General features: G+C 39.8%; 1 protein-coding gene across 1 annotated transcript; it reads left to right on the plus strand.

Moving 5' to 3' along the window:
• The first annotated feature begins 27,562 nt into the window (after window positions 1–27,562).
• RSPO3 (R-spondin 3) lies at window positions 27,563–115,488 on the plus strand. The gene is made up of 5 exons (XM_059700270.1): window positions 27,563–28,172; window positions 62,283–62,474; window positions 64,050–64,196; window positions 68,900–69,097; window positions 114,269–115,488. Exons 1-5 carry the CDS (start codon window positions 28,076–28,078, stop codon window positions 114,454–114,456), a joined length of 822 nt encoding a protein of 273 aa, XP_059556253.1. The 5' UTR covers window positions 27,563–28,075; the 3' UTR covers window positions 114,457–115,488.
• The last annotated feature ends 6,408 nt before the right edge of the window (window positions 115,489–121,896 follow it).

Here is a 121,896-nt window from a genome sequence, read left to right on the forward strand (position 1 = left end):
GAGGCAGCTGATTAATGATTCTCTCTCATAATTGCTATTTCTCTCTCGCTCTCTGAAATCAATAAAAATATATATTTTAAAAAAGGAGACTTAGGTTGAATGTCACACAAAGAGATAAAACAGTCAGGAAATTCCAGAGAAGTCCACGATGGATGGAAACAGAAGTGGCGGAGGTGACTGTGCACGATGACCTGAGGCAGCCATACTCGTATATCCAAAGCTTAGATTATTCTGTTTTATCGCTTTAATGTCCCAGACAACTCAATCAATACAAAGGCATCCCTCTCTTCACTTTAGCAAACCCTTGGCAACACTGAGTAAGTTTCAGTTTAAACACATCACACAGATGTTTACATTCAGTAGGGAAATTTGAGAATTTTCATCAGGATATACAAAAATTGAGTCTGGAAGTTTGTGGTCTAACAAGAGTCCTCCTACTCAAAAGCAACAGCAATATTGCTAAAAAAAAAATTTTAAAAAAAGGGGAGGGGAATTCAATGGGCACAAAAGTACTGAGAGGTTTCAGAGATGATGGGAAATAATGAACCCACCCGAACTAATCTATGTTATGAATCAAGCTTTCTTTCTGGCCACACCAAATTGGCCAAAATCAGATTTACATGCTTATTCTACTTGGTGTCCCAACAAAACGAGGAATTGTTTATTTCAATAACTACACACTGGAATTCACGGTTTGGGTTTTTTCGGAACTGCGTAACAGGGCCCTGGGTAAGCAGGTCTCCTTTTTCTGTCAATGGAAGTTCTTTTCCCTAGAATTTACATTTTAAACTGTAATTTTCCTTTTAGTTTATAATTTTTCATGCTCTGCTATTTATGCAGCAAAAGTGATTGATCGCCTACTATATTTAAAGCATTTTACTAAGCACAGAATACAAAATGAGGAACAAAACAAAATCCCTGCCCTAAAGGAAGCTAAAGTGGGCAGTTATCTTTGGAAACAGACCATCACAGAAGCAAACACACATTGCCACTCCAACAAAAATATTTAGGTTGGTAGTTGGTTTAACTTGCCATATTTATTAAGTGATTTGACCTATCAGAATAAAAGACATTTTATAAATGTTTTATACATATACATATATATTATTTTATATATATATATAAATTATTTTATATATATAAATTTTTATATATATTATATATATAATATATATAAGTTATTATATATATTATATATAATATATATAAATTGTGACTATGTTTTTGCAAAGTTGAAAGTGAAGCAAAATTCATTGTTATTAAATTATAAAGTATTGGAAATATAAAAACTAGCCTGGATTAAAACAATAACAATAGTAACTGGTTTTCCTATAACCATTAGAATCCCCATTCCCCAGTGGTGCATCCAGCACTTGGACTTGAACTCTTTTCTGCCTGTGTAAAGGAGCTGCTATATCACTCTCGCCTTCTTGTGAATTCGCTGCCATCATAAGTTGCCTCTTCTAAAAAATTACAGAAAGAAAAGTAATCCAAGGAAAGTTTCAGAGAGCATGGCCAGGATAGAGATAATATAGGTGTTGAAAATCCATCCTACCGCCATCCAACAGCGTTAGTCTGCTTTATTTATTGTTGGAATTCACCCTTATGCCAGCCACCTCTGTCATTGTACACAGGAGAATTATTACATGGACATATTAGGCCATAGACAAGCTGCAACTAAGAACTCTACCAAATGCCAAATGTCAAAATCTACCAAATGTCAAATCTACACTTAAGAAAACCTCCCTGCGGTCAAATAGTCCATAATGTTTATTTATACTTTCAGTTTACAGGTGTAATATCTAAAATATACTATCATATTTTATTGGTCAAATAACTATGTTGTGATTGTATTGCTAATAATAACTCTTCTTGCCTCAGTAGCCTAGCTGGTAATGGCACACGGGGTGAGGTAGATGGGTCACTGTTGACCAAATATCTCCGTGGGTGGCTTGGACAGGGTCAGATAACAAGGACCTTTTGGCGTGAACCAAATGTCTCTGTGGACGTTTTGGACAGGACCAAAGGTCTGCTAATCAGAAAGCCTCCAAAATGTGTCAGTGTAACAAACCCACCTACTTCCTTCTTAACACCCAGGAAATATGGAGAAAATCACATATGGTGAGAGTTGTGGCCCCAACAAATTTCTGGTTTGTGGCCTCGCTTGAGCCTTGGAGAAAGACAGATCTCATGCCCATTATACACTGCTCAGCTGAATGCAGAACCAGCAGGAAGAGACAGCATTGTCATGCACTTAGTTGAGTTGAGCCTGGATTAGATGCTGCTGCAGATCTCCCTTCATCAGGTGAAATAAAGCCCAAGTCCCTGCCAGGGGAACCTGAGACAGCAAGTGGCATTTGGGGATGAGATAACTCCACAGTGTGATGGCCAGAGATCTCCACTGAGCAAGTGGCCAAGATCCCACGAAGCAGCTGGGACCAAGTGAATGTGTAAAGGTGCATGAATGTTTAGTCCATCATGGGTATATTAAATTATGTAAACACACCAATTGTAGAAATAAAAAAGGGTATCTAAACAAATAAAAGTTATTAATAGGTAGTTTACCTTTAATAATAAGGTAAATAATGAAATGAAATTGTTTTAAAATTATTTTAATTCGACTAGTAAACTACTAGTTGGATTAAAAATGAAATGCTGACTTTCCAAATTCCTCGACAAGTAAAAACAAAAATATTGTTCATAAAAGAAATAAAAAGAGACTCCAAAGAAGCACAACAATCAGAAAGCATACAACAAAATACTAAAAAAGAAATATCAAACATTTAAATGATGTTAATGGTTAACTACTCTGTTAGGAGAAAAGGATACATAGTATTAAGGCAATCAAACAGATTAATATCCAAATATTTTGGGAAAAATACTACTCAACAATGCTGAGACCTTGCAGTGCACAAACTAAGATTTTACCTTCATCTAATGCAACACATCTGCAGCTATAAATAGAAAAAAAGATCCCAAAAATGCATGCATGAATATATAAATGTTCTTAGAGTTTGTGCGTGAAATCTGATGGTCAGAGTTGAGCAATTTGGAAGTTTGAATCTAAATGCTTCACTAAATTATTTTTAATGGCATCTGAGTTATCCATAGTAGTAAAACTATGACTCTATTTCATTGTTTTCTAGAATGGGAAAAAAAGTATCATTTTTCTAAATCGTGGAAACAACAGTGGCATTGAAATTGTTTTAGTGGGTTGGGCAGATGAAAAGTGGAAGAAGAATGTGAATCTTTAAGCTCTGTTTAGAGATTTACTTTTCTTTTTTAAAATATTTTTAAAAATCTTGGCACAAAACTAAACAGAGGTATAAAGGCAACAAGAGAAATCACTAGTAATGATTCAGATAAGATTTTTAAGAGTTATGATTAAGATGAGTTCTTCATTTCTGTGCTTCTGCCCCAACATAGCTATTTTCTCTCCAAATCTTTTTTGTATTTTTCTGCATTGTTGTAAGTAAAACCTAATCTTTTTTTCCTCTCTAGTTCAAGGACCTTTGGTGGGTTTTCCAAAGTCATATCTAAGTGTTTAAGAGAATTATTGCACTACAGAAATGTGCATATGCCTTCAAAGTCTACCATTAATCGTTAGGAAAATGGTGCAGTTAAGATGAAAGATGTTTGCATTAATTTTTCTCTTCCTTTATTTATATCCTTGATATGAACTGCACACAGAAACATACAAAATATAAAGAATAAAAGATAGCCGTGACCGGTTTGGCTCAGTGGATGGAGCGTCGGCCTGCAAACTGAAGGGTCCTGGGTTCGATTCTGGTTAAGGGCATGTACCTTGGTTGCAGGCACATCCCCAGTGGGAGGTATACAGGAGGCAGCTGATGGATGTTTCTCTCCCATCGATGTTTCTAACTCTCTATCCCTCTCCCTTCCTCTCTATAAAAAATCAATAAAACATATATATTTTTAAAAAGATTAAAGCAGCAAAGCCTACCAGAGCTCTAGTTGGTTTGGCTCAGTGGATAGAGCATCGGCCTGTGGACCAAAGGATCCCGTGTTCGATTCCAGTCAAGGGCATGTACTTTTGTTGCATGTACCTTTGTTGCTATTCCCCAGCCCAGGCCCTGGTCGGGGCTTGTGCAGGAGGCAACCAATCAATGTGTTTCTCTCATATCAATGTTTCTCTCTGTCTTTCCCTCTCTCTTCCACTCTCCCTAAAAATCAATGGAAAAATATCCTCGAATGAGGATTAACAAACAAACAAAAAAACGCCTGCTAGAAACCTCCTCATGGCTATAAGTAGCCACAGGTTACTATGGAAACTACTCTTCTGGCACTAACATTCCGCCCCCCACCCAAAAAAAAAGATTATGACTATATATATATATATATATATATATATATATATATATATATATAATTGATTTCAGAGAGGAAGGGAGAGAATGAGAATCATTGATTGGCTGCCTCCTGCATGCCCCCTACATACAACCCGGACATGTGCCCTGACTGGGAATCAAACTGTGACCTCATGGTTCATGGGTTAATGCTCAATCACTGGCCGGGCTCCCAAGGAATGATCTTGTCACTAGCCTTATATGTCTTGGTAAAGAAACACAATAGCTATGATGTGTTCAGCTCTAGATTCTGAAAATTATGGCATTAGTGTCTTTATTCCAAGATATTTAAACATTGACATTATCAGTTATTATTTTAGGGATTTCAAAAAAGATTTGAGCTCTGTAAACATAATCACATCAATTTATCAGTTAACCCACACTTCCCAGCCATTAAAAGAACAAGAAACAAAGAAACAACAAGAAGGAAGGAAGGAAAGAAGGAAGGAAGGAAGGAAGGAAGGAAGGAAGGAAGGAAGGAAGGAAGGAAGGAAGGAAGGAAGGAAGGAAGGAAGGAAGGAAGGTCCTGAAATACTGAAAGTTGGTCAGTTCTATGGTAACCTCATAAAATGTATGTCCACTTTATTAATATTGCCATATGTTATACTTTACCACCACTTACGTCGTTATCAATAGCACGAAGAGCCAGCCTAAAACTGAAGTTGGCTCTGAAGCCAAGAGAAAAGAATGATACCAACCATATTATAAGGGCGCATTGTAAACCAGCTGCTTCTTTGTAGAGTCACAATGGCTTTAATGCTCAAAAGTTCCCTCTATAATTTAAAGACGCATCTCAAACTGTGAAAAAAATTACCAAAGAAGATATAGAAATAAAGGCTCAAAATAATAGATAATGCTCATTATCTCTACTATGAAATTCTGTTCAGAGTTTTATTGCAAAGGATAAAAATGTATTTTGATTTCTGTCACATCAGTAGTTTGATTCTATATGAAAACATCTTTATTCTACTATGAAGACCTGAGAAATTAACCTGGAAGATAAATCATTGCAAAGCATTTGCTGTCTATGTTTCTGTTAGATATTGCACACTCCACACTGCTCAGATTACTGGAACTCCAAAAACAGCTCTTGAACAGAACACAAATCCAATAGACAGAGTTAAATTACCAGGCCACCATGAACTCCTACCAGAGCTTATCCTTGCCAATGACATTTATCTCTCTCTCTAACACCATATTCCTATCTGGCTTTTAACATCAGCCTTTTGACACTTTCTGACTCTGTGATTGGTCTATGACCCTACTCTGCTGTATCACCATTAAGACTAAAATTGCAGACCCAGCTGGCGTGGCTCAACCTATGAACCAGGAGGTCATGGTTCGATTCCCAGTCAGGGCAGTGTGGGATATGCAGGAGGCGACCAATCAATGATTCTCTCTCTCTCATCATTGATCTCTCTCTCTCTCTCTCTCTCTCTCTCTCTCTCTCTCTCTCCCCTCCCCCCCTTTCCCTTCCTCTCTGAAATAAAAATATATATACTTTTTAAAGATTATAATTTCAGGTATATTTTCAGGTGGGAATAAAGTCTCCTCCCTCTAGTCTTCACAGCAGTCCAGAGGAGGCACAAAAGAGTAGGGGACAGAGAAATTAAACAGCCTATCTAAAGCTCTGCCTTCACTCTGGACTGAGCTGAGGGGCGGAGAGGCTACACTTGAGTGGAAGAGAGATTCAGCATTGGCTGAAACTGCCCGTATCCACTGGTAGAGCTGCATATTTTCGTGGCATGATAAAGTGAAGGACATGATGATGCACAAAGTCCTCCGGTCCAAAAAATCTCAACCCCACGACTTGAGATTGCATTATTAGGGATTATGCCTTGCAACTACCAATGGAGCGTAAGCAGGTACCCAATAGGAATGAAATGGCAGCCACTTGAAGAAAGAAATACAGAAAAGTTAAAATACAGGGTGAAAAAGGGCCACCGAAAGGGTAAGTAACTATAAATAAAACAATGAAATAAATAAATTCCATGTATGGCACTCTTTTCCCTAGATAAAATTCCATGCCCTGATTAAGGAAAGGAAGCAGTAAAAATTAAAGCAAATAAAATAATAAAATGTGTACTGGGCACCTACCCTGTTTTAACTGTGGGCTGTAAGAAATAAAATGTAGAAATGAAGGTAGGGAGATTAGAAGAAGGCATAATAACAGAAATCAAAGTTACAACAAAAACTAAGAAACCATGAAGCAAATTCCTCATACGCACCTGTACAAAATGTGAGAATTTTTAACTCCAGGTTCAGCCCTCTCTGGAGATTTGCTCTTGTTGTGATATGGAAATAAATTGGTATCTGATGAGAAAACTTCTGGCTACTCCTTACCTCCAACGGCTACATCTTCAAGAGACTAACTGTGTTGAAAGTGTTATACAAATCTTGAAAAACATCCACTCAAAATCTATTTATATTTTCCAGAGAACACAACCAAAGTTTTATGTGCAAAGTACAAAAGGAAAAGAAATATAAAATATTTTTCCTGCCTTGATTCTTAAAGTGAAAAAAAAAACTTCCTGAAACTACATCCTCACAAACACAGAAGCTGCCTCAGCATTCAACATGAAGCCTGCAGATCTGCAATGGGGGATACTAAAATAGACTCCATGCCTCCTTAAATACATTTTAAAAAACTAGGTTATTTTTCAATCATTTTCTTTTATTCATCTGTCAGCAATTTCTTGTGGAACACGTCGCCTATGAGGAAACCAGTTTGCTTAAAATAAAGAATGTAAAGTTTACATCACTTGATCCCTATGCTCAAGGAGCTATTGTTGAGGAGGTAAGACATGACCAGAAAAGAACTCTAATGCAAGGCAGAAAATAATGCTCCCCCTCACTCCCCCGCACCCCCCCCCAAAAAAAAATATTAGCAAAATGCCAGGAAAGTTCTCAGAGGCAGGAGAAATCATTCCCATAGTGTTGGGAGAAAAGAGGTAGTTTTCCATGGAGCACGCATCCGCTGAGTCAGGCCTTGAAAAAACTTAAGATTTCTGTAATTGTTGATAGAAGCAGAAGAAATTCCAAGTGAAAGAAATAGTTCAATAAGAGGAGCAAATGTGGGAAAGCCCGGGCAGTTTCTGGGGGAAGACATGTAGTCCAGTTGTGTATGTTTAGTGAGGGTACAAGTATATTAGAAACTAAAATGCTACACTTCCATGGTTTTGTAGGAGCTAGTGGCTCATATTCAGATTTTCAAGACACACTTTATACAAACCATAAACTATCTTCTATTGAACTAATATCATGAAATTTAGTTCTGGGACCTTCTAGCTCAACCCTCTATTTTAGAAGAATTGAAAAACTGAATTTTAAAGAGGATAAATGAGATTTCCAACTTCATAAAGCTCATTAATGGCAGCATTGAGACCTGTCTCAAAGTTTGTTATTCCAGTATCAGAGGAAGGATTTCCCCTGGTCCATAAATACTCTATCACTCCACACATTACCTCTCACTCTCTCCCTATTCATGCCAAAATATGCATTGGTTCACAGGCAAGCCCGAGTAATCTGTGACCAAGAGAGAGGGATAGTTTCTCTGAAAGATCTTAATTGGTTCACACAGAGACTCAGTCTCTACCTTGGCCTCATTAGCTGCAGGTTCTAACCAAATCCTGCACTGGGCCCTTATTGAGAGGGTCAAAACAACATTGTCACCAAGGAAAGGAGTTTCTAAAAAAGAACTAACAGCGGTTGAAATGCATTTAACATAACTTTCTTAGATTTGACTCCCTCTAGAGTATGTTGGTGGAAAAAACTTGAGTCAGTGAATTCTTTTTTAATACACATTTTGAAACATGGAAAGTACTTGCTACCATACTCCCCATCCCCCACAAAATTTCCAAGTTTTCTCTTAAAAAAAAAAAAAGAAGAAGAAAAAGAAGCAAAATCAATTCAGTCTGTCTTAACTTCCTTAGTGAACAGAGCTGAAATGTTTCTGTTGAGTAAACCACAAAGTTACATCTCTAACTCATTCATCTATGGATATTATATCTCTAAAGTCAAGTCCTTAAAAATTGGCTTTGTGAATTCGAGTACTAAAATTCCAAATTCATAGGTGCTGTTTTTTAATGAGTTAGCATTTGATAAGTGCTATCAAATAAAATAAACCTATCACTAAGCCTTCATTTCTACAACTTAACGTTCACTAACCAAATCATTTTCAGCTTTTCACATATATGAACGTACATTCATGTGATGTGCTCCTTTATGGCAAGATATGCATGTATTAGCTCCATATTGCAAAAAGGAAAATTAGGGACTCGCTTCATTCTCCTAAAATCTTAACATTTGAGTATATTAAAGAGATTTCTTCCACATGTTTTGCATTCTCAAGCTCAGGAAGACTTATTCAACATAAAAATTTTCTCAAGGTCACTGGAGCATTAAGTACCATACATCAATAATAATAGGAGTATTTATGATCCTTCATAGGAATAATGCACATACTAAGATAATCAAATCACATCAGGTCTTTTTTTGTTCTTTCCAATTCTACCAGGGAACGTATATAAAGTATGCGTGTGTGTATATATATATATATATATATATACATATACATATATATGTATATGTATATAAACTTTATATAGAGTGTATGTGTGTATATATATGCTGTGTGTATATATATATATATATATATATATATATATATATACTTTATAAGTGTATATATACATAAATTTAGTTATGGATGTAGATATATATTTTAGTGAACTCTGTTAGTGAGCTTTTGCTAGTCCATGTTAGGTAGACACTATTACAGTGTTATTTCAGCACCTACCACCTCAAAATTTAAATACTGTATATATAGAAACTTGGAAATAATATGGAAGAAGAAGCCATAAATCTTATTTGACAATATCTTAACACTCATCCGTATGTATGCAAGAATTCTACTCTGAGAAAAACACATTCCATTTTAGACAGCGCTCATGGTCCAAAATGGCCCCTTATGTCATCCTCTTTCAATAATGCCCCTCCCAGTAAAGAAAGCTCGCCTTAGGCTTTAGGTCCCAGCTATTAGCTGATTAGTAAAGTACTGCTGCTTGCCTGCTAATATTAATAATTAACTTGACTGACTAATATAAATTAAAGAGCCAGAAGTAAGTCATGCTGGTGGGAACCTGTAACAGATGGGTTATTTATTTGAACACTATCGTGCATTAAGAGTTCATTTTGACTTCGTGTAAAGTAGACTATTGCTCACTTTCTGCAGGATTGAGAAGGAAAATTCCAACTTATCACAAGTTGCAAAATGTAGTGAGTAACCCTCAGTACGGATACTGTGTTACACAGCTGTGGGATGGCTCCTGATGTCAATAGACCACTTCCCATTCCCCAGACTAGACTCACTTGACTTTCCGTTTATTTAAGTGACACTTTTGTTTGAAATTCTGGGTGCTTCTTATCCCTTTGAGTCACACCCTGCATCTGGGAACCTCTGCTCTGGCACTTTAGCACCTCATTAATTACTAACTGTGGCAAAGTCGGGCTGTTTCGCAACTTCTCTGCCTTGGTTGGGAAATCACATCTCCTTGCTAGAATGAGGAGGCAGGACAATGGGGTTCTGCCAAATGTCCAGTGTGGGTGCATTTTACAAAGACTAGTTATCTCAGGGCCTGGTAATTTTCCTAGGTACTCACACTTGATAAGATAATTGATTGTGTCTAGAAAGTCGCAGGGGAAATCCAGGGAAGCTGTTTGCATTCAGCTAAGGAATGTTCAGGGAAGTCACATCATTGTTGAAGACATAAGGGAGAATAGGTGATGGAATAGAAAACGGTCTCCTCGTTCACATAGGCACCTTTCAGAGGGACAGCCCAAAGCACAACTCCCAAAGGCAAACAGAGCTCAACCTCCCATTTCGCTCTCAGTGGGTGCTTTGCTCCACTGTTGTTTATTTTTCGTGTGGCCAAGCTCTGACCCACCCCCACAGAGGCAGGGCTGCATCCTTTAATTTTATTTTTTTTTATCCTTAGCACCCAGCAGCGTGCTCCACATATTTCTATATGTAGATGTGTAGAATGCATGGTGATCCGCTACTGTGAAATATAACAGATAAAAGTACAAACAATTCTATAAATCAATGCAAGGTCTTGAATAACACCTAACATAATTTTACAAAGAATTAATCTATTAAACCAACCTGAAGTTCTATGTCACGATGGCAGATATATTGAACAGATGCAATAAGTGTCATCCACACCCGTATTGGAAATGTGTTGCTGCAATTTGTATCACATTTATCAATAAAGAGATTACACATTTTTGAAACCAGTATTCCTCAATCTGGGGGTTAAATAAGAGTAAAAGGATCCGTAGGATAGCTTCCCCTTCCCCGAACCCTGAAGAATACCCACTCATTCCTTTCATATTGAATCCTACGACTGGTTCTTTAACTAATCTGATTTGTTATCTCTCTTCTTCTAAAATCTTTGGTTATCTTCTCTCAAATGTTCCCTTTCGGGAACAGCCTTTCCAGGACAAAGGTTTAGAATTGTTGAGAATCATTCAGGGATCCAGGTGCAGCACTGGGTGTTGATAAAGATAAAGGAGTGCAGGTTGATTTGAGCCCCACCTCAGCTCTCACCTTATCAGGCATTTTAAACCTATATCTCATCCTGTATTTTCTCTTTTCCATGTTTCCCTCCCTGCTCTTTGAGTCCACACCAAGAGGGTAAAAGGATATAGGGACAGTGTTTCTTGGTAAAAGGATATAGGGACAGTGTTTCTTGGTAAAAGGATATAGGAACACTGAGTCAAACATTAGCTCCCCCAGGGTCACCAGCTGGAAGGACTGGGACATCGTAGGATTAGCAATGTTTCCTAGATTTCCTACTTAACAAATGGCATCTGAGATGCTTGTTGAATATGCTGATGAGTAGGTGTCACCCCTGGAAATTAATTTCTCATTTGGGAGGTTCTAAACCTAGACTGGAATCCATTTTGTTAACAAGGGCTGTAAGTGATTCTTATCTTTCGGTACATTTGGGAAAGAGTAGGACACTGTGTTCACACTAGAACCTTCTGTTTAAATCACAGACTCCCAAACACCAGAGATTCTCATTTCATTGTGTTCAAATAGAGGCTATTCATGGGTACTTTTCAAAGCTCCTTAAATGATTAGTATATCCTTGAAGCAGCCTCCCAAACTTTTCTGTGCATACAAATCACCTGTCCTAGGAGAATGGTTAGGAAGATTCAGTAGATTGTGATTCATCAGGCCAAGGGTGGGGCCCTAGTTTCTGTAGTTCTAAGGCAGCTGTTCTCAACCTGTGGGTCGCGACCCCTTTGGCGGTCGAACGACCCTATCACAGGGGTCACCTAAGACCATCCTGCATATCAGATATTTACATTACGATTCATAACAGTAGCAACATTACAGTTATGAAGTAGCAACGAAAATAATTTTATGGTTGGGTCACAACATGAGGAACTGTATTTAAAGGGCCAGAAGATTGAGAACCACTGTTCTAAGGAGATGATCTCAGGGCTATTGCTCTGAGGACCCCATGTGAGCAACAAGGCCAGTTTAACTGATATCTTCGGGACTGGAGCCACACACATATTATTTACATATATATATCAGATTCCAGTGGTGAGTAGGATAAATAGTATTGAAGAGAAGGTTGAGAATAAACTGCTAACTTACCTAGATGAACGAACTATTAGGTGAATGAACTGACAACATGCCATGGTGCCTTGCATGGAGCCTGGGATGGGGGCTCTCAGGAATTGCTTTTGGATGCAGATCTGAACATTCTGAAGGGGCATATGCACAGAATGAGTCATTCAGTTGGTCTCAAAGGAGAGAGGGAAAAATTTGAGCCTAGGTGTTTCCTTTGAACAGTAATCACTTCAACACCTGTCCTGCCCTTTTTCTATTTCTCCATCAAATTTGCTTCAAAATCTGGCTTAACATTCAAGTCTTCAAAGACTGGTACCTTAGCTGTACTGACTTAGTTCTGCTCATTTCTCTAGAGTCTATAGAGTAACCTTATTCTAGGGATAAGAAAGTATATACAGCATAACATTTCCATTGTTGATACGTCTCTTTATATCTTTTTCATGACTAAATGATGAGCTTCTGAAGACCTGTGTCCTTCATTTGGTGTTACTCTCACACATTTAATAAACATATGCCTATTGCCCACTTAGTAGAGTCAGCACTCTCACCAACTGGCAGTGTGAAAGCAGAATCCAAGAAATTTTTATACATTGCAGCAATTTGAAAATAAATGAATAAATTATAATAGTATAAGTATAGGGTAATACATGGATTGAATTTTTATTCATTTCAGCAGGTTATAATTTTTGTCCTTAAGAATGACTGGGAAAGAAACTATGGCCACTTCTATGGCAAATTCATATTCAAATTCTCTATTATAAAAAACAAATATGGGCTTCAGTTAAGAAAATAAATGCAGAAACATTAGTATATTTCTAGTATACTCAGAATTCACCTGACCCTAGCCTGGACTTTGCAAACACAAGTATATGCAAGTCAATGAAAAAAACATAAAGTGTTGAACACAAAGAAATGAATAAATTAATAATTATTTCAAACTATATAAAGGTTTCTTCATTTGAAAATGGTAATGAGGATCAAAGACAATGCCCAGAGAAAGCAGTAAAGGAATGTTAACTGGAAGTGAGCGAATGAATAAATTATTCTGGTGACTAAATGAGCTGTTCTCAGACTCAATTGCTATGAAACAAAAGATATAGATTGATAAAAGTAACATGTCTGATGAAATGAGGGATGCTGAATGAAACAGCATTCAGAATCCTGGTGTAGTCACCAGTATCCTAGAAATGAGAGGGATTGAGTTTTAGCCTCAGCTTTGCCAGTATGGGCTCCGGCAAGCCATTTAATCTTTCAGGTCTCAGCTTACTCAACTACAAAATAAAATAATATATATTAAATGACCTCTAAGAGTCCTTCCAGTTCTAGAATTCTATGAATTTTGTAATTTAAATTAAGCTAGAAATTTCATTAAGAATCAGAAGCTTTACCAGTTTTCAGACAAAGATTCCAATTTGCTGTTGAAAAGTTCATTCAGTACAGAATCCTTAGGCTGGCATATATTGCTATTCAAGGGAAATGGTTTTTGTTCTGTATTTAAGTTTTATTTTATTGTTTAAAGTATTACAAACAGTAGTACATATGTCTCCTTTTTTCCCCCATTGACCTTCCCTTGACCTCCCTTACCCCCAGGCACATGCCTTCACCCTCCTCCCCCGCCCCCAGTGTCTTGCACCCATTGGTTATGCTTATCTATGCATGCATACAAGTCCTTCAGTTGATCTCTTACCCACCCCCACCCCCCCACTACCCTCCCTGGCCTTCCCGCTGTAGTTTGACAGTCTGTTCGATGCTTCTCTGCCTCTGTATCTATTTGTATTCATCAGTTTATAATGTTCTTTATTATCCACAAATGAGTGATCATGTGGTATTTTTCTTTCATTGACTGGCTTATTTCACTTAGCATAATGCTTTCCAGTTCCATCTATGCTGTTGCAAATGGTAAGAATTCCTTCTTTTTATAGCAGTGTAGTATTCCATTGTGTAGATGTACCACAGTTTTCTAGTCCACTCATCTGCTTATGGGCATTTAGGCTGTTTCCAAATCTTAGCTATTGTAAATTGTGCTGCTATGAACATAGGGGTGCATATAGTCTTTCTGATAGGTGTTTCTGTTTTCTTGGGATATAGTCCTAGAAGTGGTATTACTGGAACAAATGGGAGTTCCATTTTTAAATTTTTGAGGAAACCCATACTGTTTTCCACAATGGCTGCACCAGTCTGCATTCCCACCAGCAGTGAAGGAGGGTTCCTTTTTCTCCGCATCCTCTCCAGCACTTGTTTTTTATTGATTTGTTGATGATAGCCATTCTTATTTTTGTTTTGATTTGCCTATCTCAGATGATTAGTGACTTTGAGCATGTTTTCATATGTCTCTTGGCTTTCTGAATGTCCTCTTTTGAAAAGTGTCTATTTGATGGGAAACCATAAAAATATTAGAAGAAGCCATAGGCGGCAAAATAGCAGACATTTTTCATAGCAATATCTTCACTGATACAGCTCCTAGGACAATGGAAAATAAGGAGAAAATAAACACATGGGACTACATCAAAATAAAAAGCTTCTGCACAGCAAAAGAAACCAACAACAAAAAAACAAGAAAGCCCACTGCATGGGAGAACATATTTGCCAATGTTATCTCCGATAATGGTTTAATTTCCAACATTTACAGTGAACCCATACAACTTAACAAAAGGAAGATAAATAATCCAATCAAAAATTTGTTCTGTATTTTTAAAAGCTTGCAAAAGAAGATTGGAACTCCCTCACCCCCTGCCACCACCACCACCCAAAGGTTTTTACAAACAGTATACACTTTTTTCTCTCAAGAGTGCTTTCAGTGTTCTTCTATCTCAAGTTCACGTGGCAAGCAGGTTTCCCTATTTTCCTCCTGTTCCCATCACCTGGCAGTGACAGCATAGGGCCCTGCGTGTGGAGGATCCTGGACCTGGTGATTCGGAGTGCCACAGTCACATTGATAACATGGATTTCTGCGGGAGGGAGTTGTGGCACGCTGATGGAAATATTTGCCGAGCATGAGAGATGAGATGAAATACCAAACCTTTCAAGTTCTCTAAAATATATGTGCTTCAATTTGGTATTAAAGGTCATCATTCTTTAACAATAAACATAAAATAAAAGAATCCATTCTTGTGTTTAACTTTTAAATATTTATTAATTTAACAACAGCAAATATATCTTATTCCAAAGGATTCTGTGGCTCCATTTTTTTCAATCAATCTTGCTCATTATCAATAAGGATTTATTGACTCTTACCCTGTAAGTTATCTATTACGACCCTCTTTGCTATTTTGATGAAAATTAGCTATTCTTATTCCCTAGTGTGTTCCCCTTCTGAACACATATCTTGATATATATACATATATACTAGAGGCCTGGTGCACAGTTTAGAGCACTGGTGGGGTCCCTCAGCCTGGTCTGTGAAGATCGGGCCAAAACCGATTCTCTGACATCCCCCAAGGGGTCTTGGATTGTAAGAGGGTGCAGGACAGGCCGAGGGACGCCACCAGTGCACGATCAGGGCCAGGCAGGGACCGCAGGAGGTTGGCTGGCTGGGGAGAAACTGCAGGAGGGTACCAGGGCGTGTCCACCCAGTCCCGATCAGCGGACCCCAGCAGCAAGCTGACCTACTGGTCGGAGCATCTGCCCCCTGGTGATCAGTGTGCATCATAGTGACTGGTAGGACACTTAGCATATCAGGCTTTTATTATATAGGACTAGGGGCCCAGTGCACAAATTCGTGCACCTTGAAAGTAACTGTGGGCCACGAGGCTGCAGTGGGCACAGGGATGGGTCTTGGCCCATCCTCCATGCCCCGGCCCGGCCCCCAGTCCCCTGTCTGCCGGCAGTCCCACTCCTGCAGCCACCATTCCCATGTGCTAACAGCGCCGGCCCTGCTTGCACCTGCTGATGGTGCAGAACACTTGGGGCCGACACCAGCAGTGGGTGAAAGCGGAGTCGACACCATCAGCAGGTGTGAGGCGGCTGCTGCCTCGATCACCCTTCAGGAGCAGGGGCGAGGTGGAGAATCCCTGAGGGGTGATTGGGACTGGCAGCCACCGCTTGCATCTGCTAACAGCGCTGAGCAATCAGGGCCAGCGCCAGGCACAAGCAGTGGCTCTGGCACCAGCAGCAGGTGCAAGCACCAGGCGGGACCATGGGGCATGGGAGCAAAGAATTTTCAGTAACCACCAGAGGCTCGCTCTAGTGAGAGCAACCGGTGCCCTGCCTTGGTCTAGCATCCCCGCTCACCTGCTCCACCATCCCACCATGGCCCGCGTCCACCATGTTCTGCACTCTGCCGCCTGCTGCCGACGCCCACCATGTTCTACGTGCATGCCCTGGTGGTCAGCGCATGTCATAGTGACCAGTTGTTCAGTTGTTTGGTTGTTCGTTTGTTCAGTTGTTCTGCTGTTCGGTTTATTTGCATATTAGGGTTTTATATAGAGAGATGCTAGGACTATGCTGACTGATGCAATCAGAATCTGACTTAGGGGAAGTCTCAGTAGCCCATTAACTGCCAAGTTGTGTTTCTCACTCAGACTGTATGTCCAGCACAGTCAGCAGTGGGTGAGCAGCGAGGGGGCTGTCCTCCAGAGTCCCACAGGGACCTAGGCTGATAAAGGATTCCTTTTCCCATGTGCTTCCATATCATCACAACCCCAGAAAGAGAATATTGTAAACCTGTCTCTGGCCCTTAAAGCTTTTGTCTTGCAGTGACTTAATGTCACTTCTGCTTATTTCTTTTGTTTTATATATTCTAAGCTAAATTTAAAGAGAGGGAGGGGCATGGAAACGGAATCTCTACAGGTGTCCAGAAAGCATAGTGAAGAGAGAGACTATTTGCTAAAACACCCCGTGGCTACCACATAAGGCCATGCCAGGGCCAGAATGGTAGAGAAAATCCCTACGGTCACTTTCACCCATATTTGAGTTCTGTACAGATGTCTCTGGCCCCCAAGCAAATCTGCCCGTAAACTATTATATTAGGTCCCACCAATACAAGGAGAAATGTTAGTTCATCCTTGACCTTTTAATATAATTTCCTTATAGACACTTTACACAAGACCCTTGATATCCACCATAGTTCTACCCCTACGATATGCAAAGGGACATGGATGATGAACTGTGCAGAGGAAACTAGACTAGGACTTATTTATCCTGCTCTCCCACTATCTTCCCTCCAGTTCCAGAAGAGTTCTCTACGTCTTCTTCCTCTGACAAGGCTATCTTTTACGTCCTGGTTCCTCATTACACTGTAACTTTCAGTAGAACTCTATATTTAGACTGCCAACTTTGCTTGTGTATATAAAGGAAAATTTTGGAGTTGAGAAATTTATTGTCTCTCAACAAATCCATGGTAAGACTATTACTAATGAGGGATTCAAAAAAGGCAGTTTTGAGGCTCAAAGAAGGACAATAAAATTATGGTCTAAGTGATATCTGTCCTTACCCTCAAATAATAAATGGCCTTGCTTCAATGTATAGAGTAACTGTAGGGCAACATAATATTCAGGGAATGAAAAATGCATCTGCTTAACATTTTCAAAACTGTTATCTTCAAATTAAGCAATGTAGAATATTAAACATCAGGGCTATAATTTAAACAAAATGGTTTTCATTACTGGGGCAGTTTTTAAATGAAAATGTAGCACAAGTACTAGTATTTAATGAAAAATATTTATGTTGTCACTGAGGGTTTCCCTGTCAAAGTATTTAGAAGTCTGTCGTGCCAGAAAAATAATCCTTTCATACAATTCTCAGTAACAAGTATCAATAATAGCAGCAATTTCAATTTTAAAAAGAAAATGGGTGAAGAGAAAATGGGTACAATATATTTTGCCTCACCTTTTTGTGTTTGCGAATATATATACTCATCTACTTTCAGCCTTCAAATGCATTTTCTGGATAATTTTTCTTATTTTTCTCATAAGACATGCCAAATCTCAGATGAATCTTTCAGGGAATTTTCAATTACTTTTTATAACAACCTATTATGTAATTTCTTATACAACCTACTCCAATATTCTAGGGATACCAAAAATGGGGTGTCTAACTTAAATTTTTATTTATGCTTCACAGGGCAATCCCTAGAAAATTAAGTTCATCATTGAAACACTCACACCTCCTCTGCTGCTGCTGCTTTTTCTTGCAGCTTCTATCTCTGCCCTCACTTCTCCACTTCCCATAGTTACTCAGCATCCTCATTATACACACGTCTCTCACATACTCACATTTCAAAATGTCTGGTATAGGTCAGACCTTCTCCCCTTACAAAATACCAGGGATCTGTTAAGAAGGAAACAATCTAATTAAAGTAATTTGTTCATTATTCACTTTCTTGGGAGTAACTGCATTTAAAATAAATTTCTAATTGTGATGATTAAAAGTAGTATTACTTATCTATTAGAAGTTATTAATTATCTATTATTTATTTATTAGTAGTCAGTCTGGTCTTGAATTTCTAACTTATTATATCATATATTTTTAATAAAAACATGAAAGATACCATATTTTGTATAACTTACAATGTTACTAAGTAAAGTATTCGTTCTTATGATCACAAATAATGAAAATTCACCATAAAATCATGCAAAATTAATGTATCATTTTTACGTAAATCAGAGATTCAATTAACACCAAGGCAGAAATCTACCAGTTTATCTGCCTCCTTTCTTAAACCCTTAAGGTAATCTATTTTGTAGCGCAAACTGATTGAATCTATTTTATTAAATCTTGGTATTTTGAGATTTAGTAAGATAGTGACTTCATATTCCTGTAAGCTAAAATGATGTTCTTCTATCAATTTTAGTGAAAAAAGATGGCCTCCCAGCAAGAAGGCTTTTGCACAGTGGTTCTTTTTAATGAGGAGCCTTCTATGTGGCATTCACAAATCTTAAGTAATGCTAACCTAGCTCTGAAGACAAGAAAGAAGAAGGGGTGGGAATCACAGGCTGAAGTTTCCTCTACATAATGGAAGTCCTTGTCACTTCTTCCCCTAAGATCAGAATGCCCCAACCATTTTTCTCAATGAGTTACAAACCATAATGGCTTTCTACTTATGGACTTACAGACAAAACTTCATCCCAGAAGTGGCCTGGAACTTTGTACTGATTTAATAGTCTGAGGCCTCAAGACTTGACTTGAAACTCAATCAGAGGAAAAAATAATCTAGAAGCGTTCAAGAACACTCTTTACAGAGAGGGTATATGGTAAACTTCAGTATAGCTTTTGTCTCTCTTTTTAAAAATCTTTATTCTTGCAAGTATTACTTATGCCCCCCTTTCTTCCCCATTGACCTCTTCTAGCCTGCCCCCCACCCTAGGCCTTCATCACCCTATTGTCTGTGTCTCTGGGTTATGCAGATAAGCATACAAGTTCTTTGGCTGATCTCTTCTCACCCACCCATCGTCCCCTGCCTTCCCTCTGAGGTTTAAGAGTCTGTTCCAAGCTTCCATTGCTTTCTTGTTTCAATTCAGTGTTAGTCTTCTGAGTGGCCAAGGGGTTCAAAAGCTTGACTTTATGCAGTGGGTTAAAAATTCCCAACAATTTTCTGCAGCTCCTCATGTCAAAAGATAGAGTCTATTGAGTAAAACCTGGAAACTGGTATGGCCCTGTACCTTGCTTGACCAACAGAATGTACTAGGAATTAACACTGTAGGACTTCCAAAGGCTCCTTCAGTGTCCACTCTCATGCATCAGAACCCAGAGAGCTCCCTTCTCAGGGCATGAATAAACACCTGAGGGGAGAGGCCTGCCTGCTCTGCCATCTCAGTTGAGTCCAGACCCAGTGACCTGATAGCTGAATGGAGTATATGAGTGGCCCACCCACATGACCATATGAGGGAAGACCAAGAGAACAACCAGTCAAAAAAATAAATAAATAAACAAAATAAAACAAAAACTATGAGCTCCCATAAACAGTTGACATTTTAAGCCTTGAGTTTGGGGCGGAGGGAGGGTTGTTTTATAGCCATACATAATAGACAGAAGCTCCCTGGGAAGAAAGTCCTTTGCAATTTTACCTACAAATATAGAATGCCACCTGCCAAATTGGGAAAGGTGGCAAACAGGCCAGAATCCAAATGTCAGCACCAGCAGGCAACCAGAACCTCTCCTGCTCCTCAAAATGGCTTAAAATTCCCTACATCTGGGGCATGCCCCTAGGACACTGTAAAATCAAAATATATTTCTAGGAAAGAAATGACTCTATGGAGGGAAAGAAGAAGGAGGGAAGGGCAGAACTAAGCTAACTCTTTATCACTAATAAAGGTTAGGTTCCAGAGTAGGGAGCTTCTGATACGGGGAGGGCTACGCAGCCGGATGGGTGAGACACAGCAGGGCACTTTTCCGTAAGGCTGGGTGCACAAAGCGCAGTCTGGGGAGAACATGTTTAAAGGACTCCTAGGGTGCGTGGGGAAGGGTGGAGGAGGAACGTGGGCTAGGAGAGTGAGAGCAGCCTAGGAAGTCCAACCCTCATTTCCTTGGTTACTCTAAATACTTGTAGAAAAGAGGAGAAATGAAACATCATTTTCTCACATGAGAGGAATCTACCCACCATGTAGCTATAGTAAATTGCTCAAATCATTAACCTACATGGACAGCCCCGCACGTATCAGCCATTAACAACACTCCCACATGGTCAATACCGGGCCACATGAGTCGCTGGAGGAGGAGGCGGCCTGATCCCACTCCTGGAGCATGGCTGCCTCCCTCTAGCAGTCAGACAACCGTGACCACTGACCCCACAGAACAAGATAGGAGAGCTTATCCTTCCACCTCTGGATCTGGACCAGTCTAAGGCAGAGGAAGAAATCCCTCCTTATCTACATTGAAACTCACCATCAGTCCTTTAAAAGCTGTGCATCTTAGACGCAGAGTTTATCTCCACCCTGCCCAGCCACGCATTGTTCCTCCTTCCTCTTCCGAGAACACACCACACGGCCCCTGTCACGTAGCATTTATCTGTGGAAGCTTTAATGGTTTATGTGCCTGCCTTCCTCCCTCACTGAGGTCAAGGCCCTGTCTCCATAGTTATCGCTCTCTAGAGCAGCGGTTCTCAACCTGTGGGTCGCAACCCCTTTGGGGGTCGAACGACCCTTTCACAGGGGTCGCCTAAGACCATCGGAAAACACATATATAATTACATATTGTTTTTGTGATTAATTACGTTCAATTTGTAACAATGAAAATACATCCTGCATATCAGATATTTACATTATGATTCATAACAGTAGCAAAATTACAGTTATGAAGTAGCAATGAAAATAATTTTATACTTGGGGGTCACCACAACATGAGGAACTGTATTAAAGGGTCGCGGCATTAGGAAGGTTGAGAACCACTGCTCTAGAGCCTAGCATGGTATGTGCCACGTGTGCACTTATTGTTGAAATAAGTAACTAGCTGACCCAAGGTAGCTACTCAAATGCATCAGTAGTAACAAACGTAAACCATAAATGATAGGTAAGTATAGCGTTGAAGAGAGGTGTGTGTGTGTTTTTAAATACAGCTGCTCTGAAGAGGATGTTTCCTAAGCTTATCGTTGAGCATGAACTTATGTGCCTCTTCATGCCATTTTTTTTTTCTGTCACAAAATGTAACATTGCCATATATATATATATATATATATATATATATATATATATATATATATATATATATATATTTCAGAGAGGAAGAGAGAGATAGAAACATCAATGCTGAGAGAGAATCATTGATCGGCTACCTCCTGCACTCCCCCTACCGGGAATTGAGCCCACAACCCAGGCATGTGCCCTTGACGGAAATCGAACTCGGGACCCTTCAGTCCGCAGGCCGTTGCTCTATTCACTGAGCAAAACCAGCTAGGGCTATATATAACATTGCTTTTAACCACAGCAACAATACAACCTATAATGACCTTTCTTTAATATTATTCTCTTAGATAGAAGCCATTCATTAAGCCCTGCTTCTTTGTCTAGCCTGGAATCACCCATAGTAGGCACCATCAACAAACATTTGTGGGATGAATAGATGGTGACCAATTTACCTTACCGGCCACCTTTCACTATCCAATCAGGTGCCCTTACTCACCTATCTGTTGTGCATGACTGGTTTGAGACCTAGCAGGAATAAATAAATAAGCAAAAAGTGACTTAGTCAAAACAGCCTTAAAATCACTGGCATCTTTTGCTGCTGCTGTATCCTTACTGCACTGTCCCTTCTCTTCCTGTTTATCACCTTGTTTCTGGTGCCTGATTACAATTTTGAACATGAACTTTACTCTGCTCCTTGCCATTCTGATTTTAGTTACTCACTTTGGCTTAGCCCACAACCTTGCTGTGAATCTAAAGAGGCAGGACAGCAGTGTTATTGAAACCTGGTTGAGAGCTAGGTAACCATTTCTACATAAGCTCAGGCAAGTGACTTGATCTTTCTGGCTTCAGTTGTCTCATCTGTGAAGCAATGTGTTTCAAGGTTGTTTTGAAATAACCCATATGCCAAAACCGGTTTGACTCAGTGGATAGAGTGTCGCCCTGCGGACTGAAAGGTCCCAGGTTCGATCCCGGTCAAGGGCATGTACCTAGGTTGCGGGCACATCCCCAGTAGGAGATGTGCAGGAGGCAGCTGATCGATGTTTCTAACTATCTCTCTCCCTTCCTCTCTGTAAGAAATCAATAAAATATATTTAAAATATATATATACATATATATATATATATATATATATATATATATATATATATATATAATTGATTTCTTACAGAGAGGAAGGGAGAGAGATAGAGAGTTAGAAACATCGATGAGAGAGAAACATCGATCAGCTGCCTCCTGCACACCCCCTGGGGATGTGCCCGCAACCCAGGCACATGCCCCTGACCGGAATCGAACCTGGGACCCTTCAGTCTGCAGGCCGACGTTCTATCCACTGAGCCAAACCAGTTTCGGCGATAAAATATATATTTTTTTAAAAAAATGAAATAACCCATACAAAAGCAACTGCAAAAGAATTACTCATTAGAATTATCCCTCATCTAGCTTTGCACTCTGCATCTTATACAGTGTTTTTGTGTCTTTGTTAGTAATCCTTCAACCCACAGCTGTGACCGCAGCCACTCAAGCTTCACTATTGATTTTCTGAAGAGTTTCCTGGGACAAAAGAAAGATAGATATCAATCCTCATCCGAAGATATAGATCAGAAAAAGAAAGGAATAACACAGAATGAAAGAAGTTCTCACTCAATCAAATCCATGTTCCTTACTCACCTATGATTCCTGATAACAAATGGAGATTGAGTGGTACCTCCAGGGGTACAAAAGCATTTTCCCTACTCTCTCTAGGTGTCTGCCCAGAATCTGAGATTAAAAATTTGCTCTTCCTTGGCCAAGCCTAAAGACATCTAAAAAGATTAAAGTAGTTCTAGACCTATTTTGTTGAGGCAGAATCATCTAGGATTCCTTTGATGGGTTAGACATTTCTACAAAATCAACGATTTTGAGAGCAGATTTCTAAGTCTGAACCTATTCAATTAAACACAATTCCGTAAGTGAAAGCTGTGATGTCACATAGCTAGAAATAGCTTTGACATTTGCAATTACAAGTCTATCTTTCTTTATTGAATATATTGCCAGTACTTTCAGAGCTAAAAGGGAATTTGGAGACCATTTAGTTGAATTCCTTCATTTTTCAGATGAAGAAATCTGAAATACAACAACAAATACAGAATAAGGACTCAACTTGATCCCTAGATTGCTACACTAGGCCCTTTCTTAATGCAGCACAGAACTTTATATTAAAGATCTATAATCAGACAAAAGTTTCTGAGATATTAATTTTTGATAGTAAATATGATAGGGTATTGGCTTTTTAAATGAGCCCAGCAATTAATTGATTTGTGACAGAAGTTATTTAAAATAGGCACACCAGGCAGTGCTCACCACAACTTTATAAGTGTCCCATAACTTCATCTGGGAGAAAGAAGATACTTCCTTGTTGACAGAAAGTAATCTATCATGAGTCCTAATTTTCTCATTTTCTTAATGATATGTAATCACTTAATCATTTTTTAAATTGCTATAATAATTCTGTCTCCTTGATTTCTCTCTCTGCAAATAGCAGTTGTCCTTCCTTTACTAATTTCAATGGCTTTCAAATACTGCTGCCTGCTCTATATTTCAGAGATGACTTCTAACTGCTTCAGTTACACAGACCCGCCAACAGCACCCTGTTTGACTTAACTCAGATGCCTCCAGATCTGAGTAACTGGAGAGTTGAGCATTTTCAGGATCTGCATGTCAGTTCTGTAGTATAATGACTGATGTCAGCCCAAACTTTGCCAAACATCTCTCATCACTACTAGTTCTATCCCATGCCAAACCGTGGGGCTTGCTCTCCCTTTCTGGAGCACACCCCCTTATACATACTTGCAGTATGGATGCAACAATATGACAATCATTTTCTCTTCTTCCAGTGCCACTGCTGCAAAGGACAAAAATAACTTGTTACTGTTTGTCACTGCCTGGTGGGGGAGGTGGTAAAGGAGAGATGAGAAGTTTCACGAACTACTCTGGATGTGTTTAATCCACTATCATTGTCCAAAACGATTCTATTCTTCTAGCTCCAATCTCTTAAACTCCTGGTTATCCAAGCCCCTTGGAACTTGAGAGTTTTCTGGAGAAAAATAACAATGTTGACTTCTATGCTGAGCCTATGGTTTTTAACTTGCTTCTTAGGCTTGGGCCCTGGAAATCATTGGCAGCCCCAGGCTTCTGTGAGTGTTGCTTTCTTGATTTAAAAAAAAAAAAAAAAATGGGAGGGGGTACTATGTTGTACAAAATAAGCCAGGGCATGCTTTCCATAAGCTGCTAGGACAGTTAAGGGAATGGGAGACTCAGCCAGGCAAGTAAACACACATTTAATAGTACGCTAACATGGATCAGGGAAAAGTTCTAAAGCATAGCGTCAAGAGAGAAAGAATACGCTCGCCGTTTATTTAATGTTTTCCTTATGTTTCCTCCGACCAGCGCTCTTCCTTGACAAGCTTTTCCTGCCCACTGCATCTAGTGCTTCTTTCCTGGGATGGCTCAAGAGCTACAGCTTCTCACTTCGCTTGTTTATTTATTTAGACTGCCATTCCCGTTCCCTTCCACACTAACATGTGTCTGCACAACGCACAGTGAAAAGTAAATGTCTTCCTTCATGTTTATTTCCCTGAGGTTGTTCACCAAATTGCTTTTTTACATCCCTTTTGCAATCTCATCCCATCCGGTTCAAGTATCCTGGATTAGAATGGCCTTCTCTGGAGTCCTTTTCAAAGGGAGCCTCCCACAGCCTTTAAATCCCCCACATTTTATGGTACAGATATTCAGGATCTGCGGTATTAAGTGAGAAGGAAGGCAAAGCGGAGTGTGACCGGCACAGAAAAATAAAGTAGCTTATTTTTTTTATGGAGAATCATTATTGGAATTGTCCTGTTATTTGTAACTTTTCTGGTTCTAAGTGATACACTCAGTCATTTGCAAGTGGATATTATGTAACAGAAAAAGGAGGAGAATATGTGTGTGCTTGTGTGTGTGTGTGTGTGTGTGTGTGTGTTGCACAGAAAATGCAGTTCCACCCAGAAAGAAATATTCAAATGGGAAGTCTTAAAAAATAAGCCAAAAATCATAATCTTGATAGGATTGTTGCAGTGGTTGTCTTCCTCATAAAATACAGCCTAAAGAAAACCATTCCTACCTTTGAAATTCCAACACAAGTGTGCAAAGTAAGAAATTATATTTAATTAAAGAATTAGCATGGAAAGGCCAGTCTCTCAGGTTCTAATTTTTAGCAACTTGGCAGGAATGCACATTTTATGATTCTCTCCTTTTGTATCCAGGCCATTTCATCTCCCCAACCCTCACTTTTGGGATGTTTAACAGCTACACCACTAAAGACCTCAGAGATTTACAACAATGTGCAGCATTGCAAGCTTGCAAAATGGGGTGGATAGGGGCAATAATCTTTTTTTCTCCTCTCATTTATCAACACGTAAGTTGAAGGCAACCTAGTACTGGGGATCACAAGAGGAGGAAAGAAAACGGAACACAAATCTTCCTCGCTTTCCCCCAAGGTTTCAGCTCTTTTCTAAACCTAAATTATTGGACATAAATATTTCCAAGGTGTCTATGAATCAAGGATCTTTTTAGAGTGACCTCCCAGACGTCTGGGGCTGTGTAACCCTGTAATGCTACACAGTGTGGTCCTGCAGATATTCCATTACAATCATAGGACAGGTCTGTATTAAAATCCCTTTGGGGGCTTGTGACTTTCAACTAAATGTTTCTTCAGTAACTACTGGAAACCCATCAACTTGTGCTACCGCAGAAAGGAGGTGGGAAGCTTACCACTAATGACAGCCAGGGTGTACTCCACTCCGAAGGGTAGCCCTGGGCTCACCCGCCCCCGGCCACCCAGGAACCTCATTTTCCGCTGTCCTGGGGTCCCTACCTCCGCTGGGAACAGAAGGAAGTAGCAGACCCTCCTCTCCTCCCCCAGTACCAGGAGAAACCTTTTCAAATGTCACACCCAGTCCCCCAGATGAGACACCAAATGGCACAACAGATCTGCTCCGGAAGATTGGGAGACTGGGGGTGAGAGAGCGCCCAGCGAGGGCAAGTGACTACGAGGGAACTGCTTGGGGGAGGAGGAACCGTCCAGGGCCGCGCGCGGCCAGGCTCAGTTTGGAAGAAAACCGCCGCGTAATTGAATTTCCAAAGGGACAATCCCGAGCGCACACACCTCTGGGTCCTACCCGCTCCGGTCAGGTAACCCGCGGCAGCGGCGACCTTCCGCAGCCACCGAGCTTCCTCCGGACCACCCGCCCCGCGCCTCACTGCAGCTACTTTTATTGCGAGAAAGGGAGGAAAGCAACAGAGGAGAGGCTTTAAAAACAAAACAAACAAACAAAAAACTGGGAAGTTGTCCGCAGCCAGAAACCCTCCAGCAATCTGCCAAGCGGTCAAGGGGCGAGCTGCCCAGAGCCCCGTCACTGCGCGCCGCGCTGGGGGTGCGGGCGCCCCGTGCAGAGCGCTCGGCCCGCGCGAGCTGGGTGCGCCCAGCCTTGACCTCGGAGACCGAGACCGGCGGGACTTGGGAGTCGGGCGCGGGGGGTCCCTCGCCTCCTGGACCTTCGGCCTCAACACTCCCGGGCCGCGCGCCCGCCTCTCCCCACGAAAGCTGCCCTTTGGAGGGCTCTGCTTCGCACGCAGCGCCTCCCCGGCTGCCCCGGCTCCCGGGCTCCCGCCTTCTTTGCAGCGCCCGGAGATGCTCCGCCGCACACCCGGGACCCCTCAGGCGCCTCTTCCCGTCCCTCTGCCAAAGCGCAACGCCTGTACTTTTCCAGCTCCCTCTTTCCCTCTTGAAATTGAAAGTTATTGAGGTCGCTCAGGGTTGTTGCTCCAGCAGTTTCCTTCCCCGCCCCCGAGCTCCCCCCGCCCCCCGCAGCCATGCCCCCTCCCCTTCCCTCGCCCCGTCTTTCCCTCCCTCCCTCCCTCTCTCCCTCCTTCCCTCCCTCCCTCCCTCCTCCCCTCTGGGGTTCTCCTGGCAGCCCAGCCCCACTGGAGCGGCTCCTGCTCGCGAAAGGCAGAAGCAGCTCGGGGTCTCTCCACCGTCCCTTGGCCATGGCCGCGGTGCCGACGGCGCTCGCTCCCCGACGCTCCCGGGGCCTCGGCCTCTGCCTCCGCCACCTCTGAGCCCCCGGGGCCGCCGCCGCCGCCGCCCGCCCGCCCGCTCGGATCCCGCCCGCGGCCGCCGCCGCCGCGCACCATGCTACCTGCGGCAGCCCCGGCGAGGCCGCCCGCTGCTCCCGGAACCCTCGGCGTTGACAGCCACCCTCGCGGAGCCGCCGCGGTCCAGGGCTCGGACCACTTGAAAGTACAATAGTTGGTTTCCCTCTCCACCCGCCCCGCTCCGCTGGCCAACCCAGCACGCCCATCGGATCCGAGTGGAGAAGTTGTCCGCCGCTCTCTGTACGCCTAACACCTACATATCTTCCTAAAACACTCAGCATAATTACCAATCAAAAGAAAAAGGAGGACAAGAAGGGAAACAGCACTGGGTTACTATGCACTTGCGACTGATTTCTTGGTTTTTTATCATTTTGAACTTTATGGAATACATCGGCAGCCAAAACGCCTCCCGCGGAAGGCGCCAGCGAAGAAGTAAGTGCGGGGTCTTTTCCGCCTTTGCTCCCTCCCTCCGCCGCGTTCACCTGTCGGGTCGCCCGGCCGGTGCGGAGCGGCACCCGGCGCGGCGGTCCTCCCGCCCTGCGCCCCACGCCTCCGACGGAGGTAACCGTTCAGGCTCCGGGAGGGACGGCGTCGCTCACTCCTTCCTCCCCGCATCCCCCCGTGACCCGCAGACACGCGCGAGCCGCAGCCGGGCATCCCGGGTGCCCAGGGCTCTCCCGCCCCCGGGAACTTCAGGTTCGCGGAGAAGTCGGGTCTTTCCTTTGACCAGCTCTAGGGATTCGCGCTTTCCTTTCGAGACTCGGGCGGGGACCCCGAATCCCAGGGACGCCCCTGCCCCCCGAGGAGACGCGAGGGGCGGTGCGCGCTCGCCCTGGCGCCCGGTCCCCTCGCGTCGCCGCCCCGCGTGGGGAGACCTGGCTGGGCTCTCCCGTGCCGATCGGCTGCTGAGAGCCCGCGGGGCAGCGGGGGGCGAGGGGGCGGACGTCTGCGCGGCCACTTGTCCTCGCCACACGCGAGTGGAGCCCGAGGCTGGAGAGGCGCGCAGGGTCCGCGTGTCCGCGCGCTTCGGAGCCGCTCGCAGCCCCAGTCCCCGGGCTGTGGGGACCCCGGCACCGCCGTGCAGAGCCGGTTTCCAGGTTCAGCCTGGCCTGTCACACATGAACATCTCAGGCTCTTTCAAGCCGGTCCCCTTTCAAGCGGGCAGACAGGTACAGGGGGTAGGGTGCCCCCTAAAGAGTCAAGCTCGCCTCCTCGCCGTCTCTGACCCTGACTCCGTGACTTGGGAGGTTGGCTTGTGGGCGCTTCTTTAGACCGTGTCCCCGCTGGGATGAAACGGGCACCCCCGGAGCACCTCCATCCAGGCCGGTCTGTGTGAAAGCGGTGCCCTCCTGAGATGAGGGCACAAACCCGGGAATGTCACCTCTCCCTGCCCCTGGGTAGCCCGGCGCGCCGGCCGCTCGAACGTCCGTGCCTGGGGCGCAGTCCCTTGGAGGACAGCAGAGCGGGGGTCGGAGGGGGGTCTTCCCTGGCTTTAGTGTGGGGGGGGCGCTGCTGGGGAGAGGGAGGGAGAAACCGCCCGGAGCCCTTGAGGGCACAGAGGGTGATGCTATTGCCTTGGCCCCTCGGACTTCCTGGGCGTGGGAGGCAACGACGTTGGGCGGCTCTTGATCGCGCGTGGAAAGCCCCCCTAGCTCCTCGGGACCGGCGCGGGCGCTACGCGGAGGACACAGCACAGGCTTGTGTGAGACGGAGATTTAGTCATCGCTTCCCCGCCGCTGCTCGCCCCTGCCCTACCCCTGGACGGGAGGGTCCCCTGAAAGCTGCCTTTGTGCCGCTGGCCTCCAGCAGACAAGGTTTGATTCACCTGAAAACTGCCTTTTAGAAACGTGGCGGGGCCCGAGCTCCAGGGGCTCCGGCCCGGCCTCACTGCCTCTCCTCGGATCGCGTGGCAGGGGGCGGGAGGACCTAAGTTAAGCTGAACGTGTCAGGGCATCCGATTTATTATTCTTGGCTCCTGGGTGGTTTCTCTTCCTCCTCACTCCTCCAGCCATCCTTTCACTCAAGCACTGCGCTCGCGCCTGCGCCCCCTCCCGCTCCTCCCCTCTCCTTCGTGTCCAGCTGGGGATCTGAGTCACAGGTCCATGGGAAGAAGGATGCCCATGCCCGGCACCAGCACAGCCTCCTAGTTGCTAATCCCTCTTCCAGCCGGCGCCCACCTGGAGCTCAAAGTCCACTCCCTCCACCCCACTGAGGACCCACGGGGCTAGAAGCCGCTCACTGGCTGGCTGGGGACCGGGAGCCGAGTGTCAGTGTGTCAAGTGTCTCCGATTGCAGTGTCGGAGCCCCTGAGTCTGAAGGAAGAGACAGTAAAGAAAGTTGGCCGTCCATCCGTTCCCACCTCCCTGGGCGAGGACAGCGGTGCGGGACGCTGCCCAGGGAGGCTGCCCAGAGAGCGCACCTCTAGGATAGGACCCTGGAGGAATCGCGGAGTCAAAAGGCAAACTGCTTCTCTGCCTTAATCATCTCCAGGCCGAGTCAAAGGCGCCCTCTGGTTGTGTAGCGGGATGAGAGAGGGAGTGGGTGGGACTGGGATGAAATTCCAATTATTCTGTGGGAGTGGGGCCCGGAGAGAGCTCCCAGAGCAGGGGATGCTCCTGCAGTCTGCTTTGGCGGCTGGGTTTGCTGGTGCAATCCTGGGAGAGGGGCGACCCCTTGCGTCCTCCGAGGAGACACGCCAGACTCTCTTGGCAGGTGCAGTAATGGGTTTGTTGTTGTTGTTGTTTTGGAGAATGAGGAAGGGGTGGTGGGGAAGGAGAGAACTTTGTTAAATGTCCAGAAACTCAAGGCCAAATTGCATGTGCACATATTCATTTCTTTAAAAATCTCTGAAAGAAACACATGGAGACTTTTTCTCAAGGACTAGGAAAGGTTTTCTGTAATGAAAAATAAGGTAACAGTCAAAGGGATTTTAGAAAGTGGTCTCTCCTGTTTTTCAAAGAGACAACTTCAGTGAATGTTTCAGAGTGTCCCTTCTAGACTGTAGTTAAATAGCTTCACTTCCTTAAACTCTTAATACATGAGAGAACATTGAACTAAGAACTTACGGTCTTTTGAATATTTTAGTAGAAAGTGTCTTGCACAAAAAGATATTCATTTGTAGTGTTAAATGTCAAGTTGAAGGAACCATGGTTAATCCTCAGATATAGCAAATGAAGCCATATCAGGCATTTCCCTCCTTTCCCCACACAACTGCTACACCCTTCTCTCTATGTTGTTGCAAACTAATGATATTGTTTCCTCTTATAAAAGAGACATTTCACACAGAACTTTTAAATATATACTATATTGAATTATAGGTTGATAAATACACAATAACGTTTTCACCTGTTTGGATTCATATCCAGTTCCTAGAGATGACTAAATTGAATTTATTTTAAGTAACAATGAAATTGTTACTTAAAAATTCCCAGGTAGCAATGTTTTCAGAGGTAAGCATTAGGATGCTCAATCAAGAACCTGAAATTCAACTTTTAATTTCTCTCCAACTCAGCCTTTGCAACTTAGTACAGTCAGCTTCTGAATTCCAGGTTATCTGCTAATAAAATTAATAGTCAAATTTGCCATGATAATAACCACAATACCTTACTATTTGCTCCACATTTTCACTTGAATTATTCATTTGAGCTTCTAAATAACCACTTGACCTAAAGAGGCGGGCATTAATATTCTCATTTCACAGAGATTGAACCCAAGAAACAGAGGCTAAGTAAGCTATACAAAATTATACAGTTAGTAAGTGAAGCTTGTCCCCTGCTATTTATATGATATGCTGATTCATGTGTGAGAGAAGATGTCAGGCATGCTAAGTAATCTTATGGTCTCTAGACCATCATTTATCCAATATGTTTGGAGAATATGCTGTTCTGCTTGACTGGAAGTTTTTGAAATGATATTTGTATGTATTATACATTAATGCCCAATGTCAAAGGATTAACTAACGAGTAATAATAGTGAAGCTTGTTAAATATAATATAATATTATTTGGTTATTCAGAAGTAATTGCAGGATCATATTATGCCAGAAGACTATTGTTAGAAACATCAGTTGCCACTGTAGTATTCTTTTTTGTAATGCCATGTACTAATTGGATTTTAATTTTTTAGATTTCAGATAAATGCAAGATTTGAAAAGCCATTGTATGCATAATAATTACAAAGTATCCATTGCACAATCTATAAAGCTTTTGAATCTTTCATAAAGGTGTTTTAAATAAAGGAGTAAGAATACAAAGGGAATATTTTAATGGTAATAAAATAAAAACGGGTTCATTGGAATATACTGGTTATTGCTCATGACATTGTTTCAGATGTCGAGCCATTCTTTGAGATTCTGATGCACTCTTGGTGATTACACTCTAGTCTTGGAAAATAACAAGTTAACAATAAGGTGGGAAAATATTTTATTTTGTTCTGAATTTTGTAATATTACTTTTAAATGAAGGTATGGTTTGGATATTGGCTACAATACATTTTCTCACCTGTCTACTTTTGTTAACAGTCTACCTTGTTGTTAAGAGAAATTTAATAGATGGTGACTTGAGTAAAATTTGCTGGAGAAGGTATATTCTGCAATATATCATGTGCTATCTGTGTGAATCACAAATTCAAACTCTTAGTAATGACATCTAAATATATGCAAAAGACTTTTAGTTTTGTGAATTCTAGTTTAATCATCATTAGACTATCAGATTATTTTATAATTATTTAAACTATTAAATTAATTATTTTATAGTTTAACAGAAGGATTTTACCAAGAACATTAAGGGTGATAATTTTTAAACATTGTCTTTTTAGTCCCAAGTTATTCTACATAAAGTAATTGAGAATATAAGAATGAGTGTGAAATTGATTTAATGTCATCATGTCTATATTACTTTAAGCATGAAATATGAACAGTATTTCAATTTGTAAGTAGGTAAGTTTTGCTAACTCATTTACATTAAATATTTCCCTGGCATTTAATATTCTACAAGTTAGATCCCCAGAATGCTATGAATGGAAATTACAACATGTAGTTAAAATTGATTTTCAAGTTATTATGGAGAGACCCTTGCCACACTACTACAAAACAAATTTATTAGTCATCTGATCATTTTAGACTATTTTTTAAAATATATTTTTATTGATTTCAGAGAGGGGGAGAGAGATAGAAACATTGATGATGAGAGAGAATCATTAATTTGCTGCCTCCTGCATGCCCTGCACTAGGATCAAGCCCGCAACTGGGCATATGCCCTGACCAGGAATAGAACCTTGACCTCCTAGTTCAGAGGTTGACGCTCAACCACTGAGCAATGCCGGCTGGGCTCACTTTAAACTATTTGAATCTGAACAGATATCTTTAAATTGCTACTAAATTCTAAAATATAAATGGTTAAATCTTTTTTAATGTAATAGTGCTCTAATTCTATGTAATGTTGATAGAATACTATGTGAAGTTGCCAGACCCCATGTAGAGTTAAGATCAAATTATCCTCCTGCCGTTATTGGAATGAACTATCAAAAATAAAACTATACTACCTATAATGATTTACTCAATCATCTTTTCCCTCTTTATCTCTATTCAAATGCTTCATTTTGCCCATTGTGCTAACCTCTCTTCCCACTTCCTTACTATTCACTCCCCTTTCGCCCACCCCAAAATCCTTTTCCAAGTAGTGAATTCTTGAAATGCCATCAGAGAGGGTATTATGTTTCATGAAATGTAAGAATCAACTTTGGTTACCGTTAGAAAAACATCATTCAGTTTGAGAGCATGGTAAGGATCATGCAAGACAGTGTGTTGAAATTATATGTTTTACTTGGTTAGGACTATTTCTTCTCTGAACAGTGCCTTGTACACTCACATTCTTTTGAGAATGACCATTTGAAAAAGTGTTGAATCATAAATTACATAGTGGGGTGTGTTTTTTTTTTTTTTTTTGCCTTGCTTTTGATTTTGAGGAATAATGTGGAATTGTGAAAAAAATTTTTTAAGGTTGAAAATTATCAGCTTATCTTAAAATTTACCGTCTGATGGACAACCTAGTAAATTTAAAACACTTTGCAATGATACCTTAAAAAAATTATATAGAACCTATAATAATAAAAGCAAAATATGCTAATTAGACTGGTCAGCCGAACAACCTTCTGGACAAAGCCACGCGGCAGGGGCCAAGGCAGAGGCGGTTAGGTGCGATCAGGCAGGCAGGTGAGCAGCTAGGGACAATCAGGCAGGCAGGCGAGCAGTTAGGGGTGATCCAGCAGACAGGTAGAGTGGTTAGGGGTGATCAGATAGGTAGGCAAGTGGTTAGGGGCTATCAGGCAGGCAGGCGAGCAGTTAGAAGCCAACGGTCCCAGATTGCGAGAGGGTGCAGGCTGGGCGGAGGACCCCTTCCTGCCCCCGTGCACAAATTTCGTGCACCGGGCCTCTAGTCTAAAATATACATCTGTAGAAGACATTGCCCATTTTTTCTACTTATTTAATTCTACCCATCAGACCTTCCCATTAAGGAATACTGCTAACACTCTGTGTAAGTACTCATCCAGCAATATTGAAAAGCATAGGATGTTCCACTCTCAAGAATTGTGGCAGTGCCGAGCATGCTTACTGTCTCAGTGCCATTGAGTGCTAAGTAATCCCATTTTATGCTCCAAAGGTGTTTCAACAACATGAAACTTTTAGGCAAATTACCTGAATTCTTTTTACATGTGAAACATTTGCATAATTTCAAAATTTTATTTTTAAAAATATGGTTACAGGTGCCTCTTCTCTGATGAGAGCATTTCTGCTTTATTTGTAATCTTGACAAGGAACCAAGTTACCATCTGCTGTCACTAACATGTTTCTGGAATTTTCTCAAAGAAAACTGGTACTAAAGGATATGATCACCCAATTAAATATATCTTTTAGAGCTTTTAACTGCCTTTATACCTCATGCAAGAATCTAATCCAGCATTCAAAACTCTACCTTATTAAAGTTCCATCTGACCTTTAAGAATTTGATGAATAGCGAGCATCACAAATTCATGATAGAGATGGAGGCCTAAGAAGCCATTGAGGAGAGTCCTCAGTGTATGTGAGGAAAACGAGACTGAGAAGTAGACCAGACTAGATCCAGCACTGCTCCTAACATCTGGATAACCTAGTCAAGGTTACCACACTAAGTTGCAGTTCCTCACCTGTGAAATAAGATGGTGGTTAAAAATTTATATCTAGCCCGGCTGGCGTGGGCTCAGTGGTTGAACATCGACTTATGAACCAGGAGGTCAGGAGGTCAAAGTTTAATTCCCGGTCAGAGCACATGCCTGGATTGCAGGCTAGATCCCCAGTGTGGGGTGTGCAGGAGGCAGCCAATCAGTGACTCTCTCTCATCATTGATGTTTCTGTCTCTCTCTCCCTCTCTCATCCCCTTTGAAATCAATAAAAATTATATTTTAAAAAATTTAGATCTAAGTGATTCCTATAGTCTCTTCAACTTTTCGTCTTTGGGTATGAGACGCATAAGTCAAGACTAGGGAGTTAAATAGTTTTAAACTTAGCTGTCTTATTCAACTAAGTTTAGTAGATAAAGATTAAGAATGAAAGCAAATATAAATATTCATTTACTACAAGTAAATTAATCATATAAACATTAGTTAATAAGTAATTTATCAAAGTCCATAATGAATTAATTATGATATTTCCCATCCTTCACAATTTCTAGTGCCTGAAAACATTAGCCATGGCACCAATCAGTGCACTCAGTCTTCAGGAGGTCCATCTTGTCCTTTGGCTCATAGTCATAGGGATCTGGTTTGGAACGTAACTTAAGAGAAGCTTTAGAAGTTCCCTATAATGGCAGACTTTCAGAAGGGGCCTGTGCTAGGATGAAGGTGGCAATTAAATGGCCCAGGTTTAGGGTAGTAAGGCCCTGTGCTATGACCGTTCCTGATTGAGCAAGAGAGCACATACAGCACATAATTTATATTATGAACAAATCCATAGGTCTTGGAAACAAGTTGGATATTAAGGAAAAAAGGAAGTGGACCATATTTGGCACTAAACTTTGGAGTATAAAGACTCAGGTCTGTGTGAATGGAAAAACAATCGATGGGAAGGTAGGAAAAGCATATGTGGTAAGAAACTTATTTTTCTTTTGAGTTACCTTTCTTGAGGGCCAGTTGAACATTTAGTAACTCCAAATTAAAGTTTCAGAGAGTGTCAGGGGCTGAAGATAAATATTTTGGAGTCACTCACATAAAGGGTATAGTTGAATGCTCAAGACAAAATCAAATGGTGCCTTGTTTATGAAAAGTGTTTGCAGTGCTGACATTAAGACTCACCCTTATTGGTAGCTTCAAAATATGATTTATTACACTAATGCATTTGTTTTAAAGAGTCTAATATATTATTCTCAACTATGGCTTCTCATTTTTACATATGGGACTCTCTGTATTAAATGAGACTGGTCACTGGTATCGTGAGCTGCAATTTGAACTTGCCAAATCTTTGAACTGAAGATCATACTTGGAAGTCGCATTAAATGTGAGACTATATTGCTTTGACACAGATCATAGGAAACTTGAAAAACTTTATGGTAAAGAAAAGACAAGTTTTCTTAAGATGTAAACATGATTTTTTGAAAATATTCCATTTAGATCTAGCATCTACTCAAAACAGTGCAATTCTATGTCCAAGTACATTTCTCTACAAAGTGCACTCTTAAAATAAGAGCATCTCAGGGTGGGATGAAACTGGAAGGAATCCAGTCCATACACACAGTGTGTGGATTACCGCTGCAACACCCCCACCGAGTAATTGTCCAGCCCTAGTAACCACTCCACTCCACACCCTCTCTTTCGTCTCCCAGTCACTTTGAACCTTCTGTATCAGAAGCAGGTTATATTTCTTAGTGTATCTATTCTCACAGTTCTCTTCTGAGACCTTGGCATGAGCATGGGATTGGATTCAGTTACCTTAAAACCCATTTCTCAAATGAATACACAATAATGCAATGCACTCTAGTCACTCCCAAAAATTGTCCTCAGAAAACTAGCTGGTAAGCATATTTATAATTATACCCCGATACAAAGCACATTCCGGAGAGTAAGTGGTAAGCAGCCCCCATTTTATAACCACATAACACAAACCGCCACCACACAATATAAAATAACAGAATTTGTGAGCTGCTTGTTTTAGAACACTGCTTTCTTAACATATGCTTGATAAGCTGGTAAGAAAAAGAACAGCTAGTTTCTCATTACTATGTTCTCCACTCATGCAAAAGGACCTCACAGATATGAACACAGTCATCTCCACACAGGCTGTCATGTCAGGAGAGGCGTGTCAGTCACATTTTGCTGAGGAGAAAGAAGAAAAATGTTGTGCCAAAGTGTGTGTAAATGCTTCATAGCCAGCTATAGCTTTCTAGTTCTCAGAGCCACTGTAATATACATTTTATCTGCATATAATACATTTATATTTACTTTTTGAAACGAGTGCTGTGATAATGGCTATTACTTAAATAGCTGCTGTGTTCTAACTATCTGTGAGGGCCCGACCCTGAACTTGATGTTTTTTTGCAAATATTATCTCATTTAGTCCACACACTCACCCTGTAAGGAAGGTGCCAATGTCCCATGTTAGTTGCTCCAGATCAGTCAATGAAGATGTAGTGGACCTGGGATTCCAGCCCAGCTGACTCTAAAGCCCAAGTTCTCCCCGGATTTCTTCTCATCACCTCAACTCTTGGGATTGGTATGGAAGCAATCACGGAAGCATTTTCTCAAACCTCACCTTACTTTTTCTTTCCCTTACTCACCCTTTGCTCATTATTTCTTCCTCCTCATTTGACAAACCACAAGTTTTTTCAAACATTTACTATAGAGTTTGCTTCTGGTATTCTGATATTCTCTCCCTTAGCTCTTTTTCTTCTTTACCCTTTCCTCTCTTTCTTGAAACCTGCCCTATTAATGATTTTAAACATAAAAAGTTGCTGATTTTTTTTTTCATTAGGACAATAGGCTAGCACAGTTTATATGAAATGCTCTGAGATTATTCTTCCCATCTACGGTGTGGATGTCCAAGATAAGATTAACTTAGGCATGAGGATGTGGGTACAGTCTATAATTTTTCAGTTAAATATCAAAATCTGTCTATGTAATTTACAACCACAATAGATATTTCACTGACTAGCTTTTGTTATCCAGAAAAGTTATCTTTATGGTGCTTCATAAAATCTGTTATTTATATTACTTTTACCATAAGCATTAACAGTAACCTCCACTCTGAATTTTTGTTTTATGGGCCTTTGTACAGTAATTTTCAATCCTGATTTCAAATGAAAATCACCTGGGGATCTTTAAATAAAAAAAAAGAAAAAAGGCAAATCAATGCCAGACTACACCCTCAACCAAACGGAGCAAGCTCTGGGGCTGGGGCCTGGACATATGTATTTTTTAAAATAGTCCTGTTGGATCCTTAATTTGAGAATGGCTATCACTGCTGAGCAACTGTTGAAAACAGTGCCCATTCATGAGGGTTAGATAGATGAAAAAGCCTTGCGTAGTGTGATAAGAAATGAGATATATGTCATTTGAACAGGTAATAGTTTAAAATATAAAACAGTTAGATAATCCCATATTGTTTATCAATAGAGTAATGTTAAAGTTGTGACACTGCCTAGTGCAGACAAGACCAGCTGATAGAGAACTGTCTCAGCCAAAGAGTCCAAGAAAAGAGAGCCAAGGCGCACAGTAGGGCACCGTAGTGAGTTGAACAGTTATGGACTTCATTGAGTAAGAATACAGCTGCTGGGGGAGGTGTAATCTGGGCTGACTGTGCTTGCTGCTGAACTCTATGTACCATGAGTGAGCGAGGCAGTAAATAGGATAAAAGATGGGGTATCAGCCATGCCACAAAGGGTTTTCAAAGCTACTTAATAAGCAAATGTTTTTATGTCATACCTGCTGACTGGTAATGTACCCTAGAGTCCTCTTTGTTTTTAGGAAAACATAATGGTTAGAGAACTGCCTAATAATAAATAAACATCCCATTGTTTAATAGTTTCTACAATCCCTGACCAACTTTAAATTGACTACTGGTGATTGTAAAACTACTATAAGTAACATAGTTTTAACTCTCTTAATGGGTTAAGTTTTGTAGTAGGTTGTTTATTCATGAACTTACTGATTTTTTTCTCTCCTAATGTGCTCTTCCTTGGTTTTTTCTAGTCTAGGAAGGATTTTCAAACCTTGTCACAAACCAGAGAAAGCTCCATGGATAGTGAGGTGGAAGTCTAGGCTTCCTGTCAAACTTAATTTTGCTTGTTAAAGGGGCTTGTTGGGAGAATTTGGGTTCTAGTGAGTCACCAGGCCAAATCCCAATAACCACACTTGCCAAAAGTAATTAGACTGAGGAAAGCCAGGCTCCTCGGAGGAGGGTCATCACAGCACACTTGAGCCATTGCTACGTGGTCAGACCTCGTTACTTGTCCCTGAGGATTGGGAACAATCATGAGTTATAAGGAGCAGAAAATCCACCAGAAAACAATGCTTTCCACCAATTTTTGTTTTCCCTTCAATAGGTTATTCACCCTAAGCACGCAAGAGATGGAAATATGCCACTGGTATCCGTACACAGTTCATGTCACCATCACCATATAAACCACCTTGTCTGCGTGCTTGAGTACAAACACACGTACAGAACTCCTGCTGTCATCATTCCAAGTTCTCCCCCTCCCTTCCTGAGTAGATAAAAAGAACCCAAGGAATTTAGTTGTCTTTGTAAAAGAGGTGTCTGATTAGGATGGAAAGGGAAGGGAAGGGACTCTTATAAACATCCTAAGGTCAATGTACATATAGTATTACTGAATTAACCCTTGGAAATAAGAACATAGTAGTATAATACACCAGGACTGGAGTTCTAAAATCTCTAGAGCTAGGAAAAGGCCAACAATAAACTTACGATTTCTTATACTGAAAAGAATACCATGCTGAAACATGGTACCATAAGGAGCTAAGTAGAAATGATCAATAACTAAGCAATGCTCTAATTTTAAATCTTTCTACAGGCAAATATTAAGTTAGCATAAATATACTTAATAACCTAAGTGAAAGTTTGCCTTTAAAATTATTGGCATTGCCTCAAATACCCAAAATAGAGACTCTGTCACTTCATGTGATGGATTTTCAATGGAGCAAGGACACAGATCTCCCACTGATCATATTGTTAATGTGGTAAGTTTCACATTCCTTAATGACTCAGGATGACTTCAGCATATTTCAGTACTCCTATGACCTTAGCCCAGCTATTTTCAACCAGTGTGCTGCAAGAGGCACACTGGTGTGCCACAAAATTTTTTAAAACATGCAATACCTGACTATTTAGTCAGGGGCACTGACCTCTTTTCCCTTACATTGTCAAATTTAAAAAATGACAGCAGCCAACACAATAGCCCTCTGATGTAAGTGAATCAAAATGACACCTAGTTTTTTTATCATATTGGAAAATTATATATATATATATATATATATATATATATATATACATATATATATATATATACATATATTTGGTGTGCTAAAGAATTTTAATAATTATTTTATGTGTTCCATAAGGTGAAAAGGTTGAAACTCACTGCCTTAGACTACTAGATCTTTTTAAGCATGTGGATAGGTGATACTGCTTATTTTAAATCCACTGATGGGCAGGCAGTCAGATTCACTTTCTGGCCAGCTTTCTCTAGCAACTGGAAATCTCCAGGTAATACTGGAAAATAAACCATGACCTTGTGCACACCAAAGAATTATAATGACCTGCTGTCAATATATTACCAATCTAATGGAAATGTTTGATTTTCTTTGGTCTTGAGTTTGACCATGAGATAATCTAAGAATAGAAGAATCCTAATTTTTGGAAATGTAGCAGCAAATGTTACCTGTGTTTACTTATTTCACTACCTTTTGATGGCATGTAGTTTCTGCCTTGAAATACAAAAGATATAGGCAAATGCTGCTTGGCCATAAACTAAATGAGCACATAAATGAGCAGCTAAGTATTTGTTTTTTACAGAACTCAGTCTTGCTTTCCAAGTTATGACCAATTTGTTGATCTAAGTCTAAAAGAACCGCACTACTTTTTGGTAACAAGAAATAAAGCCCAAAGGTGGTATCATCAGCCCCTCTGCCCTCAATTCACCCACTCATTTCATGCCATCTCCAAAATGGAAACTCAGCCCCCTCCACAAAGACCAACGTAATTTAAAAGGGACAGTCTCTCTTTCCTATAGCACATTTCTAAGACGTCCATCCAACTTTCCAGTTTGTCTAGCACTTGATGTCGATCCAACCTTTTTTAAAAAAATGTTTTTATTGATATTTTTTAGAGAGAGAGGAAGGGAGAGGGATAGAGAGATAGAAATATTGATGAGACAGAAACATCGTCAATTGGCTGCCTCCTGCACACCCCCACAGGGGATCGAGCCCGCAACCTTAGTATGTGCCCTGAACTGGAATCAAACTGGTGGCCTCTTGGTACTGGGTCAATGCTCAACCACTGAGATACAGCGGCCAGGCTAGATCCAACCTTTTAACGCAGATCAGTGGGATTCCCTTGGAAGCCAGGTAGGCTTACGGCAGGACCATGTGGATGCATCCTGGTCCCTAGCACAGTCAATAGCATGTGCCATCCACTTGGCACTGAGCCCAGGACCCAGCCCTGATTCATGTGTGTTTTCATACTTGTGGGCATTACATGCCCATCCCTCAATAATACTTAATTTCTGAAAGAATAAAGGGGAGTTTCAGGCGCTCCAAACCATTTTAGGTTACCACTATCATTTTCAGCACCCATGTGGACATCTCACATTGCAGGAATTCATTGTAAACGATTTGCCCCTGAACTTAATATATTGCCCACACTATACGTGGAGCGTTTACAATCCCAGGAAACTTTATGTAATACTTTTTAACCAAACTACTTAAATCACTGGCTGTGGGGCAGAAGTGCTATCATTCATCAAATAACACATTTCAAATGAAAATTGCCAAGATTTTCCAGGGCAGGACATTTTCTCCACCCTTCCTAGCCCAAACTCACTTCCTCGTCCACTCCCCAAATTCTAAACCACTACTCAGACGAATTGAACAGTGGTAATTTTAGAATCTTCCAAAGAAAAAACAAACACACAGATAGCCCAGCTAATTTCTAAAACACTGTTGCCTTTATCTTGGCAGATTTCAGCCCTCTCCTTTCCCACTCTTGCAGGCTGACTCTCCCTCCGCAGCTCATGGAAGGAACAAGGTATTTCTGTCTCCTGAGCACCTTAAGGACCATTGCACAGAATGCGTTTGGTGCTCATTCACACTTCTTCAACAGGCTTCTTTCCTCAGCGACAATTTATTTACTAGGTCTCTGAAGCCTAAATGATCCCTTTAAACCTGAGGAAATTGGAGAGTCATTTTTATAAGAGCAATAAACGAAAGTGGCTGTTCAGATACTTTCCTTGAACTGGTCCTCACACTGAAGTACCTTTTTGTTCATGCAAATCCTTGATATTCCAGCAAGCTGCTCCCTAAAATTCTGTTGCTGCTTAATATGATATGACCAGGGACCAGCCATCTCCCCTCCCCCCCACACACACACCAGCCCCCTGCTCCTGGGAGTATGCCAGCAATTTTGCAGAATTCATTCTGACAACTGTTCTGGTATAAATATTTAGAGAAATCCTTCCATTAGAGATTAAACAACGTGTAAGTAACGGTTCATAAATGATAGATCTTACTAATGTTTGCAACAGCAGGCCTTATGCTCTCTGATGCCCAGATTCCATGCTGTACACCGAAAAAAAGACTAAGGGGAAAAGAATCAAGACCAGAATTACATTGAACTGCATGTAATTTGAACTGCAAGATAGTATTTTAAGTTACCACTACAGAGCTGACATGTTTTCATGTGCACAGAATGTAGGGGGAATGAGTTTCTTTAAATTGCAAATAGCAAAAGTTTGCTCCTGGCGTTGTAGTGGTTTAAAAACGGCTAGAAGAGTCTGGCCAGTGTGGCTCAGTGGTTGAGTATCAATCTATGAACCAGGAGGTCACGGTTCGATTCCTGGTCAGGGCACATGCCCGGGTTGCAGGCTCCAGGAGGGAGGCAGCTGATCAATGATGCTCTCTCATCATTGGTGTTTCTATCTCTCTCTCCCTCTCCTTTCCTCTCTGAAATCAATAAAAAGCAAACAAAACAAAACAAACAAAAAATGGTGAGAAGCAATTACAGATCTTTTTATTACCATGCATTTCAAATGCAGTTCATAGCTATCTCTCCATATTCCCACCAAATGAGGTAATATATCTGAGATCCTATGTGATGTAAAGTCTGGTTTTTATCTCCTTATTCAAGAACCATTAAAAGAGATGATGGCTGAGCTCTAATGCTAATATCAAATGTCATTTATTAAAATAGGCTGCTTTGCCCTAACCGGTTTGGCTCAGTGGATAGAGCGTCGGCCTTTAGACTCAAGTGTCCCAGGTTCGATTCCGGTCAAGGGCATGTATCTTGGTTGCAGGCGCATACCTAGTGGGGGATGTGCAGGAGGCAGCTGATTGATGTTTTTCTCTCATCAATGTTTCGGACTCTCTATCCCTCTCCCTTCCTCTCTGTAAAAAATCAATAAAATGTATTTAAAAAAAATAGGCTGCTTCTCCAGTGTCAAGGGCTAGAAGCTCACCATGTTTCACTTGTGTGTTTTTCAGTGTGCTTGATGTTGTTATGCTGCTTATTCCATACTAGGGGATCGTACGGCTAAGTGATTTAAGCATCAGAGACTCCACTGACAGAATTCCTACTTAACTCTACAGTATTAATGATTGCTGTGATACTGGACTAGAACAGGTGTGCATCCTTTAGTTATCATTGTCACACTAAAGAGGTTAAAATATCTATAATGGGATTTTACTTTTGCTTCAAATATACAATGACAATCATTCACCGCCGAGTCTCCAGTTGAGTCCCACCTGAATCCTGTATTTGTTCATGATTCAGCAAAGAAAATAAAAAAAGATTTAAGGGGGACGAAAGGGAAACTTCATAAACGTCATGGCAGGAGAATAACACCTTTCTAATTGCCTTTTTAGAATCTAGGTCTTCTGGAATTTGGACTATAAAGAAATCTCCCTGTAGGAGGCAGGTGAATTGATTTCTAATTAATACTCTGCTATATGATTTAGACAAATCATTTAGTCTGTGGTTCAGTTGCATCCACTATAAAATGGGACTAAAATCTTTTATTTACTTGAAAGGAGACTGATCTTAAAGCCCCCCCCCCCCAACAGTAAGATCAAAGAGCTTTTCCTTTTCCTTGTTGTAGCTTGCTCTAACCTTAGGTAGTTGTCAACAGTTCAAGAAGTTGGAGTTAGGACTTGAATTAAAAAGCATAAGTTTCTCTTTGTAGTCTCATGGAAGTCTTCAGGAAGCTTACAAGTGAAAAGTAAGTTCCATTGAGGGGAAAAGTCTTAGGAAAAATGGAAACTAAATGTAGCCCTAATTAAAACAACATAAATGTGTTCATTCAACAGCTGTTTATTGAACATGTAGTATGTGCTGGGATTACAAAAGTGAGCAAAACACTCATGAAACCTATCCTTGTAACGTGTCACAATGGTTCAGGAAAGAAAATAAGGAGCCAGAATTAGATATTTGGCTCAAGAAAAAGTAAAACGGTTAGATACTCTTTATAAGCTGTATAACATTTTTCAAGACTTGTTTAAATAGAATTCAAAAATTAATTAGTTTACAAATGAGACTAATGCACACCCGATTATTCTCTGGAAAACAAAGATGCCAGACAGTCTGGGGATGAAGCCGGAAGGTGGAAGGAAGATCGACTGGAAACACTGGAATTTATTGGACCTCCCAGTATTTTCTTGTCTGAAAATTTATGACCAGTGAACCGGAGTCATCAGTTAGCATGACGTTTGTGACAATCATAGGAAGTATGCTATGCGCACTGTAAACGTAGTTGGCATTGTTAGGTAAAGCTTGTAATGGAGTGGCATAGTTTGGCTGAGCTAATTTCCATTTTTAGCACATTGACTAATTTCTAAAGTTGATCTTTTACACTAGTTCATTAAGTGGAATTACTTTCACCAAACAAACATTAAAATATTTTATGTTTAAAAATAGTGCATTTTTTGTCCATCTCTCCCAAGCACTTTCAAATCTTTTTTTTCTTTATTTTTTTTTCCATTGCCATTTATCCCCCCTATAATCTCTTCCACGTCCACCCGACCCCCACAATCACCACACTGTTGTCTGTGTCCTTGAGTTCTTTCTTTTATGCTAAACCCTTGACCACTACATGGACCATACACTCCCATCTACCTAAAGCACCAATTTGGCAAACACATATCGGCAAGTTATTTGAATTTCTTATGGAAGTCTGTTGATGGCCTTTCCTAACATCAATTGATAGCTTTCAAGATGTCAGTTGCCAGACTTCAGCGTTTTGAAAATAACATGATCCTGTTCTTTTCTATATATTGTTGCTAACTTGTGAAGGGTTTTGAGTAAAGAAAGGTAAGCATCAGGTATTTTTATGTGCCAGCTCAGGTAACCCTTACAACAATCTCATGATACATTGATCATTATTTTATAAATGAAGAAACGGAGGCTCAGATCACCCAAGGAACAGATCAAAATGACGTAGGCAGACATGATGGAACTAAGTGTATACCCAGATCTTCTGACCTAAAGCACTGCTTTCCCCATTACACTCTGCTTTTCAATAAGACTCCTAAAGGAGAAAGCCAGAGGAGGGTTAAACGTGGAGAGTTCTCTGTCTGCAGCTCAGAGTGAACTGCTAGTGGTTCCTTAGACAAAAAGTGAGGGTGAGAGAGTAAACCAGGCCCATTGACAGACGTGATTACTTGCGAAGTGCAATGAGAAGCCTTTAAACTGTTTTTAAAGCAGGAGCCTGATTAGATCATAACTATTGTTTTTTAAAGGTCACTCTATGGTAGCATTAGTCCTGGTAGGAAATGGAAGTTTAGCGCTGTTAATTAAGGAGGGAGAGTCCCTAGGAAAGGGTGGTTGGAGGTGGGGGTGAGGAGGCTCCTAAATTTCTGGCTTTAATAACTGGATGGTGGCACATAGTAAGTAGAAAATATTAGAGAAAGAATGCATGTGGATTAGGTGTTCAACGTGTTTTCATAGTAAGATGTTGGGGAATAACGCATACAGCATGATCCTCTCATATTACGTTAGAGGAAAAGAGAGATCCAGAGAAGTTACTTGATTGAAGTCACCACTTTGTAGTGGAGCAAAGAGTAGAAACAACTCCTGTGGCCATTCTGCAACACTGGGCACCATAGAACAGATGAATGGTTCAGGACCAGCATTCCAGAGAAGTGACCTGTGGGTCTTCTGGCAATCTGACCTCTTATTTAATCAATTCTCATTTCAAAGAGAATTATCTGTACACTGATGAAGATTTATTTCACAGTCTCTTTATTTCATTACTCTATGAGATCCAAATCTTAAAAAGTTACTATAACCTATTACCCAAGAGAACATGATGCATGTTAGGGCACAATAAAAACAACAACAAAAACAGTTACCCATACTCTCATCAAATACAAATGATTAGGTTCAAATCTGGCACTGAGTTGGTGAGATATAATTATGCTCATTATTAAAAACTAGAGGCCCAGTACACAAAAATTTGTGCACTGGAGGGGGGGGGTCCCTCAGCCTGGCCTGCGCCCTCTCGCAGTCTGGGACCCCTCGGGGGATGACCACCCGCTGGCTTAAGCCTGCTCCCCGGGGGATTGGGCCTAAGCTGGCAGTCAGACATCCCTCTGGCAGCCTGGGAGCCCTCGGGGGATGTCCACTTGCCAGCGGGAAGCAGGCCTAAGCTGCAGTCAGATACCCTTAGTGTTGCTGAGGAGGTGGGAGAGGCTCCCACCACCACCGCTGTACTGGCAGCCATCAGCCTTGCTTGTGTCTGAGCAGAGCTCCCCCTGTGGGAGCACACTGACCACCAGGGGGCGGCTCCTGCATTGAGCGTCTGCCCCTTGGTGGTCAGTGTGTGTTATAGTGACCAGTCATTCCCAGTCATTCTGCTGTTAGGGTCAATTTGCATATTACCCTTTTATTATATAGGATAGAGGCCTGGTGCACGGGTGGGGGCTGGCTGGTTTGCCCTGAAGGGTGTCCCGGATCAGGGTGGGGGTCCCGCTGGGGTGTCTGGCCAGCCTGGGTGAGTGGCTTATGGCTGTTTGCAGGCTGGCCACAGCCCCTTCAGGGTGGGGGTCCCCACTGGGGTGCCTGGCCAGCCTGGGTGAGGGGCTGATGGCTGTTTTCAGGCTGGCCAAGGCCCCCAACAGGGATCCTCACCCCATGAGGGTGTGGCCATCCTGGGTGAGGGGCTGATGTCTGTTTTCAGGCTGGCCAAGGCCCCCAACAGGGATCCTCACCCCATGAGGGTGTGGCCATCCTGGGTGAGGGGCTGATGTCTGTTTGCAGGCTAGCCACGGCCCCCAGCCACCCAAGCTCCCAGTGAAGGCTGGCTGGAAGCAGGTATCTGGGATTTATTTATCTTCTATAATTGAAACTTTGTTGCCTTGAGCGGAGGCCACAGCCCGCCAGGGCAGGCAGGAAGCTTGGCTTCCTCCATCACCGGGGAAACCAAGCCTCCTGTTTGCTCCAGCTCCGTGGCTGCCTGCCGCCATCTTGGTTGGGTTAATTTGCATATAGTTGCTCTGATTGGCTGGTGAGCATGGCTTGGGGCATAGCAGAGGTGCAGTCAATTTGCATGTTTCTATTTTATTAGATTAGATAATATATCATTATGTTTGTATATATTTTATTTTTTCAATACCCTTATGAAATGTGTAGAACAAGTTTTACCATTCTCAATTTTACAGATAAAGCTCAAAGACATTAAGTGACATGTATAGTATCACAAAACTAATAAGTGGCAGAATCCAGCCTCAAGTTTCTATTATAGGGGAATATTTGGTTTTTGTTTTGTTTTGTTTTCTTGCTTTTTTGCTGCGAAAAGCTTTATTGTTTCATTTGGTCCAATGCATGGGAGAGGGCTTCAGGGTTGGGGGGCAGGAGGTAGGGGGGTAAGAGATCAACTAAAGGACTTGTATGCATGCATATAAGCATAACCAATGGACATAAGACACTGGGGGATAGGGGAGGCTAGGGGACTGTCTAGGGCTGGGGGATAAAATGGACACATATGTAATAACCTTTGTAATACTTTAAGCAATAAAAATAAATAAAAAAAAAAATAAAAGAATGGCTAGTAGTTTCTGGCAGAGGCTCAGGCAAAAGCCAGACACCAGGGGAATGCAGAGGGGGCCCTCAAAGGCCTCTGGGCTCCAAAGGTGCTTGAGGGCGAGCCTTTCGAAAGGATACTCCTCAGCCCAGCCTGGAGGCTGGCAGCCTGTGGAGGTGAGGCAGGTGTTACCCATCTCCTTGATGAGTTTCACCTCCTCTCCCCGGAAGTGGTTCTGCAGGAAGTCCCAGAGCTGAGTGTTTGCGCAGGCAGAACCCAGGGCTGGCAGCTCCACAAGGGCCTGCAGCTCCACAAGGGCCTGGTTCAGGGTCCTCTCCAAGGCCAGGGCGGCTTCCACGGCACCCTGAGTTTTGCCGACTCACCTTGGGGAGGCTTTAGCTCGTCCTGGAAGAGAATGCGGCCACCGCGCTGGTTTTGCATCTTTAAGAGACACTCAGTGCCCTCGGCTTCTTCTCTGCCAACTCGTGGAAGAAGCGGCCCCGCCCTCAAGAGCCATGTTGTTGGTGGAAATAGAAGCCCAGAGAGAGGTAGGTGTGGGAGGCCCACAGAGGCAGGCTGGCCAGGCGGTTGAGCACAGCCTTCACATGAGTGGGATAATTCTAATGAATTTGGGAGCTCATGGTTGTTTGGCAATAAGTAGTTAAGGTAGGAAGAAACCCGGGGTGTTGGCTGGTCCCGGAGATGGTCCTGAAGGTGGTGACTGATAAGACGCAGGAGAGAGGCTGGAGGCTGGAAGAAGGAGTGTCCCTGGGTCTATTCCATCCAAACACTGTTGAAGCAAGAGACAGATTGGAACGGCCAAAGGCACTGAATATTTGGGTTTTTGTTTGTTTATTTGTTTTTTACTAGAAGCCCATGGCCTTCCCTGCATTGCCACTATCCCATTTATCTCCTGTGAAGTTCCTACTATTGGTTTAATTTCTTTGGGTTTGCCATTAAAGGCATGTAGAGTAGGGGAGATCTTTGTTCAGGTGATGTTATTTTTACTGGCTGACAAGGTGAATTGCTGGATCTTTAAGGTCCTTTCCCATTTGAATACCTAATTGTGAGCCCATCACAGGGAGAAGGAGAGGAGAGGGTGCCAGATAAGCTATTTTAGAGAATGAACAAAAATGTTTTCAAATCTAAGAATAAAATTTTAAGTTCTTGGCTCCCCTAATAGTACTAATAAGCTAAAAATAATTTATAAAAAGAGACTCATAGTGATACATTATTTTGTAAAATGATTAAGAAAAAAAATTTCTCATTTTGTAATATCATTGTCTGTAATCATTATTTTTGAATTAAGATCCTCGAATAAGCTCCCTAATTAAAATTGACTGGTGTGATTTTGGTGAGGCAGAGTGTCCAAGGCAACATGCTGATAGGGTTATGATGGAAAATGAGCCATGTTGGATCTTTTTGTAACAAAAGGCTTTGGCTCTGTAGTCTCCATGGAGAATGATCATTTATAATGGGTTGCAGGAAAATTTGTTTTATCCTGTGGGGAAGACAGGAAATGAGAGGAATTACTGTCAGGTGTCTCTACTCCTACTTTGGGCAATTTTCATGACTAACTTTCCAGGTCCTGTCTCCACAATGACCACTTAGCCAGAACTCAACACTGGGGAGTGAGCTCAGACACTGGAAAACATGAGGGAATGTGGCTGCTTTAAGGAATGAAGCTTAGCTACTCCGTTCTTAGCTCTCTTTGGCTTTGGTAAAACCCTTAGATTCCATATCTTAATTCGTGCATGCTCAGGTAGGATGGTTGAAAAGCATCCCCCCTACCCTGAGACTTTGTTTTCTGAACTCCTGTGTTTTCTGAACACACAAACAACTTTTCCTAAAATTTCATCACCTTTCAAAGCAGTGATGTTGCCTTGTTATCTTCACAGTAAACTTCTTAAGTGGCTTCATATGTTTTTGCTGAATCTTTTCTCCTCTGTTTCTCTCCATCAATTTTACATTTCAGTCAAACAAACAAATAAACAAAAAACCAACCCTAAAGAGTGCCACTAATGCTAGCTGATCCCAGTCAAGGCACCCAAACTTCATAAACCTCATTTTTTTGTTTTGAGGAGTTTTGATATGTGTTTTTTTTTTTAGCTAAAACAAAGGGGGTTTATTTGTTCTTTATGATTTATTATGAACTGTTAATGTGCCTAGTCCTGAGCTATGTGTTTTTTATACAAAATGTAAATGAGAGAAGTCCAAGTCCCCAGGACCTCAAAAATAATCATTTTTATCTGCTTTTCTTCCTCTCTCAATTTTTACCTGCTTTTCTCCCTTTCTTTAGATATCAACTCTCCTTCTAGTTTGATATCCAAATCTCCTTTTCTCCGTTAATTACATTATTTTGTGCCTGGCTTCCCAAGTTAGAAACCACCACATCAACACTTACTACTCCTTTGTTTGCCCACTTAAAACTGATTTTCAAATCCTGTTTATTCTCCTTCTTGAAAAGCTTTAAATCCATGCCCTCTTTTCATCCCAGCAATGCTCTCCTTATTCAGCTCACAACAGTGTCTGGTACAGAGCATCACATCCCAGTCACTCTCTCAATGTGTAGTCTCTCCTTCGTTGATTCTTCTCTCCACCATCAGATCTTAAAACCAAATTAGATCATGTCACTAACTTGTCCATAAACAGTTCCTCCAAATTGCATAGAAGGTTAAATGCAAACCCCCACCCAGTTTCCCCTTATTTTTTAAAATTCAGGTCAAATTTCAGGTCTTCCAAGTAGGGGTGCCCAGGTGGTTAGTTGTTTCCTTCCTACCACACTGCCTTTACTTTGTCCATAGTCTCTCGCCATACTTGAACCCCTAGGTCTTCACCTTTCCTAAAGCACCAAATATCATTTGGCAAACTATGTTAAGGAAAAGAGAGAAAATGTATTGGAGTCTCTATGGTAGTAGAACTTCCTGAAAGACAGATTTATGTTCAATATGGGAAAATATTTCAAAATGTTCAATATAAGGAGGTGCTGTAAGATAATTATATTGGCTGCACCCAAATGTCATCAGATTAGACATTATTAAATAGACTGTTCCGGGGAAGATGTTTGAACTAAATCCCTCTAAAGTTCCAAAGGCTTATGACTCTATCAGCTGCAAGCTAATTAACTACATGGACCTCGGTGTTCTCATCTGAAATTTAAGAGAGAAGGAAGAGCTCTAAGATCCTTTTAAACTCCACAGTTGTATTCACCATCTCCTAAATCATCTTTATGCTTTTACATAATTGCTTTTGATCATAACATTCTCTCTCTTTCCCTCTTTCCATTTGCCTAAGTTATTCTTTAATTTCAAGTCTTGTAACTGTTCCTAAACGCCCTCTATAGTCTTCAGATACCTCAACCATCAGTAATTGCCCCTGCCTGTTAATTTCTGTTGCACTAAATTTCTAATCGATGTGGCCATTGGGATATAAAAAGATTACTAACTGTATTGTAGGCTTCTTGGTCAGAGACCACATTTTGTCTCTCAGTCCCTAGAAGAGTATTTCCAGTAATCACTGAATAAATACTTATTTGTGAATATGGCAGTGATGTGGTACGCACAATGTGGTACTTGTATCACCTGTCTCACATTCACTCGGGGTTACTTCTTATAATGCAGCTGGCATTATGAAAATTACTCCACAAGTCATTTTTGCACACAGTAAGGTTTTAGAACCACTGGCATAGACCTTTGGGTGCTATATGCCATTCTGGTCTTATTTCCATAGCTTGCCTTACGACTTTCAGTCTTCAGTGTAGAGTCCCAGAGGACTTCTTGTGTGAGAGTGCCATTGATACCCATTAAAATCTGCGTCTGCAGTCCTTAAAACATAGCCCCCCTCCCATGACTCTTAGAGTGTCCCTGGTTCCCTGAAGTTCCCCAGATCGCCTGTGTCAGAAGAAGCACCAGCATCTGTCCTCTCTCCAGCCCCCTTGCTTGGAGGTTTCTGACAGAGTTATTATTGACTAAAGCTTCCAGCTACCTCTAATGAGTAGAAATGGCTTAAGGTACTTCTTGGGTAAAACAAAATCTCTTACGCCTAGTGATTGTATTAAGGCTCTTACATATGATCTCACTTAATTTCCCTTCCCGTCCCAGTACTAGTATCTACCAAGTAGATAATTCCCGTGTTACAGATGAGGAGGCCTAGGCTCAGGGAGGTCAGCAACTTTTGTCTAAGGAAACAATCAGGCCCTGAACTCTTGGACACAGATTATTGGTTTTATTCAGCTTTGGGCGCTCACTGACAAGCACAGTGTCTGGATGTTGCATAATTTAATTGTTTAAATGAAAAGCTGGGTAAAGAGATAAATTTTGGTTTTGCGGCTAGTACATGTCAGAACTCTGTATAAGCCCAAAGTCAGTCCTCCACCCCCCAGTCCCTGTGCTCCTCTGGGAAGTGTGCAGAGCCCATTTCCGAATAAGGTGGCAATCCAGAGAGCGTGCACATAGGACAAAAATGCATCACACCCACGAAGGTGCATGTCAGCACCTCCTGTTCTCTCAGCAGTTTTGTGAATCTGGTAGAAAAATCCACTTATTTTTCAGCTCAGGAGTTTAGAGGTGACACATAAAGCTGGACTTATTTAATGGTATACCCACTATTTGCACATCTTCTTGTGCCTGTTAAAATACCACAAGTCCCTTGCCTGCTGTTTGCTTATGCTAAGACTTCAGCCATCAGATATTCTACTTTAGCATGCTATGTGGCAAGAAGATCCAAGTTTATTCATAATATAACAAAGTGGAGTTTGTTTTTAGCACAAACTGAAGTTTGTTTCATTCAAGAATGTGAACTTAGTAGTTACAGAATCACACCCATGCAGATTCATTGCCATTCAACTATCACATTTTCTGTTTATGTTGATTTCTAATTAATTCTCTCCTCAAAAAAAAAAAAAAATGGAATGGCTCTCTCGGCCAGACCAGAGCACATAATGATTCCCACTGTTGGATGAACACTGTTGGATCTGTCTCATGAAAAATGCTGTTATTACCACCCACTAACTCATCAACAGGTCCTGGCTCTCTACAGAATCTGGGTCTCCATCACCCCTATCCACACCCTCTTGTCCTCTGTTCACCTCCATTTGGGAACATGGCCACTTGGAGAAGGGGAAGCCTTCCCTCCCTTAGCAACAGCTGGGATGCTGATTCAGTACCTTACATTTTACCCCCGTGGCAGAGTGCATTAACTTTATGATAGAATTTCTACTTGTGGTTAGGAAAAAACCCCCACTATGTTTGGTTCTACAAATGCTTTTTGTTGCAGTTTCAGCAACAGAATCAACTCTAGCTATCTGGTAGGTCATAGGAAAACGAATATGGTTTCCAATACTTTTGAAGAATCAACTTTGGAATTAGCCCTTAGGTTATTAACTTGTTTAATGGAAAAAAGAACATGATATTGAGAGTCTCAAAGGAAGGTTATATCAGAAGAGAAATTATAGTGTTGTTCTAAATTATTTAGACGGTGTTAATATGTGTCTCTAATGGCATGAATTCAGAAAAAATACCAAAAAAAAAGATTGTATACACGATTGCAAAGGGTTTTACTTCTTATTCTCTTTATTCATTCTTATGACCTCTTATATATTTCATAACTTTCCTGTTCCTCCTCACCACCACCACCCCTTTCCCCACCCCCCGACCCCACTCACACACACACTCCAGTAACAGGGAATGTGAATTTAAAACCCCAGGACAAACTAAAATTACTGCTAGGAGGAGATGGGAGGAACAAAGAAGAAATGAAGTGTTCCCAAGAGCAAAGAACATGTAGATCAACGCACAGTCTCTTCAAAGATTATGATCTGAACATAAATTCCCAAGTTATGGCTAGTTAGAACATTCTCCTCTAATATAAAAATTAATAAGAGAACATATTTTCATGGAATATAAGATGCTGGTTCTGTTCCATGTACTAGTATCATAAATCTAACAAAAATTAAAATGAATAAACGTATCAGACAAAATGTGTTCTTGCCTTTCCTTCTGATATTAGCAATACAGAATCCAAATGCACTTGGTATCGAATAGCAGCTATTTACTTTGGTCCACGAGGCTCTAACCTTCTTTTCTAACCTCATCTCATTCCACTCTCAGCACTGTGGTCTTATTGGTTCCCCTTGGGCTGCTCCTCAGGCCAGTTCTTTCCCAAAGCCTTAAAATGTTTGCACTTCGTGATGCTCACCTGTAATACCCTTTCTCAAGTGTTCATGGCTGATTTCTTTTTATTCTCTTGGTCTCAGCTAAAGAGTAACCTTCTCAAAGGGGCCTTCCCTGACCACCATATTTAAAATAGCTCCCCAGAGCTACTGTCTGACCTATCCACCTGTTTATTTCCTTCACCACTCCACAATATTTCATCAATTATTTATTTATTTGCTTATTCGCTGATTAATGTCATGAGGGAAGGAACCAGATGTCTTGTTCAGTCCTGCATGTTCTGCATCCTGAGTAGTGTTGGGCACATAGTGAGTTATCAGAAATTTTTGCTGAAAACCTTAATCATAGTCTCCACATTGTGTGTGCAATGCCCACTTTAGTCTATATTTTGTTTCTAGTCCTGATTCTTTAGCCTGTGGATACACAAAGCACAGCCATCAGCCACTAAGTTGGCATCTAGCTACCAAATAGTCATCCTATTTTAGATTTTAGGAATTCTATATCTGCCATCATTTGCTAGCCATTTTCTTAATATGTTGAGCTGGCTTGATTTTAGTGGAAAGTCTAGCTAAGTGCTACCTAATGTTAGGTCTGTTTCATTGCTGTGGTTTTATTTAAAGTATTTATAGGATATAAATATTAGACTCCCTTCAGGAAATTATTATTCAGTAAGAGAAAGAGAAAGATTTTCCAAGTTCTGAAAGAAATAGTTTCCATTAAAAACAGTATGTTTCCCCACATAATAACGGTGGAGCCCTAAATGGGCTGTATTCAGAACTGGTGGACACATTCCTCTCGGAGACTGTTAGGAATTTTGTGAAACCATTGGTGTGGCACAAACTTTCGAGTATTCAAGGTTGATTTACTGGGACAAAAGATGTGACCGATTCTATCATCCTAACTGCTTCAGGTCAATTAATGTCTTCACTCTTGATTTTGATAAAAAACCAAAAAGAACATGTATGTGTCCTGTGTCTGAATACATATATATGTATATATGTATGTATGTACACATGCATACATATCTATATTTAAGTAGCATAAGTGAATTTTAATTAATTTAATGATTAAAACATTGGTATATAAATACATTTAAGCCATTAGATGATACACAGTATTTCAAAAGTAACAAAATTTATGTTTGTATATATAAACATGTGGTGGTTTCAACAAATTATTACCCACAAATTATGATAAAGAACTATGATAGATCCAGATATTATTGTTTGACAATGTAAAGAAGTATCATATGCCAATAAGCAATTATATTCATTCAAACAGCTTTTGATATTATATTGTTTATACTTAATACTCCCAAATTGCCCAAATGGTTGTGGAGATATAGCCATTGTCAGTACCGCTTGAATGCTTTAACTTATGAGCAAATAAGAAACATTAGCTCTCAATGTCTTCTGGGGTTGATTCAGAATTTGAAAGAGACTGCCAAGTAATTCAAATTTTTAACATTATGTTTTTCTTAAAGTGAATATTGCCAAAAATTCCATAGGAATCATGAAACATCTCTTTCTGTAACCATAACATTACATTAAACTTAAAAACGATTCTGCAACAATCAAGCCCCAAAGTATGATAGAAATGTGCTATACTAACTTAAGCAAGAGAAAAAGTCTACATTTTCTCCAGGTGAATCTGTAATTGAAGAACTTAGAAAAGCTTTCATTATTTTATTTTGAAAAATGTATTTCATATTTAAGCATCCTTAAAGTGTATGTGATTTGAAACTTGATTTTTTACCAAATGTTCATAGGCATAACTCACTTACAAATGCTTCTTTAGATACTTTTTGTTAAATATTTACTGCTTTGACATCTTTATTATTTAAAAAACACAAATAGCCCTGCTAGTGTGGTTCAGTGGTTGAGCATCAACCTATGAACCAGGAGTTCGAGGTTTGATTCCTGCTCAGGGAACATGCCCAGGTTGCAGGCTCGGTCTCCAGTGTGGAGTGTGCAACACGCAGCTGATCAATGATTCTCTCTCATCATTGATGTTTCTCTCTCTCTCTCCCTCTCCCTTCCTCTCTGAAATAAATAAAAATGTATTTTAAGAAAATAAACAGAAAACACAAATGCCTTATTTTTAAAATTTATTACCTTCAGCCATTCAGTAATAAAAAATTACTTGTTGAGACCTAGTCAATAAGCAGCCGGGGCTTATCAAAGAAAATTATGAAGAAATTATCAAGGCTGACCAGACCCCTGCCTTCCAAAAGCCTTCAGTCAATGTGAATGTCCTTGTAAAAGGAGAAGACATGGAGGAAAGGACAGATGTAAAAATAACTTTGATTATAGAGTTTCACTGGTCTCCTCTTCCTACCTTGTCTGTTAAGGCCACTGCATACAGAGAGTAGGCAGTAAATACTGTGAAGGTGAGAATACTTTAAAGTAACTTTGTATATTATTGTTTGTTTTTCTTCTTCTTCTTTCTTCTTCTTCTTCTTCTTCTTCTTCTTCTTCTTCTTCTTCTTCTTCTTCTTCTTCTTCTTCTTCTTCTTCTCCTCCTCCTCCTCCTCCTCCTCCTCCTCCTCTTCCTCCTCCTCCTCCTCCTTCTCCTTCTCTTTCTCCTTCTCCTCCTCCTCCTCCTCCTCCTTCTTCCTTAAAAGTAAGTTTTATCTAATTTACTAATTTTTCATTATCTGAATTATAAAATCAACAAGTTAATTTCATGTTTTTAGCTTTTCTTTTAAACTTAGTCAAACCTGCTTTTATAAGCCTAACATTTATTAAATTTCGTACTTCTGGAAATGTTCTAGCCACACATAAATGGCCATCGGAGGCCATTGGCAGCATGCAATAATGGATCTCTTCCACAGAGCGATTTGCAGTAGATGTTAGTACATTTGCAGTTAGGCTTTAGGAGGAGATTAAAATAAAGCAAACCCTTGAGGCTTTCACTTCAACTGTTACAGAAACAGAGCATTGATTCCAATGCTGCCATTGGTTTGGTAGATCATAAACACTGAAATTACCTAAACATTGTGTATTTACCAAATGCTCTAGTACAGTTTAAAACTCTGTGTTATGGATATTTTATCAAAAAAGTGAATTACCACACGTGCCAATAGCCTTTAGGAAGTGTTGCATTAGTCATGCATCACAAGGTTATTAAATAGAGAAATAGTAGGGAATCTTATCAGATGGAAAAAAAAACTGAAGTTACTCAGAATATCGAAAGTTCAGACACTGAAAATGTGTTTGTTATGCATTAATATATACTCTTTTCATACTTCACCTTCATATGCAAGTTAAGGAAAATACTTTCCTCTTTCCCAGTTTTGGGGACAGACACTCATTTTACCAGGTATTTGACACATCTGTAGTCAGAAGTTCCCATTTTAAAATTCCTGTGAATTCTGTCCATTTTTTCCACTTATAATTACTCACATCTAAAGTTTACTTATATAAACAGAGATTGGTATGAGATATCAAAGATCTAGGTTCTAACTTTTGATCTAAACTCACTATTTATTCAGTAGCTTACAACATTTCTTTGAATTCTAGTTTTCGGTTTCAAAACAAATAATTGTTGTAGCTCCTACCATTACAAACAGCAGTTGCCACAGTTATTTAGACTTTCTTTGGAAGCAAAAGTGGTACGGACATACAAAGTATTATTTAAATTAGCTGATAGATTCCTTTTCTTTTACAAAATATCCCTTATCTGGGGCTCTGTTTGCTTCCTTTGCCATCCTTCAGCACCTCCCCTTTCAATATGTCTTCTCTAATTAAGAAGCTACCACCAGAGACTCACAGGTACATCTCAAGCAACTACCACCCAATAAAACTAAATCTATTGAACATTGCTTTCTGTATATCTTATAAAACCTGCAAAATCAATGATCCCAAGCCATGCTTATATTTGTAGACCTTTTTGTTCTATGTACCTTGCTCCAAACCTCCAACTGAAGGCTTTTTACTCCTCCAGCCATACTCTCCTTTCTAGTCACTGGCTGGAACTCAAAACACACCTTCTCAAATCCTCTTTCTTATTCAGTCCGCATTCTGTTGGTCACCATATTTAATTGACTTTACCTCCAAAATGTCCTTGGAAATATGCATCTCTCCCTCACCACATTCCATTGCCCCTGCTAGATTTTAAGCTATCAACAGTCTTTTACCTTAGACTCCTAGTTTCCATGCCTGCCATGCTTCCAGGGAAAATCACTTTTCTCATGTAAATGTGATTGTATCATTCACCAGATTGAAATTCTCCTTATCCACAGAACAAGTACCTTGGCCCACAAAGGGTTTCATAATCTAGATCTACCCTGTGCTTCCAATCTCCTTGATATTCCTCATGCTTCCATTCGCCACTGCTTAAGCATCACTTGCATTGAACTCATGCCAGTCTCCTTGATGTGGTCATTGTGGTGTTCCCTCCTCCAGTCCCACCATGGCCACTTCCATATTGATACCTTCAGCTCCTTTTCTAACATTAACTACGAACATTAGATAGTCTATGAAGCCTACCCACCAACAACACCTCCATTGGTCATATAAAATAATAGTACAAAAACATTGTTTGAAAAAGTGATTTGGAAATGCAAAATGGCGTTATTATTAGAGTAGAACAAAGAAGAAGCATGACAAAGCGGAATTCTATTTTCTGTCTTAGGATCATGAGATTTTAAGGCTGAAAGGGTTGTTACAGTCAATCCAGACCAAAGTTTTCTGTGGTTTCCATATAAAAAGTAAAAACTCTTGCCTTAAGATGAAGTTTGAGAAATTTGTGTCCTGTTGTGTAAGACTGACTGTATAATTTGAGTGATCTTTATCCAGCTTTCAAGAAAGCAATCACTATGCTACTCAACTGTAAAAAAAAAAATCTAGAATCTTAGAATATGAACTTCATAGTCTCAATTCTTCTCACTTCCCACAACATAATACTTAAACCTTCCTGAAGCAATAAAGTTTGCTTTCAAATTGTACCTGCCCATATTCAAAATGCCCTGATTAAGAACAAACAAACAAGAATTTTCTTTGCTAGTTAAGACAGTCATGTCTTTACTTTTTCAAAAAAGTATTTTGTTAAAAATTTTTGGCTACAAATGAAATATGTGTTTAAAAAGCAAAGAGAGTGATAGTAGCACAGTGTGTGAGTCGACTGTGCTTATTAATCAGTAAAAGGGTTAATGAGGGAATTGTGCACCCTCATAATTTGGGTGCAAACTGTTACCAATTGTGGGACCCATTACAGCTCTCTCCTGGAGAAGTTTCCAAACATCCAAAACTCAGTTTTTTAAATGAAATTTATTTTAACGTTTTTTGAGGCTCTGAACATGTGAGTCGTGTTTATTTTCATAGTTGATTCCTTTAAAGTTACATTATAATAGATCAACATTTCAAGGTGCTCAAAAGTCTATTGTGCCTCCTTTGAGCAGCTGCATTTCAGCGACAGGGACAGATTGGTGAGGACCAACCCAGACCATCTCCATATAAGCTCAGAGTCATTCAGTGCCCTGGGTTGGAATGATTTTCTTTCCAACTGAGTTCCTGAGGTCCATTTTTCCATAGAGTTTTTAGGAAACGGTTTCACGGGTTTTATTTTTTATCTACATCTCTTATTTCTTAAACTGAGTCAGTAGACTCAGAACACACGGAGCTCTCTTCACTTTAGGGTCTTTTCCCGCTTAAAATGTGTACACATTTTCTGTAAGTCTCCAATGCTGAGTTACTGGCATGAAAAATTACCCTGTTACTTGGAAAGCAGTCTTCTCTTACAAGTCCCCCAGGTCCTATAATGTCTAAACCTCCTGTGCCACTTTCTATGTCCACCCCACCCCACAGAGGAGCAAGTACAGGAAAAGCAGACTTCCCTTCCCCCACACATTTCCTCAGTTTATTTACAAAACATCTTGGAATGAGAATGAGCTGCTTGTGGTTCCTGTGGCTGATTCAGGGATGGTTCCCTCCAGGCAGAGGATGCTGGTCAACTGAGTGACCTCTCTGTAGCTAACCCGTGCACCCTGTGGGAAGGCTGAGCGGGCTCATGGGTGCCCCTTCTCAGTCAGCCTGTTGGGATTTGCTTTTGTGGTAAAGAACTTAGCAATAATCAAACATCACTGTGAAACAGACTCAAGAAAGGCATGGTCCATCAGAGCCTATCCCTCCCACCACCAACAGAATAGTCAGAAATACATGGGGATGCCTTTACACCAAGCGTGTCAAACTCAAAGGCTAACAAGGGCCAAATAAACAAGGTTTAAGTTTATGTGGGCCGCAAAAAAACAAAAACTTCAATTTTCATAGAAACATGGGCTTATTTCAATAGAGACATGCTGAATACAAAGGGCTGAAATAAATGAGTAATCATTAACATAAAATAATAGAACGTTTTAATAAAACTTAATATTGTTTCTTGAACATTAACTTACCAGACACTGAATAACTGCACAAATTAAGAAGCATAATGCAAATAAACCTATTTTTCTTGTTCTCCGAAAGCAAAATATTTCCTGTTGCGCACACCAAACAAGTCAGTCCAAGACTAATGACGTGGCCATCGGCTGCTAAAATATTCACTGTTAATATTAGTGGAGAGAAATGGTGCGCCTGCGCATAAGGGAAATGAATGCAACATGATTATAGTAATCAGTCATTAGCGAACGTTGAAGTTCATTATTAATAACTAGAGGCCCAGTGCACAAAATGCGTGCAAAGGGCTCAGCCCTCCCAACCCCAGCTGCCTCTCAGCCCTGAAGCCTTATGGCCCCTCCCACTGGTCGTTCTGGAAGGTCGTTCCACCATCTGGTCTAATGAGCATATTAGCTCTTTAATATATAGGATTATGTATAACAGGATATTGTAAAAATTAAGTTACAAAATTTTTGTTAAAACGTTTCTTATTTATATTGGTTGGGCTGCAAAAATATTCCTTGTGGGCCAATGCAGCCCACAGGCTGCGAGTTTGACATGCTTGCTTTACACACTTATGTACCAACCTTTGCTTCTCATAATGGTCAGGATTTTGCCCTTCTGGACTCCTGAAAGGACAATAAGGCTATTAATAGTGCATTTAAATAGAGAATGCGTTAGGGGAAGAAGTCATCCCAAACACCTGCTAGATGAGAGATTCACCTTAGTTAGCAATTTTCCATCAGCTTGCACCTTAGTTAGCAATTTTCCATCAGCTTACGACTGGTAGTCGTAAGGTTTAAAGTTGTGAGGATTTCAAGTAAACATGACTCTTCCAAACGTTGGTTTATATTTGTTCAGATTGGCTAATGAATAGTCTTACCACACAAATAAGTGACTCTTGGAAACCTTGGAATTCTCAGGGATATGTGTAGAAGTAGTCCTTAGTATGGGCTGGTTATGTCCTCACCAAGTAAATAATTCCCTTGAGTAAATGATAGATGAGGGTGCAAAAACTATAAGACTTCTCTCCCAATGGATAAAACGTTGAACATAAATTATGGCAAGTACTCACATATGATTCACGTGGAAATACTGGTAAACTAAACATCATAATTTCACCTTTTTATCAATGTGAACTGATAAACATTAAATTCATGTGAGAGGAAATATTTTGGGAAAGCATTGGGAGGTAGGGCGCCCAAATAGCTACATAGTTTTAGAATCAATTGGCATTGGATCAAAGAGTAAAATTGTGCACCCGGACAAACCATAGTTGAAAAAAGATACCCTAGAACACAGTGTCCTTGCTCAAGTTAAGCCCCAGTCTATGTTGTCATCCTTGCTTGAAGAAATTAGAGACGTGCTTATCATCCACCACAGAAATGAAAAGCAAAACTAATGTGTATTGATTTCAATGAACGTGCACAAAATTACCATCTCCAATTGGCCAGGCTGGTGGTTCAATTGGATATTTCCATATACATCTATGAGGCAATGTAGTCTTCTATTTCAAATGCTCAAATTTTAAGAACTTTTAAATCAGGAACAATGTATGTATTAAAAGGAAATAGTCGAGCAGAAAAGAGAGAGGGGGGAAAAAAATCCCAACTCATTCACCCCTTACCACCAAATTGAAAGCTAATGACAGAAAATGTACCCAGAGGACGTCATTGCGCTTCTATATTTACAATTTAACCTTTGTTTCTGTCTTTCTACATTTGCCCTCCAGTGCATCCTAACGTCAGTCAAGGCTGCCAAGGAGGCTGTGCAACGTGTTCAGATTACAATGGATGTTTGTCATGTAAGCCCAGACTATTTTTTGTTCTGGAAAGAATTGGCATGAAGCAGATTGGAGTGTGTCTCTCTTCATGTCCAAGTGGATATTATGGAACTCGATATCCAGATATAAATAAGTGTACAAGTAAGTGCCTACACAAAATTATGTTTTTATCTCATCCATGGGGACTTTCCAGATATGAAATGGCCTCTAGAATATTTGTGATATTCAGTGTTAAGTAAATGATAATATTTTACCTGATTAATTAGGCTAAATCCTACTTGGACTTCACCCTCAGGGCAGGACAATTTTCACCACTTATAAAAAACACTCTCAAGTTTTGTGTTGTTGTTGTTTTTTTCTCTTTTTCATTGTTTCATTCCTAAGGTATAAATCATTGAACCTATGGAAAAACGGTGCAAGCATCAATGCCATTTGAGTTCCCATTATATTTACAAAAATCTAAATATTTAATGACTTAAAGAATCAATTCAGCTATTTTTCACTTCAGGAAGGATTCCAGTATAGATACTGAAACATTTATCAGTTGGCAATAAATGTTGGAAATATCACATCACCTCTCATCTGCACCTGAAAAACCTACTCTCCACACTGTAGACCAAGTAATGGTTTAAAATGTAAATTAGGGAATATCACTTCTCTATCCTACACCACATGTAGCCCTGCCTACCTCTCCAACCTCATCTACGACTACTTCTCAAACACTTTCACTAACCTCACTGGCCTTCTTACAGGATCTTCCCACCTCAAAGCTTTTGTAATTACTGTTCTACACTCACTGGGCTGGCAGTTTGCAAAGCTCTTTTGCCCACACCTTGTTTGGCTGGTTCTCGCTTTATACCCAAGATTCTACTCATGTGTCACCTTCTCAGAGAGGCATTTCATGACCATCATATCAAAATAATCAACCTCTTCCTTTTATCAGTAATTTTTCATATCTTTTTCCTACTTTTGTTGTTAATTTTTTCCAGAACATTTATTACTCTGGAACCAGACTGCCTGGTTTTACAAACAAATCTGCTCTGTGGTCCTAGGCTAGTTACACACCCTTGTGTGTCTCAGTTTTCTTATCTGTAAAATGGGAATCATAATAGGGGCCACCCCATTAGGTATTATAAGGATTAAATAACTTAATATTGCAAAATTCTGGTAGCAGTGTCTGACTTGTAGTATCACCATAGAAGAGGCAACTCTTGTTATTTTTTTATTGTGTCTCTTCTCCTTGAATGTAACTTTGTGAAGTCTGGGCCTTGTCTCATTTTTGTGCACTGCTGTCAGTAAATACCTAGAAGTGATTGGCACATATTGGGCAATCAAGTACTTGTTTGAATGAATGGACTTCAACAACAGCACAAAGGCAATATCCTAGTATGTTTTATTACAGTTCTGATGAAACATTTCACTATTATTTATTATAAATAGATATTTGCTCTAATAAACATTCTTGGCAGTGGACTTACGGCCAAAAACTTTTTTCTAAGGCAATCAGTACAACGATTCTAAAACCAGTGACTGATGTACATCAACGAAATGACTGTGGGGGAGTCCTTAATTTAGTTTGGCAAAATAATTTTGAGCCCTACATGTTTGTTTGACATAAAAGTCACATGTGCCTATGTTGTAAGCATACAGAACTGGACCAACAATAGTTAAGTCAAGATAATAAAAAAATTATTCCTCTTTTTCTTTCTCTTTCAGAGTGCAAAGCTGACTGTGATACTTGTTTCAACAAAAATTTCTGCACAAAGTGTAAAAGTGGGTTTTACTTACACCTTGGGAAGTGCCTTGGCAATTGCCCAGAAGGGTTGGAAGCCAACAACCACACCATGGAGTGCGTCAGTATTGGTGAGGAGGAACTCTATGATTTCGAAAGATGAGAAACATCTTAGATGATAGTTCAGTCTACATGGACATGCTTCTCGTCGTCCTATTTCACAAGAACCTGAGGGACTGTCTCTACAAGGCTCTCTCCATCTTTCCATCTGAATGGTGTTTCCATACCTTTTCCCAGCTGTATTATAGTACAGTTTAACATCCTGTGGGAGCTCCATTATATCTTAGGGACTGTTAATAACTGTTTCAACTATTCTTATCATTACTTTGTATCATTCTTTAATTCTTTAATGAAGTTTTGCTTATAGTGATATATACACACACACACACACACACACACACACACACACACACACACACACACATTGACTGGCCAGATTATTATGACTGGCCAGATTATTATGACCACCCCATCAGTACAATGAAGTGAATTAGTTATGCAAATAATAATAATATAAAACATTGAGAGTATTTGCTTAGGAAGTTTTCAATATTCAGTATTTTTGGAAGTGTCAATGATGGGGTGGTCATAATAATCTGGCCGGTCATAATAATCTGGCCACTCAGTGTATATATTGGCCTTGAACTAAATTCCCACCTTAGGGCAAAAACGTGGCAAAACACCCAGGCCTAATCTCAGTCAGTGACCCCAGTTACTCTCCAAGGGGAGAAAAACATGCTCAGTGGGTAGATCAAACACCTAGAGAACTGGATCTGATACAGTTAAAATTCTTACCCTTTCCTTTCACACTGCCTTGCTGAAATGTCCTGCTATGCAGGTATTCAGAAACGAGGAGAGATTTTTGGACTTACTCAAACTGACAGAGGAGACAGTCCCCGGGTCTGATTAATTGCAGGCCGAGTTTCCTCGGGGGGGAGGTCCCTCAGACAAGTTGTTTGTCTAAATAACAGATCACTGTCAGGCTATATTTTCCTTCTTTTAAATGCTGTGCAGCTACTACAGCTACAAGTTTGATGAACACTTGGGGAGCAGATGCTACACCAAATGGGAAAACAGCGTACGAAATCTCCAAGTCCCCTGGGCAAGAGCTGCAGGAACCTTTGATGCTGCGCTGGCTGCGCTGATGTTGGCACATGCACACAAATGTCCTCCTGATTCCGTACAAGATAGTCGTCTGCAGGACTCCCCCTGGGTCCCCACAGTCAGATCCATTAGAATCTAAAGCGCTGGGGTGATAACCCTAACATGGGGTTTAACCATTTCGGGTCCACTCGGAACACTTCTGTCTAAGCACAATTTTTGGCAGAGTGAAATAGATGGATGATATTGTTAAGATAACTTCAGAAGCATCTGGAAAACAACAGTCCTGAAACAGTTCATGACTCATTTTAGTTTGCCCTTTTCCCCCCTCTAGTCAATAAAACACATACACGCGCGCACACACACACCCCACCTTAGAAATAAGGTGCTTTATCTATTTGTAGGTACCAAGGGTTGATGACTAGAGGTAATAAATTCCAAACTGTGAAAAAAGATAGGAAACAATTCTGTAGAATATTCAAACAGGATGAGCTGCAAAGAGTTTGTAGTATTTCTCCACCCAGGGAAAGGGGCGGGGCACCTGTTTGGATTTTCTTAGTTGCTGAAAGTATAGCATTCAGTCCTTAAAAGCCTATTTATTTTAAATAGATCAATGCTTTCTTATCAGAGAGAGCATTTAACACCTGGAGCTATTGGATTAGCCTTTAAAGCTGACTGGCCATTTATACTACCATTAAGACAAGACTATTTCTTAACACAATAAAATTAAAGAAATTCCATCATTTAGAATATGGGTGAGCAGCCTAAAAGGCATTTCATGAATCCGGTTCGCTGAACAGGTATACATGACTTGGGACACACTAGCAGCGCAAATCAGCAGCTTTGGTTCAGGGCTGGCTTTTGTTTGCCTGCTCCCTATGGGATGTCTCCCATCACGTGGTGTCTAGCCTACCAGCACTACGCAGGCCAGGCCCATGAGCTTCCCGAGAATTTCATGAAAAATGATGACCTGCTTGATTATCACAAAGGACCATGAAAGCCTATTCCTTTAACAAATATAAAAACCAGGCCTCGGAGAGCTGAAATGATGATCCCAAGGACACAAGTGAGTTATTGTCGGTGCTGTCACGATGACCTTGACTCTAGCTCCCTAGTGAACACCCAACAGGTTAAAGAATGTTTTCTCTCTTTGCTAAAATCTACACTATATGACTTGTTTCTTACCCAGATTTTCAATTGTCAGGCAAGGTCATAAACAGAAAACACCACGCTGATACAGAGCTGGGGCGAAAGACTTACCAACATACCCGTTACCATGGTTGGCAGGTCCAATTAAGCACAAATATCCACTGACCCCAAATTTACAGGGGAATGTATTTCTTCTACTTTGGACTCCAGATATTTGCTTCCGTTTTGAACTGTCATTCCATTCTGTCATCCTTATTGCTTCTCTAGGAAAGTTGTTTAAGTAGTGAAAGGGGGAAGATATTCAGCTCCAAAGAGTGAGTAGCAAGAACGTACCCTTGCTATGTTCTCTGTGGAACCACATAGTTAGCCAACAAGAATGAGAGCGATATCATTTCTAGAATTTCATTGTTAGAATCATTCATCATCTGACGGAGGACTCACAGTTAGCTATGCTGTAATTTTTAAAACGTTTTTCGGAAGTCTGGGTATACATTTGCCTAGATCACCTTTGCCATTGTGACAAAGCACCAAAGTTCTGTTCACTTGCACATCATGTAATTTTTTTTCTCAGTTCGTCCTCTTAGTTCTGGTATTAAATGAATAGTAGACAGAGTGATAGCTCATAAACTTAGATTTTTATTTTTCCATGTGCTTTCTTGGAGGTCTTTTTATTTGTTGTGTTCAAGATCCACTGCTTTTTAGTGATTAATATGGGGGTGGAAGATATTTCCTTAACTGGCAAGAGTTATGGTATCATTAAGTGACTTGGTTGCTCTAATAATGGTATAACTGAGCATGAAGACAATTTTGAAAGTGGTGCAATAAAGTTCACTTGAGTTCATAGAAACTTAAATTTGCTTATCTAGTCATTTCCATTTAACTCTGTGTTACATTCTGATATCTGAAAGTGACCAAAAAAGCATGTGGAAAATGTATGGCAAATGGATTTAAATTTCTAAGACATTTAGGTTCTTTTTCTTGAGAATGTATGAAATATAGCATCTGTCTTAAAGTAAGGATTCTTTAAATCGGAAGGCAGTAAGAAAATTTTTTGGAAACTTGTTTTTGTGGAAAGGGAGTCATATCATCTGAAAGAGCTACTGTTGCAAGCTGTTACCGTTATTGTAAGTTAGGAAGTTTCATAGACATAAATATAAGAATAGCACCTTGCAGATATTTATTTTCATTAGAAATGCAAAAGTCTGACCTTGAAAAGGCATGATTGAAAGGAAGAGATTAATACATAAAAAGGAACACCTCTATAAAAAAAAGCTTTAGAGAAAGTACATCAGTTGATCTTAGGAATCACTCAAGTTATTTTTAGAAGCAGTCCATCAGCTGAAATTGACCCAGAATTCACTTAGAATAGATGTCTCCATGCCTGAACCATATCTATATATATAAAAAGTCAGGTCAGGGGGCGGGGCCAGAGGCCAACCTCCCGTGGCCCCTCCCCCTGGCTGGCCCCGCCCCCTGATCTGCCGCGGCCCCTCCCCCACCAGCTCTACCCCAATCAGCCCCCCCCACACCAATCAGGGGTGGGGCTGGCCAGCCAACCTTCTGCTATCTCCTCCTCCCGACAAGCCTGGCCCCAATCTGCCGATTGAGGCCAGGCCGGCTGGACCCCACCTGTGCACAAATTCATGCACTGGGCCTCTAGACCAGGGGTCCTCAAACTTTTTAAACAGGGGGCCAGTTCACTGTCCCTCAGACCGTTGGAGGGCCGGACTATAGTTTAAAAAAAAAACTATGAACAAATTCAGCAACAGGCAGCGGCGGCAAAAACACCCGGCGGGCTGGATAAATGTTTTCAGCAGGCTGCATGTGGCCTGCGGGCCATAGTTTGAGGACCCCTGCTCTAGACCATTAATAAATAATCATATTTAAATACTCAAGAGCAATGAAGTAGAACAGGTGGTGGATTGTAGGCTAAGGACCCAGATTCATTTTTCGCTTTACCGTTCTGTATGTAGCACAGAAATTCTCAAAGTGTGTTCTCAGTACTTGCAAATCAGTATTGCATGTATTGTTAGAAATGCAAATTCTCAGGCCCCATCCCAGACAGCTGAATCAGAAACATGGGGTGGGGTCCAGAATTCTGTGTTAGCCCTCCAGGGGATTCTGTTATTCGCTCCAGTTTGAGAATCCTCGAATGCATAATAATGACTATTCTATCAAGTTATGATCAGGATCAATCAATAATTGCCCAGTACTCAGAACTTGTAAAACACTGGCTAATTATGAGTAATTGTATTAGTTGCTGGTTAATCAAATCTAAAGTGAACAGAAAATCTAATGCAAGAATGAGTTTACCTGGTCATATGTGTACTAAAAAACTGAAAACAGTCTATTCCTGCCTCCCCCTTGCTCTTTGTTCTATCTTTGTCATCCTGCCCAACTCTGTTCTGCAGGATTTCTGCTCAGAGTTTGGGCAAGTATTGATGGCAGCAAACCGTTTTGTTTATTTAACAATTGTGGGAATATTTGTGCGCCAGCTGACGCTGTTTCTGCTGCTCTGTTGCAGTGCACTGTGAGGCCAGTGAGTGGAGTGCTTGGAGTCCATGCACGAAGAAGGGGAAAACATGTGGCTTCAAAAGAGGGACTGAAACCAGGGTCCGAGAAATCACACAGCATCCGTCAGCGAAGGGTAACCTGTGTCCCCCGACCAGTGAGACGAGAAAGTGTACAGTGCAAAGAAAGAAGTGTCAGAAGGGAGAACGAGGTACTAAAAGAAATGCTTGTTTGCATCTTCATAATTTGATGGAAATTTCACTTTATTTCTTAGGACACATTTAGTATTACCATACATCTCTAAAGCCCTCAGATGTGTACTAACCAAAGAAAGTGTGGGCTGTAAATTACAGAATATAGATGTGTATTTTTTTTTTTACATGGAGCTGATGGCAGAACTGTAAACTGCTATAAAGGTATGGCTCACTGAGTCCTGATGAAGGAGGCTGCATCATGGGAATTTAGGCCTATTTAGGAGGAGGCGTAGATTCTCTTTCTTCTACTCCACCTGCCTGCTGCCTAGAAAATTTTGGGGAGCCTCATAACCACAAGGTATAAACCATGCGGTATAAGATCATGGTGAAGAGACACCAGAAAATAAACATATTCCTTTGTTCGTTGCCTACAAACCAAAGAAGTACAGTTAGGATGTAAGCATTTCTAGCTAACATATTTTAAAGGTTACTTAGGATTTTTAAAATATTTAAATATATGTTTTTTAAAAATATTTTTTTTATTGATTTTAAAGAGAGGGAGGGAGAGAGATAGAGAGCTAGAAACAACTATGACAGAGAAACATCGATCGGCTGCCTCCTGTTGGGGATTGAGCCTGAAACCCGGGCATGTGCCTTGACCAGGAATGGAACCCTGACCTCCTGGTTCATGGGCTGACGCTCAACCACTGAGCCACCCCAACCGGGCTAAATGTATATATGTTTTTAATATTGACTTTACATTTGAGGTAAAGAACCAAGCCATATTTTATAAATATAATACCAACTTTAATGACATGTTACCCTCCAGATTTTACTCAGAGTCCGCTAACTTTATATAACAGATTACAGAATCTTAATGATCAGTGTTCAAGAACTCTGTGTCAGAGCTTCTTCTGAAGTCTTACAATTACCAAGGAGAAGTATACCATTTCATATGATGTTTTAAGGTGATTAAATACATATTGGCCTTTAAAATTTAATTTTTTTCATCTTCCTCACTAATGTCTTCAGCACCAGTGTCTACCAGTATGTTACATAGCTTTATATAACTACTAGAGGCCCGATGTACAAATTCATGCATGGGTGGGGTCCCTCATTGTGGCCTGGGGGATTGGGCCGAAACTGGCAGTTCAATGCCACCTGCCACTCCTGCCTGCCGCTCCCGCTCATCCTGGCCCCCCTGTGCCTGCCACAGGCTCATGCCCAGCCAGTCCTGATGGGAAGAGGCTTGCACTCGCCAGCCATGAGCCCTGCATCTGGCACCATCCGCAGGGGGGTAGAGGGGAGCTAGGACCCAATCCACCCTCCAGGCGGGCAGTGGGATACCTTTGCCAACCTGGGATCCAGATCCCTCCCATTGACATTCGTGCCGGTTGTCAGGCTGCTTTTATATCTTTCTTCCTTGTGGAGCATCTAGAAAGGGAAAGTAGCCATGGTGTTGGAGGCCAAGGATGCTATCGGATCTTGCTGGTGGTGCCAGTCTGTCGGTGCCTGGCCCGTTCTCGGGAGATTGGACCTGCAGGACGACTGAGGGAGTGAGTGGCTGCTGCCGGGCTGGTGGGCCGCAGGGACAGGTCTGTCAGCTGAGCTGCACTCCCATTGTGGGAGCTCACTGACCACCAGGAGGCAGCTCCTGCATTGAGCGTCTGCCCCCTGGTGATCAGTGTGCGTCCTAGTGATCAGTAGACCAGTTGTTTGGTTGTTCAGTCCTAATGGTCGCTTGGGCTTTTATATATATAGATTGGTAGTTATCTGGTAAGTCATTAAATCATCCCTCAATTAACTGTCAATTAAAAATAGTTTAGCTGCCTCTGTAATTGAACTTATTTCTTATTTCATTCATTCATTCATTCAAGATCATTTTATTGAATTTTTACTTTATGGCCATACACAATTTTAAACCCTGGAGATTTACAACTGAATAGGGTAAAATTTCTATCCTGAAGGTTCACTCAGAATCCTATGGAGGGTTAAGATGTTTAAACAGATAATCACAATATCCTATATTAGGGAAGATTATATGTGTGTGAACAAGTCCAATGGGAACACAGAGAAGGGTGCTGAGCAAACCTGAATATTGCTCATCTAAGGCAGAACTTGGGTCACGTGTACTTTGCAATGTCTTTCACTATCCCAAATGCACCAGCAATCATCAGAATGTATAAAGCTATTGTTGTCATTAGTAATCAAGTAGTTAATATGATAAAATTATTGAAGACATGAATTATTTTAAAGGGATCTTCAAGCTTTTGCAAATTTGTAAGATTAAAATTAGGTTTTGATTAAAATTAGGTTTAAGGAATGAAAGTTGGCTAGTGAAAAAGGTCTTTCTGGCATTAGTTACCAATTAATTTAAAACATCTTAGATTTTAAAAGTTGAATTTGGAAATCACATATTTCATCACTCTACTTGTTGTTAAGCTCCCATAGCCGTACATTTACTTATGTTTACTAAATTTTCTTGAAATTTAATGACTTACAGGTGGTCTTCACTCATACTAGGCTTTCCACAAAGATTCTACACTGCTAATAAGTGTTTAGTATACTTGTCTTTTCAAATATAAGTGAAAAAAAATATTATCTAATAGAAAAAGTAAATTATGGTACTAATTGCATTTTATTTCTTTACTTGAGAATGTGGTCTTCTAATATATTTTTCTGGCAGTTGACTTAAAACATTAACATTAAAAATGTCAGTCTTTAAAACTAAGAATGGATAAGACAAATAATGTCACAAGAAGTTTAAAAATGGTAACCTGTGCTATAAGCTTGGCTTAAAAGTTTCTTTTCTGGTCTTTTTTTCTTCCCTCTGATAGTATATGATAACATTTAATATTACAGAGGAACTTTATACAACCATAAAAATGTATGTGTTTATTACTTTTCAAATTTCATAATACGCAAACAACCAAGTAGGAAATATAGATAGCATTTGGGATTAAATACCAGATTCAGTTCCAATTTTATTAATCTTCATACATCTTTTTATGTCTGTCAAATATTTTTCTCAAGTAGCCTAAAAGTTTAAGATAGAAAGGAAACAAGTTATTTCTTAATTCATTACTTCTCTAATCTAACATTTATCTTATATTGTTTTAATGGTAACTTATCAAATATCCTATTGAACATGGAGAAACCAAATAGAAAAGTATTTATGAACTCTAGGTAGACCACTATACCACATCAAAATAATATTACCCAGAGTACTCTCACTTAGGCTCTGAGAGTATATATATATATATACTAGAGGCTGGGTGCACAAAAATTTGTGCACTGGCTGGAGTGGGGAGTGTCCCTCAGCCGACCTGTGTCCTCTTACAATCTGGGACCTCTCAGGAGATAACCACCTGCTGGCTTGGTCCCCTCCCCGGGTGGCAAATGGCAGGCCCAATCCTGTGGTGCCTGCCCTGCCTCCACGGGTCACAGATGGCAGGCTTGGATCCCGCGCTGGGTCGCAGATGGCAGGCTCGGATGGTGGTGGGGCGGGCTGCCTATGGCGCCGCCCCGCTGCCCCGGGTCACACATGGGAGTCCCAGATGGCGGCGGACGGGTGGGGTGGGGGGGCGGATTGCCCTGTTCTGCCCCGCCTACAGTATGAAATTTAACAGGCATCTATGTTAGGTTGATTTGCATACTCTTCTGATTAGCTGGTGGGCATAGCGAAGGTACGGTCAGTTAGCATATTTGTCTTTTACTAGTGTAGATAATAAACACAATAAAGTGATAAAGACATGATTTCTCCTACCACTCTTAAATGCTTATAGATTCATAAAAGAAGATCTTTTCAATTCATGACTGGAGCATTTCTGGGGAGTAAGCTAATAGATAAGACTCTTTAAAATAAATTTAGCCTGAAAATCTTGAATTTAAACTTACATCTATCATCCCCACCTAAGAGGTTAACAATAGACAGAGGTAGATAAGCCATTTTTGGAAAAGGTGTGGAGCATGTGTTCAGGATTTTTCTGTTGGGCCGTGATTGCCAAAGGCAAGGTCTCCAGGGAAGAATGATAAGATCCAGAAATGACTTTTCAAAATGCACACAAAGAGACTGAATAGAAGGAACTAGGTTTCAGTAACAGGATGGATTATTCTAGTTGTGAGATGCATATACATATATATTTGAAAAATTGTTTGCGAATAATACACACGTTCACATTTTTCTTTACTAATATTTTTCTCATGCTTAAAATGGTCATAGTAAATGAATCTATGAAGGAAAATGTAATATCTCTAGCCCCAAATCTGAATTTTTATCTGATGTGCTTTTTTGTTTGTACCCTTTAAGATTATTTTCCTTTACCTGACATGCTACCTTTAACTTTTCCATCATTACCAGCTTTAATAAGTTATAACCATTGCAATAGTTTCTAGCTTGAGCTATCTGAATTAAATTATATATCTAAAATGTCAAAGATATATAACATATTTTAAGAGATTATAAAGTCTAACACATATAGACTATCATATATGCATTAAAACAATATATTAAAACTAGAGACCCAGAGCATGAATTCGTGCACGGGTGGGGTCCGGCTGGCCTGCTCCAATGGGGAACCATTGGGCCGGGCCAGTGGGGGAGAGGGCCTATGGGTGGTTGGTCAGCTGGCCCCACTCCCAATTTGGTTGTTAGGGGCCGATCGGGGGCTGGGTTGGCCAGGAACGGGGGGCCTGTTTGGGGCCAGATGAGTCTGGTTGGCTGCCGCAGTGTGCACCATAGCCACCAGTCATTCCGGTTGTTCTGGTTGTTCTGCTGTTCTGGTTGCTGGGCTTTTATATATATTGATAGAAATAAATAAGGAGAAAATGCACTTTCAATGGTTGTCAACTTATACTTATTGACTCCTTTGATTTACTTGGTGTAACCATCTTAGATAGATAAAGGGAAGTGAAACAGGACAATGCAATATATGTGTGCCTATATTTGAGGCAAAAGGATAATTTTTGTGTATATGTAGGGATGGGCATAGGAAGACCAAACATCTTTATTAATTTGCACATCCTTTAACTGACTGAAGAAATTTCCTATAGATATGGGGTTTTCAGGCAATTAGAAAAGAATGAAAGAAATTTTGTTCCTTGCCTAATTGCATGGAGAGCATACTAATTCATTGCATGCAATGCATGATAGAAATGGAGGAGGAGAGTAAGTCACAGAAGAAATAGGGTTGCCTCTACTTTCTTGGTGTCAAAAAGAAACACCATCCTTCCCACCAGAGAGAGAGAACAGGAATCCATTAAAACAAAAATAAATAAAATATCCAGAGACATTTCCAGGGAAGAAACAGTGTGGGGATTATTGGATTATTTGAACATATTGCAGGTTGCCTTATGTGCCTTTCCCAAATTAAAGGTAACATAGCAAAATCTAATAGGTTTTACACAAAAGAAACGTGTTATATGTTAACTTATAAATCGCTATTACTACTTCAAATACCACTATTTTATATGCATTGTGTTTATCATGAGCACTATATTTAAAATTGCAGCAAAAACAGTTTTAAAAAAATCAAGCAAATAAAAAGTGAGTCTGCTTGGTTCCTAGGTATCCTCCTCAGTTTATTAGTTTACTTCCTAAAAGCTTTATAACAATGATTCCAGTGGTGAATGGTTGCGTTTTCTACAAGAAGTATTTGTATTAAATATTTTTTTCAAATTCAAAACAATATATTTAGCCAATATTTTCTGAACAGTTTTCAAAATCCCAATCAATGGATTGGTTAGCTCAAAATTGCAGGAGGCCAACTGGCTTAGAGTGTGTGCGTGATGTCCTCTCCCCACCTGTGCTCCATGGAGGAAGACCAGCTGGCCGGCGGCTCGTCCTGTTTAAGCACTGGAGGGTGGGCCCTGTCTGCTCCTCCCTACACCCAGTCGGTGGACTAGCTCTTTGCCATACGTCAGAGAACATGTGAAAAAGTGCAGACCTGAGACGATAATGGCATTAGAGATTGTGGTTCTCAACCTGCATGATTTTGCTCCCGAGGGGACATTTCTGATGATCACTACCTGGAGGAAGGGAATGCTATCAGCATGTAATGGTAAAGTCTGGGATGCTGCTAAATACCCTACATGCACAGGACAGCCCTACACAACAAAAATTATCTGCTGGTGACAAGGAGGAGAAACTCAACAATCTGTCTTTGATATCCCTCCTTAGGTTCTAGTCACTTCCTCCCCCAAGGGGTTTGTTCAGATTCTGGGGAGGGCCTGTTGCCACCAACAAAAACCTGCACATGCCCTGAAGCTTTGGTAACAAGGACGAGATGGTAGAACAGCAGGGAAATCCAGCCCCCCCCCCCCCCCACACACACACACACACAAGTTACTATAAAAATAATAAACCAATTTTATTAAAAAATTAATGTTATTTTAATTCAAAATATTTCAGTGTCACATGAAAATGTTCAGCTATGTTAAAACCTCCAAGAAAGGTAGTCTCTTGCAGTAAATAACACCTTTTGCTCTCAGAGAGATGTGCCCTAATATAAACGTATGTACCTCCTCCTAAAGGCTACTTTGCAATCCCCGTGTATGTTCTTAAGTGTGTCAATCTTAAAGAAAAAACTCAGCTAAAAATAAGAAACTTTTTGTTTCATGCCTTGCAACCCTAGGTACTATACCATTTTAAAAAATTCCACCATCAGTTATCTCTTTATAATGAGCTAGAGGCCCGGTGCACAAAAATTTGTGCACTCGGGGTGGGGGGTCCCTCAGCCCGGCCTGTGCCCTCTCACAGTCTGGGACCCCTCAGGGGATGACCACTTGCTGACTTAGGCCTGCTCCCCAGGGGATTGGGCCTAAGATGGCAATCAGACATCCCTCTGGCAGCCCAACAGCCCTCGGGGGATGTCCACTTGCCAGCAGGGAGCAGGCCTAAACTGCAGTCGGACATCCTTAGCACTGCTGAGGAGGCAGGAGAGGCTCCCACCACCACCACTGTACTGGCAGCCATCAGCCTGGCTTGTGTCTGAGCACAGCTCCTCCATGTGAGAGCTCACTGACTACCAGAGGGAAGCTCCTGCATTGAGCGTCTTCCCCCTGGTGGTCAGTGTGTGTCATAGTGACCAGTCATTCCCAGTCTTTCCGCTGTTAGGGTCAGTTTGCATAATACCCTTTTACTATATGGGATAGAGGCCTGGCGCATGGGTGGGGGCTGGCTGGTTTGCCCTGAAGGGTGTCCCGGATCAGGGTGGGGGTCCCTCTGGGGTGCCTGGCCAGCCTGGATGAGGGGATGATGGCTGTTTTCAGGCTGGCGAGCGACTGAAGCTCCCAACCTCTCCTTTTTTTCTGGGATTTATTTACCTTCTATGGTAGTCACTGGAGCTGAGAGCCAGCTTTAGCTCTGAGGCTCGGCTCCAGCTCTGAGACCTCGGCTGCTGAAAGCAAGTATTTGGGTTTGTTTGGCTTCTGTACTTGAAACACTGTTACAGCTCCAGCTCTGAGGCCCGGCTGGCTAAAAGCAGGTTTCTGGGGATTGTTTAGCTTCTATAATTGCAACATTGTTTCTTAGAGTGCAGCTCAGAGGCTGGCAGTGGCAGGTGGGGAACCTTGGCTTCCTCCATCACTGGAGCAAGCAAGCCTCATGTTCGCTTCAGCTGCCTGGCTGCCGGCCGCCATCTGGTTGGCAGTTAATTTGCATATCGCCCTGATTAGCCAATGGGAAGCGTGTCGGAGGTACGGTTAATTACCCTATTTGTCTATTATTAGATAGGATACTGAATTCATATTACCCCATTTTTTGTAGGCTACCTAAGATTTGGTGGACATCACTCACGGTGGTCAAAATTTATGGTGGGAAATACTCATGTTACCATTATCCATGCGGTCCGTTCCTTGCTATGGTGACAGAATAATCATTTATAGTTCTCTCTGTTGTGTTGATATGTACCTCAGAAGTCCTATTCTAAAACCATCTTTATCATAATTTATCCAGACAAAATATTTTTTGTGATGTTTATAAATTTCTAATGTTTTTCGACATAACACATGTGGGTCAGTTTATTAAATACAATAGTAGCTGTAGTACACAAAGCATTCTTCAGCCCCTGAGCAAACAATGATTTTGCCACTGTTTAGATTCTGTGCATAAAGTGAAGTTGTCCGGTGAGCCTTTGCTGTATAACAAATGACCCCAAAACCTAGAGGCTCAAAACAACAATAACAATAAATGTGAATGAGCAATTGAAGCTGAGGTCCCCTGTGCAGTTCCCTCTGGGCTCTCTCATGTGGTTGGCTGGCTGAGGAAGGAATGTGGGCTATGTTTCTATCATGATCAAAGTGGCTAGGGGTTCTACAAGGTTTAAAAAGGGAGAGGAAAAACAGTTCCTCTTGAAGAGGGTCTGAGGGGATAAATGCAATGCAAGAGACTTGACTTGGGGTGGTGAACACACAATACAATGTACAGATGATGTACTGTAGACTTGTACAGCTGAAACCTATGTAATTTTATTATTTTTATTTTTTAAATATATTTTATTGGTTTTTTTACAGAGAGGAAGGGAGAGAGATAGAGAGTTGGAAACATCGATGAGAGAGAAACATTGATGAGCTGCCTCCTGCACACTCCCTACTGGGTATGTGCCTGCAACCAAGGTACATGCCCTTGACCGGAATCGAACCTGGGACCCTTGAGTCCGCAGGCCAACGCTCTATCCACTGAGCCAAACCGGTTTGGGCATGAAACCTATGTAATTTTATTAGCCAATATCACCCCAATAAATTCATTAAAAAGCTAAAAAAAATAATAATAAAACAGTGAACACATAATGAGAAGGGAAGGGGTGTGTGTGTGTGTGTGTGTGTGTGTGTGAGAGAGAGAGAGAGAGTGTGTGTGTGTGAGTGAAAATAAACAGTAGAAGGCACTGAATTGAAGGTTAGATGGAAAGAGAAATACATATGGAAAAGAACAGAAACATGGTAGATTAAGAGGTTTTGACGAATTTGCTATTTATACCCATTCTGTCCATGTTAATAATAATAGCCTATTGGTGCCAGACACTGTGTTAGAAATTTTATGTTTGGATTAGTCCATCAGTAAAAAATATCCTCATTCTATGTGGGGTCTGCTTTGACAGTAATGTATAAGGATTACACCATTTGAGTGTTCATTTCCGTTCGTGGTGCTAAATATATTTTAATGTAAACAAGTTTGAGAATGTTTTTGCTTCAGTGATATCACAGAATTTAATTATAACCTGGTTGCGTTTGTTTGGTCACACCTCTTGGGAGGCCTAAGGACAAGGTATCCAGTCCTTTTTGCCAGGCTGTAACAATCTACAAAGTTGGTCTGTAACGCTCCTATGAAGAAGTTGCTAGAGTAGATAAAAGGAGAACACGATAATGATCTATGGAAAGAATCATTCTTTTGTGCCTTCAAATGTGTGCTGTCTTCTCTGCCAAAGAGGTTTCAGCAACAGCAGCAGTTTCAAGGAGTGACTGTATTAGGGAGGTAGGAAAGAGGACAGGCGCATGAAAGGAGGAAGTGTCTTTTTGCTGGAGAAATGTTTACTTTGTAATTAGCAAAGGACAAGAAGGCCCTTTTGGAAACTATACTTGGGGGTCCAAAATTTAAATTTATGCTGATGCTCTCCCAGCCTCTCTCTAGGGAACCCTCCTAATTGGCAGGGATCTCAGCTGGCTAGAACAGGCTGCAAAGGAAGCCAAGGTCTTGGGGTCATTTCTCCGAAGAGCCCGTTAACTCAGCTCTGTTCCACAGCCACAAGCTGTATCTTTAACCCTACTTAACCAGCTTGAAAACGTACATCAGTACATCAACATGGTGGTCACACACACACACACACACACACACACACACAAATACATATATTCACCTCGAGACCAAAACAGAAAATATACAGAGACATTTCATTTTTGCCAGCATAAACAAATGTTTTTGTAAAAGTCTTAGCAAACTCTAATGAAGACCTCAGCTCCTCCTGGAGCAAACTGCGAAGATAAAAATGATCCACACAGGTATATGTTACAAGTGCGCCCATCATCAATGCTCATGACCATGGACTGACATAAACCACGACGCCACCATCTGAAATATAAGATTCAGAGTGGCAGGGACTTTGTTTTTGTTTGTCTCTTTTGCTCATTTGATATCCTAGACACCTAAGAGTGTCTAGCACATGACTGGTGCTTTAGTAACTATTTGTGAAGTGTATGAAGGTATCATGGCCTGGCCTTTTATTTATTACTAGAGGCCCGATGCACAAAATTTGTGCAAGAGGAGGCCTTCCTTCCCCCGGCTGCCGGCACCGGCTTCCCTCTGGCACCCGGGACCCAGGCTTCCCTCCAGCAGCTCGCAGGCACCCGGGACCCAGGCTTCCCTTGCAATCCCGGCTTCGCCTGGAAGGACATCTGGAAGGATGTCTGGTCTGATTAGCATATTTATGCTTTTATTATTATAGATTCCTCTTCTGCCCTTTACAAATTGGAAAATACAATAGAAATAATCTCTTACACAACATCTTCATGAACCATGGAGTGTGTTTTTACAAAGGAAGAAACAGTACTTTAGAAGTAAGAGAGTCCTACTCCTTTTAACTGTTGTCTACAGCACCTCGCTTTTCATGTCCTAAATGGAAATGCTTTTTTTAAATAATTTTTTAAAATATATTTTTATTGATTTCAGAGAGGAAGGGAGGAGAGAGAGAGATATAAACATCAACAATAAGAGGCAATCATTGATCAGCTGCCTTTTTTCTGAACCCTTCCTCCGCCCCCCCACCCCCCCACCCCCCCCGCCCCCCAACCTTGTTGAGCTAGCCGGCAACCTGGCATTTGTTCTGACTGGGAATTCAACTGTGACCTCCTTGGTTCATAGATCGACACTCTTCTCCTTAGCCACACCAGCCAGGTGCTTGTTTTCATAATTTTTATTTGTCTTTTAGTTTTCTTTTCAAATACATGTAATTATCGCTTGAACAGAAAAACAACATATCAGTACTTATCCCCCATTGATAACCCCTTTTCACGAAGCTCACTGTTAACCCCCCTTTGTATTCATCAGACATGTTAGTTGAAAATGACAGATTTCAAATTACCTTAAACCAAAAGCAAACTATTGGCTTTAGGCACCGCTTGCTCTGAGGGCTTAAACAATATCACTTGGCTCTTTCTCACCATTTCAACTTGTCCTGCCTCTGTTTCTCATTGTTTATTGGCCTGCTTCTTCCTGCTGCAGAGAGCTCTTCCCCTCAACTCAGGGGAAAGCCGGCTCTAGGCAGCCCCAAGTCTACATCCACATTGCTCTCAATCCAAAAGAATGGTTCTCTCTCTCTTTCAGTGTTCACTCACCCAATCTCATGAATGGATTCAAAGGGACTCTGCTGGAATCACATGTCCACCCTTGAAGGAATCACTGAGGCAGGAGGACTGCGCTAGTGTGATTGGTCTGCCTGTATTGCATGTCCATTATTATAACCAAGGAACAGATGGGCCACTTTGAGTGGCAAGCCTTTGTAGAAACAAGGGGGCTAGGCCGACAAACAGCAGTTGCAAAAAATGACCTTCTAAAAAAAAAATTCAAATTTTACCAAATACAGAAGCTTATACTTTTTTATAACGTAATCCTACCCTATATTATACATGGAAAAACATTTAAGTGAGGAGGAATAACTAAAGTTTTCTCCATCTATATTAGACTAGAGAGGCCTGTCTAGCTTAATGCTAATGAGGTTTTAATCTCTGTGTTTCCCCCTGATTTCTGTGGTTTGCTAGAAACATTTTTATGTGAGTAAACTGGCTCTGAAATGAATAGGAAAATAACCACTGCTCATGTGAGTGGCTTCTGGGATTGATTTGTGCAAGCTTAAGTAAAGGCATGTCCATTTCCATTTCTAGCTGCTGCGTGTTCCGTGTGAAATGTACCAGTGTGGGTAATGACCTTTCGCTTGATTATGAACCCGGCCGCTGGAACGTTAAAATTAACTCAAACCTAATTACTGAACTCTTATGTTTACACTGTGTATACACCACCCGGTCATAACTCTAGCCTCTGTGAGCCCAGGCTGCCATAATTGAGAAACTTGCCTTGAAAAGGGTTGTTTTGTTTATTTGTTGTTTCTGCTGGAAAAGCCTGCTTTTCTTATTTTTGCAAAGAATCGGATTTAGGAAAGAGGTTCTGAACAGAGTCCAATTACATTTTCTATCTCAATGCAAAACACGTGCATTTTAAATGAGATATTCCTTTTAGTTTTGCATCACATGAAATCTAGAAGTTTAGAAGCACAGTGCCACTTATTTTTTTACTGACGTTTTATAAAATGTCACATTTTTTTGACAAGAAAATGTCAACATGCCAAATTCACACTTGGGAAATATGAATAATTGCTGATTCCAAAAATAAGACAGACATAGACATGTATGCACACTTAGAATTGGCAGTTAACATCTAATTAATTGCAAAGGATCAGCAATTACCATCTGATTTATTTCAGTCTTATTACTCTACAGAAATAATAACCGAGTTTTCCATAATGTAATTAGTAGAATGCTAATTTGCTAATTATTTTTATCGACTATGGACATGTGATAGTGAAATATCCCTTAGAATAGTAAATACTCACTGTAAACATCTGGTATAACACATACCTGCTTTCCATGCAACACCAAAATCATAAAATAATTTGGTTTTGTTTCAAATTTGTTTGTTCCAATAACTGAAATACAGTTTACTAAGTATTTCATAGGAATTATGGTGGATTCACAGTTAGTGTGTCAAATTCTGCTTTGTAATGTTCAGGAGAAGGGAGTTTTTATGTGTAATTTCTCTCAGCCCGTTTGTCCCTCTTCCTACTGTGGATCTTGCCTTGTCATCTTTTCCTGCCATGCCTGCAGGTTTCCTCAATTTTCAAAGAATTATCTGCTCATAGCCTCATTGTTTCTTTTTGTGTTTTTGTGTTTTGTTTGTTTGTTTGTTTTTGTTTGTTTGTTTTCATGTTTAATCCTTGCAGCATCAGTTTGGTGAAGTAAAAACGTACTGAAATCGTTTGAAAGGCAGAGCCATCTCAGTTCAACTCCCCAGCTAGCTGTTCATTTCTTTGTTTCGTTTTTACAAAAGCATTATTTTTAGTATCAATAACGACAAACATGGATAGTAACTTTTCTCCTAGCTTTGTTCTTATTACTGTAGTAAAAGTCTCTATAATGTTCATAAGCTGACGCAGTCACTTTCTGTCAGAGGTAAAAGAGTTGATATTTCATAGTATTTAGAATACAGGCTCTGGAACCATATACCTGTTTTTAAATCTCACTGGTGCTTTTAACGAGTTCTATGAATTTAAGCAAATGACTGGCCTTTGCATGCCCTGTTTTCCTGGGGATGACAACAGTTACTGTGAGGAGTTATGTAGTGAGGAGTTGCTGCGTGTGTATAAAGCTCTTAGACTTGTGTCTGGCACATGGTAAGCATCCAGTAATTGTGAGATTTAATATAAAATGGAGTCCCAAACACTGGGTGGATAAATAAAAGGACATGCACATTTTAAATATTAATGCATTCTGTCAGATTACTTTCCAAAAAAGTTTTGACAGTTCACATTTGTGGTGTATCAGAATTGCCTGCTTTCTTATATATTTGCCAGAACTGGATGTTACCAGTTTTTAAACTCTTGCCAATCTGATGAATTAGCAATAGTACCCTATTGTTTTGTTACTGGCATTTTCCTGCCTACCAGTAAGGCTAATAATATATTAGTTACTTGGATTTCTATAGGATAGCTATTTATATGCTTTTCCAATTTTTCTATTAAGCAATTTTATGTGTAAATATGATGATCCATACATAAAAGATATCTTGCCTTGTATCTTTTTGCCTCTGCCAATGTAATTAAGAGGAGATGTGTGTTAGGACTAATCTTATATTTCTTGTATAGCAATAGCAACACATGAAACATCAAAATGAGAGCGTCAAAAGGGATCTTAGAGATGCATAGTTCACCCATCCCTATTTTGTGTGTTGTTGGTTTTTTTGTTTGTTTTTTGGGGGGTTTTTTGGGTAATAAATGACACCAATACCTAAGGAGATTAAATGACTTTGCCCAAGTGACCTTGTCCCAATCCTGGTGCATTGCAGTTTCCACGATATCATGCTGCTTTATGGACACAATATTTCCTGTACTATTGTTTAATCACCTTCCATTAACAACTATGGTTATGTTGCTAATTCTATTTGTGGAACTACACAGATATTTAATGATGCATCACCATGCTAACTTTAGCGGCTTTCTCCTCCTTTGAATCCCTTCTTTTCACCCCTATTTTTAAACAGCGAAGGGAGCCACCTGCTTAAGCAATCCTTTGATGCTGCAATGGAAGAGAGACTGTCTCCCTTCAAAGAACTAGGTCTTTCTCAGTGAGTTTGCTCCTGTGGTGTAGGGCCAGGTATTCTGGAAAGCAGGTTGAGCTTTAAGCGAAGAGAGTTCTACCTGAAAAGGTGATCCGGTTAGGGCACCAAAAAAGGGAGACCAGAAAAGAAGACAGGCAAGAGATTTCTTATGGAGACAAGAGCAGCCTTTTTAATGGGCATCACCTGAGTCTTGCTTTGCTCCTGGTAATACATTACTGGGCTATCTACAGATGCTTACAAGATGAGAAGAGTGGATCAGAAAAGTCATTTTTAAATGAGTTTTAGTAGCAAAACCCTTTTTTTTATTGAAATCTTATGCAGAGCCTAATATATAAAATAGGTAAAAATAGAAGTTGTTGGGGAGAAATTGGAACCTTTGTGCATGATTGTTGGGAATGTATAATGGTGGAGCCGCTGTGGAAAACAGCGTGATGTTTCTGCAAAGAATTAAAAATAGAATTACCATATAATCCACCAATTCCACATCTAGTAATATACCCAAAATGATTGAAAGCAAAATGGTCTCATAAAGATATTTGTATACCCACATTCACAGCAGCGTTATTAACAATAGCCAAAAGGAGGATGCAACCCAACTGTCCATTGATAACATTTGTTTATCTAGGTAAATGAAGAAACAAAATGTGTATATATGCTATGGAATATTATTCAGCTTTATAAAGGAAAAAAAATATGTGTCACATGTTATAACATGCATAAACCCTAAAAATGTGATGCTAAATGAGCTAAGCCAGTCACCAAAAGGCAAATGCTGTATGACTACAGTTATATGAGATACATAGAGTAGTCAAATTCATTAGAGATAGACAATAGAATGGTGGTTGCCAGAAGCTGAGGGGAGGAGGGATTGGGACTTATTTAATAGGTACAGAGTTTCAGTTTTGCGAGACAAAAATATTTGAGGAGATGGATAGTGCTGATGGTTGCACAACAGTGTGAATGTACCTAATTCTGATGATTTGTGCACTTACATGTGATTAAAGTGGTACGTTTTATATTATGTGCATTTTACCGCACTTCAAAATAATTTTAAAAATGTAAGTGCTTGTATTAAAGTAAGGCCTAACTCACCAATAGCTCCGAGCTAGAGTACTCTATATGAAAACATTAAAGAAGATGGATTAGCCCAGCCAGTGTGGCTCAGTGGTTGAATGTCAACCCATGCACCAAGAGGCCCCCAGGTTTGATTCCCATTCAAGGGCTTAATCCCCAGTAGGGGGTGTGTGATAGATGTTTCTCTCTCTTTCTCCATCTTCCTTCCTCTCTCCCTAAAAACAAAAAAATCAATAAAAACATATCTTTTAAAAAGAAGATGGTTTGTAAAATCTCTTTTATGTTTCCCAATTAGATTCAGATAAAACCTGAACTTAATATTCCTATAAACCCTTTACTACAGTAAAGTACAATATGTTTTTCTTAAGAACATTGCTTGAATCTCAAGAGACGTATCCGTGTGCCCCCTAAGGCATCATCCAGAGTTTTTGTCAGGTGTCATCGTGTATATTATGCTGTAGCTGAGGGATGTTCCGGGTGACAAGAACTAAGGAGCTGTGAACACTAGTTCTCTAGGGATGCATTAACGTGCTGGGCTTTGTTCCTTTCTCGGTTTTCTCCTCAAATTTGTATTCACTTATACTAATTTATGGAAATGTCGCTTCAACACTTGTCATCTGTAGCAGCAACTCTATGGAAAAGAGACACAAAATTTTGTAACATTTCTAATACATACACTGTACAGATAACGTTTAACTTGTAGTTATGTTTAATGTATGACACCATGTAATTTTGAGGAACATTGTTCATTGTTATTTTGTCCCACCTAATACCTGACGCAACGCTTTTTTTCAGGATTTCTGTCATTTCTGTCTCCTTTTTTGATTGCTAAATGCATAATCTGAAATACTATGCTGCAAACCAGCCTTAACTTGGCTAGGAGCTTAGGAGAAGTACTCTGAGCACTTTTTATATAAACTCTAAGGAGGTCAGATTTAGAAAAATCTCAGCTGCTATACTTGGATCCCATGAGTCACTGACCATTTATAATTAATATTAATAAATGGCAGATGACAGATGTTTATTGCTTAACTAAAAATGTGTGTGCAAGACTAAATTTAAAAAAAAAATAAGTTAGTTTAAGACCCAAAGGACTTAAATATATGTATTTGGAGTAATGAAAATAATAAAACCACCAATATGTGATCCAGAATCCTCGAATTGCAAACACCACAGTTTCATAGGAAACATAAAAGTATTTTCAATTCATCATATTAAACATGGGATTGCCAGGAAAATCTATCCCTTTAAATTAAAATGCCTCTTTTACAAGCCTAGATTTCTCTAGAAAGGAGGCTTATGAATCATTAATATGCTCTTAACTATTGATCTCACAGTCTAAAACTAAACTGTTAAGCATGTATGGCTGTTATAATCAGAAAATTTTAAAATATAGTACCCAAATCATGAGTTGGTTTAAATTTTAACATTCCGTGGATTCCCACTAAATGGTATACAACTGGAAGGGGATTTATTCACCTCTGGACACTAAGGAGTTAGGACACGGTAGTTTAGTTACATAGATGTATTTTTGGAACCTGATAAGATGATTAAGTTGAAGATTAAGGTAACTTCTAGTGATTGAAGAAGTAAAAATGGTTTTCTAGGGAACCCAAAATCATCTTACAAAAAGCCAGAAGACAGGAAAATAATTTGCTTGGGTTGTATGTCCTTACTCAATGTCAATAACCATATCCATTGACATCAATTCTTTCCAAATATGGTTTGGCTAACGTGTGGCAAGTTGCATATTTATCTCTTGTAATCCTTTAAATATTCTGGGCATCTGGGCATTGCTGTTACCAACTCCATTTTAAAAATGAGGAAACTGAGGCATTGAGTGTGAGTAACCAGGACTAGAACCTGGGTCTTTTGTCTATTAGTCCAGCCTTCTTCCCATGCTGTTTCTTTCAACACTTTGCCACATGACCATTCACTTCTATTTGTCTGACCTTTTCTAATTATACCCACTACACATGTGGTTGCCATTCACCATTATTTCTTGTTATTGTCATTGTTGTTGCTGATGAAGTTGAGAATGTTCTTTTCCTACCACCAAATCTGCTAAGTCAGTGGTTCTCAACCTTCCTAATGTTGCGACCCTTTAATATAGTTCCTCATGTTGTGGTGACCCCCAATTTCATTGTTACAAATTGAACATAATTAAAACATAGTGATCAATCACAAAAACAATATGTAATTATATATGTGTTTTTCCGATGGTCTTAGGCGACCCCTGTGAAAGGGTCGTTCGACCCCCAAAGGGGTCGCGACCCACAGGTTGAGAACCGCTGTAAGTCTTTCTTTGTATTTTAATAACCATTCTGATCTTCAAAGAAAAAACTTGAACTCAGTGAGCAAATTGGCCAGTGACACCTCCTTTTGCCTCAAATCACAAGGCTGTTTTAAAGCCAAATGGTTTTTCACAAATTGTCAACATCATATTCCAATGTGGTAAATGGTTATGTTCGCCGGCATCATCCTGTCCAAACAGAGACACTGTCCGTCAATGGAGTCAGTGACCTTCAGGCTCTAAGTGCTTTGTACAGTTTTCACAGGGTTGTGTTTGGATATGGATCCCAATAAAGAGCCTTGTTTGGCTTTTTAAGAGGTCATGAAAATTAATGCCCCTTCCAACTACCATAAAATAACATTGAAAACATAAAGATGAAATTCACTCAAAAAAAAATGTATTTCAAAAGCTCAGCTTTTCGACTCGATTTATGAAGTACTGTATAGATGGTCTCCTAAGTGTCATGTGCACCAGACATGGAGCGAAGTTCCAGCCCCGGGAGGCTTCCAAGCCTGAAGCAAGCTGCACGTGGATGGAGTTCCAAGAGAGCACACAATGTGAATGTGCATGTGCAAACGAAGCAGATGCAGCGTGACTTCGGGTTTGTTCTCTGGGAACTCACGGCTATATGGAAAAAATCACATGCTGCTCTCAATCGCTGTGGACATCTGCTGAAGGCACGTGAGATGCAGCTCAGGCAACGGTGCAAAATCCCTCCTCGAATATCCTAACTTAGAAACAAGGGAAACTGCTCACGGAATATGAGTTTCTTTCTGACATTATAAATGTACAGAATGCTCCTCCAAGGTGGCAAACAGAGGCTATTTGTTTTCAAGAAGATGGGAGCATCTATTTCCTGGAGTAATATTATTAGATACCTATTGACAGCCTTTAGTTTGGGATGTCAAAGGCCAGCCTTTTTCTAACGGTGTGTTTGCAATACCTTGCTCTTAGCAAAGGCTTAAAAATTTAAAGAGGCTTTTAAATATTTTTTAGGCATGACATTGAGCTCACAAAATAAGCTTAATGGCAAGTTAGTCAGAAACACATGGATATGTTTCCTTTAAATTATATACAGATTTTTAGAATTAAGATGTGGTAAAACCAACTAGTAGTCTATTAAGCCTTCTAAAGCCACTTGAAACATAATTAATTTTTTTTCCAAATTCAAGGATGTTCTATTGGAAACAAAAAATTGGTGGCTGCCATTTTGGCATTGCCTGTGTATTTTACAAACACTAAATTTAGCCTCATTTTGGAATAGGGGATATGCTCCCATCAGGGACAGAGCAAAAGGTGTGAAGAGAGCAAATGAAATGTGGGATGTTAAGAAATCCGGTGTCCCTGTTCAGGTTGTCCTCACTGTCACCATATTCTCTAGGACTGATAGAATGGAACATCTTCCTCAAAAAGTAAATATGTTGTGCCACACAGCAATTAAAAATAATACCCATGGAGTCAGCGAACTGGGAGTATAATCACCAACACTTTTTTTAAAAAAACAAAGACTGTTTCATGATCCATTTGTATTCATCCTCAGTTATACAATAGGTTTCCATTTGAAGTGCACAGTAACATTTTCCTAAGCCAGTTTTGCAGGATGTCTGGCAGGAGTAGTGTTTAGATTTATGGAGAAGCTTTCTATCTATGGGCAGCTTTACCTTAACTTTCTGAACCTGTCATAAAATCATGTGCATGAGGAACACTTAAACTTCTTACATTTGTATCTCTGACTTAAATGCATGAAAATGTATTCAATTTTAAAACTTTCTAGTGAATAGATTTTATAGCACATCTATATATATAAAAGGCTAATATGCTAAGTGTCCGACCGTCTGACCTGTCACCATGACGTGCACTGACCACAAGGGGGCAGATGCTCAATGCAGGAGCTGCCGTGATGCACACAGAGAAACGGCACTGCGGACCTGGTGCCCACAAAGCAACACTTGGTTTCCCTCAAATGGGACACAGGCCCAACCACCACCCCAGAGCAACACCCCACCAAATCACAGCCAACACTGCCGAGACCCCATGCAGCAATATGTGACCCATAGCCCAGCCCAGCCTGGAAACGGTAGCTGTGGGCACCCAGTAATGACATCACGTAGCAATGCCCAGCTTCCTCTCCCTAGCGACTACTAGCCTCCTTGCAGTATCTTCAGCCCAGGAAGACAACTTGCTTTATAGTCAGGTGCAAACATTTTGCACTTTAACCAAATGTCTGTGAAGCGTTTTCTCGTGCTTCATCTCAGTTGATCCTCACAGAAGTCCTGGAGTAGGTAGATAGGAGACTCGGTGGAATCCTATTTTCTTTTCATTAGCCTGAAAATGGCTTAGTAACTTGACCCAACTGAAAAGAAGTAAGAAATGGTGGACATTAAAAATGATTTCAGGTTTTCTCACTGCACAGAATATAGTCAAACACTGCTGCAATGAAATATTTTACCCTTTGTTCTCCCTGCGTGATCTATAATAATAATCTGCTTCGTGTTGATATTTACTGCTGTGTTGCTGACAATTACCTGAAAGAGAAGTAGGGGTGCTTCATTGGGTTGGAAAAAGTTTAGCTACATCAGAAAGCAGGTCTAATTAAGCAAGTTTATTCTATATCTATAAAAGACTAAGTTGACTTGCACATGCACGATACATATAAAGCTCTCTTTGGTGCCAGTCGCACACATGTGTTTCAGTCTATTATTGTTGATCGTGAATTTGGTTGACACTTCTATTATAGGGGAAGGGCGAATAGCGATATTAAAATATTTCTTCTAATTAATTTTCTTTTAATGTACATGAATTAGTGCACTGGGCCTCTAATTTTATATGAAAAAAAAGGTGATTTTTCCAGCTTTACTGAAGTCACTCAATGCTCTCTTCATCATTCTCTTTATGTTCTAGACCTAGAATCTATTTGTTCTCTAACTTATACATTTTCCCAGTATATATTTATTGATGTGTAGTTTTATTCCTATATTTGACCCTTAATGTCTCTTAGCTTCCAGTATGGCCACTTGTTTTGTTTTGTTTGTTTATCTAACTTAGAAAATACAGTTCCTCTCTGAAGATAAAATCCAAAAGCACAGTGTTTAGATTTTGTTGTGTTGGGGGTGGGAGAATGCATCTTTTTTTAATATTGAAACCCAGATAATTCAAAGAAGTAAGAGCTCTGCTAGTCTGAATTACAGAATATAGAATATATTAGAAAGACATACAATCCTATTACTTTCTTCAATTGCATTTGGTTAAGGTGCCAAGTACATATTGGTTAGGTGACTGTTTCAGTTTTCAAACAATATTGCCTAGTAACACTTTTTTTCATAAATGATATAAATTGCTGGAAAACTTTATACTTTTGGATAACTTAAAATACCTCTAAAAACAACTTTGTTTCCATTTTAAATCTACTTAAAAATCCTTCTCCCTGATGATATTGCAAAGGTCAATTTTAGCATACTTACCATAGTGCCTTCTCAAACATAGGTTCCAAATTTGTGGGTTTATAGCCGATTTGTTTTTATTACTCAGCCCAACTTCTTCATCTCTTTACTGGTCTGTCTAAAAACTAGTAAGAATAGAGCTAGTATCAAAATCTGGATATCCTTAAAGACTGTATTCTTTAAGACTAGTTCACCAAATTTTCTAATACTGGTAAGCAAGAACACATTATATTGAATAAGGATATTGTTAACCACATTCTAAGATTCATCTTAAATTGTTTTATTATGAGCATTATGTATCTATCATAAAAAAACACTCTATTATTTTAAAACACTTATGAAGTGCCCGTCTGAAAATGATATGCTGCTGGATGTTTTGTAATGTTAAGCAGATGCAGAGATAAATGCAAAAGCAAATTCCAGAGTATTTTTGTAGCCATGAAACCACCATAAAAAGAGGTTTGTGACCCCACTGTTACCTTAACATTGTCTTCAGCATTTCATATTTAATTACAGAAGATTACTCACCAATATAATAAATATAGATTTATGAGATACTTTAATGTTCTTAAAACAAATGAAAACCACCCAAGAGGAGCCTCACCAACCCTGAGGTTGTCCAGATTGCATTGGCGGAGAGTAAGTGGAAGATCACTCATCTCCAAGGGTCATGCAATCAATCTCAGAGTGGGAGTTAAAGCAATGACTAAGCAGAAAAGGAAGCTGAAGTACAAGCCTGTTACAAAGGGGGTTGGCGCTCCAATGTCAAGGAACTTAATTTCCTTTTTTTGTGAATAGACCTAAAATATCACTTCTTACCATGATTTTCTTTGGGTCCTCAAACCCCACTTGTTTGGTCAGTTATTTTTTCTGACTATTATTGATACAGTCAAACAGATAAAAAGAATACATTTTTAAAAGAGCACAGTGTATTTTAAGTTCTGGGGGCCGGGTGGGGGGGAGAGTAGCAGGCACTTTATGTTAGGAGTCACCAGAAAGTAATTTTAAATGAATTTATGATAATCCAGAGTTTGGACAAAGAAAAAAACCTCAAGATGCAGTTTAAAGAAGAAATATTCTACTCCAGGGTGAATATATTAACTTCAAACAATAAAAGTTAAAACTCATCTTCATTTAACTCAGGTGACAGCTGTTGAAAAAATGAATGTCTTATGGCTGAATTAGTATGCTCGTGATAATCCCTATGATTCCTTTTGGCAGCACAGTTTTATCTCTAATAAACACTACCTTCTCTCCCCCAACTCCTCCACTTACTAAGATTCTCAAACCTTACATTATAAGCAAGACTTCTTTGTTGTTGTTGTTGTTGTTGTTGATCCTCGCCCAAGGATATTTTTCCATTGATTTTCAGGAAGAGAGAGGGAAAGACAAAGAGAAAAACCAATGTGAGAGAAACACATAGATTGGTTGCCTCCTGCAAAAGTCCAACCAGGGCCCGGGCTGGGGAGGAGCCTATAACCAAGGTATGTGCCCTTGACCAGAATTGAACCCAGAACCCTCTGGTCCTCAAGCCGAGGCTCTATCCACTGAACCAACTCAGCTAGGGCTAAGCAAGACTTCTTTTGGACTTGGTCCTTCCTTAATGGGAAAGCCTTTCTCTGACTGCGGGGAACTTTGACACAAGATTGGCCTGCCTTTGCGGTTTTTAATGTGATGTGCCACGGCTGATGGCTTATGAAAGTGACTGTTAAGTCTATTGCTCACGTCAATGTTCCCACTGGATATTTTTCTCATTCTTTGGGAATTTAAAAGAATAACAAATAACCAACAAATCATTAAAAACTATAACATGTTACCCAATTCTTGGGAATAAGCCAATGAGCCTAAAATCTGCTTAAGTGTCATAAATGCGAATCCCCAGCCTTTCAAGCTACCACTTTGTATCAGATGCTCACCGATGAGAACTCTATCTCCGCTGCACAGGAGGGACATTCATCTGGTCGCTGCCAACTGTGAGGTTCTGCCTCCTTGAACCCAGCTGGTCATACAGATGTCAGGGCTGTGTGTTTGCCCCTGAGGTAGCTGAAGGTAGAGAGTGCCCTGTCAGAAAGAAGACGTGAGTGCAAATGTAACATGAAGTCAATGTGAGGTTGGCACCAAATGTTCCGTGTCAGTAGTGTGTGGAATTTAGTACAGTCATAAGAACTTAATTCTATATTCTATCAGAATCAGTGATCGGGTGTGAGCTTCATATGTCACAAGCTATAGGAACAAATAAACAAAGCTGGGTGAACAACTAAGTGGTGAAACAAGAATTGGGGGGAAAAAAAAACTTTAATGTGAACTGAGAAAAAGTCACAAGAAGTCAATTTTTTTTATCTGTGTTTGTTTTTCCTCAAAAATCAACTGTAAGTGCTGTCCAGGGAAGGGAGTCGGAGAGAGCCAAATGATGGTCTTAAAGTCTTGTTTTTGTTAATGGGGTTTTGCTGTTACCTTCCCCCCCCTCCCAAAAAAAAAAACAGAATGGTGAAATAAATTTTAGTATGCTACTATTAGTCTCATAACTTGTTGGATATAGTCCTTCTTTGACTCATTTCTGCAATAGAAATGAAGTGTGAAATGAAACTGGCATTTATTGAATATTAATAGATATTTATTTAGCTGACTTTCTAGGGCAATGCATCCTATAAGAGAGTCTTTATAGTTATCAAAATATTAAGTAATTATATTCCACTGTATATATTTTTAAACAGATCATATTGTAGTTGACAAGCAGAGATATTTTGTATAATTTGGGCTACACAACAACTATAAATGTCACAGACAACTCAAGGTGCTCTCAGATATACACATAAGCTTCTTAATTACAAAATTCATAATGGAATATATATATATATATATATATATATATATATTTACTTTATGATTTTATTTTTATTTTTTAATTCTTTATTGTTTAAAGTATTGCATGTCTCCTTTTCCCCCATTGATCTCTCCCCAGCCACCCCCACCCCCCAGAATGCCCCCCCCCCCACCAGTCTGTGTCCATTTGTTATGCTCATATGCATGCATACAAGTCCTTTGGTTGATGTCTTACCCTCTCACCCCCCACCTTCCCTCACAGGTTGGACAGTCTGTTCAACGCTTCAATGACTCTGGTTCTATTTTTGCTCATCAGTTTATGTTGTTCATTATATGGAATATATTTCTTAAAGCAGGTTTCATTTAAGCCTTTTTTCATATAATCATAGAAATTAAAAAATAAAATGATTACATTTGGGACAACTTAGTGTCAAAGATTTTTCTAAAATAATTGGGAGTCTCATCAATATAGTCTTTGCTACAACTATGCTCAGTTATAAGTCAGGAGAAATAGTAAAATATCAAGCTCCTAGGAATTTTCAAAGAAGCACAGTCTGAGCTAAGAGTCAGCATCAACATAATGAACATTTACTGCCTTGTATTACATATAACATATAATGTAGTAGTAATATATGTAAATATATGCTATAGGTACATAATCTTAGGCATTTTCCAAAAGATGTTCTTATTTTATGAACTTTTATAAATGAAATCAATAAAATCTATGTAGGTATACAAAATACATATTGTTCTAGATTTCAACTCGACTTTCTCATTTTATACTTCAAAAGAATGAAACTCTTTCTGAGAAAGGAGCATCTGTGTCTTTTCACATATAACTTTTCTTGATTATTTCTAAGAAAGCAGACTAAACATGCAGTTCTGACATAATGCAGCATCCCATTTTGATTTCTGGTTAGCCCAGAAGCCTTCACCAGCTGAAAAAAATTTCTGAAAAGGGCAAAACTTTCTGACCTCGGGAGGTTCTGATAGGAAGAACTGAAGCAATGAACACCGAGAGTAGAGAAAACATTGGAATAAATTCCCCAAAGTTCTATAACCACACTGATATGGGCGCATGGAGAAAGGCATACGTTCATTCTCAAAGAATCTCCATTTTCACATTCTTTCATTTCTCTCAAAGCTGATCTTGCAGATGATATAGTCCAGATGAATATCTGCTTAATAGGAATTCTTGTTCACAAATTAACACTGAGAGCGTCTCCACCATATTATCTACAAGTAAGAGGGGGGGGGTGGATACACCTTGTTTCAAAATTTGGCTAATAATGAATCAGATCATTTTTTTTAAAACAAAGCAAAAATTTGGTTCTCATAGGAATTGAGTAAATAGTAGAGGTATGAACCTTAAAAAATTAAAATGTGGGTCTTTATGACACTTTGGCTGCTTTTGATCTATTATTTTGCACCAATAAATTTAATTTCTCCAAATGTCCTGGAGTAAAGTTTCTAGAAAGGAAATGAAGGTGTTTATATTCCAAAATTCTGTGTAGACAAGTGAGGTGTTTTTCATAACCAGGATGACCTATTCAGGTTACATAGAGCATTTGAACATTGGCACACTGGTCTTCAAAACTGTTTTCGGCATATGTTTATGAACTGAAATATAAGAAAACCATTACAAGGTTTGAGCTTGTATTAGAGCTCTATTGCTGTTATAAATTATAAAAAAATGTAGTATCTTAAAACATAATTTTCATCTCATAGTTCCATAGTTCAGAAGTCCAACACAGGCCTAATCAAGCTAAAATCAAGGTGTTTGCAGGACTGTTTCTTTCCGGAGGCTCCAGGGGAGAATCCAGTTCCTTGCCTTTTCCAGCTTGTAGAGTCTGCCAACATTCCTTGGCTCGTGGTCCCTCCCTCCGTCTTCAAAGCCACAAATGGCAGGTGGAATCCGTTCACATAGCATCTCTCTGACCCTTCTGCCTCGCCTTCCACTTTTCAGGACTCGTAGAAGTAGACTGAGCCTGCCTGGATAATCGCAGGTAATCTCTCTCTCTCTCAGAGTCAGCTGAGGAGCAACTTGAATTTCATCTGCAACCTTAATTCTCTTTGTCATGTAAAGTAACACAGTCACAGGATTAGGACATTGTCACTTTTTGAGAAGCTATCAGTTTGCCTACCATGGGACGCTTCCAGAAAAAAATGGGTCATGCTTCTTAGACATTTGAAGAGTCCCCAATTCACATCATATTCTTCTCTTTATGGACCCTAGGCGAAGGATCACTAAGCCAAGGACAAACATTAACTGGCATTGCTCATTGTTATGAACTGGACGCTCACGCTGATGATTTCTTCTATGAGAAATTGTTGACAGATTCAGCTAAGTCTGCCCAGTTCTTTCATTACTCTCTCTGTTTCCCCCTATCGTTTACAGATTTAAAAGGGAAAGTTAATTTTTCTTATAAACAAACTGTAGAAAAATATGAATAGATTTATCATCCCTAATGCGTGCATGCGTGTGTTGTGCATATTAATCAGAGGGCAAACTGAGGCCTAGAAATTGGAAGCTGGATGCGATGACACTGTGAGTAAGCCTTGTATCCTCCCTGCTCCCAGCTGGGGTGATGTCATGACACCATGCCTCATATAGAGCAGTTTATTTACTGGATCACATCACCACCAAAAGCAGAGATTCCTTTACTGAGAACAGCATAAAGAAGCAAAGCCCTATAATTGTGACAAAAGAAAAGTAATCTCAGAGAATAAATTGATGTCCAACTAGAAAATGTGTTATTAGCCTTGGCCGATTTGACTCAGTGGATAGAGCGTCGGCCTACAGACCGAAGGGCCCCTGTTTGATTCTGGTCAAGGGCATGTACCTTGGTGGCAGGCTCCTCCCCACTGGGGCCCTGGTTGGGGTGCGTGCAGGAGGCAACCAATCTATGTGTTTTCCTCACATCGGTATTTCTCTCTGTCTTTCCCTCTCTCTTCCACTCTATCTAAAAATCAATGGAAGAATATCCTTGGGTGAGGATTTAAGAGGAGGAGGAGGAGGAGGAGGAGGAGGAGGAGGAGGAGGAGGAGGAGGAGGAGGAGGAGGAGGAAGAGGAGGAGGAGGGGAAATGTGTTTTTATGTGTAAAATTGTCATTAAACTATTTTGTTGTTTAAACCTTGTGTTATCACCACTCATGGTGCTTTGCATGATTGTGGTGTTCAACATTCTGCCTTTTCGTCCTCTCATTCAATTTTGTGTATTGAATAACAGCTATGTTATCAGGAACTGTGCTAAATGCTAGAAGTGAAAATGACAAGGAAGATACACAAATACGTATGGCTGGAAAAAAAATAATGGGCATGTAAGGTGTTCTGAAACAGAGGAGGTAAATTGTTATTGCCTGTTGTAGTCCACGTAGAATTTTTCCATTGAGCAGCACCATCTAAGGCACAAAAGCAAGAAGCACATGATGTGATCAAATAATAGTGAGACATGTCACGTGCAGAAACATTAGGGAGAGATAATGCTTTATAAAATAGGCTGGAGTCAGATTCTGAGGGGCCTTCTAAACTATGTTATCCGAATTGTGGGAGAGCTGGCACTGGAGAGATTTAAAAAGAAGATACCAGCCCGGCTGGTGTGGCTCAGTGGTTGAGCGTCGACCCTGGAACCAAGAGAGCCTTGGTTGTATTCCCAGTCAGGGCATGCGCTGGGGTTGTGAACTCCATCCCGGATCAGGGGTGTGCAGGAAGCAGTTGATCAATGATGTTATCTTTCTCACTGATATTTCTGTCTCTCTATCCCTCTTCTTTCCGCTCTAAAAATCAATAAAAACATATTTAAAAGAGAGACAGTGTGTCCAAAAAGGAACAACAGACCAGCCCTCTGCACTATTAGAAGGTAACCCACCAGGAAGGTGAAAAACGACAGGAAGCAAACAAAAAACGTGATCTGCTTTTTTGCAAAAAATCTAGAGATGATTGGCATTTGGACTAAATGAGATAGAGACGGGAATAATACATTAGAGATGTGTAAGAGGTGAAATTTTCAAAATCTTACTGAAGTAGATGGATTTGAGTGCGTTAAGTTCTTTCACCAAAAGTCTTAAAGGAATCAAGTACGCCTGAGATTTTACCCCAGTCAGATTAAAGCTGTTCTATTTTCAAAAGTGACATTTTTCACTCGACTATTTTATGTTTTCCTTGGGACCATCGTCATCATCAATTCTTTGCATTTTCTAAGTCCTTATATATCAATTGTTCCTCACCCTACCCCACACGGTGGGAAAAACAGGAATCGCCCATCCCAGTTAACACTAGATTGCCCAGGGAAGTCATTTTGACTGCTTTTTAATTTCAATTAGAAAAACAATTATGTATATAAGGACACAATGTCTTAGAATTTTGTGACTTTTTGTACAACATATAAATGCGTTTATTAATAATTGTAGTTACCTCCCCCTCCTTCATTTCCGGTATATATATATGTGTTATACCTATATTGCCCAAAGCAGTCATTTTGACTGCTTGGGGAAATTTTAGACTCTTATTATTGAATTGAGTAAATTTTTTATATGACCAGTTCGGCTCTGTATTGAAATAACAGTTTTCATTTTTTTTTCGATTACCGTCACATGATAACATACAAGTACATGATAAATTGTCGATACTTGATAAGTTGCAGTTGCTCAATAAGCTAAACTAGTACTTGTTATTCGAATCTTTATGCAGTGATACTTGTTCTAATAAGTTGTTTATTTTATTTCTTTTGCGCCCTAAATTCATGAAAGAAATGTCGAACAGAAGTGAGTTATTGGAAAAGCTAAGGAACATAAGTGAAGAGTGCTCCGATATTATTCTTTCACGATGCAGTCATTTTGACTGCTTTTGGGCAATATAGGTATATACTAAATTTCAGTCTTTCTAGTGTTAATAAAGCACAGAAAGGACTTCGCTGAAGGTCACGTTGCTGTTACGTAATACAACCACATTTAACACGCACATTTTCTGTTACCCGTTTCAGACTGTTGACATTTAATTTAATGTCACACATATTTTTTAAGCACACATTTTTTTTTAAAATGAGTTCTTACAAGTTTATGTAACCACCCCCAAGGAGAGACAATAACCAGTGGTTTAGCCAAGACTCAGATCTTTCTAACTTCAGAATCTGTTAGAGAATGACAGGGGAAGACTTCATGGAGATATCACCTTCAAAAAGGAGCTTAAAGGATGTATATAAGCAAAGAGTACTTTTCAAAATATTTAACCAGTACAGTAAAATATGTTAAGCGTTCATATACACATAAAAATGTTAAATAGATTAGCGCACATAAAGAATACAACTGCTTACCATGTGTTGTAAGTAGCAGTGAAAATCATCTATTAGATCAGGGGTCCTCAAACTTTTTAAACAGGGGGCCAGTTCACTGTCCCTCAGACCGTTGGAGGGCCGGACTATAGTTTAAAAAAAAAACTATGAACAAATTCCTATGCACACTGCACATATCTTATTTTGAAGTAAAAAAAAACAAAACGGGAACAAATGCAATATTTGTATTTGCATATGGCCTGCGGGCTGTAGTTTGAGGACCCCTGTATTAGATCATTCAGTGATTTCTGAAGTATTCATTGTGTTTTAGAAATCACTGGTATTATTTTCGTTGGGGCAGATGAATATACCCACACCCAGACCTGTTCCCCAAAATGTGCTGGATAACAAATGGCCAAGGCATAATGGAGAAAGAAGGGTTCTCCTTCCTGTTCGCCCCCCTCCCACCCGCCCCCCCCCCCAGCACAGCAGAGACAGAACTGCCAATTAGAAATTCTCGTGATTTCCTTAAGTATTTTTAATTCTCAGTATTTTTAATCACCTCCTGACCACTTCCCCCTTTCCTAAAAATTCCCTAGAAATAAGGGAAGAGCTTATATAAAGTCATGGATCACAAATATTCCTTCTTCTACCTTAATGTGGTCTTCAGGCACACAGGAAGATTATCCACTTTGCTCAGAAAATAAAATCCAAAAACATGGGTTATCAAAAACAATCTCTTTAAAACTTTTTTTAAAAATGTATTTAGTTTTTTTTTAATTTTCAAGATCATCTTATTTGATTCTTAAATACTCAATGGAGCAATAATTATTCATGTCCGTAGAGATTGATCAAGCCAGGGTTCATTCCTTTAGGAATTATCACAATTTCTTTAAACTTCAGCTCCTTTGCTTCAGTCTTTTCTGGGATTTTCTCTCCCCATTAATTGTATTACACATGCCATCTCTGCCCTTGCCACACCCTCTTAAATTAGATGTTTCATCATAGTAACCAGGGGCCCTTCATTTTGGTGGAATTCCACTGAAAGCAAAATTCAACAGATTACAACAAAAGCCACAGCCATTCAAAACTGGGAAATCGGGCTCCTGAGACTATGGTGCCACTTCAAATGCCCCAAGTTGGGCCAAGGGAAGCCAGGGTCATATTTCATCATTTTAAAAGAAGACTAAATCCCCAACTCCACCAGATAAAGCATCATTTACTCCTGTTATAAAAGGGAGTTTAAGGAAGAAAAGGTTATTGACATCATTAGACTTTTTACAATCATCCCAAATCCCTTCCTCTCCTCTTCCATTCCCGCTTTCTGCCCCTCCCTGACCACCTCTTATTTTCCAGTCTCAGAAACATCTTGTTAGGCCACTGTTTGCACCTCAGTGAAACTTTTAGAGCCTTCAAATCCCCCAAACTGATCTAGAATTACAATTTCTTCTAAAAATAAAAGAGTAGAATGCCCTGTAACCTCTCTCTTGCAACCTGGACTTTCTAAACTCTCTTCTTGAAGCAATCTGAGAACAATCTATTCGTTCACCTTTGGTTTGGTCCCAAAGATGACCTTCTACAACATGGCAAGTCAAAATTATTTCCCTGAGGCCATGATGAAGTCCTGCGGAGTGGGCTGTAGCCACTTGAAGCTGATATTGGAAAGGAAGTGGCTATTTGGCTGAGGGCGCCATAATAACAATTGGAGTCATTAAGACAAGTTGTTTGAAATACTGCGTAATCACAGCACACTTGCAAATGTGAGGATAACACCCAAAGCCTCTCTCACTATGCCTGTCCTTCCCCAACTCTTCCTCCAATAGAAGGACTGGTATGAAATAAAGAAAGGAGAGCATTATTTATGTTTCATTTAATTCCTTCAACAAATATTTATTGGGTAGCTAGTATATACAGGGTCTTGCCAAAGAGAAAGGCAAAACTACCACTTTCTTTGTGGGGGGGGGGGGTTTCTTTCTTTTTTAAAAAATTTTTTATTGAGTTTATTTATTTAAGAGAGGAAGGGGGAGGGAGAGAGAGAAACATCGATGATGAGAGAGAATCATTGATTGGCTGCCTCCTACATGCCCCACATGGGGGATCAAACCCAAAACCTGGGCATATGCCCTGACCAGAAATCAAACCATGACCTCCTGGTTCGTAGGTTGATGCTCAACCACTGAGTCACATGGGCCGGGCCAGAGCAATGCCTTCAGTGCTGATCAGGTACGTGGGTTTCATAAGTTCTCAGGTTCTCTGTGCACAAAATGAATCAGGAACCCACTCCACCCAAAAATAACCTGTCCTATGAGTTGTATTTTTCTCTTTTAATATTTTTAAAGGAAATCCAAATTAATTTTGAGATTCTATAAAGACAAGTTTATCATATATGAAGTTATTACTACATTGCTCTTCCTAATATTACAAAAAATAAGAACATGGTTTAATATCACCTGACAATTTGCAAAAGGGCCTGGATATAAATGAAAATTCAGTAGATAATATATTACGATATACTTAGGGACCCAATCAAAACCATGGAAGGAAATTAACAAGTTAGCAAAGAAAGACGAGGCAAATTGGGGCTCTAATGAGAATGTCAGTTGGGAAAATCCACCTATAAAAGGTTGAGTGACCAAAGAATAAAAGTAATTCTTTGATTTCTTCTCCATTAATCAGATGCTTATTAGAGGACCATGTTCTGTTTACACCCACAACATTTTGAAAGTTTTCAAGGAACAAAAATAGAGAAGCTGCATGCCTTAACAAATGGAAAAACATGTTTGATAAGAACAAGTTAAAAGTCATATAAGCTAGCAAAATCTCTTTGCTTTAAGGGCTCAAATTTCTGAAGGACTCATAAATACATTGAATATCCTTTCATACACATTGAAAATTCAATTAGAAAACAGGCTCTTGGTCTTTGATTTGACATTTTTCAATCCATCAGGAAAATAGAACATTTCCATCTGTGGTGGGAAGGGACCTATAAATAAATATGTTCATAAATATTTATATAGACATACACAAACATACATACACATTTGTTGCACATGTGTCTATTCTCTCAACTCTCCTCTACAATAACCCACACCAATACAATAATTTTAAAAAGCACAGTGAAAAGCTGTAAAATGAGAAACAGTAAAATATTACTAATCTTGCTTAATTATAGGGTTGATATTTCTAGATTATTAAACTTTCAACTGCCAAAAAAGTTAAAATAATTAAATCAGTTGTGTTCCATTCAAGTTTAGGTAACCACTATTGATGAAGCACTATAATTACAAGGAGCTATCTTGCTGGTTATGAAAATGCATGTGGAAAGTATTTCTAACTAAGAACAGATATTTGCAGCAACAACAAGAGAGGGAGAAAAAGTATCTTAAAGTTTGCATTATCTTCCATATGATCTTATTTATATTATGAATGAAACTTATTTTTTACAAATTATAATATAGTAGAGGTTAAGTGAGGTTTTCCTATGTTTTCCAAACTAGTTAAAAAAATCAATAGTTTGAGATAGAGTTTGTAACAAAAAGGATAACACTGAAACAAAATGAAAACATTTGAGAATGTAATAAAGCTGCATAAAAATATTAGCTTGACATAGGCAATCAATAAATAGCTGAAAATGTGAAATTATAGCTATATAAAAGTGTGTGGCATCTATACTAAAAATATCATGGCGTCGTGCACACTAAGTAAGAGACTTGGAATTTGTTTTTCTCCCTGTGATGTAATTCCTGATTAGAGTTACATTCCTCCCCCGCCCTCCCCGCACAGAATAGTAAAAAAGCTTCAAAGAAGAGTGGGCTATGGTAGAATGAGAATTAGACAGCAGAGGCAACTAGTGTATAAAATGATGAAAGAGATCAGAATAATATCAACATTTCTTGTATAATCAATCACTGCACATGTGTCAGCAAGTATGAGGCCACCCCTTCCTTGTCAATACAACCGAGTAGACAATTTGGGTAAGGGAGGAAGTATAGCACAGTCAAACATGGCTATCAACACTTCTTTTTCTGTCTCAGAAGAACAAAATTCTGAGACAAGTTCTTGGAGCAAACAGAAATTTATCCAAATGAAAATCAAATGATAAATGCCAAGAGAATATTCTTTCTTTGGAATTCTTTCAGTTCTTCAAGTTAACCAGCTGGAATGAATTTTCAAGTAGCATTCTGTTCAGCCTTTTGAAATGAAGGACTTTCCTGTTAATTGGAAAGCTATATTTCATCAAAGATGAAGACAGTGCTTTTGGCTTAGTGAGGCTCTTTCTCTTGGGAAAAAAAAAAAGCGGGGGGGGGGGGGGGCGGGGGGGGACATGAGGGTCCTCTGGTGGATGTTTACCATCAACAGGTTCCAGAACATGCATTTCAAATATGAGAGACTGACTGTGAGCCTACATATCTAACTAAAGAAAAAAGGGGAAAATTCAAATACTGGTGTCATTCTAAGCCCTGCATAAAAAAAGCTATCACTATGCTCTCTAGTGAAAGAAAAATGTAAGGAAGCAAAAAAAAAAATCAAACAATATTATTAACTTTCAGAATCAAATGTTGATACAAGTGAGGTTGGGTGTTTTCTAAGGTAAATGGATTTGGTAAGTTAATAAATTTAAGCATTCTTTGTTATGTTACTTTAATATGTGCTATTAGGGCTGAGGTAATGATTTTCAACTCAGATTTAGAGTAAGAAAGTAAAAATTCACCTGGAAACACATACTTTTAAGACTCAGATTTTCAAAGCAATCTATACTTTAGGCAGTACTTTCAATTTATTTAACTAGTGATATATTAAATAAAGTTGTTACATTTAATTTTAAATTGACACAAAATTAGGCAAACTAATTTATCACAAAGAGTGTGAAAAGTTTTTGAAATAATTATAATGAAATATTAAACATAGTTTTTTCAGACTTCTTAAAGAAATCACTGACAATTGTGTATTCTGCTTTAAAATAATTTCATAGAAAAACCTATCCATGATGCTACCTACATACTTTAAGTTTGCCACTATATGTATGATAGGATTTTTCAAAGAGGTTATTTCACTGTTTTTTTAAAAAATGTTCATATTACTGAAATAGATATTTAAGGGATGGTATGAAAGAAATATTTGACCTAAACATTTCATCTATTCACACATATTCTCCACCTTGAGATATAAGGTAGCAGCCAGCATGAGTCAGGGTGGGCAGTGAGGAAGGGACAAGGTAGAGTATAAGTTCCAAAAAAGATAAACACATCATTTCCGTTTTAATATAGTCATTCATGCTTTGTGAAACAGATGAACCAGCCACACAACTGTCCAAAATGAAGATAAGTAGTATCACAGAAGTTTCCTTATTATAAGTTCATAAACTGTATACAAGACAATCAAAATATAGAGAGTCATCTTTTCTTAAGGGAGCAGTAATATTCATTTTACAAACGAGTCATGAATTTTATGGCAAGAGTAATAAAATTTGACTGGATTCAATAGATGAAATTCATCAGCACACCCTTTGACAACAATTAAAAGTCAGAATATTTACACGCTTATCCAATGGATACAATTGCCTAAGACCAAAGATCTAGTTCCAAACACATTATATGAACATGCTTAGATCCTAAAATTTTCAACATGTAAATGAATGTGTGTGATTTGGTTTCTGAGAGTTTTGTAATCTAGCCTAGTGTGGTGGATGGAATTTCAAAGTCAAGTTAGAGGTTTTGCACTGAAAACTGAAACACTGAAATGGCTAATTTCAAATGGACTTTTCATCAAAAGGTGGTTGATCCAAGAGAAATACAGTAAGTCTACATAAAGGAATACTAAACTTTTTAAAAAATATTTTTATTGATTTCAGAGAGAAAGGGAGAGGAAGAAGGAAATAGAAACATCAATGATGAGAGAAACTCATTGATTGGCTCCCTCCTGCACGCCCCACACTGGGGATCAAGCCTGCAACCTGGGCATGTGCCCTGACCAGGAATTGAACCGTGACCTCCTGGTTCATAGGTTGACGTTCAACTACTGAGCCATGCTAGCCAGGCTAAACTTTGTTTTCATAGCACATTGTAGCAGAGTTGACAGCTAATTTTTTTAAACAGCGGTAACTAAGAATACTAATCTTAAAATAGTTATGTAATGTAAATTGTAATGTATGTTTTTAAAAATATTATAAAATGAAATACAGAATAACCTTTACTTTTATAATGAGTACATTGTAAATATTGCAAATAGTAAATTTCTAGGTACTTTTCCTCGTTGCACTTTTAAGTATCCTTTTATTACTAATTTCAAAAAGAAAGGCATTCTAGTATGCAATATTCAATATCTTTAACAGTTTCTTTCAAACTCTAAAGTCCCATTTGAGCACAAGGAGTCCAGGCTAGATTTCTGGGCAGCAGGAGCAATGAGGTGCAATGTAGTTCCCTGGGATGATAAGGCTGTGGAAACTTCTGTTAAGACATCTGACTTGAGTCTTTAGTGTGGAGTGAAATTATTGGAACAACCAAAGGGGGAAAAAAATCTATAAAGGCCTATTGACATAATCAATATACAAGGAAAGTATTTTATTTGGCAAAAACAGTTTATTATGCTAATCCAGATTATTATTTTAAAAATATAGATTTTTTAAATGTGATTATTGATATTTAGGAGGTTTACTGTAAAATGAATCGATAGGACTGCATTCAAACCTCAGAGGAATTTTACATTTTAAAGTCATACAGTATTTTTTTTCTCCTTTTTTGTCTTAAGTGTAAGAAAATATAAAAATCTCTGATAATTTTATTAGGATTTCAAAATGTAATGGTGCTAGTTTAAATGTAAAATAAAGTTTGTAAATTAGATATGCCATATAAATAATTTCAAATTACGTATATTTTTTTATTATATTTTTTATTGATTAAGATATTACATATGTGTCCTTGTCCCCACGTTCCCCTCTACCCCCCCCCCCCCCGCTCATGCCCTCACCCCCCCGTTGTCCGTGTCCATTGGTTAGGCCTATATGCTTGCCTGTAAGTCCTTTGGTTGATCTTTCCCCCTTATCCCCACCCTCCCCTACCTTACCTCCAAGGCCCGACAGTCCAATCAATGCCTCTCCGTCTCTGGATCAGTCCTTGTTCATCAGTTTATGTTGTTCATTATATTCCACAAATGAGTGAGATCATGTGGTATTTATCTGCTCTCCGGTTCCAACCATGCTGTGGCAAATGGTAAGAGTTCCTTTTTCTTCTTCCTCTTCTTAAAGAATACCTTTCAGCATTTCATATAATCCTGGTTTGGTGGTGATGAACTCCTTTAGCTTTTTCTTATCCGTGAAGCTCTTTATCTGACCTTCTATTCTGAATGATAGCTTTGCTGGATAAAGTAATCTTGGTTGTAGGTTCTTGGCATTCATCACTTTGAATATTTCTTGCCACTCTCTTCTGGCCTGCATGGTTTCTGATGAGAAATAAGCTGACAGTCGTATGGGTACTCCCTTGTAGGTAACTGGGTTTCTTTCTCTTGCTGCTTTTAAGATTCTCTCTTTGTCTTTTGCTCTTGGCATTTTAATTATGATGTGTCTTGGTGTGGTCCTCTTTGGATTCCTTTTGTTTGGGGTTCTCTGCGCTTCCTGGACTTGTAAGTCTATTTCTTTCACCAGGTAGGGGAAGTTTTCTGTCATTATTTCTTCAAATAGGTTTTCAATATCTTGCCCTCTCTCTTCTTCTGGTACCCCTATAATTCTGATGTTGGTACGCTTGAAGTTGTCCCAGAGGCTCCTTACACTATCTTCGTATTTTTGGAATTTCTTTTCTTTTTTCTTTTTCGGTTGGGTATTTTTTGTTTCTTTGTATTTCAAATCTTTGACTTGATTCTTGGGATCCTCTTGTCTGCTGTTGGATCTCTGTAAATTATTCTTTATTTCAGTCAGTGTATGCTTAATTTCTAGTTGGTCCTTTTTCATGTCCTCCATGGTCTCACTATACTTATTGAGGGATTCATTAAATTTATCGGCGGTTTCCATAAAATTCTTGAAAAACCTTATAAACGTGGCCTTGAACTCTATATCCAGTCGTTTGCTTTCCTCCGTTTCTGCCATTTGTGACCTGTTTCTTTGTCTCTGCATTTTTTATGCTTCCCTGTGTTGGTAGAGTGGCTTTGTGTGCTAGGTGTCCTGTAGGGCCCAGTGGCTCGGCCTCCCCAGTTACCTGAGGTGGACACTCTTGGTGCACCCCCTTGTGGGCTTTGTGCACAGTCTTGTTGTAGTTATGCCTTGGTTGTTGTAGGATCACTGGGAGAAATTGACCTCCAGGCCAATTGGCAGTGAGAATCAGCTGTGTCTGCAGTGGGAGAACTTCTGTGCTGGAGACACCCTTCTGGGGCAAGACTTGCTTCAGTGGGGCTTTGGTGCTCACTGAGACTGCACCCTGAGTGTGTCCCTTATGGATCTGAGGAGTTGTGATCTGGATGGTCCCCCTCTGACCACTGGGTACACTGGCTCTTGGATCTAAGGAGGTGCTAATTTAGCCTCTGCCTGAGGTTACACAGCAGAAGCTACGAAGAGAACTGCAGATTCCCCTTCTTTTTTTGGAGTTTGGAGGTGCCCTGATGAGGCTCAGCTGTGAAGCAATGCAAGCCGCTGTGGGGCCTTGGGCCTTCTCTTGGAAGTTCTGGGTCTGTCTGGCCCAGCTGCAGTTAGGTAATTTTTTTTTATCAGGTTGCAAAGGGCCGGGGCATTCATATGCAAAAGCCTCTGCCGCAGCCTGGGTGGGGCGGGATCTCAGGGAGTCAACAGGGCGGAGCAAGCAGCTATGGCGGAGCCTCAGCCCTGCCCTGAGGAGTCGTGCGTCTCAGTGTCCCGGTAACAGCTGCAAGCACCTCTGAGGGAAAGCCTCCCTCAAGTTCGCCCGCTGCCAGACAGTCCAGTTTCTCCCCGTATGAGTCCTGGGTCCCCAGAGACTTCCTGGAACCGGAGTTCAGAGCCGTCGGGAGCTTGTGACTCCCTCGGGATTCAAAAAGACAGCCGCGTCCTCAGGTGCCAGCCCCTTTCCGTGTGCGCGCGAGTCGCCGTACCTCTGCACTTTACTTCTGCAGCTCCTCTGGCTCTCAGTGTGCTTTTCTTTCCTTCTAGTTGTAGAATTTACACTCAGCCAGCCTTCCTGTAGTTCTGGACAATGTCCGTTTTGTGTTTTTGTTGTGGGAGGCAGCAATTTCCCGGTGTTTATCTATGCCGCCATCTTAGTTTCTCCAAATTACGTATATATTGTATCTTACCTCTACATGTTTGGGGAAGGGTGAAAATACAGAAAAATAAATATACTTGTGGCTATAAAAAAAAATAAATGAAGAGAGTAGAGAATGAGGTAACTGAATGGTGCTGACACAAAATGCCATTAGACTCTGATGGGTAACTCGCTGCTCAGAAAATTCAAATTTCAAGAGGGTAAATATGTTCTTCACCTTAAGTTTTATAAAACATCTATTTAATAAGTTCACACCTGGACAGTTTTTTTTCTCAGTAGCTTAAGTGTGAAATAAAACAAGGACGCCATGTCACATTGTGCTCTACGGAGACATCATGTGGAAGCAGAAGACTATAGGGGTTAAGAGCCCTCATTTTCCTCATCTGTTAAAGGGGGTTATAATAGAGATTGTAGACACGGTGCTCTTGCTTAGAAATATGCCTGATACATATAAGTATTCGTTAAATTTTTGTTATCATTACTCTTCCTATTTTTAAAAACAGCTCTCCAAGTCATCACATCTTGATTAAATTGCAACAGGTTACTAATTGGAAGTTTTTGGAGCAAAGAAAATAGAATTATATATAACCTCGTGTAGAAAAAGATCAGGGTGAGAGCAAGCAATAAAGAAGGCATTTTCAGGTTGATGTATAAAATATCTGGGGCCAGTAAATATTGTGGGTTGTGGTGAGTGGAGTGCAGGGGCCACTAGGAAGAGCAGTGTGAGGCTATGGAAATGGATGTCACCAGGCAAGGACCCTGAGTGCATGTTAAGAAGCTTGGGTCTATCGTTTCACTTCCTAAAATTTACTCACATTGTCTCACATCAGGACAGTCTTAGTTCAGAATTCCCCAAAGCATGTGACACAAATAGAACGCATCTCTTAAGCTGGCTCTTTTCAATTGGTGGCAAAATGCTATTTCCATCTTAATATGTCTTAATGATCACAACCAACTTTGCAAAAATGGGTTGAAGGTAATTTTCCCAAATTAAGAACATCTAGTAGAGTGTGTAATGGTGTGTCAAATTATTTCTCTGTGAATCATTAATCAGAAACATCTTGGAAGTTAAATAGAAATGCAATTGAATTAATTCATGTATTAAAATTATGGAGTAGATACTTTCAGGTAGCTTTACATTTCAATTTAGATAAATTAAGTGCCCATTTTAAAGTTATCTATCATTTAATTTTCCACCATGCTGTTATAAATTTCTAGGTTAAAATAATAGCCAGGAAATAAGTATTTCTATTTTATTAAAAGAAGCATGCAAACGAAAGACAAAAGATTTGAATGCATTTCTCAAATCAGTTCCATTTGGTAATAATGTAGCTGAGAAGGAATTAGCCTTGCTGACTTTCAACTATGTTCTTCACCATTGTCAAGCCCTTCTGTTTATATATAATCCACAATTCAAATGCCTTTAAATGTATATCATCTATACAATAGATCATATTTGCTGAAGTACTTATAATGTAGCAATTCCCCTGCCTTTGCAAATTAACTAAAAAGAACAAAAGTTGGAATTTTCATTCTCTATACATAAAAATCCGGTGCAACTCTACATTAAAAAATCATCACATTAACTGCATTTTCACACCATGTGTGCCTTCTTTGAAGTGTATAAAGCCATGGGTGTCCAACAATTTTATTCCATACCCAATAAAGCAAAAGACCTAGCAAAATTTTAAATTTGAATGGGATAATTATTTAATTGGGTTGAGTTTTAAATTTAGTGATATTTAGTTCTCAGAATAGAGTGTGGGATACATTTTTAGCTTTTTGAGAAAAAAAATAGGTTTGTCTTGCAGCTGGACCTACTTAAAGCTCAATGGCTCCCCTTAGTGGTGTCTTTTAAGAATTTCACTAAGCAGTAGCTTTTCTAAAGACCTACTCACAACACAGATGTTTCTATCCAGAAAATCATGGGCTGATATTTATATTTTAAGTAATTTTCAATGAATCAGTTCTATTTTTGATTATATGGAAGTAACCTTTTTGTGCATAACCTTGTTACATTTAAAAGGGTAATTGAGCATTTTCTATGGTTTCCATTTTCATTTGGAACTTAAATATGTAATACAAACCTTAGGAAAAATAACTCATCATTTTCTTCTCTCTTTGTTCCCTTTACATCTTTATGCTTTCTAGTTCATATTTCTACTTGAACAGGTTTTCTAAAGACAATTAGCAACTAATGTTTATTTTGTATCTAGGTACCTATGTCCAATGTACCTAATCAGAAAACCTGCCTTAAAAATTAGTAACAACATGCCTGACTGGCGTGGCTGAGTGGTTGAGGGTTGACCTATGAACGAGGAGGCCCCGGTTCAATTCAATTCCCAGTGTAGGGTGTGCAGGAGGCAGCCAATCGGTGATTCTCATTGTTGATGTTTCTATCTCCCTCTCCCTTCCTCTCTGAAATCAATAAAAATATATTTTAAAATATTAGTAGCAACAATAAGCCAGAAATATTTGCTATCCATTGGGAAAATATATAAGAAATTAAATGAGAAATTATATGATGTGAAATAAATTTTGAGCGTATGTATTTAAGAAAATTGAACCATCTGTTGATCTCCAGCTATGGTTCTTAAATGTGCTGCACATCAGAATCGAATGGGGGTGAATCTGTCGTTAACTATAGGTTCCTGGACCCATCATTAGAACTACTGGATCATAATCTCCAAGGGTGAGGCCTAAAACTCTGCGTTTTTAAAAGTCATCTATGCTTGGAAACCTGGTCTGCAAAAGGCCCTAGGAAGTGCTTACATAATGACTCTGTTTTTGTATTAATGAAACATTAATTTTAGAATCCCCAAAATGTCAGTCACCTATTCAATTATGTGGTCTAGTTTGCAACAAAATCTTAGATAATATGTGGCTATATCGTCTGAACACCAGTCACTGCCTATACTACTGTATGGATTCTTACTACTTACAGAAGTATTTATGAAATAGGAAATAAAGTTATATCTCAAAACGTCTTGTTGGCCTTTTTAAACTAGTCACAGAAACACTGCAACTCTGCCCTGCTCTCAGGTTCTGATACTTCCCCTTGCCCAGTTTTCAGAACCACTGGTCCTCAGGACAAACTCCCAATATGGCAATCATGCCCTGTATATCGTTCCAGTTTCTCTGGGTAATACCCTATATATAAACCATGATCAAACCAAGGAAGGCTACTTTCCGTTTTCCAGAGTCACCATGCCCTTGCGTGCCTTCCTGCTGCTGACTCTGCCCCTCAGACCCTCTTCCCTCATCATCCTGGGAAGCGCTCACTCATTCTTCAAGGCTCAGCTCAAACATCACCCCATCTGGGGAGTCTTTCTCCATCTCCATTGGCAGAGTTCAATGCTCTCCTTTCTGTGCTCCCAAAAGGATCTTGTGCATACCTCTATTTCAGTATTAGCTTGTGACTCTCATTATTGTGTCTGTCTCCATATCTCTCTTGTATCTCCATGTTTTAGCACGATTTTTAGCATGGAGTAGTCGAGGTTTAATTCATGTTTGTGGAATGAGTTAATGACATTCGCTTTCGCTTCTCCTGTGATTAATGTGTGCCAGGCACTACGCTAAGTGCTTTGCAAGCATCTTGTGTAATCCTTACAAAGTTTAACAAGTATTAATGATTATCTACATTTTAAATATCAGGCAATTAATTCTGAGAGATATCAACAATGTGAGTGTCAAAAGTCAAACAACAGGTAGTGGCAGACCTAGAATTTGAACACCATGTTATTCTGACTCTAAAGACGGTGGTCTACAGCATGACCCCTAGTGCTTCCCTGTAGGAGCTCAAATTGTACTTGATTACTAAAGGAAATTCCCCTTTTGATGGTTTCTACCCAAACACCACTCTTTTAGCTGGAACAGTAAGGGAAGATGAACATTCTTTTAATCATAAGAACCGTCTACAGCCCAATTCTGGGGCACGTGTGCATGACACACACACCCATAATCAATGAATGAAAATACAAACACATACATGTAAGACTGTGATAACTGGAATGCTTAGTTTGCAAAATGACCCCCAAAAATATAAAAATAACTATTGACCACATCAATGAAAAGTCACCAGGAGAGAAAAAGGAGGCCTCTCTAATGAAAACCTTGCAAAATTTTCCAAATCGCACATGATTTTTAATGGACTACAGTGACTCTTCTGCATTTCTATTTTGTTTCTTGGACAAGAGGAAAATATATTATTTATGCAAAAGGGTAGTTAGTGTTTCCAACCACGAACACATGGCCTGTAAAAAATAATAATCCCATTTTTCTATTGTGCAATAGCTCTCTGTTGGGCAACAACAATGTACAATGTGCTAGTTTCCTGTTCCTTTACTACAGCCTCCCCTTTCACTCACCGCCCAGACTAAATAGCTATTCCTTGGATTATAAAACTATAATACAAGCTACTTCCAAAAATGTTTCTGCCTGTCTTAAGAAATAATCATATCAGTTTGCTAATAAGCAGAAATGCACTGTAAGTTGAGTATGTTGTCACAAGTGGCTAAAAAACATATAAATCAATCTGTGACCAGGAAAAAAAACAATATATTAGTTATGTGTTCAAAACATTATGGTTGGGATCACAGCTGTAAGATGTTGGACCATCATCAAGAGAACAATGTCAAACACTGAACTTTTGGATGATTTCCATAAAAGTAACATTTTGTTTGGGGTCAGTAGTTTTTATGAAACTTTGGAATGATTTCCACTGACAATTTTTTTAGAGTTGAACTTGAACACCTCCAAAATGCTCCTCAAAATGGAAATATTATGTAATCTAACCTCTGTAGCCATGTCCTTCTGAAAACCAAGCACATACCATGAGAACCAGCATTTCATTCTTTCAATTTGTGAGGCTTTATGAAAATTAAACTATGCTACATATTCAGTACGGTAAATTTACTCTTCATTTTTCTCTGTTTAGTTACCAAATGCAAGTCAACACTTCCAATGAGTAGTATTTAAAGCCAGTATGGGGGGAAAAAAACAAGACAAAACAAAACATGGATTTCTTCTACAGAATCTTATCAATCCAGACGTATTCTTTTAAGCGAAAAGAAGAATGGAATTAGTGCACCAGGCCTCATAGTCAACTCCAATACTTTTTGTTCATCTTTACATATCCAAAACAATTTGATATTTGCTGTACAGTGGTCTGAATTCCCATTTCCATGAACTGTCCTTTTACAGTCCAGAATTTGGAGGTGTGTTATGTTGAGCCTAACAAGGCAGGTTTTCATAAAGTAACTGGAAGCTTTTGTAAATATAGTCTCAGACAAAGCTAGTTGTGGCATAAAATCATTAATCCAAGGAGACTGTATTGGCCGAGTACACATATGCACTATTAATAATATTGCTCCCTGGGATTCTGAAACCAGAGCTCAAGGAAAGGAAAGCCAAACCACTGAATTCAATATTTGCAGCCTATTTCAGGACATGAAAATATTTTGGTTCTCTCATGCAAATAATTTCCCCAAAATACCTTTGTCCAAAGTAGCTTTTTGTAGACAGAGACTAATATCAAATTTTACATGGCTTAGTAGGTGGGAACATGAGTTATCAGAATTTGTTCTACATCAAGGAATAGTTGGTTCCTAATTTTCATTTACGATGATAATTGAATTAGTAATTTCTCATTGGGATTTATGTATTAATGGATGCTCCTAAAATCATGCTCTCAGAAATTCTTTTACATTGTTGACTGTATATGTAAAATGTTTACATGGCAGTAAAACATCCAGTTAATTCACTATTTGGAAATAAATAAAAACGATCGATCCTATTTGATTCCAGGCTCATGCGCTTTGATTATATTATTCTCTTCTAAAATGTTCAGCCATTCTTCAATGCCAACAGAAATTCAGTTCTTTACCCAGGCTCCAGTCTACCTCACAATATGCCTTTCCACATAAAAAGCTTTAAAGTCATGTTGATTCCACTTTGTAAAATGCCTCATAGTGTGAACCTGACATAAAATCTTTGCCTCAATCCCAGCTTAATGTCAGAGACCTCCATGGAAGCCAATAAATATACAATAATTATCGGCTCATTTGATTGAATGATACACAATGTCCCTGCCCTTGTAGCTTCTACTATAGGGTTATTGGTGTTATAGTCACCACTGCCCCTGGAAATTAAGATCAACATACAAATATTCATGTTAAAGTTATCCTGATATTCTTCATGAACTATTTCTTGCTTATTTGTTATATAAATTAGTTCTAGTAGATGGCATGCAGATATTGACAGATTGCAAATATGTAAATGCTACTTAGAAATTTTTGAATATAAAATAGTGCCTTAATAGGAGCCAGATAATACATACTCACTGATAAACTTCTTATGTGGCAAGAAATCTTCAAAACTTTCTATTAAATATCCATAAATAACTATCAAGTAAAATATTACCAAACTTATAACAATAAAATCCTCTAGAGTTCAGAACTATTATCTACTAATTGCTTCATTATATTTTATATGTGTTTCATGTTTATATTGCTTGAAATATAATATGGACTTAAGAAAGAGTAGTTGAGTGAATGATTAAATAAGTAGATATTTGGTATCTATGAGTACAGTATGCAACCCAAGAGAAAATCAACTCTTTTTAAAAAACTTAGAATAACCAAATAGAACATAATTGAATGTATTTTTTAAAGGCATATCCTTTCATTTCAGGAAAAAAAGGAAGGGAGAGGAAAAGAAAAAAACTTAATAAAGAAGAAAATAAGGATGCAGTGCCTGATAACAAAGGTCTGGAACCCAGCAGAGAAACCCCAGAACAACGAGAAAATAAACAGCAGCAGAAGAAGCGAAAGGTCCAAGATAAACAACAGAAATCGGTATCCGTCAGCACTGTGCATTAGAGGGTCCCATGAGATTGTCGTAGATTCGTGATGCTGCTATCTCCACCAGATGCCCAGGACAGGGGGAGCACCAGGATAGGTGCTCTAGCCATTAGGATCACAAACGGACAATGTGTCAGTTACTGCTCGGTCCAAACAACATTCCAAACAGTTGTTTTATCTTCATACAAGCATAATTACCAACATCAGAGCCCAGGGAAGGGATGCTTTCGAGTGGTTATCGTACTTGCTTCTGCACATTTTTAAGAGACAAGAACGTTTGTACATAATCCTCAATAGGCTATAAGTTCTAACAACCTAATGATGACATCTGGAAAAGCAACATCTTTTCCCTATTAAAAACAAATATTTTTTCAAGCTATTAAGAAGCAAAAGATAGTTCTGCAAATTCAAAGACACAGTATCCCTTCAAAACAAATAAGAGATCAGGGGAGAGACACATCTTTCAAAGGACAGTGTTGTCTGTCCAGGAGATTCTAGAGAGTGCTCCGATGCTAGGGCCTGGCATTTGGAATCCTAAGAACTATCACCACAGAAACAACTGTTTTAAGATCAGTTCTATTGCCCTCGTCCTGTCTGGCAATAGAGTGCACCTAGAGTTAAATATACTGTCTGGGACTGGAGAAAAGCAAAATGTGGAAGAAACCATAGAGTTGGAGATGACTTTTGTGCTTTCCAAAACTGTGAAGGGTTGTGATTCCCCGGAACAGGCCTCCAGTCTATGTCAGCACTGTGTGGTTCAGCCTCTGCTACCCCTTGGGTTATATAAGTCTGTAAACATGTACCTGTAACTTACTTCCAAAAGCAAAATCATACTTATTAGAAGATTCTGATTCATAGAACACAAAAACTAGAGCAAGGAGAATATAACATGTTTGCAAAGTTATGTGTTTTCTTTCTCAATGAGGGAGAAACCATTTTATTACCTGCTTAATGGTCCACCTGAACTAAGAAGGATGCTACTTTCTAACAAGGTGTATCTAGTAGGGGGGAAAGCCACCACAATAAATATATTTGTTGATAGTTTTTAAAGTTTGGTTCATTTTGTTTTATTGGAAAGTTGTTTCTCGTACAGTCTCGTGAATTAGAAAAGATAATTCTACATCCTATGTAAGTCAGAACATACTACATTTTGATTGCTTTGATTTTTTTAACCCATCTTTGGACATGAGCCAATGGAGATTTATTTATAGGGTATTAGGAGATATTTATTCAATTTATATTTATTTTCTTATTTTAATCAACAAATTCTGGTTATAGATGTAAAGGCCTTCCTAAATTATTGCACTGCTTTATTGCTTAGACATTCGCATCTTTTCTTGTATGTTGGTTTCTCCTGCATTGTGGACATTTGACCTTTTCTTCTCCATATTTTCTCAGTCTCTGGACCTCTTTCGGGGATTGAAGTCACCTTAGCTGAAGGCCTCACAGAGGACACAGCCAGCATAGGGCAGGAAGGGGCACCGCAGTGTGCAGCACAGAATCCCATGACCCGCCTTACCCTTCCTGTTGTAATGGAAGGAGGCACAGTGCCGGAAGCCGGTCCACCCTTGCTGCTTGACACTGCAGGGAAGTCGCTGCAGGGAAGAAACATCTGCACAGCTTATGTTTCAAAGGACCTGGTGTATATGACATGTGTTTGCTCCCCCTCTTAGCGCTATGTGTTTTAAACAGGACCACCTCCCCAAGAAAGGTTATTTCCCCAGGTGAGGATTTTTCCCTGGAGTTAACAGGACTAAGGAAGAGAATAAATCAGCAAATCCCCCTAGTGTTACAGAAATACCATGTACTACTTATGAAGGACTGGGACTGAGACTGTTGGCAATAAATTTGGGACTTGCTGGGCCCACATCCCCAGGGGTCTGCCCACCAGGGAAAGCACCAAAGCCTATACCCCTGGAGATCCACCGACACAGGGCAGTCCCAGGGAAGGCAAGCAGCGAGGCTGGGAGGACATAACCTTTACTGGGTAGGATAATCTCCTTCAGTCACTTCCTTGTAGAGCAGTGACCTTGGAATAGCTCTTGTAATGGAAACACAGAGATTAACCTAGACAAAATTAAAATCAACAGAACTAGATAGAGGCAGGATTTTTGGCAAAGGTCAGATAAGAAACAAGGAACTGTAGAACGTTACCCAAAACATAACATGATGTGATTATAGAGGCATGTTTATAGGATCAAATGGTATAAATGTAATAGGAGAAAAAAACAGAACCTGGCTATGATGATCACCTGAACGCTGCCTCCGTGTCCTTCCTTCTTCGCTGACTCCGTCCACACCTTTGGGAACCCCTGGGCCTGCTGGGGCTGGACCCCAACAGCACAGCTGCTCTGTCCACCATGCTTCCTAGCCCCCCAGAGATCACTGCTTTCTGAAGAATTTGCAATGAACTGGGCTTCTGGCTGCCTCTCACTGGTCACTCTTTCCCCACCAACTGCACTGTCATGTGGACTGATGGGCTTACTTTCATTTCCACTTCTCTTTTGCTCTTCCAAAATACAAACAACTTGAATGATGTATTCCTGTTTCTTACTCTGGTGATTATTTTTGTCCACGAGAGAAAAGTGTTTCAACTAAGTAGACCTAGTCCCAATGTATAAATATAATTCTATCTTCAACTACAACTTATGTTTCCAGAGATAACCAAAACCTTTCCTACAGAGCTAGGATAGGTGGAAGTATATTCCCCTGTTCTAGAATTTTTGCTTGGTTTCAAACACCATCTTTGTTCTCAATCTTATCTAGTCAAGCATAAGTGGCCAAATTATTTTTGTGTATCTTTTTATGTTTGTCTTTGTCTTCGTTATTTCAATAAGCAATTACTGGGAAAGTCCATGCCTGTATTTGCAGTGCTGGAAAGGGGTTAAATAAACCAGGACCCCAAAATGTGGCACGTGGCTATCATGTCTTCTCATGTGTTTTGACAAGACTTTTACCCTGTGGTCTTCCAGACAATGGCACACCATCTAAATCCTTGATGCAGTACTTAAAAGCAGAAGTATTACAAAGGAAAGTGAAATAAAAACTAGCATTAATATTTATACACTAGCAGCTTGGTGCACGGATTCGTGCACAGATGAAGTCCCTCGGCGTGGCCTGTGGGGATTGAGCCAAAACTGGCAGTCCAACGCCACCTGCCACTCCTGCCTGCTGCTCCTGCTCATCCTGGCTCTGCTGCGCCTGCCGTGGGCTCGCACCCAGTCAGTCCTGATGGAGAGAGGCCCGCAGCACTCGCCAGCCATGAGCCCTGCATCTGGCGCCAGTCCTGAGGGGTGTGAAGGGGGCCAGGATGTGATCAGCCCTCCAGGCAGGCAGTAGGATGCCCTTGACAGCCTGATATCCGGTTCTGTCCCGCTGATGTTCACGCCGATTGTCCGGAGCCACCTGGCAGCCGCTTTTATATCATTTCTTCCTTGCGGAGCATCTAGGGAGGGGAAGCGGCCATGGTGCCCGAGGCCAACTTCCAGGAGGCCAGCAGCGCTGTCAGGATTGTGCCAGCAGCACCAATCCATTGGTGCCTGGCCTGTTCTCTGGAGATTGGACCTGCAGGACTACTGAGGGAGTGAGTGGCTGACACCCAGCTGGTGGGCCGCAGGTCGGTCAGCTGAGCAGCACTCCCACTGTGGGAGCACACTGACCACCATGGGGCAGCTCCTGCATTGAGGGTCTGCCCCCTGGCGGTCAGTGCACATCATAGCCACTGGTCGTTTGGTAGTTCGGTCACTTAGGCTTTTATATATATAGATTGGGTGAAATATAACTGCAGAGAAAAGTAGCATCAATTTTAACTGCAATTCTCAATTCATCTTTAATAGATCTGTAGGCACATGGAATAGTTATGACCTTTATACTAGCAGCCTACTCAGCTTTGAGCAAAAACTTGTGATCAACTTCTGGTCACAGAAGGCATTAACTTTCTGCTCTGCGTCTGTCTCTAAGATCTGGTAAGCTGTTAATGGTAACAGATGGCTGGTAAATTCTTGGCACAAAGAGAATTGAGAGAGTAAAGCAACAAGAATCTGTCTATGTCTGATCCACACTCCTGCTCTGGTCTCCAAACTCTGCTTTATAACTAAGGGGAGGTCTCTGTTCTATCGGCAGATTTAGGTTCTAGTCCCCGTGCTAACCACTGGCAAATCACTTACTGCTCTTGGTCCCCATTTCTTAAACACATCGTAGAAGTGGTAGGCTGGAGGTGACCTCTCTAGTCCCAGTTAGGGGAGGATGTGACACTTCTGTTAGTTCAGGGTGATATCCCTAACTAGTCCTTATTAACAGCAGTGTCCTTTGAGTTTCCCAACTTGCTTTTCTACACTTAGAAATGTGTAGGCTCTCAAAGTATACAAATTAAATTCCACTACTCTGATATTATTAAATTAAATGTTTTCTACACTAGTAGTTTTTAAATATTGCCATGAATAACACTGAGAAGAAAAGAAGAAATACATAAATATGGCTCATGCCAGGAACAGAGGAGGATTCCCACAAAGGGAGATAAAAAAGAAGGTAGGGAAGTCACCGTAGCTAAAATTAGACAGCCCGTGTTAATAGCCCACTTCTGTTATTTGACTGGTTATATCTTGTGTGACTTTAGGAGAGTTGTGTGGTCTCTCAGAGCTTCTATTCCCCATTTCAAAAAAGAAATGAAAATGCCAATCTTGCAAGGTTATTATGAGAACTAAAAGGTTAATCACTCATTATAATAATAACTATACAGTATATAAATACCAATGGAAAGCAATAACTATTTCCACAAGTAACACATAGAAATTAATTTTATTTCTTGATTAGTAATACATGTTACTATCCATGCAAGTATAATAATTTCAAGGATCCCATGGATATACTTTAATAGCAGAGGAACCCAGTAGACTCTTTCTCAATTATAATACAAATAGAATAATCTGGAAGCCAATATAAATCCATCTTCTTCTGCAATAATAAGGTTAAATAAAGCTGGTGGTTAAATCAAATGAGATTTGTCCCATTCCAAGCAATGATACTTTATCTCACTAACTTAGTATGCATTACTGTTTTTATTACATTTCTGGATTTATTAGAAAAAGTAACAAAAAATGGTCTATATCTCTTTTCTGCTAGCCACTTACCATTGACTAAGTTATATTATGTAATTATCACAAAGGCCCACTGAGAGAGTTATTGACATTCTTGTTTTAAACATGAGCAAAATGAGGCACATAAAAATATCCAAAGTCACACAGCTAGCATTCAGCGAGCACAGAAGTTACTCCCAGCTCTTCATGACTCCAAAGCCCACACTCCTTCCCTATATCATATTCCTTAAAACCATATTTATGATTAGTTCCAATATTGTCCATGACACACATTATGAAAGTACTTTCCTATGATCTGAACCAGACTTCAAGAAGGAGAAGACTGTAAAGTCAAATCACAGAGTTCTCAACCCAGGATAATACTCACCTCTGGATCTGAACCCACAAGTGACTGTGTGTGTGTGTGTGTGTGTGTGTGTGTGTGTGCGCGCGCTCCAGATGACCTGTGGGCTGGCTAGTGGGGCAGTGAATGGGATGGGAGAAAGCAAGTGTGCTTGGAGGGAAAAGGAGAAATGAGATTTCTGTGCCATCAGAAAAAGACCAAAATCAGACAGAAAGAGACAAAAGGTATGGCTCCTGGAAAGAGTTCTGTATTACTCTTACCTTTGTAACTGCGGACTGGCTCTCAATTCAGTTCTCTTCCCGTGTGAGCAGGATATTTTCCCGCACTATCATCTTTTCCCTGAGTCTCTGTTCAGAATTGTATTGCTGCAGGAAGAAACATCAACAAATCTTTTCTATCAGAACTGCCTAAACAACTTCATTCAAACATGCCTCACTTCTCAGCTCCTTCAGATATTCAACATCAGTATTTTCATCATCACATACCTTTTCTTGCCCATTCTGCCTCTCAGGTAATTCAAGGAGTAACATACCCATCATCTAAACAGGTAAAGAAAAAATGAAAGAAAGGAAAAGAAGACAAGCAAAAAATAATAACCACTTTTCTTCTATTCATAAAGATACAGTTGTAAAGAGAATCTCTACTAGTAGGAATATTCCATTAGCTGGAAAATTGGTAATACTGTCATTTCAAAATACAGAATTATATGACCATAAAACAATCTGATAAAAAAAAGTTGGAAAAATATCTTACACTTCCATATCGATAGGTGTGTGAAATGGAAAATATTATTCAAGTGATGTTTAGACATTCCAAGATACTAAATCATCTACCAAAGACTAAGTATTACTTTTAAAAGCAGAGAATTAGAAAATGCATATTAGAAATACTTTTAAACAAAGCTGAGTAATCATTTTAATTATCAATGTTTTCTGGCTAATTAAGTTTTAACTGATGTATTATTGAATTATCCCTATAGAATTTTCATCACAAATAGATTTTAAGCAAGAGTCATATTTTTTCCAACCAATTGAATAATTAATTAACATTTACAGAGTCATCTATGTTTATAATAAAATCTGAAACGATATAATACATTTATAGGTGCTTGGAATTGTAAAGCACAATGAACATAAGCTACTATTATTGCTAGCCATTTACTAACTACAGCAACAGATTTCCTCTCCTTTTGCCACTGCTCACACGTTGACTCACTGGAGACTTTATTCTCAGAGGAAATGATCCATGTCCTTCCCTGGAAGGAGTTAACAGAGGCACCAATTCCTGCACACACATATTTGAGAATGCAGCATGCAGCCGTTCCCACCGGCCTATTTTTCTGTTGCTGCTGCCATTGGGACTAAGTCAATGGTGGAGCAGGAAGCACCACTTCACTTTATAAATTTTGCGGTGCCCAAAGACAGTAACATAAGCTACCTCTAAATATTGATACTATACCACAGACATTTTTGAGTCAGTTGATACTAACAAACATGCTCTCTCTCCCCAGGTCATGCACACTCCTGGTGGGTCCCAACTTTCCAAGAGGTAGTTCTGCAATAGCTCAGCCAACTCCAAGTTTAAAAAACAAAGAAAAGGAGGAAAAGAAAACTTATGATCCCTAAAAGAATTGCGATATCTTACTTTCAGCTTTACAGCTAGTCAGTGACAACCCAGTCCATGTACTGCCTCTCCTCTACAATGCTATACAAAAAAAAAAAAAAAAAAAAAAAGAGCCATGCTCTAGCCTGGGGCCTTAGGCCCTCCATGGTGGCAATGTCAATCTAGCCTTTGTCCTCTTCCCTGCTTCAGTCCTGTACTTTGCTTGTTTATGTTCTTTAGTTGGCTAATTTGAGCAGAGACAAAACTACCAATGATTTAAAAATTAATCTAGGAGTAAGTTGGAGAAGAAATAATTTAGTAAGTTCCCCTACTTTTAATGTAAAACTAAGGGAAAATGCTATTTACACTTAAAGTAGTAGGGTGATAAAACAAAAGGAAACTAGAGAAAGAAAAACA

The sequence above is a fragment of the Myotis daubentonii genome, chromosome 6 (genome assembly GCF_963259705.1).
Source record: "Myotis daubentonii chromosome 6, mMyoDau2.1, whole genome shotgun sequence".
Lineage (NCBI taxonomy): Eukaryota > Metazoa > Chordata > Mammalia > Chiroptera > Vespertilionidae > Myotis > Myotis daubentonii.

Coding starts and splice junctions, on each gene's coding strand:
- RSPO3 (XM_059700270.1), top strand. CDS start 28,076: ATGCACTTGCGACTGATTTCTTGGTTTTTTATCATTTTGAACTTTATG. Junction 62,475..64,049: donor AGATATAAATAAGTGTACAA/GTAAGTGCCTAC, acceptor TTTCTCTTTCAG/AGTGCAAAGCTGACTGTGAT. Junction 69,098..114,268: donor GTGTCAGAAGGGAGAACGAG/GTACTAAAAGAA, acceptor CTTTCATTTCAG/GAAAAAAAGGAAGGGAGAGG.